The sequence below is a fragment of the Adiantum capillus-veneris genome, chromosome 7 (genome assembly GCF_014529385.1).
Source record: "Adiantum capillus-veneris isolate H3 chromosome 7, ASM1452938v2, whole genome shotgun sequence".
In the NCBI taxonomy this organism is placed as follows: Eukaryota; Viridiplantae; Streptophyta; class Polypodiopsida; order Polypodiales; family Pteridaceae; genus Adiantum; species Adiantum capillus-veneris.
The window spans coordinates 164,710,704-164,854,882 of record NC_140937.1 but is presented as its reverse complement, the minus strand read 5'-3'; the positions used below and the strand labels follow the sequence as shown (position 1 = coordinate 164,854,882).

Here is a 144,179-nt window from a genome sequence, read left to right as displayed (position 1 = left end):
TCAACTATTGGTGGCCAGGGGTGTTGATATGTGGGTAAATTTCAAAATTTACAGGTTGGATTGCACTCAATCTAGGTAGCATGTACACTTGCATCTATCAAGATTCGTCGCATGGATGTCGAGGTCTCTTGCAATTTACCATAAGCATGCTAGTAATATAAGGCGCAAATTGTTTTTTTGTGTACATTTGGGCACCATTGGCACCTTAAAATGTGAGGGCAATGAAAGTAGAAAAGTTCACTCAATCGTTTCTCTTTGCAAGAGTTTTGGGCATTATGATAAAACAAAGGACGTGCTGCAAAATACACACATGCATGTTCTCCTTTGAGAGAACAGACTGTATTCAACCATTCACATGCTTGCCCTTACCCATATTTTATACCATAGGAGCCATTTGGCTTAGCTCCCACTCCCTTAAATGTGTGAGAGAGCATTGAGGCACTACATGGAGGAGAGTCTCTTTTTGTACACGAACTATATCCTTTAACAATTTGAGAGTGCGATCATCATACCCTACATGTGCTCATCTTTTGCTCACATCAAACTTGCTTTACCCAGATTTTGGCCCATACCATGGCCTACATACCTTTCTCTCCTAGCCACCTCATGAATTCAACTTGTGAGTGGCCTCCCTTATATCCATAGTGTTCAAGCATGTTACATGTTGTACTCGGTCCATAGGTCAATTTAATCTTTAAGGATGATCTCTCTCTCTCTCTCTCTCTCTCTCTCTCTCTCTCTCTCTCTCTCTCTCTCTCTCTCTCTCTCTTCTAACATGCTATGCAACATGACGACTTGTTGCCAACAATGTTTGGATTTGATAAGGTTTGCCTAAAATTAATAGCTGAGAGTCGAGATTAGTCGGTCTCAAGATTAACAGGTCTCAAACCACGTCAGTGGGAAGAAAAATCTCTCTCTCTCTCTCTCTCTCTCTCTCTCTCTCTCTCTCTCTCTCTCTCTCTCTCTCGTAGCATCTCTAGTTTGTAATAAAATGAAGCATGTGAGAGGCGAAGAGCCTGGTCACGTGTACCAGCGAGTGTGCTTTCTGCCCAGTCACGAGCCGGATCTTCTCTCTCTACCTATCTAATTGTGGTAGTTAAGAGCCTTGAAACGGGCACAATATTTCACATGGTTGACTTTTGTTTACCTCTTGGTTGGCAGGAACTTGCTCAAGATCTGTCTCATCACTCAGTCAAATCAAGCATTTATCTTCAAAAAGCCACCAATTTTCTTGACTTGAAAACAAAGTTGGAAGGCTATTTAGCCGTTCCAAAGTGACTAGGCTCTAAATGTAAGCAAAATGACATGGAGCCAGTCCTACAATGGAGGCACATGCGTGGAGGTAGCCCAACCATAAGAGACCGGAGTCATCTTTTCTAGGGGGAGGCAAAGGGTCCACATTAGGTATGCAACACCAAGGAGGATCCAAATGAGCAAAGGATTGCTAACTCCAGGACCAAGGCCAATACCCTCGACTGACAATGATCATCCTCCAATGCAATCACATCAATGTTCTGGAAAAATCTTTTTTTCAAACATACAAAATTGCTTTCCTTTAATTTTCCAAGAGAAAATTTAGAAAATTAGGTTTATTTTGTTACTCTTTAGACTATTTTTATCTATTTTGGGGCGGAATATCTCCATTTCCCCTTCAAATTGAAAACAGCATGATATTAAGTTGAGACACATTTTTCCCAAACACTTAATGGAAGACCCGCCTTGCACGATTGTTGCCATTAGCACTGTAGCAGCAGTCAGGAGTTTGAGATGTGAAAACTTGGGAAAGCTAAAAAGCTTGGATGATCACATTGGAGCTCTCAACATTGTAGCATCCACTGAATGGTCAAAAAAAGATGAAGAAAGTGTGGAGACGGATGTAGGACTCTCTCTCTCTCTCTCTCTCTCTCTCTCTCTCTCTCTCTCTCTCTCTCTCTCTCTCTCTCTCATTCTCATGGTGTGGAGGGTCACAGCTAGGCAAAAATGGAGCTCGTCAGGATCAAGGGTGGCAGACAGGCAGTAGTAGAGGAGTAGGTGGCTCAGCAAGCGCTTGTGGGGAGTGGGACATGTATTGGATCCAGAGTCTTGGCGTCCTGGCCAGCAGAGGATTGAGGTTGTATAAGGGTGTGGGGCTTGTGGCGGATCAGCTATTGGTAGCCAGGGGTGTTGATATGTGGGTAAATTTCAAAAATTTACAGGTTGGATTGCACTCAATCTAGCTAGCATGTACACTTGCATCTACCAAGATTTGTCGCATGGATGCCACAAGGTCTCTTGCAATTTACCATAAGCATGCTAGTAATATAAGGCACAAATTGTTTTTTTGTGTACATTTGGACACCATTGGCACCTTAAAATGTGAGGGCAATGAAAGTTGAAAAGTTCACTCAATCGTTTCTCTTTGCAAGATTTTTGGGCATCATGCTAAAAGAAAGGCCGTGCTACAAAACACACACACACACAAACATACACACATGCATGTTCTTCTTTGAGAGAACAAACTGTATTCAACCATTCACATCTTGCCCTTACCCATATTTTATACCATAGGAGCCATTTGGCTTAGCTCTCACTCCCTTAAATGTGAGAGAGAGCATTGAGGCACTACATGAAGGAGAGTCTCTTTTTGTACGCAAACTGTATCCTTTAAGAATTTGAGAGTGCGATCATCATACCCTACATGAGTGCTCAGCTTTTGATCACATAAAACTTGCTTTACCCACATTTTGGCCCATACCCTGGCCTACATACCTTTCTCTCCTAGCCACCTCATGGATTCAACTTGTGAGTGGCCTCCCTTATATCCATAGTCTTCAAGCATGTTACATGTTGTACTCGGTCCATAGGTCAATTTGATCTTTAAGGATGATCTCTCTCTATCTCTATCTCTCTCTCTCTCTTCTAACATGGTATGCAACATGACAACTTGTTGCCAACAATGTTTGGATTGGATAAGGTTTGCCTAAACTTAATAGTTGAGAGTCGAGATTACTCGGTCTCAAGATTAACAGGTCTCAAACCACGTCAGTAGGAAGAAAAATGTCTCTCTCTCTCTCTCTCTCTCTCTCTCTCTCTCTCTCTCTCTCTCTCTCAGGCTGCATGTCTAGTTTGTATTAAAATGAAGCATGTGAGAGAGGAAGAGCCTGGTCACTTGTACCAGCGAGCCTGCTTTTTGCCCAGTCACGAGCCAACTCTTCTCTCTCTACCTATCTAATCATGGTAGTTAAGAGCCTCGAAACAGGCACAGTCTTTCACATGGTTGACTTTTGTTTCCCTCTTGGCTAGCAGGAACCTACTGAAGATCTGTCTCATCAGTCAGTCAAATCAAGCATTTATCTTCAAAAAGCCACCGATTTTCTTGACTTGCAAACAAAGCTAGAAGTCTATTTAGCCGTTCCAAAGTGATCAAGCTCTAAATGTAAGCAAAATGACATGAGCCCGTCCTACAATGGAGGCACATGCATGGAGGTAGCCCTACAATAAGAGACCGGAGTCATCATTTCTAGGGGGAGGCAAAGGGTCCACATTAGGTATGCAACACCAAGGAGGGTCCAAATGAGCAAAGGATTGCTAACTCTAGGACCAAGGCCAATACCCTCGACTGGCAATGATCATCCTCCAATGCAATCACATCAGTATTCTGGAAAAATCTTTTTTTCAAATATACAAAATTGCTTTCCTTTAATTTTTCAAGAGGAAATTTAAAAAATTAGGTTTATTTTGTAAATTTTTAGACTATTTTTATCTATTTTGGGGCGGAATATCTCCTTTCCCCCTTGAAATTGAAAACAGCATGATATTAAGTTGAGACACATTTTTCCCAAACACTTAATGGAAGACCCGCCTTGCACGATTGTTGCCATTAGCATTGTAGCAGCAGTCAGGATTTTGAGATGTGAAAACTTGGGAAAGCTAAAAAGCTTGGATGATCACATTGGAGCTCTCAACATTGTAGCATCCACTGAATGGTCAAAAAAAGATGAAGAAAGTGTGGAGACGGATGTAGGACTCTCTCTCTCTCTCTCTCTCTCTCTCTCTCTCTCTCTCTCTCTCATAGTGTGGAGGGTCACAGCTAGGCAAAAATGGAGCTCGTCAGGATCAAGGGTGGCAGACAGGCAGTGGTAGAGGAGTAGGTGGCTCAGCAAGCGCTTGTGGGGAGTGGGACATGTATTGGATCCAGAGTCTTGGCGTCCTGGCCAGTAGAGGATTGAGGTTGTATAAGGATGTGGGGCTTGCGGCTGATCAGCTATTGGCAGGCAGGGGTGTTGATAGAGTAAACTACATGAGGCATGTTGTGGCAACATTTGAGAAGTTGTACATGAAGTAAGTGGTGGGTTGTGTTCATGATCAAGTTTGGGTGGGGGGGGGGGGGGGGGGAGCATTCGCTGTCAAGCACCAAGGCCAATCAATGGCACTATCTCTCTGTTTCAAACAGAAGTAGACATATGGCACTGCTCAGCAGCACTAAATGGGATTGGCCCTCTCTCTCTCTCTCTCTCACACACACACACACACACACACACAGCTACTACAGCAAATAACAAAGTCTCTCTCTCTCTCTCTCTCTCTCTCTCTCACACACACACACACACACACACACACATTTGAGGCGGACCAACTTATCGATATGTGGTATAGCTCGCTACTCGTTATTTTTTCAAGCTGCAAAGTAGAGCTATCTTTTACAAAAATAATCACCCTTCAAAATTAAAGCCGGACAGAAAATCTATGGCCTTGCTAAAGAGTTTAAATAATATAAATATATATGGTACTAAGTATTGTGACTTTTTGACAGAACTTAGAAGTCAAAACTAAGTCTTTTCATTTTCTACCATCACTGTACTTGCTACTTACCCTTTACTTTTACAATTCAAACCAAATGATTTCTTGTAAGTGCTACTCACCCTTTACTTTTACAATTCAAACCAAATGATTGTACTTGCTACTTACCCTTTACTTTTACAATTCAAACCAAATGATTTCTGACTTTAGTTTCACTTTTACATTTCAAACCAAATGTTTCTTAAGTTCTTGAAATGAAGGAGAGAGTGACACATAGATGCCCTCTCCTTCCTAGAAAATTTTAAGCTCAATTATACATAGTATAGATATAGATAGTTGATGGATATCATGCAAAGCAACAATCTACCTTCAAGGTAATCAATGCACCACTTCAAGGTAATCAATGTACCACTAACTAGGTAAGAGGCTTATGTTCCTAGGGACAAAGCGCTATAGTGCAGTTTCTATGCATGTATGTACATTTTATAGTAAAGTTCTCTAAAGTCATAGTCATGCGAGGCTTAGTTATCAATAAGCCTCGACATGTTCTACATACATTTAATAGTAAAGTTCTCTAAAGTCATAGTCATGCGAGGCTTAGTTATCAATAAGCCTCGACATGTTCTGGCCATGGCATGTACGGAGGCTCGGAGCATGACAAAGAACATCAGGTAGTGAGTGAGTGAGTGTGTGTGTGTGTGAGAGAGCGAGAGAGAGACGTAGATAGATCATAGGAGAGAAAACGCTTGAGTTGACGGGGAAAGGATTGACATAGTTTGAAAACTGTGCTTGTTTAGACATAGTGGCACAATTAAGCCAATGGAAAGTGCTCTGTCGTGAGAGGTGGTCGAGCATTGTATGTGGAAACTAAGCCTGGCGTGACCATATCCTTATGTCTTCAAGGACATTAAACTGCACGTTGGATTGCCAAAAACGACAAAGACATGTGTACTATTTATGCTACATGCTATTGCAAGTGGCAACTGCTTCCGCCCTTCTAGGAATGTGTTGAGCATAGTGTGACTCGCTATAACTTGCCAAAGTCTGGCAACGAATACCTTCCTAGAATGTCAGCTTCTTCATTCCAGAACGGAGAAACTAGAGAAGAGGGGCGCAAGAGGCTAGTATGCAAAAATGCAGAAGCCGCCCCTCAGAGGGTCCAGTAACAAATGGCTACCTTGAAAGTCTATAGTTGGAAATCTGGACAACGAAAAACTTGTAATCTGCAAGACCCAAGCTTTGCCTCTATTGCCCGCCATCTCTTTAGGACTTCACGACGGTGAAATGCGGGTGAACTCTGAGTTCCCATGAGCTGTCAACCGTGGATTCCCTCATAACAGAATGAGGGAGCCTGCACTCCGCCACCATCCATGGATAATCTGTTGATGTAGATAGTGCGCACTGCTAGCAGTGCACAAGGCAAAAAAGAAATGCATGGTGACATGGTATCATTGGTAGTGGCCGAAAGCTGCGGATGATGATAAAAGAATGCGGGTGTAGAGTTTAATTAGAGAGAGAGAGAGAGAGAGAGAGAGAGAGAGAGAGAGAATATCTGCAAGACATTGAATGTCTGCGTCTGGGCAGTGCTGATATAGATGCATCTTGTGCAATACTGTGTCGTGACTACTGACGCTTAATATAGCTTGGCAGCTGAAAATCTCACCGCTCACAGCTGTGCACAGCTGGCTATATGACATCGACCCCTCATACATTGCCTTCTTCTCCACCTGGACTTTCCATTGCGACCCCTGCAACATCGAGGGCGGGCTGTGAGACTTCGTGTCCGGACAAGCGCGCATGGCGGCTCTGATCAACCTTGGCATTGCAAGTAGCTCTGCTGGTCTGCTCGACCACCTCCATTTAGAACTTGGCTCGCTGACAGCCCTGGTGCAGCAGCCTGGCACCCGGCAAGATTGGCAACTCCATTCCCACCACCCCTGTCCCGCCTCACCTACCTCCAGCATCTGGGTCTCAACAATAACTTGCTCACAGCCATCGTCTCCGCCTTCCTCGCAACCTTGCCCCGCCTAGCCACTCTCAACTTATCCTTCGTGTGAACTTTGAGGGCAAGCCTAGAGCCTCACGAGTGGCGACACTACGAACTTTAATTTTTAAGTCACGTCTCCACAAATCCCAAGCTTTTTGGCCTGCTAAGGCCTTATTGATGAGTTACCTGGGCTCAAAAATAAGCATTGAAATAAAAGTTGTTTTGTTATTTTGGTTGTTTGAAAAATGAGCGCTTCTTGATATGTTAGGTTGTTTTTGAGTGGAGGTGAGATTGAGGTTGTTGATCCTCCACACTATCTCGCATGGGCATGCTCAAATGAGATCGACGGCTAAGGTGGTATGGGCCGTCGGATGCGCATTTGGTAAATTCGGAGCGTTTAGTAAATTCGGGCAGGCTTATAAATTCGGGTCGATCTGCACCCCATGTCTCAAACCCCCGACCTTCTCACCACGAGCCATGTGCACTAACCACTACGCCCTCATGCGTACGTTGAAATATAGGCGATTCGAGTATGTCATATTGTAAATGTGGATTGATTAGTAAATTCGAGGCAAATTTGTAAATTCGGGGCAACTTTAGATCTAACGGTCCATAATTGACGCGCGTCGCCTTTTCCTCCTCCACCATTGATCCCATTTGACCATGTCCGTGTGATATAGTGATGAGGGTTGTTGATGTGGCTTGGTGGAGTAGGTGGGGGTTTATTGCTAGAAGATAGGCTTTGGGTTTGGAATGTAGGGTTGAGAACTTTTCTTGAGCCGTTAGTAGTGGGTAGGTGGGGAGTTAATATCTACAGCTAGGGTTTGGCTTCAGTGTCTAGGGCTTTTATTTGCCCTCAAGTGCCTCATTTGCAGGGTGGCTTCTTTCTCGGGCCCTTCAACTCCATGGACATATGCTCTATTGGTCGGTTTTTCGTACGCTGTGTTGTGTGACTCCTAGCTCCAAGCACTCTTGCTTGTGGGTTAGTGTGCATCATAGCCCACCTGGGGCTTTAGTGTTGGGGGCTACCCCGCGTAGAGGTCAAGATCTATGGTGGAAGAGAGAGCCCTGTTTAATGCGTTTGTGCCCATGGGGGCTCCTCAGGGTGTGCGTCTGTCCACACTAGCACATTGGGGATATTATCCGCCATAGGACCTGTGCTTAATAGTGTGCATCCACCCCAAAATAGCTGTTCGTTTTCTCTTTTGTCCATGCAGACTCTAGTTTTGAAGGGCTTCGTTTTCTTCTTGCATAGCTCTAGATCTGGTATCGGCTTCCGCCCATGCGGACTGTTGCTTGGTGCCTCTCGTTTGGTGCTTTTGCTAATTGTCCATTGCTGGTGGACTGTTACCTACTACTTCTTCTTTAGGTTTTTGCGAAGTTTTCCATTTCTGCTTTCGCCCGCGTCAGAGAACAAGCTGCTGCGTTTCTTCTATCCATGGTTGGGCAACTACTTCTCTCAATCTCCCTATGTCTCTTGTTTCTCTTTACCAAAAAATCTTGCTTCCTTTCTTCCCAATATGCTATTTTTGGATTCGTGCTCGTGGTCGTGCTGGTGGTCCTGTTCATTTCAAATGCCTCTTTGAATGCATGTGCAGAGGTTCTCTTGGAATTCTCCCAGGTAAGCTTGTGTGGATCTATGGCCTTAAGTATGTTTTTATGTTGCTGTGTATATTCCTCCAGCTTGCATGCTGTCATCATACTAGGCCAGAACGATTGTCTAACTTTTCAGGACATTAATCTTACTTATTGCGCGTACTCATTCCCACTATTTTTCCATTACAGTACTCTTGTGTCTATTTGTGTGTGGGTGGAGAGAGAGAGAGAGAGAGAGAGATCAGAGAGATCAGAGAGAGAGAGAGAGAGAGAGAGAGAGAGAGAGAGAGAGAGAGAGAGAGAGAGAGAGAGAGAGAGAGAGAGAGAGAGAGGCTAGTACCGCAACCATGGTCTCTATCGCCATGCAAAGGCTCTCCAATGTGTTGTGTGCCTGTTGTGAATGTATGTGTGTGTGTTTGTGTTGGGAGTAAGCTCTAGTTCAACATTGGCCTGGGGTTTTTCACTGTGTACAACAATCACCACAGAGTATTCTTTATCAAAAAACATGTGTTCACTTGCTAACTCTCTCATGATGTGGGTGCAGGTATATTTCTTAAGCTTTCTCGGTGCTCCCATAGAAAAGCCCAACATTCCATTGCAGTTATTGTTGTGCTCGGGTTGCAAGTTCCGATGCAAGTGCTTACCAGATCAATGTGTATTTGCATCTTTTCTTTTGCAGACGAACCTCAAAAGTTTGCATTGTTCATTAGGTATTCGAAGCAATCCATGTTAGTATGCTCCTCCATGAGGTGCGCATTCATCCTCGCAAAGATGCGGCCAACTCTTTCTCATACAACGGTAGAAGCGAGGGTTCAAGACCGTGTATGGTTGTGTTGGTTTCATCTTGTTGCTGCAACAAGAGAGATTGTACCTTTAAATAAGAATCATTGTATAATTTTGCCATTGCAAGCCTGAGTGGTAGTTGTTGAGATAATGTATATAGCATGGTGAATCTTGTATGCTTTTAAATTGGAACATTTTGAGCAGTTTTTTGTTGTAGTTTAGTTTTATTGTTCAACCTAGTCTGAATTTGAATTTATTAGGAAGTTGTCATATCTTGCTATGATGCTCTTTCCATCATACAATTTTGATCGCTCTCAGCTATTATGGTTCATAGCATGGCACTATGCTGAGCAAGATGTGGAAGATTAAATGTTGATATATATAAGATTGTAATTTCAAAAAAACGTGATCATTAATATTTTTTTGGTGAACAATAATACTATGGTGTGTATGTTTATTTATTGAAATGATTTATATATTTAATCTCTTTCTATATGTATGTTGTTACTCTCCTCATCATTTATGAGATGACTTGATAGAATCTGTCTATTTTAATCCTCCCCCGCTCCTCTCTTTTTCTCTGTCTTTATTTGCATGACTTAAAGTATTCCATCTTTTATTCCTCTCTCTCTCTCTCTCTCTCTCTCTCTCTCTCTCTCTCTCTCTCTCTCTAATACTAGATAGCATTTAAAACCTCATCATAATTATGATGACTCATAGCAGTCTCTCTCTCTCTCTCTCTCTCTCTCTCTCTCTCTCTCTCTCTCTCTCTCTCTCTCTCTCTCTCTCTCTCCTCTCTCTCTCCCCCCCCCCCCCCCCCCCCCCCCAAACAAAACGTGAATAACAAAGATTCACTAAAGATAGCATAAGGAAATGCTCTAATAATAACAAGGACATTATTGTATACACTAATCATATGAGGTCTTAGACCCCTCATTTATAAAAGGGCGGCTACTTAGTGAATCTGTTCACCCCATTCCATTCAGGCCCTCCTGCAATCTAGCTCCATTGCTTTGCTTTGCTGCCAAGTTTTCCTTAGCACAGCTCTCACACTAGTTGGCTTGCATCTTTAGTGCTGCGTGTAGAGTTAGGAACTCTATAATCTTGTCTTTGTTACACGCTCTGTGTTCATCCATCAAGAAGAATCAATGGACATGGAAATGGATGGTAACTTTTGAAACTTGCTTGCTATCCTTAATCTTGTTTGCTTATCTTAATCTCTTACTTTTCTCTTGCTTATAGATGCTTTTGAGGCTTCTAAGACCTCACAACTTCAAGATAAACCAGAGGATATTTGTGAGTCTTCAAAGAAAGCTTTGTCAAGTCAAAGCTTGCTAACTGATAATCAAGAAGTTCCCTCTAAGTTCACCCTTTCTCCTATTGTGCCTTAAAAACGCCTTAGCCCCAAGTCACAGCTCTAGAAGCCATCACCTTCCAAGGCTATTAAAAAAGATTTGTCCGTAGTTAGAGGTGAGCATTGTTTTCTCTCTTGCATTGTGCAAGAATGCATTGTTTGAGAGGTTTGTTTTTGTAGGTCGTGCATCTCTCAAAGCAAGCAATGCTCTTGACAATGTTTGTGAAATAAAGCGAGCACTCTTCTTGGAAGGACCAAAAGAATGGCAGCATGAGCAAGTGAATGTAGATTCATTTAGTGCACAGTTGGCTCTCTCCCAACCTCTCTTCTCTTCTTATATTAGAGCTATCTGAAACTATCAGTTTTTGTTTTGCTTTTGAAGGAAAAGTCTTGGCCAAGTATGGTACTTACAAGATTAAGAAATCGAGCAAGTGAATGTAGATTCATTTAGTGCACACTTGGCTCTCTCCCAACCTCTCTTCTCTTCTTATATTAGAGCTATCTGAAACTATCAGTTTTTGTTTTGCTTTTGAAGGAAAAGTCTTGGCCAAGTATGGTACTTACAAGATTAAGAAATCCAATTACACTAGGTTTTTTGAAAACTGACTTGGTGGACAAAGAAGCTGCAACACACCATTAGTTTTATCATACCTGAAAACTACATAAATCAGTTTGTGGAATCTTTTATAGTTGATGACTTTTTGCGTGTGGAAGGAGCTGTAGTGAGGCCAAAAAATCCAAATGATGGTGGTACCTTCCGTTTAGCTTTATATGCAGATGCTACAACCTCTATTTTGAAAGCTGAAGCTTTTGAGTATGCACTGTCCTTATATCCTGAGCATAGAATCAAGGACCTGGTTTGTGCTTCCTCTTCATCTCTTGAAGATGGTGTTTCTACAATTGCTTTTATAGTCATAAGAATTGATCACACAACAAAAAGTGATGGAAGTAGCAGCACCAAGTTGATTATTGCTAATAGTCCTCTCTTGAGTGACAAAGCTAGTGTAAGTAAGAATGTTTCTTTATACATCATGAACTTGAATCTAGTTCTTACTTGCTTATCTTAATTTATTGTAGTTGCTTTTTGTTCCATCTCGGAAATTGGACGATCATGTTATGGTCAATACTATTCAAGAGCATGGATACTATGGGTGTATTGCATACAATATAAATGTCTTCAAGAATTTCTCAAATAGACTATCTATTGTTGATTACACCATCTTGTGTCCTTTTCCTGACAAGCTCAAACCAGTCTTCAAAGACTTTTTAGCAAAACCAATTGCTTTGTTGGGATTTGGAAAAAAGGTAAGAAGCTCTCTACTTCAACATTTATTCAACAAAGAACATGCTCTCATGTTTTGTCTTGGATGTTTTTAGGTCTTTGGAACTCTTGAGATCATCAATGTAAACAATGTCGGTCTTAAGTTCTTGTGGGGTGCTTGCAAGAGTGGTCAAGTCAATTGCCAGAGTTCAAATCCTTATTGTTTTGCATTTGAGAAACCAGTGCAGATTGTGAAGGCTCCCGCTCTCCAAGCAAGACTCACAGATCGTGATGGCCAGGCTATCTTTGTTAGTATGCATGGCAAGATAGTGGATCAAGTGCTTCACTTACCTCGACCATTTGTTTTGTTTTATGAAACTAGTCCACGTGATTTGAAGGCTTCCTTAGTTGGTCTTAAGAAGGTGGGAACTTTTGTTATTGATGATCAAGGCTATGTTACTAGCTTCAAAACAGAGATTGCCAAGAAGTGAACATCAATCCTCTCTTGAAGTTTTGTCACTCCATTCTACTTAGCCTATTTCTTATCTATTCCCTAAGTAGCCAAGCTCAAAACATATCCAAAGCCACTTTCTATTTTTAAGCCTTTTTGTACACCTTTTTGTAGAACTTTTTGGAATACATATGGCGTTCAATCAAACTCTCTATGATGCAAATGGCAGGTCCTTAAAATTGACTCTATGTTTTATATTGAAATTTCTGGAAACCAGGATGTGTGCTTTGAATTTTATGTTTGGATGCTCTTTAACCTTAGAGAATTTGGAGAAATCTATTGTTGAAAATGTTGGTGAAACGTTAAAATCTGAAAATATAGAAACCAAGAACATTTGGTTGAAGTCTTGGAATCAACCTTCTTGTGTGTCTCCACACAATGATGTGCAATTAAACAAATGGGTCATGGCTCAGTTAAAAAACATAACTTCTTCAATTCTTTTGAGTATGCATCTTGTAGATCTCATGTGTCACATGATGAAAAAACAATGCATTGTCTATCTTGTAGGAGAGCAAACTTACAAGAAGACCGTAAAATATGGATCCTTGATATCTTTTTCAAAGTATTTTGGGTTGCTCTTCTTTGATACACAATATGGTCTTCTTATGTTTCCCCAAAAACATGAAACTATTAAACGAAAGCGTTGTACTTGTTCAAAAGAATCAACTTCTAGCTTGATTCATTTGGTTGAATCACTTCTACAAAGCAATGCTTCTTTTATAGCTTCACAATTTTTGACACAAGTATCACTTTCTTACACCAAAAAGCAAGTTCAAACAAAGATTTATTCTATTTGGAACATGTTGCGTTCAGAAAATGGTGTGTCACCATCTTGTAAACAACACAAAAAACAAAAATATATAGAGGAAATTCTTGATACACATTCTTTTTCATGCTCTTCTTGTGGTGTCCTAATGTTTGTTGCAAAGTTACATCATTTGAGCGAAAAGGAGCTATTTATTCTTGAGTCCTTGGTGCAATTTAACTCAAGATTTTTTCTTGTAAAAATGAAAGTTTGTATGTCTTGCAAGGAAAGTTTGAAAATTGGAAAGACTCCTTTTTGCATGCATGGAGACTTTCTTTTCAATGATAGCATCACACATGTTGCTTCTTTGAATTCAATTGAGAGACGACTAGTGTCTTTGCATATTCCATTTGCACAAATACGTGAGTTGAACTATGAGGGTCAATATGGCTTGCGTGGAAGCATTGTCAATGTGATGGCAGATTTATCTGAAGTCCAAGCTTTTTTGCCACATTTCAATGATGAACATGCAACAATTCTTGTTGAAATTAAACGTAAACTCGAGTTCAACTATGCATATATTAGTGGTGTTGTCCGTCCACTCCATGTTCTCAAAGCATTGACATCACTCCTGCAAACACCATTATACGTTGGCACAACGCTTTGATAAATGAATCTTGGGATTCTACCTTTGAAATGATTCCAGATATTGTGATGGACAAAGAAAATGAACTTGATGAAAGTATTGTGCAAGAATCTGACACACTCGTTCATGGTATTACTCATCAGAGCAAGTTGTGGATCATACCGCTTGTACACATAGTGTTGCACCTTGTGAGGGATTCAATCGACTCACTTAGCTTGTTTGATGATCATGCTTGTGAAGAATTATCATTTCCAAACTTGTTCTTTGGCTCAAGAAGAAAATATGCTCAAATTGCCATACAAAAGTGTAGGAAAGTGGTGCAATGGGAGCTAAAGAATAAAGATAGATGTTTTCCTTTGGATATTGAAAATCTCTTTTTTAAGTTGATGAAAATTATAATTGGAAAAGTCCATGGTCCTATTTGGGTTCGTTTGCGAAAAGGTAAATTACAAGACAAACAATTGCATGCCAAAGATGTGCAAGGCAACACTAACATTGAGCAAATTCTTCCATCACAACTTGGTTACAATGATTTTGAAGCACTACGAACATCATCAGACTATAAAGCTAATCTAAAACAAAATGCATTTGCGATGATTCGGTAAATAGGTCAGCCTACTATCTTCATAACTTTCTCATGTGCTGAGCAAAGATGGAAACCATTGCATGATTGTCTTGCTTTGCTCAATCCACAAATTAAACAAACTGATTTTAAAAGTGCACCCTCTTTCATTCGTGAATTAGTGCGTGCAGATCCTGCCACCACCGCTCGCTACTATGTCCATAGATTCAAAGCAATAAAAAAGGAGCTGAAAAAAAAAACAGATATTGTTGGCCAAGCACTCGACTACTTCTTTGTTATTGAGTTTCAACATAGAGGAAGTCAACATGACCATGGATTACTTTGGATCAAGGATTCTCCACAATTTGGAGTTACTGCAGATGAGAATGTGATCCATTTTGTTGACAAATACATCTCTAACAAAGTATAAATGCATAGTCATAAAAAAACATGCAAGAAACGTAGAAAAATTTGTCGATTTGGATTTCCAAGTCCACCCATGAGACAAACACGCATTTTGCGACCCCTTGACTTGAGCGAGACACAAATGAACATCTTGCTTGTGAACAAGAAAAAAGTTGATGAGTGTCTTTCTAAGATGGAGCATGAACCAACAATCAACTTTGATGAATGGTTAGTTTGTTTATCTATGGATGAGAAATTGTATCTTGATTTACTTTCAGTGGGTCTCACAGAAGCCACACTTTTCTTAAAAAGACATCCAAAAGATATCTACACAAACAATTTCAACAAAGCACTATGCACTTTGTGGGATGGAAATATTGATATACAGTTTATATTTAATGCTCATGGTGATGCTGCATATTACACTTCATACATGACAAAAAATGATTCGAACACAAGTAGAGCAAAATCAAGACTACTCTTGAAAATTGTAAGAAAAACAACCTCCCCACATTGGAACGATTGAAAAAAATTGGAAGCACCTTAATTAATGCTCAAGAAATCACAGCCCAACAAGCAACATACATTGGACTTGCCTTGCCTCTACTCAGTGCTAGTAGACAATTTTTCTTCATAAATGCGGACTTTCAAAATCAAAGAACATTGTTGCCAAAGAGGAAGTCTGCTCTCGAAGCACTCCATCCTGATGACACAGAAATATTCTTCGATGATCTTGTCACTAAATACACAAAGAGACAAAATCATCTTTCTCATTTGTGTTTGGAAGAATTTGCAAGCACATACATAACCTCACGAGAAGCTCAATACAAGTGTAGGAAAGCTCGAGTCATTCGATACACAAACTTCAATAAATCGCTTGATTTGGAGAGACACTATCATGAGTTATGTTTTTTGTTTCTACCTTTCACAACTAATGAAGATACATTTGATGTCTCTTCAAAGACATGGAGAGAGAAGTATGAGTCTTATCTCAACACAATTACAAACAACAACAAAAATTTCACAAAACTAGAGGTGTCTTTAACAACAAGTAGCTATCAATCTACATCCATTGCTTCCTCTACAAACACAGAAAAAGAAAAATTCACATATGAGCTACTTGCCAACAAGAAAAACTCAAAGCACACATTTAGCAACATCATCAAAATTTCTTGGAATAGCAAATGATGAATATTACTCACTTGTCATGAGCCTAAACATAGAACAAAGACATCCTTATGATGACATAATGACAAAAAAAACGCATACATCCCAACACTTCAATGTGCCGGCATTGGCAAAACATTTACATTGCGCACAATTGTCCGAGGTCTAATTCGCCACTACAACACCACACTTACAAACAATATTGAGCTCCCAACTACATTGCTAATGGCATACATAGGCAAAGAAACCTTTAACCTTGGTGGCACAACAATTCACTCTGCATTACGTCTCCCATTGATGCTAACTAACACCATCCCTCTTTCTGGCGATACTCTAAATGATTTATCCCAAGCCTACATGAATCTTAGGCTAGTAGTGTTTGACGAGGCCTCATTGATAGTCAATAAACTATTGCGTATTATTGACACAAGATTGCATGCTATCAAGCATAATCATAATCAGCCATTTGGCGGTCTAAATGTAATCTTTTTTGGTGACCTTTGTCAAGCAAGTCCTGTGAGAGATTGATGGATATTCAATGACACAAATAACACACTAGATACCATTGCTCCATCATTTTGGACAATGCATAGTTAGTTTGTTGAGCTAATGAGACCAATGCGACAATCAAACAAAACTTTTATTGAGACACTAAATCGTATCAAGATTGGGAGTCAAACTAATTCAGATTTGTCTTTTATCAATACAACATTCACAAACAAAAGACTTGACATTGTTATAACACCCCATCTTTTTTTTCACAAATACACTAAAAAAATGTTCATAACCAAAAAGTGTTTCAAAGCTTGCCTACAAATCCATTCTTAATCAAAGCACATGACAAACTCTATGAGACATGCTCAAATAATCTCATCATCCCAAAAAACCCACAACTAACTGCAGGATTAGCTTTCACTCTAGACATGAAGGAAGGCATGATAGTCAAACTCTATGCTAGCAATATCAACATTTTAGATGGCCTAGTGAATGGTGCCGATGGAATTTTGAAAACAATAACCACGAGAGGAAAATCCTGCATTGCTTGGATTGATTTCTTCGAATCAAAATTGGGAAAAAACAAAGATATGAACATCCATACCTGTATCATGATGCAATCAATACAAATTGGACACCAATTCTTGAGGTCACAAAAGAATTCCAAGTCGGCAAAAATCCACTTAACCTATTTTCCAAAACACAACTTCCAATACAAGCCGCAAATGCACGCACAATCCATAGATCACAAGGTTTGACAATGGCCACTGTGGCATTTGACCCTAGTGGGATCCAATCTTGTGGACTTATCTACACAGCTCTATCACGCATCAAAGATCCCGTGAACTTGCACATTCTTAGTCCAATAAACAAGAACCGTATCAAAATTGATCCAATTGTGCTAAAAAAACTCAAATGTCTTTAAACAAGAAAAAAATGGAAGTACTTAAATGAGCCATTGCTTGCACTAAAACAAACTCACTACATTGTTCAATCATTAAACATTGTCTCAATACACAAATACATTGACAACATTAAGAATGATCCAAACTTCGTGTCATCAAGAATTCTATGCTTCCAAGAGACAAAACAAAAATATGAAACAAACTTTCTAGCACCAAACTTCTATCACATCCACCATCACAATGGTTATGGATTGTCCATATATCACATCCCAAGATTTCAACCAAGAGCAAAGCAATGTTTCTCGTCCCCAAGAATCAAGATTTTAGGCACCACCTTCTGTCTTGATGAGCAACTTCTAAGCCATATTGCAAATGTGTATAAGTCACCTAAAGCAAGAATAGAGTCATTGATTTCACAATTGGAAAAAAATGATTGAAGACATTGATAAAAATATGTCGAGCATCATAATTGGCGACTTCAATGTTGACATCGATGACCAAAATCATCACTACCAACATTTGCAAACCTTACTTAATTCTAAGAAATACACCCAATCAATTAAAGACACAACAACTATATACGATTCAAAACTTGACCACATTTGGGTGAGAAATCCAAAAACCGAATACATATGTGGGACAAGATACTGCTTTTGGTCAGATCACTCATCCATACACATTTTTCTCCCAAAATGATCTTTTCAAAATCCCAAGGATATGATAGGAGGGGACATATCCCCCTCCTCTCTCTCCTCCATCATTTCTCCCTAGTCTACAAAAAAGCAATCCTTTGGGTCTTTTTCCTCATTGTACAAACACTTCCCCTCATCTTATCTAGCAACCTTGTACATCGACTTCAAGTGTAATCAAACTCGTGAATAGGATTACTTGGAACAATCACTGGTCTTTATTTTTTTGTTTTTTTCTTGTCTACGTATGGTTATAATAGCAGGCCTCGTGATTTTATCACTTGTTTTACTAGATTAGAGATCAGTATACCATCATTTCTCGAGAAAGTGCCTGTCACAATGAGCACCCAACACTAACTTATTCATCAATAAATAGCTTTTCTACCAATCAAAAAATTGTATATATGACATTTTTCACTAACAAAAAGGGAACACATCACTATGGCCTCAGCCCTTTGGGTAGGCCAAAAACGGGCATCTATAGAAGCAACAAGAGAAGGGAAAGGAAGGTGTGTGTGGTTGTATGATCCAAACACACACACACACTCTCTCTCTCTCACACACACACTATTCTCTGCAAAGAATAAAGAAAATAAGTATTTTTTTCCTCTTAGAGAGTGTATATACATACACTCATCGGCAAGCGAGAGAGAGAGAGAGCGAGACACAGAGAAGACCCGACATGGCTACAGACAGAAAGAGAGAGAGCTTGAGAGCTCTCGGTGCATGCACACACATAGAGCCTTCATGAGCATTGGCAAGTATGTTCGAGCATCCCCAAGCATCCGTTCAACATCTCTAGCTTTGACGAGCACATTTTCTATGCATTCTTGGATTTTGGCAATCTTCTTTGCATCATTTTGGCTCTGGCCCATCGCTTCGACATTGGCTCTCAGGCTCAGCATTGGCCGGTATGGCGACTACGAGCAGTTTTGTCTAGCGACGAAAAATGGCATGGACCAATTTTTTCTTGGTTTTGGCATAGCAAGAGAGGTTTGGCTCTCCTCTAGTTGCAGAAGATGGCATGGCCCATTTTTTTCTTGTCTTTGACATAGCAAGAGCAGTTTGGCTCTCCTCTAGCATAGCCTCACCATTGGCTTTCCTTCCACTCCTATCCTAGAGCAGCTTTGCTTCGACAGTTCCTCTCTGAAATCCTAGCCTGGATTTAGCAATTTCGGCTTCGACCCCATTTTCCTGCTTCGACTACACACTTTAGACACATACAACTCTGACGGGAAATTCCAGAGTGAATTTCCCACGAGCGAGCATAGCTTTTGGATGGCATCTATGACCACAAGTGGATCTTTGTGCTATGTGTTTGGTTTTTTATCGACGAGTTTTTCGATCGGTGAGGTAGTGCGGCAAATTCCATGCTATTTTTCTCACAGATTGCACGTTCTTTTCTAGAGCAGACTATGCGGCATAGGTTGTGCTCATGTATGACTGTGTGGGTCATTCCAGAGATTAGTTTCAGCATGGTTTCGTGTAGTTATTCTATGTATGCATAAACAGATATAGCATGAGCTATGTATAGCTCGCAGGTGGTAGATTCACGGGTTTACATGTGTTATTTGGATGGGTGCACTTGTCCATAGAGCCACTCACTCAAGAGTGAGCTAGATTGCCAGGATCTTGTTAGTTATATGCCATATGTGGATTTTGCTACTGAGAGACTGAGTGTCTGCTCATGCTTTATGCGGTTTTGGTGAGATTTTTGAGTTTCTATTCAATTTTTAGAGAAAACTCTACCAGATTTTTTCCAATTTTTTGCCATGATTTGTGTGTATCTATAATTTACTCTTTGATGGTTAGTCGTTAAGTGTGACTCTCAATTTGACACTGATTGAGTTCAAACTCTCATTTTGATGGGTTTTGTCAGTTTGGATACAGATTCAATGTTCTTGTACCCTCTCTTGTAGGAGCGAGAGTTGCATATACTTGTGTGACTATAGATAGTGTGACTCTCACTTTGACACTGATTGAGTTCAGACTCTCATTTTGATGGGTTTTGTCAGTTTGGATACGGATTCAGTGTTCTTGTACCCTCTCTCGTAGGAGCTAGAGTTGCATATACTTGTGTGGCTATAGATTACAGGCAACCATAGGCTTTATAATTTCTATAGGTTTTTGGACCGTTGACAGATCTTTGCAGGAAATTTCCTTATGGGATGTATTTTGAGCATTGTTTGCTCACTACTTGCATATATGGTTATTGCTTAATGCTATGTTGAGTTGTTTATCCCAGATTGGTCTCACTTGGTTTAGTGATATTGTTTATGCGTGTAGATTGCAGATTGTGGAGCCATTTTATGTATATGCAAGCATTGATTTTGATGCAATTGATTATGCTCTTCGTCATTGTGTAGTGGTAGAGTGATCTCCCCATTTTGGCACAGTTTATGGTTGAGATTTTTCTTGAGTTTTTGGTCAATTTACAAGGAGACTCTGTTAGATTTCTCCCGGGATTTCTCACCCTAGTTTGGTTTCTTGGCATCCGCATAGCAAACATGTGTGAGAGTTCAGAGTCAACAGTGATGACTTGTGAGAGACACGGTCTCGTAATTGCCGATATAAGCGATGTTGGCATTGTGGTTACACATTGCACCTTAGGCGGCGTCGGTGTTTCAAATGTATGAGGTAGCAAGAGAGATGTATGCGTGATGCAAATGAGGTTTTGGCACATGCTAGGGAGGTGGCTTCGTATGCCAATGACGGTGATGTCATGTTTACCTTTAGCATTCACATGTCTTCAAGAGGGGACACTTATCCTCATTAATTTTTGCTAGATAAGGATGCAGTTTTCCAGATCACATAACATCATGAGTGCTTTAGCGCTTTCTTTAGTAGGAGCTTTGGCTGTATATACTTGGCTGATGGTTTGGTGTTTGACATTGTAGGTGTAGGAGACGTTTGCTTCTCATTACCTAGTGGTACATCCTATATGCTACGACATGTACGCTATGTTCCTTAGCTAAGATAGATTTTAATCTCAGTGAGACGAAAACTTTCTTACAAGGAGTAATGATTCCATGGTTGTAAGGATGGTTGTTCTCAAGAAACAAGAGAGACTATACATAGCACACAACTGTAAACCAACACGATGATCTTGAGACAAATTATGTCCTCAATGGGTACTTGTCAAGATGAAAGCATTGAAACAATGATTAACAATGTTCTCTCTCTTGTGGCACACAAAATGTCTTTTGCAATATTCTTCTTAATGTGCTGCTTCCAAGATTTGTGATAATTTACTATGATATACAAGTCAGTTTTCAAACAAGAATATATCAATGTGATGAATACTTCAATCAGTGTACCCATGTTAAGGGGACTTCAATGTACTACTGGAGTGCATCCTATTCTAATGAGACTTCAATGTATTACTAGAGCTATGGGAACTATTTTTTCTTTTAGTGGATTCTATATTTTGATAAGACTTGTAATTATGATGTGACAAAGCAGATTAAACCTCGTATGATCGCCCCAAGCCTCAAAGTAAGAAGTTCTACTTAAGATCTTTAACTTACTTGTATGCCATGTGTCTTAAAGGAAGGCAATGTAGAGATGTGGTAGACACCATTGTTTCATCTACAGTAATATTGCCTATGGATCTTAGCTTGGACGCATGCTGGATTTTGAACAAAAATTTGAAATACTCGCTTTGATCTTAGCTTGGATAACTAGTGGTTCCTTCAAAGAAAGTCTTCGGTGTTAAGATTGAGGAGGTAGGATAATAGAGGCTCTCATAAACAATATAATGTATGAAAAGTTGATCCCTTACTAACAAAGTGAAACCAATGGACATGATGTTTAACAATACATTGAGTTTGGCATCCATGTATATTAATTGGAATGAAACCTAGGAAAAGTGAAATTAGACAAACTTATAGTCTTTTTTACATAATAAATAGAGGTTATCCAATGTGGGTATTCGGATCCTCTTTTTTGGTTTGATTGAATGTGTGTGTCGATTTTACTATGTCCTTCCCGTGAAAGAGTTTGATTAAACTTAAAGACTTTAAAACAATTAGTATCGAGATTAGACAAATGGAGAAACTAGAATTATTGGACATTACCTTCTCAAACTTAGTATGAAATGGAAAAATTCACTATTATTTTGTGTGGGATCTCCTTGGAGAAAATGGAAATTTTATCAATTGACACATTTTGAACCTACTTGCACAAGTGATCGGTCTTTACATCAAACCTTCTATGTTGAAATAGGCAATCACTTAAATATAGCCATAAGTATTCACTTTAACTTACTTTAAGTAATCACTCTAGTGTATCTTGGACAAGTGGTGGAAGTTGCATCTTTCCATATGGAAGGGAGTTTAGCCTCAACAAATTCACCTTGACACCTACCCTCATGTGATGCTACAAAGCATCTACTAACCCTTGTATTATTGTCCCATGCCTCAAAGTAAGGTGCCGATTTAGATGTTGAATCTACTTATATCTCAAGTGTCTTAAAGTAAGGCAATGTAGAGAAGTGACACCATTGTTTCATCTAAAGAGATATTTGCAATGGATATTAGCTTGGATGAGTGGTGAACCTTGAACAAAAACTAGACTCTCAATGGATCTTAGCTTGGATGAGTGGCGAACATCTAAGGTGATATTTTCAATGGATCCTAGCTTGGACAAGTGATGGACCTTGAACAAAAATTTCAAGTACTTGCTTTGACCTTATGTTGGATAAGTGATGGTACCTTAAAAGCAAGTCTCTCGTGTTGAGATAAAGAAGGTAGGATAATAGAGCATAAATGATAATAATGTATAAAAAAATGACCCCTTGCTGTCGAAACTAATTGGCATCTATGTATAGCAAATGGAATGAGACCTTGGCAAACTAAGTTGACATATTTATAGTATTTTCTACATTATAGAAAAGAAGGACATAAATTTCGGAGATGGAACATCCCCAAAAGAAAAAAATTAATATACCTTAGTATACTAAGGCTGGTTAAAGACGGCATGCCCAAACTCGGGCGTGACGGTGTGGACTCTAGGCGACGAGCAGGGATTCGTTGTGCAAAATTAGGAGCAACCAAGGCGAGGGACGGTGTAACTCCCCTGCCCATCGTTGGGCAAGGGTAGAACTCACATCACAACAAAAGCATGGAGTAGACGCAACCAATAAGCTACACAACATTTGCTGAAAAAGAGAGAGTTCATTTAAATTTTAGACTGAATAGGCAGGTGTGTAAAGCATGACCTCCCACCCCAAAACAGGGGTGGGTGCCTACCCATTGGTGTGTAAACAATCTAACTCCCTAGATTAGTAACAAAGCACAACTCCCAAAACAACTAATTAAATTAAAACTTCATAATCAAGCAAGTGAGAAGATAGCGACGTCACTAATGCTTCTTGCTTCTCCATTGCAAAGACTAAGGAATTCTCAAAACAAGAAGTATTGCGAAAGTTGTAGTGAGCAAGCCTAAGTGAGAAAGGTAAGGGGGCCAATGGCGGTCCAAGTTCTAGAAATCGTCTCGCCTAATGTTATTACACAAAATTGTGTTCTAAATGGAGATTATGCTAGCTTAATGGCTGTGAAGAGTAGGTATGTGGGTTTGATGTTGCTCTTCTATTAGCCCTCACATGTTATAGCATGTTGCCGCCGACATTTTGAGTACCGTTTCCTTTACCATGTCATTGGAGATAAAAAAGATCTTTCTTTCCCCATCATTCATTTGTTGCAAAGCCAAATTTGCAGGCAAAATTTAAAAGTAACCTCCATTAAAGAAAAGTGATGCCTATCTTATTTGCTGCCATATCATTGGCCCCCCTACCTTACACAATACTCAAGCATGTATATAGGACTTTTGTTCGTAGTGCTTGTCAAGTGGTTTCAACCATGGATCCCCTTTGAGCGGCAGCCAGTCCTGAGGCCACACAATCTCTCATTTGCAGGCAACAAGAAACTAGCAAGATGAGGTAAACATCATGTAGCTTAGGTTAATATTGAATTAAAAAAATTGTTTCTCTTTAGAGACCCATGGTAACTTAGGTTATATATTCAATTTAAAATAGCAGTTCCCTTTAGAGACCCATGGACTTCTAGTCACTCAAGAACCCAAGTAAGCAAAGGGGTGTTTTCACTAGGGGTGGTTGGGCGGGTGGGAGAGAGAGAGAGAGAGAGAGAGAGAGAGAGAGAGATTTTATTTTTTTATTTTTTATGTTTTTTTTTTTGGGGGGGGGGTAAGAGAGAGACTTCATAGACGCATTGCATAAGCCTAGCAGGAATGTGAGAATGTGATTACATGCAGATATATCTTTTACTCAAAAAAGAGAGATATATGCAAGAGTGCCATTCATACAACATTCAAAATCATAAACACTCTCTTTGAAGCCTCACAAGTGTATCTAGTTTGCGTCATGCTGAGTATTTTATTTGTCCCTTCGCATAAGACCCTTAATGAAATGGCAAACACTTTGCAACCCCCACCTACAATTAGGCAAGACCATATAATCAAATCCCAACAACTAATATAGATGCGATCAGTAACAACTTTAACACAAAAGTGATTTTTCTTGCATTGCAACGAATCAAAATGCAACTCATGTAATTTAGACAAGTGTTTGGCTTCTCCCAAAACAACAGTTTTGACAATAATCAATGTAAAACGCAAGCTTTGAGCAAATCTTACATGTGTATTTGCTTTCTAAAAGAAATCTTGTTTCTTAGCGTTGTGTTGAGTTAGGGTGACTTTCATTGTTTTCGATGCATGATGGAGACTTACTTTAAATGTTTATTTCATTTTCATTTCTTTCTTACATGTCTTGTTCTTTCACATCTTCACATGTTTTGATTTTCTTGCATTCTATTGTTTTAAAATGTTAAAGTGAAGCTTCACCTTGCATAATTCTAAAATAACTATAGATACTAATACTAATGTCGCCTTCGATCGCCTCTCTCTCTCTCTCTCTCTCTCCCTCTCTCTCTCTCTCGTGTGTGCGCGCGCATGCGCATCACTATGTAGTTGGAGCTAAAGGACGCACAGACCAGATCAAGGAGGTGCAACCACGTGTGGGGTTTTTTTTGGTTTGGGGTGGGGGGGAGCAAAATCCCTCCCCCTTTTATAATAGTATAGATACACACACACACATATTTATTTATTTATTATTATTATTATTAATTTTTTTATGAGCTCTTTTCATTTCACATTTCATTCCATAGCTTGAGCCGATTGAAAATTGATATTAGCCGATTGCAAACCATGGTAAAGGGAAGAAAAACAAGTAAAATATGTGAGAAAATAGTTCAAAAATTCTACAAATTTTGAATTGATGCTAGTAGTTCCGGTTTGCTTCATTGTGAAGAGGAAACTCGGGCAATAGCCACTTAATAAAAGAGACTTTCTCAATGTTGACAAGAATTAAGTCATAGAATGCAAGAAAAATGAAGCCATGTGAGCTAAGTTGAGGCAATCCTTTCTAGAACAATGATTCCATTTGACATCATTTCACTTTCCTATTGTTTTAGAAAGTCATCGTGATCCTTTCACTTGTTTTATGTCGTCAAGTCCAAGGTCGAGGGAGGTGTAGATCTCAACCCTTCGTTTACTACAATTTCCAAGCAAGAATCCTTAGTTGCAGCCCTTGGATAGGCACCACATCAACATGGAGAATGATTGCCAAGTTTGATCGCACGTCAACGGTCAAAATATTCACAAGCGCTGGCCTTGTCAGCACACGAAAAATTGATTCCATACAACCAATCGTTGCAACTGAACATCTGTGTAGTCTATGCAAGTTGTATGGCCCCCCTCCCTTGCACATCTGATGACCGGAATGGTCATCTACTGAACATTTTCTTCATAAAGCACTCCCACCATGGCTCCAAACATCCATCGGTAGCCATGTGATCACCCTTTCTTTCAAGGAATGATCAATGGATGACAATTCCCTACACCATAATCTCTACTTTCTCATCTTTTACCCTCAACTATTAGTAATAATTGTTGAACCTCCTTCAACAATGAAATTATAAGTTGAGTAATTTTGTTGACATGCTTCATCTACTAGCAACTTAGGACTAGAAAATGGGAGATTAATAGTGGCGAGGGGAGCGCAAATACCCCTATAAGGCATTTTCAACATAATTAACTTTTTTTCGCTCGAGTAAATATTATAATCCTTTACCTACAAATATTCCATGATTATAGTATGTACATAGCTTATTCAATCCATCATTTTTTATTAAAGGTTACCCTTTTACAATTAAACATGTGGCAATCTTGGAGTTTGAAACATCTTTCTATTTGAGCCCATGTGATAGGTACATATATTTTAAGTGACCTCCCCAAGAGCACACATATAGCTACAAGTGTAGAGAGATCAACACCTTTGAAGTACAACTTCCTACCAATATCAAAGTCTCCCTTATCCAGAGCCTTTCCAACACCTTTCGTCCATGTAGGAAACATCTTGTCCAAGAAGATAAAACCTCACCGATGGGCACTGATCCACCATCGTCTAGACAAACAATGCAAAACAATCCCACAATGTATAGACAGATAAAGAGCACTCATAGTTGTGGCACTTCCACTCCCCTTCTCAAGGCAGAAAAATCCTCCCAGTATTTCCTACTCTCAAAAAGATCCTCCCCCTACATGTTAGCATTGAGGATTCAAGAATCCTTGAGAATGAGATAACGTTTAAAAAAGAACGCAAGTTGAGACGATGCATTCGACTGGGACCTTTTCATGGCTCCAAGTATACAACACTTGAATCTTGAGCAGTGATGCAAGAAAAAGTGATGCAAGTTTTCTTGCAGAGATACCAAAAAAGAAAAACATTTGCCATGCAAAATAAGAGGACACTGCATTTCACAGATGATTTGAACATGAAGGATATTGCAATTTAACAAGGATATTTCCAAATGAATGTCAAACAGATCATTAACTAAAAAATCATTCCATGATCAATGAAGACCTATAGTTCTCATTAATTTGCAATACAATTGCATGCAAAGTGGATGTGAGAGTATCAAAGCGTTGTTACGGTTAAATGTAAGCTTCAAATCTACAAAATCTAGTACCATTGAAGGAAATTATTACTATCTAGACATCTGACTAAGGTTTTGCATAAAGAGCCACAGTTGAAGAAAAGAAAGGATCATATGTGGCCTTATCCAACTTCTATATAATGAAGTCTCTCAAGAGATTTTCCTTTTTTCTGTAATTTCACTCTCCACGGTTTTGCTTTAGGGAAAATAAAACTCTCAAGTCTGCCATTCAATATGTAAGATGTTAAGGACAACTATGATTATACCATATACACAAGCATATCTACTTTGCATATCCCTGCAGAGTAGTAAACAAAAATCCTGATTTAGACCACCAGATGAAGCTTTTCCGACTTTGGTATAGAAACCTTGGATTAGCAGTTCACTTGAAGGGGGGGGTATGTTATCTCAGTCCAACTGAGTTTTGGCGTTGATGTGGTGGCATCCTTTTATCTTAGTAAGGATGTAAGTCGTGAGCAAGGCTCTGCATATCAAACAATTGGTTTGCTTAACCTCCGCATACTGAGGACACCCTAAAAAGAAGGTGTGAAAACTGAAATACCTGTGCTTGAGATCTAAAATACATGAACGGAGTGAACTGCAGGAAGTTGGAGACGCGAGACGTATATATGTCTGCATACCTGATGAGCACGGAAGGCGTCAAAACACAGTCCCAGGTGCACCCAGCACACGTGTGCACATTCACAAAGCACCTACTCACTTTTCTATTTGACGTGTCAGATGACTTTTGTCCCATAGCCCAGCTCTGGATAGATATCCCCACCTGAGCATATGAAAACATACCCTGAAATTTGAGTGTTCAAAGAATGTTCCAAGACTTTTTAGCATGACAGAAGCATCACTTGCTCTTAAAGCTTGATAAGGACTAATATTATCCATCAACCTGGTACATACATTTTCCCTCCCTCACAGAAGCAATAGGGAATGCTTTGTTATTTATGGACAATTCCTGTGCTTTGGAGGATCTTATTCTGGGAGTAAAAGTTTATGAGGGGAGATGTAGTGGACAGTCACCTTCTACAAATAATGCCACTGGTCCTTATCCTGCACGCACGCACGCACACACCCCCCAAAAGAAAAAAACAGGCAGTCTCATTTGTCCACAAATAATGCCACTGGTCCTTATCCTGCACACGCACGTGCACACACACACACAGCCAAAAAGACAAAAGCAAGAAACAAAAAAAAAAACTTTTTCCTCCATAAACCCCATAAAAACCAAAATCAAGAAAACAGGGGGTCGACTCTGCAGTTGCACGTTTACATCGTGCAGTGTAACCAGGCTTCTAATGTAGCCGGTTGCAAGAGAGACCAGTCCCCCCTCTTCAGCATTTGCACAGGCCATATTCAGGAAGGATGATTTTCCATGGGAAAGTAATCAGAGTTTTCACTCGAGCTCGAAAATTGTTTGATCGAGCCAAAAGGGGGGAGGTGAAAGAAAGGTCGTCTGTCATTTAAAAGAAATGCCACAGTGCTTGCTTCAAGTAATAAAAATGCATTACAACCTGTAAATATGATCTTCCTTGCCTGCCACTCTGAACCTGGGTGGTTGACAATTGATCCTCACAAACCTCTTGCTTGAGGCCCCTGTGAAACCTCCAAGGAATTGAAGGGTGAGTTCTGTGCTGGAAGGGCACTGGCTCAGAGTTGGATAGGTTGACAGGAGCGAGCTATGGAATTTCAGCCATTCCCGTGCACAACTTTTGAGCGTGCAAGTGTGCTTATGGTCACCAGCAGTGAATAGCAGCAGAGGCCAAGGCTCAAGCTGCGGTTGCGGTTACAGCGCGTACAAGAAAGGTGGGCCAAACGTTGGTAGTAGAGGGACTCACTACACTGGAGAATGATATATCTGGATGAATCCAGGATAAGCCCAGATTCACCCTTAAAGGAAAGTGCAATGTATAGACCCATGGTAGTCACCCACAAGACAATATAACCATCAACTCCATCATGCATAGTATTGACTAAATACCAAAACATCCCCACTAACTTGGCAGAGCCCAATAGTGGGTAGGTAGTAACATATGCTCCCAAACACACCACACGCTCACACACATGAGCATACATCAGCACAAAGTACAGCGTACTGAGTTTCTGTCATGACTCCGGAGATCAAGGGCAGACTCGGCCATAATGAAGCCTCGCACTAAAAGAAGCATTAAATCGAAAAAACTAGCACAAAAATGAGGTAGTTGATAGGGCATACGCCCCACAAGAGATGGAAAGAATTAGCACAACATCTACTGGTCGTAACTCGGACGAAAACTTCAGAATGGGAAGTCTGCATGTCCGCTATACAACTAAAAAATATACCTAGATGAATCCATTTAAGCCCAGATTCACCCATAAAGGAAAGTGCAAGGTATGGACCCATGGTAGGCACCCACAAGGTTCAATAGTGGGTGTAGAACTAGGTACTAACATATGCTCTGTCACAAATTGCTGACGTGTCAAGCCACTGAAGAACGGAGCCAATCTACAGATCCCGGCCGAGAAGCCTAAACCCTAAGAAGCAGCAAAAGTAGAAGAAAAGGCAGAAGAAGTTCCCACCTACTTATGGGACCCCGTCTGATGGGGCCCAAGTCAAGTAAAGATATTAAAAGAAAGTAGGACTAGCACGCACACTTTTTTTTTTTTTGTAAATCTGCTTTGATTACTTTACAAGTGGGAAACCTCAAAGCGAGGAAAACCCACGAAAAGAAAGGGATACAAAAAGCTGAGCAATATAAGGCTCCGAAAGCTAAAAACAGTCAAAGTAGATCTTGTAGGCATCAAGAGTGATGTCTCCAACATCATGAGCAAAATGTAGTGCTTCACCAAGAGATGATTTGAAATAGGAGAAGGGGTCAACATAGGTGCCTTGGAACATTAAGGAGTTCCTATGGTGCCAGATGGTCCACAGAGTCCAAAATCTGACCCAGGTGAAGAACGCCGCAAACTGAGAATGCGATGACCGAAGCACTCCAAAGAGCAAAAAGCGTCTGTCAAAAGAGCCGGAAGGAAAACGCAGCCGAAGAGCAGTCAACACTTGCCGAATGAAGGCTCTGGAGTGGCGACAACGCCATAGCAAATGTGGCACGGTCTCCTCAGCTTCAAGACATCTGGGGCAGTGGGAAGGTGCAATATGCCGAGTATGTAACACACTGCCGAACAAGTAGAGCACCCACCAAGCAGCGCCACAAGAAAACCCACTCCTTCAAAGGTAGATGACTCTACCAAATACAAGACATTGTGTGTTGCCACCACAAGGATGACTCTGAGAGCAACCACAACCGATTACCATGATGCACAATCCACATATCAAACTGAAGGATGGCATATACACTGCCAGCTGAGATGCAATCCAATCTAGTCGTAGCCAGATTCCAATCAGAGAAGCGCGAGTCCACATCCAAAGGAGGAATGGGTGAGTAATCAGCACGCATCCTTTGAATTTTCCGCCAAAGAGAAGAATAGTGAGGACCCAACCGAAAGCGGGACACTGCATCAGCGAACGAAAGAACATAACCCGAGCCATCAAGCACCTGATGCACCTGACAAATTCCTTTGTGGGCAAAAAATATGCTTGGCGAGGAGACCGTTGAACCAAAGTCCAAGCGAAGGCCCTGCTCCAATGCAGACTCTCCAAACGAAGAGAATTACCCACAGCGGATGGTCGACCATTCCAAGCCAATTGCAAAATGACAACTTTCCAATCAACAATGAGAGAAGAAGTAAAGGGACATCCAGGAATGTGTCCTTCAAGCTTCCCAAAGACAAAATCCCAATAAGTCGGTTGCCAATGACCAAAAGCTGGGGTGACATTGTGCGTACACAAATGTGTGACCGTGAGAGCACGATTGTTGTTGCTCCACCAAGACTCGCAACAGCATAGCTTTCAGGGCCAGAAGATGACGGCGCAAGTCCAAAATATTTAACCCTCCTAGCCGCTTGGGAGAACACAGCTTGTCCATAGAGAGAAGCCGAAGACCCCTCTTGGTAACGAGGTCCACCAAAAATGCTCTAAAATATTTGACATGAGGGACTGCAAGCGCAACCGAGGCCAGGATAACAAAGGCAAGTAAAACTGCACATAAGCCACAAGGATGCATTGGACAATCTTGAGACGTACATGAAGTGGCCACGTGGACAACCAAGAGATCCATCCAACAAGCCCGTAGAAGTGTTGGGTGCATACAAGAACAGCACGACACGAGATATCCTAGGCCCAAATCCCAAGTGTTGCATGGTGCCCGCAATATAATCCCAAAGAACAGTATCAAAGGCCTTTTCAATGTCAACCTACATGACCAATACATCCTGTTGAGTGTATTTTGCATATTCCATACCAATGATGACATTCGCGAGGTTATCAATAATTTGACGTCGTGAATGAAGCCGTATTGAGATTGATGCAAGCCTTCATGCAAAAAGCACTTGAGTCGGTTAGCGAGCATTTTTGCCATTAATGTATATACCACAGGATAAGTGTAATAGGCCGCCAATGAGAGAATTCTTCGCACAATGCATGCTAAGGTATCAGCTCGAGCAAAGCTTCTTTCCAAGAGGAGGACAGTTTCTGCTGTTACCAAGTTGTATTCATCATGAACAATAGAGGCATCTTCAAATAATCCCAAAAGGAAAGGAAAAATTCCAAAGAGAGGCCATCCCAACCACGAGCTCTCCATCGACCCAAATCAAGCAAGCTGGCATGCAATTCCGGCTCAGTGAAAACAGCCTCCAAGTCTTGAGCTTGCCGCATCGAAAGGACGGGAGTAACATGTGATAGAAACATGCAACGCGCTTGACAAGCTACGCTCGTGGGAGAAGAAGGGGCCTCAAAAATCTTGCCATAATGAGAATGCAAGGTTAGTGCTAGCTCTTATAAAGTGGAGGTCCATTCCCCCGACGGTAATTTAACTCTTCGTATAGCTTGAGAGTGCCTGGAGTGATGCAAATGCCGAAAAAATTGCTTAGAAGAACAACCTTTATCTACAAAAGCTTGTTGTCGAGTTGTTTTCTGTTCGCGCTGTGTTACGGCACAATGATGAGAGGAAATTGGCCAAATGGCAGACTTGAGTGTCAATAAGAGAAGAATGATTCGCGAAGTGCATGAGTTTGCTACAAGCATCCTTCGCCTGATTAACCTGTTCCCTTAATTGTGACAAATAGTCCCTGCCATAATCCTGGATAACACATTGAACACGCATAACAAAGCGAAACCAGGCTATGTCCATATCAACATACATCCGAGAGATAAAAGGCGGGATGATATCCACAATCATAGCCTGAAAAGGCTCATGCTTGAGATAAGCATTATTGATATGCAAAAGCCTCTTCTTGGGCAAGCGATCATTGGCATCAAAAGAGCCAAAACGAAGCTTCAGGCATACAGGAAAATGATCCGAAAGACACATAGCATAATCAATCCTCAACTCGCATACAAAGTCATCATACTGTTGCATGTGAAAAAGATACCAGCGATCTAGCGGAGCGCGATACATAGATTGAGCATTATGTTGAAAAGTGAATCCTGGATCAATCGCATGCGATAGGGGCCACAAATCAAGCCCATTACTTGTCATCATAAATTGATCCCACAATTGCCGTTCCGTATGAAGCATGTGAGAATGCCCAGTAGTATTATCTGCAAGGTTAGGTGCATTATTAAAGTTCCCACAGAGAAATGCATTAGAACGCCAACAATAAGAGGAGAGAGCACTCCACAACCGTGCCCTATCTACAGAAGCTGTGTATGCATATAAGCCTCCAAATTCAAAAACTTCTCCATTAACAATACATTGGATGACCATCCATCTCCCAACTAGGTCATTGAAAACCAAGGTCGGAAAGAGTTCGTGTCGAACAAGTATAAGCACACCAGAATAGCCAGCCGAGTCTGCATAAGGTATCCAGTAGCCTGCAAGGTAAGAGGTCTATCCTGCAAATTGATGTTGGTTATGCTCCTGAAGAACCACAATATCCACTTGACATGTATATACATAGTGCCGGGTTAACCGCCACTTGTCGTGATTGCATAACCCAAACCAACACGCACACAAACACACGCGCGCACGCTCATTTGCGTAGAAGTTGATGACATGACAATAGTACAGATTTCTGGATTTCACGTTGACATGACGATGTGGCAGATTGTATGCACAATCCCGGATTTTACGCAGACAAACTGTACGGACTTCCGAAAATGACGCTGGCAGCTTTTGGGCACCAGCTTTTGGACCAGTTGCATTTGAGTTTGAAGCTTTTCATGTAGCTGCTTTTCATGGCCAACAACCTTTAAATAAGAGCCAAGGGCTTATTCTCTGGCATGCTTCCTGAAGAAGGTGCTAAGTATGGAGTACCGGCGTTGTACTGAGTTCAAGCAATATAAAGAAATAATGAAAGGGACGCCAACCTTTGGGGCCAGTGCTCTCTTGGGGTGGAACTCTGCAACTCCCCGTCTCATGTCGTCTATCTCTTTCAATTCAGTTGTTATTTGAAGTGCTAAACGTGTGTTCTTTTTCGTTTGCACGTGTGCCTGTCTCGTGACAATGGTATCAAAGCTTCAGGCGTGTGCTTTTATGAAAGCATACAAGTCCTACCAAAGAGGTGACAAAGCAAGATGACGCTTCCAAAGTTCACTGGAAATTTTATTTGAAGTATCTTCGAGCCCCGAACCCGGACTTATTAGCAACTCCCACCCTTACTTCACGCATCACGCGCGCTCCCGTCTTCATCGCTCTGTCTTACCAAGCATAAGCCATAAAGATCACTTGCAAGCAAAGGATCAAGGATTTGTCAAGCCACTGTTCTCCTTAGAGGCACTGCCATGCAGTGGTGGATGTCTATAGCTACCAAGCCGCACACTCCAAGGACTTGGCAAGCTTTCAAGAAAATTTTTGCGCAAAGTTATATGCCTACAAACATCTTTCTTCAGAGTGTAGCTTCTGGCAGAGTGGGTGATCCAGAAATGCCAGCCCCACAGAAACCCTAACATATTAAAACTTGAAATTTATCGAGATCTCTCAACAGGTGTCTCTTCTCGAACTAATAACTTTGGAGGTCCAGTGTGATTGGTATATCTTGGGTCTACCATCACCGCCACAAGAACACCGTCTGTCGAGGCTTGTTCCGACTATTCAAGAGCTTATGGATCATGTTGCGGTCAACTACCACGTTATGGAAAGAACCTAACCCTAATTTTTGGTGCAAGTTTCAAGATGGAAAGTCAATCGACTTTTCGAGATCGATTGATGTCGGTATTGCTTTTTAAGTTTGAATCTGTTTGGGAAATTGTTGGTGATACTGTTTGGAATTTGTTTGAAATGGATAGTTTTTGTTTTGAACCTGTCTTGGTGCCGATTTGAATCGTTTGACTCTGGTTTTAATCCTGGTTTCAATCATTGGCGATTTTACTCCCAGGTGGAGTATTGAGAAATGATGTTTGAGATCTCAATGCTTGTTCATACTCATGGCCCGGATCCTTGTGGTTATTTACGTGGGCAAAATTAAGAAGTCTAAGTAGTGGTTACTCACAACACCTCCAAACGACGCAGACTGCGGTCTGGGAGGCGTTTGGTTGTAAAAGGCCTCTATATCTCCCGGCCCAGACCTTTTTACGTTATCCGAGAGGAATGATGAATGAGTCGTTGAACAACTCATGGCCCGGACCTAGATGGTTATTTACGGGTTGGTTGTTCATTGGCAGCTTTATGTTTCTATGTCTTGTAGCATGCATATGTGAGCATTCATGTTGCATTGTGATGTGCCAACCACTAAATATTCCTTTTTGGATGAGATACTTTTGAGAAACCAACGACCTAAGATATCAAGAGTTCCAATCTGGAATGAGACTCCTTATTGGATGAGATTCTTTTGGAAATCCAACGACCCAAGAAATCAAGAGCTCCAATCTGGAATTAGACTCCTTATTGGATGATATTCTTTTGGAAAGCTAACGACCCAAGAAATCAAGTTTTCCGATTTGGAATGAGAAAACTGATTGTCCCTCGGAATGACCCTCGTAAATTTTTGAGCCACTTCAATTGTTTTGCAGGTATGCTATAATCGCGGAAGATTACTTTCTTTCAAGGAGGAGGGATGTCACAAATTGCTGACGTGTCAAACCACTGAAGAATGGAGCCAACCTACAGATCCCGGTCGAGAAGCCTATACCCTAAGAAGCAACAGCAGTAGTAGAAGAAGTAGGAGAGATGTCACAAATTGTTGACGTGTCAAGCCACTGAAGAACGGAGCCAACCTGAAAATCCCGATCGAGAAGCCTATACCCTAGAAGCAACAGCAGAAGAAGTTCCCACCAACTTATGGAACCCCGTCCAATGGAGCCCAAGTGAACTAAAGATATTAAAATAAAGCAAGACCAATGCGCGCGCGCACACACACAGGCTCATTTGTGTAGAAGCTAATGACGTGGCAACAGTAAAGATTTCCGGACTCGTTCTCTTGCATGCTTCTTGGAGAAGGTGCAGAGTCTAGAGTACTTGCGTTGTGTTCAAGCAATATAAAGAATATCGAAAGGGACGCAAACCTTTGGGGCCAATGCTCTCTTGGGTTGGAACTCCGCCGCTTCTCGTCTCATGTTGTCTATCTCTTTCAGTTCAGTTGTTATTTGAAGTGCTAAAAGTCTGTTCTTTTTCGTTGGCACGTGGTGTCTATACCGTGACATGCTCCCTAACACCACACACACAACACCCACACACGCATAGCCTACATCAGCACAAAGTTCAGCGTATTGAGTTTCTGTCATGACTCCAGAGATCAAGGGCACACTGAGCCATAATTAAGCCTAGCACTAAAAGAAGCATTAAATCAGAAAACTTAGCAGAAAAATGAGGTAGTTGATAGGGCATACGCACCACAAAAGAGAGAAAGACTTAAGCACACCATCAACTGGTCGTAACTCGGACGAAAACTTCACCTTTAAAAGTCTGCATGTCCGCTATACGACTAAAAAATATACCTAGAATCCAAGATAAGCCCACATTCACCCTTAAAAGAAAGTGCAAAGTATAGACCCATGGTAGTCTACCACTCATGCGCTCATGATAGTGGAGCGCATGAGTGGTAGTAGGCTAAGTAAACAGTCGACAAATGCGCCAACCTGAAGATGGGCTGAATCATCAAACACCCATAAATGTTTCTCAAAAACTCCACGACAAGAACAAGTGTGTGGACATTAGACATTCAAGAGACAAAGTCCCGAGTATGTCTACAAGAGCCAGAGTAAATGGGGAGCAGTCTCGGGTGTAAATGAACGCTAAACAGGCAAGAACTTGCAAATCTTCGAGCATGAAGAAGGCTGACAACAAGCAAAACACCAATAAGATATGTCCATAGAAAAAGACGCTCTATTAAAGGGAGCTTATTTTGCCAGATGGCCAAGACAACATTCTGGTAACATATGTCTCTTATGCATGTTTCATAATGCATTGCAATGCCCAGCAATCCAAGGAGGCAACTGTAATTTTGTATCACTTGTTTAACAGTAATGGTAAGCATAGGAAAACGCTAAAACTGCCAATCCCACAATCTATCCTCACTTAAAAGTGGAGGATTTGGGCGTAAGGGAACCAGCATTTTAGAAATTGTATGCCAAAGTCGTCTGTAATGCATAGCCGACCAAATTTTCTAAAAAACCCCTAGAGATGAGAGAGCCTATCCATTATCATCAATACTTCAGTTTCCCTTTGAAAAAAAAATAAGCCTGGCCCAGGTTTCAAACTGTACTCCAGCGTATGTTTTCAAGCTGCAATGCAAAATATTGTTGTGCAGCTTCCCGAGAATGCTAGAGTGGATGTCTTGTAATGAGATGCCTATCTGCAATCAGACTTGCAGTAAATGGCTATCCAGGGTCTTGCCCTCAAGTTTATCAGATACTACTTCCTAATATGAAGACAATCAGTGTCCAAAAGAAGTGATGAAGCGCAAACAACATAGCATAATTGTCCAAGGCTGTTTTTGCTCAACTAACATCGGCAATAGCGTGGCTTTCCTGGACCTGTCTATAGAATGAATCACGCAAGGCCCTTAATAGAAATCCCCACCAGTCTCTACCTGAGGTGTGCAAAGAAATCCTTATTCATCATATCAGCCTTGGATATCCATGTCGATACCAAAGCATGATAGGGGAATTCAGATTTCTGTGTCTAAATGTGGCTGAGAGTCTCTCTGGTGCCAATCAATCTCGTCTCCCAAAAACCCATCTCCTGGAAACTCCTCAAGCTGTCTGTGTATGCATCCCAAATGATCCCGTAACTCTCTCTTTCTGCGAAATAGAGCTTGTCGTTGCATCCCAGCTGCCTGCTTGCAAGCCTGAGAAGACGTAGTAATGCATGCAGCCAAATTAGTTGTTGGATCTGTAGACCTGCATCACCAAGACAAGAATGTGTGATCCTCGTCTAGGCATAGATGAAGTCTGAAATCTCAAATGCAAAGAAAGAGGGGCATGATCAGATAGAAGAGTGGCAGGCCAAGCAGTAACTGTCCCACCATGAGATGTTGCCCAGGAGCCAATGTAAAGTTTCCTTTAGTTCTCAAAGCTCCAACATATCACTCATGGAAGAAGCAATACAACCAGACAGCCAATGCAAAAGAGGTGGGAAAAACTGAACATATGCCATCAAGATGGACTATACGATCCTAAGATGTACATGTAGTGGCCAAGTTGATAGTTTCCAATACTTAGTTTTGAGTTTTTGCATGACCTAATCTAACTACTGAGAATAGGAGGCTGGCCAAGCTAACCGATATCCAAGATGACCAACAATTGTAGGCGGTGAAACTATCTAACCCGGCCATAAGATGAGTGTCAATCCTTGGGATTCAAAGGTGGTACTTTGGACTTTGAAAAATTTACTTCAGACAGACAGCTTCTAAAACAGAGACCACCGTTTGTACATCAGATTGATGATTACGAGGCCAAAACACCCGCATAAGCTTGCTCCGCAAAATGTTTACCATACGGTAAACCAAAGCTTGTAATTGACAGGTAGCAATCAAATGATCCAAAAAAAAAGCAACAAATGATGTATGGTAATACCATAGAAGAGAGAGCTCAATGGTCTAACCAAACGACCAAGACCAAGAGTCCAAGAATCCATATTCCACCCCTATAAAACAAATTACCAACATTTATTTTCTTGGAATGAACCCATAATGTGCCTCATGCAAATAGGCATTCCTTGATACGATGAACAACCATCTTAGCAGACAATTTGTAAAGCACAGGGATGAGTAACGGGTCTCCATTGGGAGAAATACTCACCAAAGACTCCTTAGGTAAAAGCTTAACAAGCCCCTCTTTCCAAAAATTAAGAAGGGATTGCTTTTGCCATGCTTGAATCATCATCATCACGCGCACGCACACACATACTTTCTTTTTTTGTAAACCTTTGTTAATGCAATCTGCATGTGGGAACCCTCAAAGCGAGGAAAGCCCACCCGAAATAAGAGATACAAAAAGTGGAGCACCACGATGCTCTGAGCGCTGAAAACAGTCAAAGTAAATCCTATAGGCATCAAGAGTGATGTCCCCAGCATCAAAAGCGAAATGCAGCACTTGACCAAGCGACAATTTGAATTAGGGAAACAGGTTAACATCAATGCCTTAAATTATTAAGGAGTTACAGTGGTGCCAAATGGCCCACAAAACCCAAAATCTCACCCGACTAAAAAAGCCCGTAAACTGAGACTGCGGAGACTAGAGCACCCCAAAAAGCCAAAATTATCTGTGAAAAGTGCCGGAAGGGAAACGAAACTGAACAGCAGCCGACACATGTCGAATAAAGGATCTGGAGCAGTGACAACCCCACAATAGTTGTGGCACAGTCTCCTCAGCTTCATGGCACCTGAGACAAGGAGAAGGAGCAATATGCAGTGCATGTAATAGGCTGCCAACAGGTACACACACACACACGAGAACACTGCCCCACATATTTTCTATAGTCTGGATAAAGCACTGCGTTCTTTTGTTGACTATCAAAGGCCAATAATCATGATCATGTTAATTACAATTGTACCTACATTTTTTCCATCAACACACAAAGAACAGGTTTCTTCGGGATGTGCCAAAAGAAAAACAATTGTGCAAAGCCAATCACAGAATAAATCCAACTTATCAATGCCACAACTCCAATACCCTTAGGCAGACATGATTATAATCATTTAGCAATGACACATCCTGCAATTTAATGGAAAACTTTGTAGCCTTGCTAAAAAACGATATTATTTTACATTACTGCTGTAAAAAAAAAAAAAACTTTGATCTTGACATGAATTATTCGTAGACATGGTTGTAGCCCTTGAAAGATTGCAAAGCTTTATCAAGGTTTCTAGGTGCAAAAATATTGTGCACAGTGCAGGTAGCAAGAACCCGGATGCACAGTATAAAAAACCATACAGATTTCTGTCTCATATATATCACACCAACCTAGATATCCATAGTGAACACTTAATTATCTGAACCCTTAACTGGTAAATAGCAGTGCAATGAGCAACTCTGAAAACACTTGAAAGACCAAATGAGCCAAGACTAGATACTCTGCTAACGACAAAAAGGACGAATCAGCCCAAAACAAACAAACAAAGATCCCTGAGCACAATGATTGGCAAACCATCGAGAAGAAGGAAACTCACCAACATCACAACAAGAAGAAGAAGAAATTCAAGGTGGGAGATAAGGATGAAAATTCGACTACTACAATAGTAAATGCATCAAGACTAAAGCTCTCACGTTTATGAGCCAGTTTAAAGTTTCCTAGAAAACTTCTTAGAGAGATCAATACAGCAAGCAAGGCTGACTTGGACCTTGGAAGGAAGAAAAAGCCTAAAACCTGGAAAAGATTTAATGTTCAGTTCCTTCCTCCAGATTTCAAAAACAACGTAAAGAAAGAGTGAACCAGGCTCTCGCAGGAGAACCACATAGTCTCAGAGTGCATGGACAGATTTGGGCTACTTGGGTGTTTGTTTGGAGAATTTTTGGCTGTGAGTTACCAGTACAATGATTTGGAAAAGTGTGCCCTACAGATGGTACGGAACAACATGGGTTGTCTGATAAGGTAACAGAGAGGTGTATGAACTTAGTACAAACTTATCGTGAATGTTAATAGGCGCAAAGCTGATCCAGTGGTTTACCCTTACATATATGCTCCAACTACTTTGATTTAAGTGGCCAACCCAAGAATATTGCAATCTTATATAGACAGCCCATATCTCCTCAATTTTAGACGCATGGACAAGAATGGCCAATGCCCTTATTTTCCATCCCATTCAAGCAATCGAACAGCAAGAACATGAGCAATAGGATTGTTCTAATATGACAAATAATAAATCTACTGATTGTGCACGAAAGAGGTATAAACATTATCACCTTTTACATTTAGATAAGAAAACCCCCATTACTAGCACTGTGATAACAGAATAGGTAAGGAAAACACAATCAGCTCAACCAACATAAGCCAATTGCTTTATATGATAGAATACACATCCATATTAAAAGCCACGATGTAACAATCAACAGGTATCGTGTACAAAAACCCGCTGTATATGACAACCCACATTAACTGGTAAAACATTCAATCAAAACTTGAGCCTTGTGACTAGAAATATGTAATAAAAGGTGAAAAATAAATTGCAACAAGATCCCAAGAAAAAGATACAGACCTTTTATTGAAGTGTTCTCCATCTGCTTCTAGCATGGGAGCAATTTTTCTATCCAACTGCCGCATAATCAATAGCATTTTTTGCATATTTTCTGCAAGCTCCTTCTCGTCCAAACTTGTAACCAGAGGAGTCTGTTCAAACAAATAAAAGGAAACCTATTGAGATTAACGCAAACAGCCCATTCCTTCTTTATTTTTGCCCATACCATGACCTTTTCTTCTACTGAATATGACCTGCTTTTTATGTAAGTGCCTCTCCACACACTCCCATCCACACACAACCAACTGATCACACCTAAATTCTTCACACTTAAGCCTCACTCTTTTTTCTCCCCCAAGTGCTTGGGTAGAGAAGTGAGTCTTGCTGCAGTAGTGCTGTGAAATCAAGTGACGATGTGGGGCTATGGAGCTTACTTAGAGAAGAAGCCGCGGCTACGGCATCTCTCAATTTTGATACCAAAACAAAGAGCTTTGTTCAGGACTGAATCACCCGCCAACTCTCTTAGAGAGCCTTTATTGGATGCTCCTAGACACGCCCTCGATCAAAGACTGGATATAGACATTCCCAACCATTTCAGAGGGAAGCTATCCAGATATTGGTGTATAAGGCATACAAACAGCTCATGTCCTTCCCCATCCTTGAACACAGTATGCCCTCCATGGCATTTGCTCTAAAAGCCACCTTTTGCAGAATTGTTGCCAACGTAAGTTGAAGAAGCCAGATTTTGTTAGGACTGTTGACCTACAATAAAGATTTGGTGATCAACTTGTCTTTCAATCTGTTGTGGGATTGGAAGTACCCCTCGTGTCACATGGGGCAAAACAGTGGTGGCAGAGCCATATGCTGGAGGAAATTTTTGGTTGCAACTCATGGACAAGAGGCACTGTCCCAGTGTTTTCCTGTTACCAGAGATGGTCATTAAGAGTGCAAAAGATGTAGGGTGACAAAGCCATAGGGATGATGTCTATTCTCTACCTAAAATCACTTTCGCAAATGTATGCTTTAAAGCCTGTAGGGTGACAAAGCCATAGGGATGATGTCTATTCTCTACCTAAAATCACTTTCGCAAATGTATGCTTTAAAGCCTTGACATGAAAGGTTGTTTTGTTTATTTAAATATTCCATATAGTATTTAAAATCCCTTGAAAAGAGCCTAGAACTTCAATTTCCAATGTAGGCTCTAGTATAGGAGTGCCTAGGAGCCTCCATGGCGAGGATGTGAGGGGTCTGCCTCTACTACGATAGCGTGCTCTCCTCTATCTCTTGATGAGCTATTGATTGTCTTGGCCCCATGGTATAAAGATAATGGTACTGCTGGCTTTGAGGGGGCCAGGGTATCTGGTTTTCCAGTTTATAAGTTACCTTTCCATAAAGTTCAAGGCACCTACAGTGCTTGAGCAATTCACATCAAAATGTTCTTGAGATGAGAACCTAGGTTGCTCTATGATTCCATCCAAGGGAATACTCTCCTACTTGGCTAGGCAAATGCATGCACAACATCCATGCCATGTATGGTCATACACGTGGTAGTGCCTTGCCACTTGGAGTGCATAGATCCTTGACTACTATTTTTTTTAATGAGTTGCTACTTTGTTGCAAAAGAACTCTGATACATGGTTGATCTAATATAGTACAAATATAGCAACATGGTAAAAGGTTGTAGAACTAAGCCTTATAAGAAAAAAGCTTCAAAATTCTTACAAAAAGCTATAACTAAAAAGATTGCAAAACCTTAAATATGGACGGTAATATCAATGATATCTGGAAAATTGTTTTCGGTGGCACAACCTCTTAGGAAATGCCCCCCCATCAACCATATTGTAACAGAGCCATGCCTCACCGAGTTTGCCAACTGGCCATACAAACAACTTGTCTATTTCATTATTACTTTTAAGTTGTACAACCAAAAATGATGCTTCGTACAATAAAGAGGATTTCCAAAGTGGCCATTTTTGTGGCCAATACACAAGACTAGTGCTAACTCGGGCCAAGCTCTGTATTTCATGCTGTTGGTGGACGATTTCAGCCGCATTTCCTCAAGCACAATGACGAGGCTTTTGAGATCTTCAAGAATTGACATACACTTGTGGAGAAGCGATCAGCCAAGCATGTGAAGATTATTTGTGCAGCCAAGGATAGAGAGTTTACCTCCAAAATTCTTTTGTACAATATTGTGTGAACCATGACATCAAGCATGAGCTTGTGAATACTGAATCGCCCTCAAAGAATGGAGTTGTGGAACACGAGAAAAGGAATGTGGTGGCAATGGCCTGAGCATCGGGATGTACACAAGTCTTTGTGGGCTAAGGCCATCGTTACAGCTGTTCATACCCTCAGCCAAACTCCTACTACTTCGCTTCCCCATCAAACTCCCTTTGAGGTGTACTCTAGTAGTAAGCCCGACGTCTTCCATTTTTGGATTCTTGGGAGTGATGACTATGTCCATGTTTTGAAGAAACAAAGGGGAACGTTTTCCTCCGAGTCCAACCGGATGATTTTTGTTAGCATGTTCCTTTAGAAGGGGCTACAGCTCCTAGGTCTTCCACTTTATCCCCGGATTTGCATCTTGATGATCGTGATGATCATTCCTCTCCCCAACATGATGAACCCTGTTCGTTACCACGGTCACTATTGGATACTTTGTGAGATCCTATTGTCTCTAATTTTCCACCATATTGGCATACTCATGTACTATGAGGCGGTCTCGACGATTTGAGTAGTTGAGATGGATAGAGCTCTTTCACAAGTAAAATATGTGTTGATGTTCTCAATTGCCACAGAGACAAAGAACCCCTTTCAATCAATTGAGAAGGCCCTTTCACAGCCGAAGTGGAAGGAGGCCATGCAAGAAAATCTTGATTCCATTGAGAGGAATGATACCTGAGAGTTGGTGGTCCCAAGGCCATAGAAGCAGAGGTCACTGGTGCCAAGTGGGTCTACAAATCAAAGTACAAATCAGTGGTTCATTGGATAAGCACAAGGCTCGTTTGGTAGCCAAGGGCTTTCTCAACAACCAGGAGATGACTATGACGAGATCTTTGCACGAAATGCAAGTATGGCTACTATGCGGATGGTTTTTGCTCGTGCAGCCCATCATGGATGGCTCGTATATCAAATGGACCTCAAATCAGCCTTTCTCAATGACTATGTGGAGCAACCTCCTCCTCAATTCCAAGATTAGGCAACAAGGTTTACAGGTTGCGGAAGGCACTTTATGACCCTGAAGCAAGCTCTCGTGCTTGGTAGCAGAAGATGGATGTTCACACAGGGAAACTGCAAAAAACATCTGAAATGGAGGCCTGTCACATCAGCTGAGTGTACAGCCCGTCGTGCCTGCAGCACCATATTATCATGTCGTCAGTTATCCATACAGTCAACCATCCCACATCATCATTCAGTGACAACTCTTTTCTTTTGTTGTTTTCCCCCCTCCTTTTTGTTTTTTTTGGGGCGCGGAGGGCCGGGGGGCCCCGGGGGGCAGGCTATATGAAGTGGCGCAAGCAACGGCAACATCATAGGTGCAGCAGCCGTAGTGGCATCAAGGGCAGCAGGCAGTTTGTCCACACGCATTTAATTTTGAAAGTGTTCATGAGTTGAAGGCATCTCAGAAGCTGCCCCATGAATCTTCTGCTGAGGAGCACTGAATACTTGTTGCTACAACAAGTGACCACTGAACGTTGGCCACAAGATCACGAGAGGGTTTTTGCACGAGGTTTGGAGGAGCTACTTTAACAATGTAGCAGCTCTAAACTGAACAGTGAGCAAAAGAAAAACAGATTTGAATGTATAACTAGATCAATCTAAGCCTAGATACACCTTTAAAGGTAAGTGCAAGATATTAAGTCCTGGTAGTCATCCACAGCACAACATACCTGTCAGCTCCATCATGCATAATACTTGTCTAGATACTACGAAATCCTACTAATGTCATCACTGCCCAATAATGGGTGTAGAACTCTGTACCAATACATACTCCCCCTCCCCCCCCCAACACACACACACACACACACACACACACACACACACACGAGCATACATCAATACAAAGATCTGTACTGATTTCTGGTCATAGCTCTAGAGATGCAAGGCAGACTCGCTAATAGAAGCAAGAAATAAAACAGATTCAAACACAAGACTGAGCAAAGCAACGGGCATGTACCTGTGCTGCACACTTTTTTGTTCGTCGCTGAACTGCCAGGCGAAGCTGATTGAAAACATCACCCACAAGCTCCTTTTGATTCATCAGCTTGATTAGCTTTTTCCGATGCTCACGGCCATACTCCAAAGCCCTCACCTAACAGACAAAGATACAAACACTTCCTCACATTCCCTATCATTTATTCATGGCACATGGATTGTCACCAACATTTTATCTTTTTTGTTACCTCTTCCTCCAGCTCTCGGCAAATAAGAGCCGTTCTCCATCGAAGATGCACTTTTGATTGACTCACGTCAGTATATATATGATCCCCAACATACAGTGTTTGATCACCTTGAAAGCCTAAGGCCTTTTCCACCATTTGAGCACTTCCACCACAGTAAAGGCCCCCTAAAGGATGTCTAAATTAGGCCTGGCAGTTAAAAATATTCAGAAATCTGAATGGGAATCAAGTTAAAACTTTCAAAACCTCATAGGTGCCTTTATGTTGTCAACAAACCATCATACACATTGCATGTATACCTGATCTGGCCTTGAAACAGGGGCGCATCAAGCCATCTTCAGTGACCACCTCATAAAGAGGATGGGATATCTGGAAAAAATCAGGCTTTTTTGCAGAAACTATAACCTGCACAACATCAATTCCTCTGGTCGTAAAGAATGCTCAAACTTGGTCGATACGTATCAGCTGACCACAAAATGCCTCTCGGTGCTTTCACCATGAGTGTATAAAGATGTTACACCTGTGTTTCATTCCTTGCATTGTTTTGCCATGTTTGGAACCTTTCCTAATCAACAGCTTTTGAAAACGTTTTTCATCATGTAAGAACATGATACATCTATATAAGTAGTTCTTTGTATGAAGCACTTTGAGTCTGTAAGAATACCGAGTATAAAAATTTTGAGAACATTGCTATTTTGTGATACATCTATATAAGTAGTTCTTTGTATGAAGCATTTTGAGTCTGTAAGAATACCAGGTATAAAATTTTTGAGAACATTGCTATTTTGCGATGTGATGTGTCTTCTTCATGGTTCAAAATTATAATCCTTCAGTCAACGATGAAATAAACAGTCTTAATTGAGAAAACTTGTTTTCACTTGTGCAACACCCATCCCTGACTCATACTCCACAGCCCAATACAAGTGGCAGAAAGGAAATGCTTCTCCCTATCCTGTCAATCATGAAACAAAAGAAGATTTTTGAAGTCTTGTACAGCACCAAGGACCTGAGTCTTCCCCTTCTCAAAGAAACATAGTTTTCCGACTCCTCACCAAGTCCCAAAGGTTCCCCCTCGTCCTTACTCAAAGGGGGGTAAGTGACACCTGAACTTGAGAATCCCTTCCTTGAATGCACTGTTTTGGAGCCTAATGCACAAGCTGTGGCAAACCAGAATCACAAGAACCACCTGCTTTCGGCCCTGCCATCTCATTTCCTGATATAAGCCTAAAGTTCTTTCTCATTTACCAAGTGTAGTTAATACAAGAAAGGGGCTCCTCTATGCCTTAACAATACTCCCTTTGCTGAAGCCAACCAATGCACAACTTTTACCAAATACAAGGCTTGAAAATGTGAATGGGTTCTAACAGAAGATGACAAGAAGAGCCTATCTGTAAACTCTTTACCATGTCAAAAAGTGCTCTCCAATCCATGTCATCTGGCAAAAACCGGTTGAAAGCATGCTGCATCATTTTGTTTGTGTAATGATAATCTGAGTTCGTGATAAGAAGCAGCCTTTTACCAGCCTGCTTAGATTTAAAAGCACAAGATGAATGACGCAAACAATTTCACCTGCAAGTCTTACGAAATGGCGGTTCTGAAAATCATAAAAAATGTCCTACTTCTTTTTGGTCAAGAAGTGCCAATGGCAACTCCGGATCAAGCTCCACAAACCGCTCTGGCTCATTGATGATCTCGTTCTACAGATCCACAGTGCAAATAGCTTCAGAACTAATTCCAAAAGGCACAAAAGTGAGTCGACACATTAAGGCATCACACCAACCTTGAGTTGCCCTTCCACGTGAGCTTTGAATAGAGCTTTTGCAACAACCTTCAAAGATCACATCAAGGTAATGAGTTGACAAAAATTTTGATTAAGATCCTTGCCATGAAACAAATGTATTAGTTAAACCTTGTATAAGCCTTGATAATCCATTGGTGCAATTTCTGAAGGCAGTGCTCCTTCATCAAGTCGCTCGACCATCTGCAGTCCATAACCTTGAATACAAGACTGACTTTCAAAAAGGATAACGACACCAAACAAAAACAAAAGGAGAGATCTGTAGCTGCTTCTCTTGCCCAATTAGACCACAGTTACGTAATATCCGGAATGAGATGGGAACAAGAACCAAGATGGCCAAAAGTAAGAATGGGGGAAGACAGACAGAAAGGGGAAGGAGCGGGGGCAACCCTTACTCAAAGGCTGGGCCCCAGTCCACAAGAGACACTTAAATGCTAAAAAGTCCACTTTAGAAACACAGCCTCTACTGGCCATCTGCTGCTTCGCATGTAGCTTGTCCCAGGAATCAGATCCTTAAAATGCTGGCAGCCGGGGCCCAGAACATTCCTGGAACATTTCCAGGTTTACATCAGACCAAAACAACATTTCCCCATTCCAAGAGACAGCACTGCATCTGGTTCATAAAAGAGCTTGCAATGCCAAGAAGTTTCCAAGATAGAGTTCCCAGTTGTTCAATTTTGGTTTCTTGAAACCTTGATACTTACAGGATGTTTGACCTTCATCGCTTGGACAAATGGCAAGTTTAGACTTCTGTATACGTTTTTGAGCAAACCCAATTTGGCATTTTTGCTTATCAGTACACTGAAAGAGACACTGAATTATATTCTTGGTCAGTTAAAACATCTTATCACCAGCTATGAATCACAGTAGAGTGCCATCACTTCAGCATTTTGGATTCCAAAAACTCCACAGACTTTGTGCTGAATAATAACTGTCCGTATACATATTTTAGTTTAAATGATTAAACTACTGTACCAAGTTATTACACATTGATAGCTTCTGCTGGTTAGCCACTTATTAGAAAACATCCCAGCCGCCATGCCTATTGATGTAACGCTTTGATAAAGCGGGCTGTAACTTGATACTGGCACAAATCACTACTATCCCTGATGTTCCTTGTAGCACTTCCTGCTTACAGAACAATGCCTCATCCAGTGGATATTTTGACTATATATAAAAATCATACATGCATTAATCTATAATAACAATTCATTGTAACCCTAAAGCTCGAAAAATTAAACAAAACCAGATGACACTAAGGAGCAGAGCATGTAATCATACACAGAAAATCAAAAGAAGGAACAGAAACATGTCTTGTTATTCAATACCTGCAGATACATAACTGCTTCAGAGACTGAAAAAAGCGTGTTAAGAAATTCCCATCGACTCTCCTCTCTTAAATCAACTAACTCCCGACCATAAAGTTCACTGCAGGGCATGGGCATTCAACTTTAGAAACTAATGGGCACTTGATTTGGTAAAATTTTGAACAAACCTTATGGCTCTATTTGAAAGCATTTTTGTCCCATGCATAGCTCGCTTTACATAACCAAAACGATCTGCCTTGACAACATTGCCATTTTTTTTATCCATAATTAGGCCTCTTATTACCTGGAAAAAAAAGGCAAACTGATTATTTTTTCTTTGTATTGAGTTTCAAGTGTACCAAATGATTCCAATTGTTAGACAAAGTCACTACCAAGTCTGGGTCAAAGCTGAGGCCCTCAACAGCATAACCCATACTTCCTAAATTCTCCATCCCATATTCATAAGCCCGTCCCTCCCATGCCTAAAATCACATCAGCAGAGAGATGCGGAGGTTCTTGAGATATGCTTGATTGCATAGACAAAATATAAAACCCAAAAAAAAAAAAATCATAAAACTCACATTCACGTTGTAATGAATAAGTGTATAATCCATGTCATAGCCAATTGTTGTTATGGATCTTAAGTTTAGAGTCCGACTGCAAAATATCCCTCGCTCTGCAACCATATGTGGATAACGAGGCTACACAACACAGTTTGTAGAAAAAAGCTAAGAAACTCTCATGAAACAATCATACTTAGTCATCAGTTCAAGCTTTTGTTTGATCAATTGTACAAGGACATTACCGATACAGTTCCGACATGAGGAACAGTCAGCATAGATTAAAGGAAGAACCTTTGAAGTAGCTACTATCTAAATATTCTTCCACATGAACTTTCTCAACCTAATCATTGAGTTCATCATAAGTGGGTGACTTTGCATCCAAGCCTTGTCATTACAAGAAGCAATGTCTACTAAAAGAAGCAATCAAAACAATGTAGCTTCTCAAATGCGGCTCGGATGTCTTGTAATCCAATACGTCCACACACATGTTTAAAATTCAAACAGAAACCCCACAAAGGCTTTTCATAATTCATGTTTGAAGCCTCACTTGTGTATTTTTGAAGAAGTGCCCATAAAAGTGGGAGTTTCCTTTGATATAGTGTTTCACTCATGTTAATTCATCCACACATGCCATGTGAACGAGTTTCAATCAACAAAATGAGGTCCCACACCTGCAAAAAGCCCCTTATACCTTCACTTCATAATTGAGTGGGGAGTGAGGTTACAAATTACATAGTGAGGTGCAAAATATGCTGGCATCTAAGGAAGGAGGATGAGCTAAACTTCACTGTAAATCTTTTGCACATTGTAACCAGTTAAAAAGGTGAAAAAGATACAATTATAAAACCATGTCCTTCGTTGATAGAGGAAACTGTAATCTCTCTTGTATGCTTGAGCCTATCCCCTTGTTGGTGATACACACTATAACAGCTGTTCAGCTTAGCTTTTCACTCCCTCAATGAGAGACGGGGCGTTGGGGCAATGGAGAAGAGTGCCATCAGCTATCCACATTATGCTCACTATTTTCCCTGGTGATGATCTCACTCTCACAGCTTGCACATATGAGAGGTAATGCCAGAGATTACCGCGGCAAGGAAGAAGGGAAAGACCGCCTTTTACAAAGATGGTCGGGTGGTGATTGTAGAGTGGCACTCTACATGACGGTGTGAGACCTATGGGACCACACTGAAGATGGCTACTTGGAATAGATCCATGGCTACTTGGAATAGTAATGGATCTACGAGGTTGGACGTTGGTGCCTTTGAGGACAGTTTCAGAGAGAGGGACATTGTTTTCTTCTCAGAGACTCATCAGGCCTCGGGACAGCTAATGCCACATGTGGTGGGATACAGATGGGAGACACCCCACAGGACAGTCGCGAAATCTGAGCATGGGAGTAGAGGTTCAAGAGGAGTAGCAGTGCTATTTAGGGAGGAGTTACAACCACTACTACATATTGTACAGAGAGATGATCATGCTAGATACATGTGGGTGAGGCTGAGAGCTGGCACAGGCCGATTTCTATACATTGCCATATGTTACTTCCCCCCCCGAGTACGTCATTATATGCTGCACCCAAAGGACAGTCGCCTTTCTCTATACTAGATAATGAAATATGGGAGTTTTCTAAGGATGGTGATATCATCCTCCTAGGGGACTTCAATGCCCGAATGGGCGACTCTCAGACAGTCTTCTACGACACTTCAGATGAGATGCTTAGAGAGTTGGATGTGGGTGACTTGGGGCTTGACATATGCTCGCATGATAGAGAGCAGACGGAGTATGGAAGATACCTCACGGAGATGATGACCACACATGGATTAGCCATATTTAATGGCTTACAACGATTTCCCGGAGCAACCGGTTTCACATGCTTTCCACACAGACATGGGGCCAAGTACAGTGGACTATGTTATGGCACATCCAAGCTTTATTCCTTGTATTCAGGATTTCATAGTGGGAGCCAGACCAATGGGTGTAGCAGTGGATCACACTCTTTTGACATTGTCCATTTCATTTCAGTATAGTGCAGCCCAGACACTAGGAGGCAGGTCACATACCAGTTTAACATTTACACCAGCGACTGACTCGGTTTATATAGAGGAGATCTATAACCGTCTATGTACAGCTAGTCCTGACTCGGTTTATATAGAGGAGATCTATAACCGTCTATGCACAGCTAGTCCTGGTCTCTCAGTGGAGGAGTGCACCACTTTACTGACTGAGACACTACATGGTGCAACATCAGAGGCATACCCACACACTCAGCCAGGTCGGAGGCGACATTCTAGGAGCATGCCCCATAATAGTTGGTATGATGACAGAGAGATGAGAGCCCAGCTCAGAGAGATCTTCTTTTAGGAGTCATCACTTACAGACAGTCTCGGATTGCTTCCAAGCGCCTTGTGCGACGGAAGAAACGAGCTTATTTGGCCCAGATGGAGCGAGACTTGTATCAACTGTTCTTGAGTAGAGACTCAAGAGAGGCATGGCGATTCTTTCATGAGCACTCCCCTCCCCCAGTAATTACGTCTCTTAATGTGTGGGGCCAATATGCGACATCGTTATATACAATTCCTGGGCAGGACCCCCTTCCAAATCCTACAGAGCCATGCCCACCTACCAACACCTTCTTTACCACTGAGATGGTAAAGAGAGCCATTGACAAGATGAGGACCAGCAGGGCATATGATCATGATGGTCTAGTAGCAGTGCACTTTATACATACTAGAGATATGCTAGTAGAGGTTCTTGCAGTGTTGTTCAATCGTGCCATGTGTGAAGGGTTAGCATGATATGCTGGTAGAGGTTCTTGCAATGTTGTTCAATCGTGCCATGTGTGAGGGGTTACCTGAGACTTGGAGATTGTCTACTATTGTGCCTATCTTCAAGGTAGGTGATCCTACAGAGCCTGAGAATTACCGCACTATTATAGTTGGGCACACATTGGCACGGTTGTATGCATCCATTCTTGAGCAGCAGTTGAGTAATTGGGCAGAGGGTGAGGGTGTACGAGCAAAGGGCCAGGCCGGTTTTAGGAGGGGTTTCTCCACTCTTGGTCATATTCTGACACTCAGAGCCATCATTGAGGAGGGCAGGTCACATAGGAGACGGAGTTATTGTAGCTCTGTGGATTTCCGCAAAGCATTTGACATGGTACAGAGAGCTCGATTGATGCGCAGACTACAAGAGATGGGGGTGCCCATAGTGTTGATTTGGGGGATTATGGCTCTATACAGATCAATGAGGGGACATTTACGCACCCTGGAGGGGATATTTGATTTAGTTCACTCCACCATTGGGGTGAAATAGGGTTGCCTATTGTCTCCTACTCTATTTGGTATGTATGTTGATGAGGTGTCTGATTACATTGACAGAGAGGGTGATAGAGGTGCCCAGCTCGCAGGGACGTGGATCCCATTGTTGTTGTATGCTGATGATATTGTATTGATCTCTGACTCACCAGAGGGTATGCAGCAACAGTTGGATGCCTTACACAGTTTTGCAGAGGATAGTGGCTTGTCTATAAACCTTGGTAAAACCAAGGTTATGGTGTTTAACACCACACCGCAGTGGATCAAGAGATCAGCACCGACTTTCACATATGGTCAAGAGATTGTAAAGTATACAGATGCATACACTTACCTTGGGGTTGTCTTCACTGGGCCGAGATTTTCTTTGAGGAGAGCAGCAGAGACTAGACTAACTAGAGCTTATGCGGCCTTGGGAGGCTTGGAGAGGATGTGTTCGCAGGTTCAGTTCCAAGAACATCAGACAAGTTATGGCTCTTTGATACATTAGTAGCCTCAGCTATGTTGTATGCGGTGCAGATATGGGGACCTTCTGTTTGCCAAGATGGTTGGAGACGTATGGGGAGGCCCTTGGTATCTATTATGATCTCTCAACTGATCAGAGCCAAGGCCTCCGTACCCCACGCTATCATTCGAGAAGAGCTACATGCCCCTCCTATGGAGATTGAGGCGCTTACCAGATCAGTCTCCTTTGTGCACAGCTTGTGGGATACTACTAGAGACAGATATGCTAGACTGGCCCTTGAATCTTCCAGACAGTTAGCTCTTCAAGGGGACACTTCATGCTGGTATGCACAGATGACATCATGTTTCAAATGCATGGCTTCACCATGGACAGGCTACCCCTTTCCAATACTCTCTTCAGACACCCTCGATGTCTCTTACACGGGTGGAGATTACTAGACTCATTCGTCGAGACCTCATCCAGCTGGATACCAAGAGGACATGGATAGAGCCGCCACAAGAGTTGGGCACGAAGATGGCTTTCTATAGAGAGGATCTTCTCCATCTCACTAGAGATGGGTTTGTGATTCGACCCAACTACATGGATACACATGTCCCATGGTTTGCGGTGTGCCATTAGTCAGATGTGCACATCCTCACATCCGCTGGAGATTGAGATTGGTAGATTCAGAGGGATACCAACAGACAACAAGATATGCCGCTTATACCAGCTAGAGCCAGAGACAGAGCTACATTACATATGTCATTGCACAATGTACTATGAGATTCGGGGCCGTTTCCACTGCTTATTCAAAGGGTTTCGGTCCTTTCTCTAGGGTCATGAGTTATGAGGATCAGAGATGTCTTGGGCTATATCTACTTCAGTTACACATATATAGAGCACTTTACTAGGGAGAACTAGAGAGAGACAAGTCCCAGAGACGGATTACAGATTTCTTTTCACTAGATATGGGACTGCTAGAGGAGCAACCATCACTACAAAGCTCGGCCCACACTCATTCGACCACTACCGGCACTCTCATGACCGAGCACTCGAGCTAAGGAAATCCAGACGGCCACGATTGAGGAGAGGGGCTACACAGCATCGACGAAGACTACAGCAGAGAATTCGAGCTCTCGACATCCAGAGTGCAGATGAGGATGGATTCTAGTAGTAGTAGTATTTTTGTTCTAGACTTTTTGTACCCAGATATGGTATCAAATTCACAATTTTGTAATAGTTTGGTCTCATAGGTCATTTTGGTCTTTTGAAGACGTTAATATAACATTTGTCATTTCATTTTTGTCATCTTGTTACTCTGACTCTGACTTTGTATCAGATCCACCACATTGTAACTTTCTGGTCTCATAGGTCACTTTGGCCTTTTGAAGAAGTTAATATAACATTTCATTTCTCTCTCTCTCTCTCTCTCTCTCTCTCTCTCTCTCTCTCTCTCTCTCTCTCTCTCTCTCTCTCTCTCTCAAACGGGAGCGCATAACAATATAAAATATACTCGGATAAATAGAATTTATCACTTAATATTGAAGCCAAAGGATATAGAGAGAAATAGATAGAGAGAGAGAGAGAGTGAGAAGACCGACACAGTACTGGGACCAGAAGATGGGCTGGTCCCCTCCCTTAAAGAGAATTCTTTATTAGGAAGAATCTTTTTACAAGCACAAGAACCGGAGAAAACCCCTTCGTTCTAAATCTCTGACTCGATGGTCATTCCTTCCCGTAAGGGAAATCCGAGAAACGAGCTCTCAATCCTTTTTCCGTCTGTACTCGGAGTTGAAACTCCGCAAACAATTTCCAAATTCCGTTCTCGAAATTCCCAAGCGTAGGCCGAAGCCTTCTCGCTTCTCCTTCGCGATGAAGTACCTGCAAACACACACGCAAACACGCGACAACAATTCGTATGGCGAATCCACAATAGATACCTATCGCTCTTGCGCAGGAAAAGCAACTTCCGTGCTTCGTAGTCTCGCGATCTCTTGCGTTATCTTGCGGCAGAGTCTTCTCTTGCTGACGTTGGTAACTCCTTTTCAATGAGGGCATGTGGTGCTTTTATAGCTCCTTGACCACGGCACGAATAGCTGCTCGCGTAGAGATCATGGCCGGGGTTTTTTTTTTTTTCAATTTTCGTTTTTTTTTTTTTTTTGTTCTACCCAAAATAGGGAGAGAGAATTCGCTGGCTGGTTTTGTTGCTTTATTTTCTAAGTGGCTGTCCACTTATTAAGTGGACGGCCGGCATATTTTAAAATTGGTATGAACCTGCCCAAAAACTCAATAAAACCTTATAAGTTTAAAACAATGCTTTTCACAACACTTCCTAGGCGTCCCTGGATGCAACCACATGCACAAATGCAATGCAGACATAGATTCCTCGCGGGAAAGCGTTTGCTCTTCCCGGAAAACTCATTAAAATTTTTCGCTTTTTAAGAAAAGCTTCTCAAAAGCCATCTTTATTCTTGTGCTTGCGTCTTTTACGCGTATTCCTCTTTTCCAATTCGGATTTCTTCTCGACTATGGATATCCCCTTTCCGATGCACCCGTCACCCACCTTGTGACGCATCAGGAATACCCATCACCTAGTCCTTTCCTACCGAACTTACGGTACAATCCACTTCACGATGCTCTATGTCACCCATCCTGTGACGCATCAGAGATGTCCGTTCCCAGATGGTCAGATACTTCTTATTGATGCTCCCTGTCACCCATTCGTTGTGACGCATCAAAAGTACCCGTTCCTTGTGGCCTTACAGATATTCCCTTTCACAATGCTCCTGTCATTACTTTGAATGACGCACTAGGGATACTCTGTACTCGGATGTCTCCAGTGAGAAAAACTCCAATAATTCATTTAGAATTATTTTCTTGATGTTCCAAGCGAGAAAACCTTCTCACTTATAAATCCAATAATTCATTCATAATTATTTTTCTGTCAAATAAAGCCAATTTAGCAACATCCCTCTCACTTATAAACAGTTGTTCTCAACTGTAGAGGTCGAACTGAATTGCCGGGGAGAAACCGGAAAATTTCAAATCTTGCTCAATGGTGAGTTGCGCTAGTCCTTTCTCAAAAGAGAACTTAAAAAAATAAATTAAACAAAAATTTAATAATTCAATACTTACCTTACCGGTTCATGTCCTTCCTCTAGTACCTCGAGGATATCCTTTACTATTCATCACACTTATGAGCCATGTAAGAACTCGTCATTCGCGTCTTTCCGAGAATCTGTTAACTCAATTCCACTTTCTCAATCCCGAGAAGAATAATCCTCCTAAAAATCAATTTAGGTCTATGTCTTGGCGCATAACCTTGCGCTATTAGTCCCGAGGATATTAAACCTCTTCTGTCCTCCCGCATAGGCCATGTCGAGAGCATTAAGCTCATGTGAATCTTCCTGCGGCAGACAAAGTGTGTCATCTTACCAAAGTAAGTTCATATTCCGCGCCTTTGCTTTGGGTAGGCCAATTGTTTTGATCCGAAGTTTCCTTATCCGAGACTCTGTTATCTTGATTCCGTCTTCTCAAATTCGAGAAGAATAATCTTCCTAGAAATCATCTAGGTATCTGTCCTTGCGCATAATCCTGCGCTGTTAGTCCAAACGGTATTAAACCTCTTGTGTCCTCCCACATAGGGAATGCCCAAGTCATAGAGCATTAAGATCGATGTCTTTCTTTCACAAACAAAGTTTGCAATCACCTTAAAGAAGGTTCTTGTTCCGGGCCGTCGCTCAACGTAGGCAGACGGTTCCAATCCGAAGATTCCTTGTGCATGGCGGCACTTCCTTCCAATTTTTTTAATTTTTTTTCCTCCTGTGAGTTATTACCACCAGGAGTGATTTCCCGACGCCCATTAGCGTCTCTTCCTTGCAAAATCATAAAAAATGATTCACCTTGCGAGCATTAATGACGACTTGCAAAATCTAAGGCAGATAGGATTCTAGCCATAGCATTTTCTGAACGTTCGTTCAAACCCGGTTCACAATAGAGCGAACCCTCTTTGATTCTCAAGGATGGTCTCCCATATGTAATTCTTACCATTTTGAAACGGTTGACGAACTATATTCTTACAAACATAATAGTTCAAATTTATTCCAGCAGCGTGTAAATGGTACATGACCTGCTCATGGAGAAACATATACCGCAACCAAAAGTTGCTACTGTAATGGTAAAAGCACATAGCGTACTCAATGATCAACGACCATCAAAAAACATCTTCTCCGTAGAGAAACTCAAATTCCTTCTACCGCAGACATCTCAAATAGAGATTCTCGTGTCGGAATATCATTGCGCGCAAAAAGGCACTCAAGAGAGTATAACAAACTCTCATCCAGTTCCTTGGCATAGGTTTGCATCTTCGTGTGTTATCCATGTACTCAAAAGTGTACATAATTCTTAAGCTGTGTTAGAGTTTCGGTGAACATGGGAAATTATCTTCCCTTCGTAAAATCCTTAGAGTGAAGACGCTCAACCTGACAATTCCTTGGCTCGTTCTTAGAGCAAAACCCACTCATCAAATAAGCTAGAATTTCAATCCTTGGATTCCTTGAGCACAGGCCGTAGTCGTCGTTTGTTCCTTCCCTCGCAAAGAGAGTATTCCTTCACTTGTGCGAAAAGCACCATCATATCTTTCCTTACCGGGTAGGCGGTGTGGGCTTAAAGAGTACTCAAGCTTCATGAAAGCTTTTCTTAGCTTGAAAGCTCAGAATGGTTCCTTCATAATTTCCTACCCACAATCGCAGGTAATTTGTTGGAGAACTACCGGATACCAGATCAATCATGGACCTTCCGGATGGTTAAGCAAAGCAGTTCATCGTATAAAACAATGTTCTGACTCAAGTTTCAACCTTACTCTCATAAACACTCGAGAGTGATTGTCATGGTTAGACACGTACATATCTCACGCATAAAAGCAATACGCAGTTGATGAGTTCCTCAAAGATTTAACTTTGATCAAAGACTTGCCCTCTCACTTAAAGTTTGAGGGTCAAAAACTTAGGAGTTACATTGAATTCCCTTACTCCAAACTTTCTCCGGATAGCAATGTATCCTTCGAGCAGAGGTAACAAAAATTTGTTGTTTCTGCATTCAATGGTTCTCGTCCCATTGCGGGGATTGTAGTCTATGTACACTAAGGTATATACTTTCAGCTTTTATTGCTGACTCCACCATCTGCTGCAAAGTATCTTGCAGATGGGTTTACAAAAGTCCTTCGTTGAATTTCTTTATCTTTCCTCCCTTAGAGAGGGTCGAGAGTGGAGCTACCTTGGCAAGAGTGAACCACTACTTGCTTTGACTCACTCGTGTTCCTATTGGGCAAACCGATCCCAATCTTCTTGGATGCCTTCCTCAAAGCGTAGAGGAAAAAAATTTGTCAAAAAATTCAGCCTTGAATTGAATCCAATTCTTGTTGTAAGTTCCTTGCAGAGACTTGGTATACCACCAAGTACTTGCAATCCCCTTGAGGTGTTTGGTCACATGCCTCACCTTCAACTCTTCTCAGAAATTGCCATTTGCAAAGGCAACTTCATATTGTCGAATGATAGCGGTAGCTTTCGGGACATCCTCCCTTCCGTCAAAAGTATCAAACTTGACCGGAGGGTTCTGAGGTCTAAAGACCTTCTTCATACCCTTCCCGAGATGACGGGATTTCTTGGCTATGGTTCTGGATTGATGTTCATGGATATCTTCTGGGTTATGAACGATCTTGAGAAATCCGCTCCTTGGATTCTCTAGGTTCTTGAGCATCGTGCTCTTGTCGCCTTCTCAAAGAATCCCAAGTTTTGTGTCGACTTCTTGCAGAGAGGGGAAAAAAATTTTCCAGCTCTGCAAGCTTTTTCTGCAGGACTTAGGTTTCCACCTGCTTACTTCTCTCTTGGCTTGTCATGGCTTCTTCCCGTATCTTCCCAGAGTCGTCCTCCTTTACAAAGAAAGAGAGGAGACCATGCTCTGATACCACTGTCACAAACAGGAGCACATAACAATATAAAATACATTCGAATAAATAGGATTTATCACTTATTACTGAAGCCACAGGATATAGAGAGAAATAGATAGAAAGAGAGATAGAGAGTGAGAAGATCGACACGATACTGGGGACCAGAAGATGGGCTGGTCCCCCCCCCGTAATAGTATCTTTATTATTGAGGAGAAGTCTATACAAGCACTTGAACCGAACGTATTACCACGTTCGTTCTAGAATAAGACTTGATGGTTCCCAGAAGCCTCAGCTTCCGATTCCTAGGACAAAACCCTATTCCAAGGAACTTCCATTCCTTATTCCAAATCCTTGAGAACCAAGGTTCTCGCCTCTGGATCTCACCTTCCAGGCTCAGGGCATGACATCCCTGCAACTCTCTTTTCCAACTCTATTTCCAGAGTCCTCTTCCCGCAAAACAACTCTGCTTTCCCGGACACGAAGTCCTTACTTGGGAATCCCAACTTCCGGATCACAACTTGAGAGACTACCTCCCTCCGATCCGTGGATCTACTTCCCAAACTCGGGTACGAAACCCTTCGGCTGATCTGGCTCTAGTTCCTCATAGCGCTTTTCTCCTACAAAGGCTCATACCTTCCTCTACTCCTACTCCCTCACGAAGAGGAAGTACACCTGTAATCAAATACTTAAAGATCATAAAAATCGTTACCTTCAAAGTCTCGACGCTCGAAACGCAACTCGGTTCTCGAAAAGCAATTCCCCGGAAGAGATCTCTACATAGAAAATCCTCTCTTCCAATCCTACACACAAAAGAGGTGTGTTCTCGAGTTCCTTCTCGTAAATCAACCCCGTCTACGACGTTTATGGGCTGAAAACAGAGAAAAACAGCAGCTTGTCGCGATGGAAACACGCTCCGTAGGCACTTCTTCGCGAGGGAACCCGCGCACTGGGTCTTGGCGTCATCTGGTACACTTGGGGCAGTCATGGGCATCACCGGCAACGTCTTCTTTACGGCTGAAATCTTCAGCAGCATCTCCTCCTTGCAAAGATTGGTCTTCCCTCTGGGAGAGGGCGTGTGATGCTTTTTTAGCTCCTTGACCACGGCACGAATAGCTGCTCGCGTAGAGATTGCGGCCGGTTTTTTTTTTTCAATTTTCGTTTTTTTTTTTCTGTTCTACCCGAAATAGGGAGAGAGAATTCGCTGGCTGGTTTTGTTGCTTTATTTTCTAAGTGGCTGCCCACTTATGAAGTGGACGGTCGGCATATTTTAAAATTGGTCTAAACCTGCCCAAAAACTCAATAAAACCTTATAAGTTTAAAACAATGCTTTTCACAACACTTCCTAGGTATCCCTGGATGCAACCACATGCACAAATGCAATGCAGACATAGATTCCTCGCGGGAAAGCGTTTGCTCTTCCCGGAAAACTCTTTAAAATTTTTCGCTTTTTAAGAAAAGCTTCTCAGAACCCATCTTTATTCTTGTGCTTGAGTCTTTACGCGTATTCCTCTTTTCCAATTCGGATTTCCTCTCAACTATGGATATCCCCTTTCCGATGCACCAGTCACCCACCTTGTGACGCATCAAGAATACCCATCACCTAGTCCTTTCCTACCGAACTTACGGTACAATCCCCTTCACGATGCTCTATGTCACCCATCCTATGACGCATCAGAGATGTCCGTTCCCGGATGGTCGGATACTTCTTACTGATGCTCCCTGTCACCCATCCGTTGTGACGCATCAGAAGTACCCGTTCCTGGTGGCCTTACAGGTATTCCCTTTCACAGTGCTCCTGTCATTACTTTGAATGACGCACTAGGGATACTCTGTACTCGGATGTCTCCAGTGAGAAAAACCCTCTCACTTAAAATTCCAATAGTTCATTTAGAATAATTTTCTTGGTGTTCCAAGTCAAAAAACCCTCGCACTTATAAATCCAATAATTCATTCATAATTATTTTTCTTTCAAATAAAGCCAATTTAGCATCTCTCTCTCTCTCTCTCTCTCTCTCTCTCTCTCTCTCTCTCTCTCTCTCTCTCTCTCTCTCTCTCTCTCTCTCTCTCTCTCTCTCTCTCTCTCTCCATCTCCAACGACCGATGCAATGCAAGGTTGGATCAAAACGTACGTACTGATCCGTTCCGTACCGTACGGACGTTCTATACGGATCCATACGCCCCTTTTTTTTCTTTTTTTTTTGGGTGTGGGTGTGGGAAGCCCGTACGGTGCTCATTTAAAATAAAAATCCAAACCTCTTGGAATAGTTACACAGTATATGGTTGTCTTGTAAATCGTGTCTTTGAATGTCTCTATAAGTTGTTGGCTCCTCTCTTGTGTTTTATTGGAAATGTCCTAGAAAATTTCGTACTTTGCGGTTTTTTTACAAGAGTACGTAATTTTACGTACATAAAAAATTTTCCTTTACGGAACAACGTACAGTACGTACATATACGCCACGTACAGTACGTTTGGTACCACATTGGTGCAATGCTTTCTCGGACAACGCCCGATTCCAGGCATCCTCGGGCATGGATGATGATGATGATAATTTTTAGACTGACAATTTTAATCTTTCACTTTACTTCATTTTATTTTTGTACCCAGACATTGAATTAGATCCACAAGGATTGTATCAATTTGATCTCATAGGTCATTTTGGCCTTTTGAAGATGTTTTACATTTCATTTCATTTCATTTGATTCATTCATTCATTCATTCACTCTCTCTCTCTCTCTCTCTCTCTCTCTCTCTCTCTCTCTCTCTCTCTCTCTCTCTCTCTCTCTCTCTCTCTCTCTCTCTCAGAAAGGGAAAGGTAAAGAGGCTTCTTCCACACCTGCCATCATTAACATGACCCTCGAAGAAGAGCAAAGAAGGCAGCTACGTGCCTTACATGTAAGGGTCACCGGCCTCAAGGATGTCAATAATGTTGAAAAAGAGGTCACAAGCCTCATGTCCATGATGGGAATTGAGAAGCCTTTACACACAAAGGCATGGAGAGTGGGCAAGAGGAGTGACAGCCTGGGAGAGTCCTCAAAGCAAAGAGCACTCATACTACGTTTCCACTCCTTGGACAGGGAGGAGGAGTTCTTGAAGAAGAGGCCAACCCTCAAGAAAACCGGTAATTTTCTCGGTGATGATCTCACCCTCTCGCAACTAGCTCAGATGAGAGAGGTGATGCCAGAGATTACAACAGCACGAGAGAAGCGAAAGACTGCCTTCTACAGAGATGGTCTGGTGGTGATTGTAGAACAACGCTCTACATGACGGTGTTGGACCTATGGGACCACACTAAAGATGGCAGCCTGGAATTGTAATGGATCTTATAGGTTGGATGTGGGCGCCTTTGAGGATAGCTTTCAAGACAAGGAGATTATATTCTTCTCAGAGACACATCAGGCCCCTGGACAAATGATGCCACATGTGACAGGATATAGATGGGAGACAGCTTGCCGGACTAACACGCGATCTGAGCATGGGAGCAGAGGATCGGAGGGAGTAGCAGTATTATTTAGAGAGGAACTACAGCCACTTCTACACATTGTACGAAGAGACGATCATGCTAGATACATATGGGTGAGGTGAGGGCCGACACAGGCCGATTTTTATACAATGCCATATGCTACTTTGCCCCCAGTACATCAGTCTATGTTGGGCCTAGAGGTCAGTCACCTTTCTCAATCTAGACAATGACGTATGGGAGTTTTCCAAGGATGGGGACATCATCCTCCTAGGGGACTTCAATGCCCGGATGGGCAATGCTCAGACAGTCTTCTATGACACTTCAGAGGAGATGCTTGAAGAACTGGATACAGGAGATTTGGGCCTTGATAGACATCCACATATAGAGAGCAGACAGAGTATGAGAGACATCTCACGGAGATGGCAACTACACATGGTCTGGCGACACTTAATGGCTTACAAAGTTTTCCTAGAGTGGCTGGTTTCACATGCTTTCCACACAGGCATGGGGCCAACACAGTGAACTATGTCATGGCACATCCAAGCTTCATTCCTTACATTCATGATTTCACAGTAGGACCAGGTCCTGTGGGGGCTGTAGCAGTGGATCATGCTCTCTTGACACTTTCCGTCTCCTTCCCGTACAGTACAACCTAGGTTTCAGGAGGGAGGACACATACCCATTATACATTTACACCAGAGACTCATTGTGTTTATATAGAGGAGATCTATAGTCGTCTATGAATAGCAGCCAGCCGGGACTCTCAATGGAGAAGATCACCACTTTATTGACTAAGACATTGCATGATGCAGCAACAAAGGCATACCCACACACTCAACCTAATTAAAGACGCCGTTCTAGGATCATGCCTCAGAACAGTTGGTATGACGAGGAGTGTAGAGAGACAAGAGCACAGCTTCAAAGAGATCTTCTCCTAGAGGTCATCAATCACAGACAGTCTCAGATAGTCTTGAAGCGCCTTATGGCACGAAAGAAACGACCATTCCTAGCTCAGATGGAACGAGACTCATACCAGTTGTTCTTGAGTAGAGACTCATGAGAGGCATTCCGTTTTCTTTCATGAGCACTCCCCTCCCCCAGAGATTACTTCTTTTGATGTGTGGGGTCAGTATGTGTCACAAGGACATGAAAAATGCTCACCTTAGTTGTTAATTTCTTTCCAATGATTTTTATTTATTGAGACCCTCTTTTTGAACTTGCAAATGGCCAGACATTGTATGGCCAGTGTGAAACAGTAGTTTCACTCGCAAACGGGAAGTTGGTCGGCACTGGAATTCCAATAGTAAAAGGGTGTCTAGGCTCAATTCAAAGTCATCTAGGTTCCCTCGCCGCACTTAATAAGTTGGTGGATACTAGGAAATTAACTCCATAGAGGCACAATGACAAGGTGGGGTCACCCAGAGAAAATCACCCGAGAACTGGGCTACATTGCATTTTTGGACGTGGTCCCAGTGGTGAAAGATGGTCAGATGATCAGGGAGAGTCCAGTGGAAGCATCTCTTAAAATTTAGGGAACTGCTATTTGGGCCACGAAATCTGTTCGCCTCATTAGCTCCAGAATGACGAGAGAACATTTCATTACTCTGCCGCTAAGTCAACTGAGCAACCAATTGAGATATTTTTAGACCAGAGGTCCAAAGCGGGGAATTAATGCATGAGTGCCACTAGGCACATTTTTGGGCATTTTCCAACTTAAGAGAGAGAGAAGCATTAAAAATAAAACGTGGGCTGCATTTTCAGCCGTATGGTGGATTGTTGCAGGTACCAAAGCTATTGTGTGCTTGCCTACCCTCGATGTACAGTGAAGTGCAAGAATTGAAGCCTTGCATAGCATTCACTGCTCTCTCTCTCCCCTCTGTGCAGTTATGTGATGCCCCACAAGAGGGCTTTTCATTTGACCTATGTACAGTTGTGTGGGTTCATGCACGATTGTTGAGGCAAGAGCCTCTTGCACAGGTACTGAATTAGCTAGTTGCTAATCCCCCGCAGGTACAGGTGAATTCGGAGAGATTTCACACCAGAAATCTTGTCTGATTCAAAGGGCAAGCAGCCCTACAGGTGCGGGAGCTCAAGGACATGCTACAGATGCAACCCGCTAGCGAAACGGAACCCAAAACAGGGAAATACAGCCTGCTGTGTATTTTTGCAGGTTTAGGGTTTCGGCCCTAAACCGTCCCTAATACCCCCAAGAGGTCCGAGGATGCGAAGGGACCGCTGTGCAAGTGTTCCGGTGCATTTTCAGGGCGGAAAACAGAGAATTCAACGTGCTGCAGATTCCCGCTCGGTTTTGCAAAGTGTCTATATGCATCGGGAAAGTCGCCTATTGTGTGGGGATATTGTCTGTGAAGCGTTCTAGTACAGTTATGTTGCCGAAATCGGGCCAGATCACGTCATTTTCAGCCCAGATTATGCGGGGCAGCTTGTAGGAAATCACACGTTTTATTCCCTCTTTGATTACAATAAAGAAATACCGAAAGGGGCGCCAGTCTTTGGGGCCGACAGGTGTCGGCATCTGCTTGGTAGCACTCTAGCCTCCAAGCCGTGTATGTTGAAGTGTAAATTCCGTCACAGGTTTTATTTGCAAGTTTCTCTGTGTCCTAAAGTCTAGAGTAAAGTTTCGAGTGAAAGCCAAAGTCTACCGCCGTACGGGCGGGTTTCATGGTCCGTTGCAAGGACTTGAAACACTTTTTCCTCAAGATGTGAGCCTTGGTTGGTTTGGTGAAGACACACAGTACAGGAACGCGGGATTACACTGCAACCAACAAAGGGAAGGATATAATGGAAGAGGATTCCTCTTCGAAGGACAAGCAGAAAATTCCTACAGTGTTTGAGGTTGGCGAGAGTTCACGGCCACCCCGGTCTGTACCTCCTGTTGATGTGAATGTTCCCCCAGTGCAGGGCTTTATGACCGAGCAACTTGAAGATGATGCGTTCAAGACTCAGTTAGTTGCAACTGTGAACGTGTTTTCCTGACAGGCAGAACCCAAGGTTTATGGAGTTTTTGCAAGCACCACCAGTACCACAGCAGTCATAGACAACTCACACAGCCCGTGGAGCTTGTTGAGACTCAAGCCCAAGTACTTCATGCGTCTCAACAGGAGAGGAAGCACTCGCATGTTGCGGAATTAGAGGCTCCAAAACAGGTTCCTTCCGTCCATGAACAAGTGGTTAGGACGCCTATTCTACAGGTTTTGCCAGTTCAACCCGCCACCTTTCCAAGCCCAGATGTTGCATTACAAGCACAGGGAACCAGTTTCCAAGCAATGCATCAAGTTTTTCCACTACCAACGGTACATCCTAAGTATTTCAGGGGTGGATCCGTGTTCCAAAGTATGGTTGGTTATGCGCCTATAAACCAGCATTATATGCCAGGAATAGTGTTTGGGGGTATGCAAGGCATGATACGAAACCCCATGTATGGTAGTATCGGCATGCAGCTAGGATTTCAAAGCAACCAAGGCCAGTTTGGGGTGCCACAGAGCAATTTTGGCATCGCTGGTTTTTCTGGACAGCAGCCAGATATGGCACCTATGACGCAAAATGTCAATAGACAAGATGCGCCGATGATCCCTATCCCAACGCCCTGTTGCAGGTGTCACAACTGCTGACGTGTCAAAGCCCTTGAGAATGGAACCAACTTGCAGATCCCGGCCGAGGGGCATAGACCCTAAGAAGAACAAGTAACAGAAGAAGAAGTCCTACCAACTTATGGGGACCCCGTCCGATGGGGCCCCACTCACATAAAGGAATTAAAATAAAGCAAGACCCACCAATACATAGCCCGGATTTTTCGCTGACTGCTGACATGGCAGAACTGCACGGATTTCCATGTTTCACGCTGACAGTCCTGACGTGGCAGATTTTCGCAAAACGCACTAACAATGCTGACGTGGCAATTGTACGGATTTCCGCAAATCGTGCTGGCAGCTTTTGACGCTTTTTGGACCAATTGCTTTTGAGTTTGAAGCTTTTCACTGTAACTGCTTTTCAGGCCAAGGGCCTTTAAATATGTGGCCATGGGCTCCTTCTCTAGCATGCTTCTTGGAGAAGGTGCAGAGTCTGGAGTATCGGCTTGATGCAATATAAAGAAATACCGAAAGGGGCGCCAAGGTTTGGGAACGATACTCTGTGGGGTGGAATTCCACCACTCCGTGTTGTGTGTCATCTCTCTCTCTCTCTCAATTCAATTGTTATTGAAGTGCTAAAAGTCTGTTCAGTCTGTTCTTTTCTATTGGCACATGGTGCCCGTCTTGTGACAGTGGTATTAGAGCATTAAGCGTGTGCTTTTCTGAAAGCATTACGGTCCTACAAAAGAGGAGACAAAGCTACTGGAATTTTACTTGAGGTATCTTCGGGTCGCGACCCCTGACTTATTAGCCACTCCCACCCTTACTTCATCGCACATCGGACGCGCTCTCGTCTTCATCGCTCTGTCTTACAAGGCATAAGCCATAAAGAACCCAAGACATGGAATTCATGGATTCAGTAGAATATTTGCATTTTCTACTCAACGAGCTTCACGACATTCTTTCGCGGCATCCTCAACAAAATCTTCTGATGCTGCAAAGTTTTCAACAATTTTTGAATTACATGTTGCCCCCTCTGATGCCACAGGTGGTACCTCCTCCTCCGGCACTAGAAAGTACAAGAGCTTCCAATCGGCAACCTTCCCAACCGTTTGTTCCGATTGAGGGAGTCTTCAAGAATATGGTGCAACCATCTGACCCCGATCTAGTGCAGCCGCCATTGCCCCCACCTCCATCACCAACACCGCCACCAGGCTGCAACGATTGGAGCCCATATGGATACCCTTATTATCCATACCCGAGATATGCGCCTAACCAACCCAAATATTTCAAGGATGGCGGCACGACAGTCAAATTTTTCACTTTTTTGGGGGTGAAAGATCGAAAGAAAGCATTGCAGTTCCTACAAGAATTCGACAACTTCTATGCTTTGGGGAACTATACAGAAGAATCCATGATTTCTCGTGCAGCAGGATTTCTTAAAGATCATGCTATGCAATGGTGGAGTTCAATCGTGACACAACCGCGTGCTCCAAGGATCGGGTAAGCTTTCAAGACAGTGTTTGCACACAGTTACATGACTTCTATGTTTGAAGTCCGGATTTTGGTAGAATGGGGCAACTTGAAAATGCTTGCCACCGAAACCATGGACGACTATAACCAAAGGTTTCTCGACGTGTACCTTTCAGTGTCCTCCTTTAGGATCGTTCCCTTGGAGGCCCAATGCGAGCGATAAACCATTGGACTACCATCACCATTGCAAGAATATTGTCTCTCCAAGCAAGTCTCTACCGCGCAAGAGCTTATGGACCATGCGGTGGTCGGCTACAAACTGATGAAGGGAAAGCTAGAGTTTACCACAGAAGAACATCCGGCCACTAACCACAATTATCGCCATTTAAGAACAAATTCTCGAGTCTCGTGAAAGCCAACCGCAAAGGCCTCGTTTGACACCTCAACAACGAGAAACCTTACTACAAGAAGGCCGAAGTTTTGAATGCTTTCAAACAGGACATAACTATTTTGGTTGTCCCCAACGCACTGACATACCAACGGAGCCGGCGCCCGCGCCGACGGTTGACAAAAACTCAAGACCATCTCGAACCAAACGAGCTAAACCAGCCATTGGATTAAGAACTGACATCTGTGGCATACGCCTTAAAAGTACAAATGAATTGTGTCGAGCATATGGCAAAGTCAACGGTTTGAAAGCCCTAATTTTCTTTGACCCAGGAGCTACAAAGAACTTAATGCACTGACATACCAACGGAGCCAGCGCCCGTGCCGACGGTTGACAAAAACTCAAGACCATCTCGAACCAAACGAGCTAAACCAGCCATTGGATTAAGAACTGATATCTATGGCATACGCCTTAAAAGTACAAATGAATTGTGTCGAGCATATGGCAAAGTCAACGGTTTGAAAGTCCTAATTTTCTTTGACCCAGAAGCTACAAAGAACTTAATGCATCTAGAATTCTTGAAGCAGATGCACTTTGATTATGATGCAGAGGGTGGAGAAATTGAAGCTGAGCTAGCCACAGGGCAAACTCAAAAAGTGGTACCGCTCATTGGTTCTCTTCCAGTGACTATCCAAGATTATCATGGAAAAGCCGATTTCCACATTATAACGTTGGGCAACTATGACGTTCTCTTGGGCAACCTTGGCATGACAAGAATGATGCGACTCTCCAGGTTCGGAACCAAACCATCACCGTGGTGCAAAAGAACAAGCCAATCGTCCTCAAAGTTCGGTTGTATGAACAAAACCCTAAATGAACTATCTAGTTGTTTTTATAGTTAGATACTTTTGAACTTTGTTTGAGAAAGTATTGTTTGAAACTTTGTTTGAAATAAATGGTATCTATTTTAAACTTGTCTTGGTGTCGATTTGAATTGTCTGACTCTGGTTTTAATACTGCTTTCAATGATTGGTGATTTTACTTTTGGGTGGAGTACTGAGAAATGATGTTTGAGAATGCTTGTTCATACTCATGGCCCGGACCCTTGTGGTTATTTGCGGAGGGAGTATTGAAATGTTTAAAAAGTGTTGTTTTTACTCATGACCCGGACCCTTGTGGTTATTTACGGGGAGAGTATTGTTGTTATTACTCATGGCCCGGACCTGGATGGTTATTTACGGGGGGAGTATTAAGAAGTCTCAACAGTGGTTACTCTCAACACCTCCAAAACGACGCAGGCTGTGGTCTGGGGGGCCTTTGGTTGTAAAAGGCCTCTATATCATGGCCCGGAAATTTTTAGGTTATTTGAGGGAGGAGTGATGAGGCAGTCGTTGCATATCTCTCGGCCCAGACCTTGTTACGTTATGCGGGAGGAGTGTTCATCGGCGAGTTTATGTTTCTATGTCTTGTAACATGCATACATAAGCATTTGTGTTGCATTGTGATGTGCCAACCAGTGAATATTCCTAATTGGATAAGATTGGTTAGGTACGTCATTTTAGTGCATCAAGATACCCGAGGAAGATCAATGCGGTCTGGGTGTGATGGCTACTTTTACTACGTTGGAATATCAAGAGTTCCGATCTGGACGAAAGGAGAAGCCAACTCCTTGATCAAACGAGCCGAAAGGAAATGCCAACTTTTTGACAGAAAAAAAGAGCAAACAGATTGTCCCTGGGATTGTCCCTCGGAAAATTTTTGAGCTCACTTGAGTTGTTTTGCGCATATGTTGTAATCGCGGACGATTACTTTCTTTCAAGAAGGGGGGATGTCACAAAAGGCTGACGTATCAAACCCCTGAAGAATGGAGCCAACTTGCAGATCCCGACCGAGGGGCCTAAACCCTAAGAAGAACAAGTAACAGAAGAAGAAGTCCTACCAACTTATGGGAACCCCGTCCGATGGGGCCCCACTCACATAAAGGATATATATATATACCTAGATGAATCCAGGATAAGCCCAGATTCACCCATAAAGGAAAGTGCAAGGTATACACCCATGGTAGTCACCCACAACACACTATAACCATCAGCTTCATCATGCATAGTTTTGACTAAATACAACGACATCTCCACTAACGTCGTCAGGGCCCAATAGTGGGTGTAGAACTAGGTACTACCATATGCTCCCGAACACAACACCACACACACACACACACATACACATGAGCATACATCAACACAAAGTTCAACGTACTGAGTTTCTGTCATGACTCCGGAGATCAAGGACAGACTCAGCCATAATGAAGCCTACCACTAAAGAAGCATAAAATCGGAAAAATTAGCACAAAAATGAGGAAGTTGATAGGGCATACGCACCACAAAAGATAGAAAGAAATAGCACAATATCAATTGTTCGTAACTCGGACGAAAACTTCACAATCTGAAGTCTACATGTTCGCTATACGACTAAAAAATATACCTAGATGAATCCAAGATAAGGCCAGATTCACCCATAAAGGAAAGTGCAAGGTATAGACCCATGGTAGTCACCCATAAGACAATATAACCATCAACTTCATCGTGCATAGTATTGACTAAATACCACGCCATCCCCACTAACGTCGTCAGTGCCCAATAGTGGGTGTAGAACTAGGTACTAACGTATGCTCCCAAACACAACACCACACACACACACACACATGAGCATACATCAAAACAAAGTTCAGCGTACTGAGTTTCTGTCATGACTCCGGAGATCAAGGGCAGACTCAGCCATAATGAAGCCTAGCACTAAAGAAGCATTAAATCGGAAAAATTAGCACAAAAATGAGGAAGTTGATAGGGCATTCTCACCACAAAGGATAGAAAGAATTAGCACAATATCAACTGGTCGTAACTCGGACGAAAACTTCACAATGTGAAGTCTCCATGTTCGCTATACGACTAAAAAATATACCTAGATGAATCCAGGATAAGCCCAGATTCACCCATAAAGGAAAGTGCAAGGTATAGACCCATGGTAGTCACCCACAAGACAATATAACCATCAGCTTCATCATGCATAATATTGACTAAATACCACGACATCCCCACTAATGTCGTCAGTTTCCAATAGTGGGTGTAGAACTAGGTACTAACATATGCTCCCCAACACAACACCACACACACACACACAGATGAGCATACACCAACACAAAGTTCAACGTACTGAGTTTCTGTCATGACTCCGGAGATCAAGGGCAGACTCAGCCATAATGAAGCCTGGCACTAAAGAATTAAATCGGAAGCACAAAAATGAGGAAGTTGATAGGCCATACGCACCACAAAAGATAGAAAGAATTAGCACAATATCAACTGGTCGTAACTCGAACGAAAACTTCACAATGTGAAGTTTGCATGTCCGCTATACGACTAAAAAATATACCTAGATGAATCCAAGATAAGCCCAGATTCACCCATAAAGGAAAGTGCAAGGTATAGACCCGTCGTAGTCATCCACAAGACAATATGACCATCAGCATCATCATGCATAGTATTGACTAAATACCACGACATCCCCACGAACGTCGTCAGTGCAGAACTAGGTACTAGCATATGCTCCCAAATACAACACCACACACACACACACATGAGCATACATCAACACAAAGTTCAACGTACTGAGTTTCTATCATGACTCAGGAGATCAAGGGCAACCTCAGCCATAATGAAGCCTAGCACTAAAGAAGCATTAAATCGGAGAAATTAGCACAAAAATGAGGATGTTGATAGGGCATACGCACCACAAAAGATACAAAGAATTAGCACAATATCAACTGGTCGTAACTCGGACGAAAACTTCACAATGTGAAGTGTGCATGTCAACTATACGACTAAAAAATATACCTAGATGAATCCAGGACCCACCTATACACAGCCCGGATTTTTCGCCGACTGCTTGTATGGCAGAATTGTACGCATTTCCGCGTTTCACACTGACAGTGCTGACGTGGCATATTTCTGCAAAACGCGCTGACAATGCTGACATGGCAATTGTACGGATTTCCGCAAATCGCATTGGCACATTTTGGCGCTTTTTGGACCAACTGCTTTTGAGTTTGAAGCTTTTCATTGTTACTGCTTTTCAACCCAAGGGCCTTTAAATATGAGGCCATGGACTCATTCTCTAGCATGCTTCTTGGAGAAGGTGCAGAATATGGAGTATCGGCTTGATGCAATATAAAGAAATACCGAAAGGGGCACCAAGGTTTGGGACCAATACTATCTAGGGTGGAATTCCGCCACTCCGTGTCGCGTCTCTCTCTCTCTCTCTCTCTCTCTCTCTCTCTCTCTCTCTCTCTCTCTCTCTCTCTCTCTCTCTCTCTCTCTCTCTCTCTCTCTCTCAGTTTAGTTGTTATTGAAGTGCTAAAAGTCTATTCAGTCTGTTCTTTTCTATTGGCACGTGGTGCCCATCTTGTGACAGCAAGAAATTCACTATGATCATTTGGGGACACTGGAGAAACCAAAAGCTTACAAAAAAGATGGTGCAGCTATAAGGCTTTGAGGATAAGGCAAAGGCTGTTATTTTCCTCCAACACTTTGATACAGCTTATGCAGGGAGGAATTTTACAAAGGCCTCTAAGGTCAGGAAAGCTGCCACTTTCTTGAAAGACAATGTGCTTACATTGTGGACAACATTGTTAATGCAAGGACACACACCCGCCACATGGATATACTTCAAACAAATGTTTGCATCTGCGTAGCTATCAAATGAATTTGAAGCCAATGTCATGATGGATTGGCACCAACTCACTGCGGCTACTTGCAAGAGCCTACAGGAGTACAATCGGAGGTTTTGCAAAGCATTGCTCTCACTAACCTCCTACAGGTTTCTGCCACTGACAAAGTAGATTGAAAAGTATTGTTGTGAGCTGCCTAAAGGACTTCGAGATTACCGTACAAAGAACAGAGTGGCTACCCTCACTCAACTTATGGAAGTTGCCAACACTGGTTTTGCCTTATTGAAGGGAGAGGACAGTGGGTTCCTGGGAAACGCAAAAGGGGGGCAGGAAAAGAAAAATTCAGCAAAGAAGCCCTTTGTTAAAACGGCTCCTGAAGCACCACAGGGGTCAGAAAAGGACAACAAGGATAAGGACTCAGCTCGGACTTCTAGAGCGCAAGCAAAGAAGCCAAAAAGGAAGCCTTTTGCGCAAGTCGCTCGAGGAAAAGGTGGTCTTGATGGCTGAAAATAAATGCTTTATATGCAAGCAGCCTGGTCACTTTGTTGCAGATTGTCCACTTAGGAAAAGGCCAGCTGATTCGGATGATAAAGAAGATAATAAAGGAAAGAAGCCTAAGCCCACGGCAAGTTTGGTGCCAAATATGATGGGTAACATGTCAAGTGTAAATGCCAACGAGTTATGCAAAGCATGGGGTAAAGTCAGAGATTAGACCATGATTTCAATCTGATGATTTTAATGTTTTAGTTTAGCCTTTCACTTTACTTCATTTTATTTTTGAGCCTAGACATTGGATTAGATCCACAAGGATTGTATCAGTTTGGTCTCATGGGTCATTTTGGCCTTTTGACGACGTTTGATATAGCATTTCATTTCATCTCTCTCTCTCTCTCTCTCTCTCTCTCTCTCTCTCTCTCTCTCTCTCTCTCTCTCTCTCTCTCTCTCGGGTGATGACCTCACTCTTAACACAAGCAATACACATGTAAGAGCTAATGCCATAGATGAAGGCAATGAGGGAGAAAGGGAAAATTCCTTCTTCAAGAAAGGGAGAGTAGTGGTCTTGGAAAAATGCACCACATGCCGGTGCGAGACCTATGGGACCAACCTTAAAATGGCAGCATGGAATTGTAATGGATCAATGAAACTAGATGTAGACGCATTTGAGGATAGCTTTAAGGAAAGAGACATTATTTTTTACTTGGAGACGCATCTCCTAGCAGCACATTACCTAGAGTGACGGGATACCATTGGGAGACTACTTGTAGACAGGATGTGAGATCAACGCATAGAGGACGTGGGTCAGGAGGGGTAGCAATCCTATTCAGGGAATCTTCAACCCCTCGTTTATATTGTTCAGAGAGATGAGCAAGCGAGATATATGTGAGTCAGAGTGAGAGCATAGACAGGGAGGCCACTCTACATTGGAATAAGCTATTTTGTCGAATTTGAGGATAGCTTTAAGGGAAGAGACATTATCTTTTACTCAGACGCATCTCCTAGCGGCACATTACCTAGAGTGACAGGATACCATTGGGAGACTACTTGTAGGCAAGATGTGAGATCAAAGCATAGAGGACATGGGTCAGGGAGTCTGGCAGTCCTATTCAGGGAGGCTTCAGCCCCTCGTTCGTATTGTTTGGAGAGATGAGTAGGCTAGATATATGTGAGTCAAAGTGAGAGTGGAGACAGGGAGGCCAATCTACATTGCAATATGCTATTTTTCCCCCATCACATCTCATTATGCATCGCCCAAAGGGTAGTCCCCCTACATGATATTGAATGAGGACATATGGGAGTTCTCTAGAGATGGAGATGTCATTCTTTTGGGAGACTTTAATGCTAGGACAGGGGAGTCTCAGATAGCTTTCTACGATACCTCAAAGGAAATCTTGAGAGAATTGGATGTCAATTATATGGGATTGGCCAAGTGTTCACAAGATGAGAAGCACACTGGATATGGGGACTGCACATAGACTAGCCATCTTGAATGGCCTCCAAAGATTTCCAACATCGAGCAGATTCACTTGTTTTCCTCATAGACATGGGGCTAGCACAGTGGATTATGTTTTGGCTCAACCCAGTTTCATACCCTCTATTCAAAACTTACAATTGGGCCCAAGCCTATCGGAGTATTTATAGATCATGCCCTCCTCACGTTACCGCCTCATTCTAGTTCAGTACAGCCCGACTGGCACAGACATCTACCCATACCTGATACACTTTTACTTCAGAGACTGATCCTATCTACATATATGGTATTTATAGACGCTTATGCACAAAGGATCCGGGGAGACCTCTAGAGGAGCTCACTTATATATTGACAGAGACACTGCAAGATGCAACAGCAAAAGCATACCCACACATTGAGCCTAGGCAAGGCAATGACGACATTCTGGGAGCATACCCCAAAATAGTTGATATGGTGAGGAGCTCGACTTCAGAGGGAGGTGCTTCTAGGAGTCATCACAGGCAACCACGAATTGCTTCTCAACCTTTGGCACGATGGAAGAAGAGGACATTTCTAGCTCAATTAGAGCAAGATTTATACCATCTATTTTTGAGCCAGGATTCAAGCAAGGCATGGCGACTCTTCCATGGGCATTCTCCCCCACCAATCATCACTTCTATAGAGATATAGGATCAATATGCATCATCTATCTACACAATCTCGGGACAATGACCTCTTTTGGATCTGCCAAAGCCATCACGTGCTTTCTTTACCGCCGAGATGGTAAGGCCATTGACAGGATGAGGACTAGGAGAGCAATGTGATCATGATGGCCTAAAAGCAGAGCACTTTATACATGCCAGAGATCTGCTCGCAGAGCTTAGACTTTTTTGTGCCTCCCACAAAGAAACCCTCCATTGATGAAGCTGACACGTCCAAGAAGCAATTTAAATCTTCTTCTGGGCGAGGACAAGGACAAAAAAAGCTTTTTTTTTTTGTAAATCTTTTGAAGAAAGGAAAGCTCTAAGAGAGGCCAAGCAATGCTACATTTGTGAAGAGGAGGCACATTTTGCTAATGAATGCGCACAGAAGAAGTCACAGGATAAGGATGACAAGTCAAAGCATAAAGGGAAGAAGCCAAAGCCCAACGCACAACATGTCCCAGATTTGGTTGGAGGCATAGATGCCACGAAACTGTGCAGAGCTTGGGGCAAAGTTAGAGACCAGAAAGTGCTGGTTTTCTTTGATCCACGAGCCCATGCAAATTTCATATCACCAAAATTGGCATCAAAGTTGGGCATTCGTACAGAGGAGATGGGTATGACAAGTGAAGCAGGTTTGGCATGCCCAAGTCATTCAGAGCCTGTTACTCCCATTTTGGGGAAGCTTCGTCTACACATTCAAGTTATGTGGATGCGGAAGAGTTTCATATTATGCCACTTCCGGGTTGTGATGTGTTACAGGTTGCATGCTATGGTGGATACTTACAACGAAAAGATTGCCCTTGAACATAGAGGAAAGACTCATGTCCTTGATGTAAAGCATAGAGGTGAGTCTGTTCCAATTGTTTCTGTTGTTGCTATTTCATTTGTAATAAAGAATCATCTTTCTGCGTACTTGATCTTTGCAAAAGAAGTATATGAAGTTGTATCTAATTTGTCTACCTTGAATAAAGATAGGTCAACTTTTCTGAGTGGTTTCAGTGATTGTTTTTCGGACTCTTTGCCAGGGGAGTTGCCTCCTGAGAGACCTAAGGATCATACCATAGACAATGTACCAAGTTCTAGTCCACCGAATAGACCACCGTACAGGATTAGTGCAGCCCAACAGAAAGAGATTATGAGTAAGGTCAACGAGCTTCTAGAGAACGGGCTGATTCAGCCCAATTCATCGAGCTTCTAGAGAACGGGCTGATTCAGCCCAATTCATCCCCTTTTTGTTCGCCTGTACTCTTAGTGCAGAAGAAAGATGGTTCATGGAGCATGTGCATTGACTATCGCACCTTGAATAAAAATACCATCAAGAACAGGTTCCCCATAGCGAGGATAGATGAAATTCTTAATCGGCTTGAGGGAGCGTCATTGTTTACAAGGATGGACCTAAAGAGTGGGTACCACCAGATACGCATTAGGCCAGAAGATGTCCATAAGACTGTGTTCAAGACAACATTTGGTCTCTATGAGTTTCTTGTCATGCCATTCGGTCTCACAAATGCTCCTGCCACGTTTAATAAAATGATCGACAGAATATTTAGACCACATAGAAACTTCGTGGGCACCTTCTTTGATGACATGATTGTCTACTCAAAGTCTGAAGAGAAGCATGGGGATCACTTGACCGCAATTTTCAATGAGTTACGCAAGAACAGGCTACTCATTAATGCGAAGAAGAGTGAATTCTTTTTGGAAGAGATTCACTTCCTTCACTTCTTTGGGCACATTGTTTCTAAGGATGGGGTACGCATGGAACCCGCCAAAGTAGAAGCAATTAGGTCATGGCCAGACTTGAAGTCAGTACATGACATTCGAAGCTTTGTAGGCTTATGTTCCTACTACAAGAGGTTCATCCCGAAATTTTGTTGAGATTGCTCCTCCACTCCATGCACTGCAAGGAGGAGGAGTTACTTTCAAGTGGACAGCCAAGGAAATTCTAGCCTTTAAACACTTGGAAGAGAACCTGACTTCAAATCTGGTAATCATTTTGCCAGATCTTTCGAAACCTTTTGTGGTTCAATGTGATGCATGTGGCCACAATCTTGGTGCGGTTCTAATGCAGAATGGTCAAGTAGTCGCATATGAGAGTAGAATTCTTTGAAGACCGAAAGGAACTTGCAAGTTTATGAGAAAGAATTGCTGGCAATAATTCACGCTCTAACTAGTTGGAAACACTATCTGCTAGGGACTGATTTTGTTGTCCAAACAAATCATCAAACCTTGCGATATTTTCTAACACAAACGAAGTTGTCTAAGAAACACATGCGATGGGCAAACATCTTGTCAACGTTCCATTTTCAAAACGCTAACGCGTTGTCATGAAAGCCCTAAATTTTAGTTCCATCCCATTGTGAACTAGACAAAATGAAGACACAATATGCTGAAGATTCAGATTTTGCAAGGATCTATGATCAGCTTGTTGATCGGCAACATTATGAAAACTATATGCTTAAGAATGACTTTCTCATGATGCATGGAAAGTTATGCGTTACTAAACAGTTACGGTCAAAGGTTTAGATGGAAAGTCATGCTCCACCATATGATGGGCATCGTGGAATTGATGCGACAGTGAAAGGGGTTGAGGCATTCTTCTATTGGCCAGCTTTGCGTCAAGATGTTGACACATTTGTAAGATCGTGCCTAGTATGTCAAAAAGTCAAATTTGACAGGCAAAAGCAATCGGGATTGTTGCAACCATGGTCGATCCCTGATAGGCCATGGGAAAGCATAGCGATGGACTTTATCTTTGATCTTCCAAGAACGCAAACAGGCAATGATGGGATTTGGACTATCATTCGTAGGTTCAATAAGCAAGCCCATTTCATTCATGTTAGGAAGAAGATAAAGCCAGAGCACATGTCAAGATATTCATGAGCAATATCTTTAAATATCACGGTATGCCTCTGTCAATTGTCAATGACAGGGATCCACGTACGAAGAATCTTTTCTGGAAGGCACTGTTTGAGAATATGGGCACTACACTAAAGTTCTCATCTTCATTTCATCCACAAACTCATGGACAATCAGAAGAGGCAAATTCTACAGTCCTGGATCTACTCAAATGTTATGTGTCAGAGCACAAGGCAACTTGGGAACACCATCTCCCATTGGTTGAATATGCTTACAATAACACCATGCATACGTCAACAAGTAGCGGACCATTTGAGATAGTGGAAGGAGGGAAGAAAGTCCCACCCATTTTGCAAACCAAGGACAAGATATTTGAGGCAGACACGTATGTGTAAGATATGGATGAGACATACAGGAAGATAAAGATTGCTCTCGAGAAGACTCAGGCTAAGAAAAAGAAAGGTGTTGATCGTCACCATCGTGAACTTGTATTTTCACTCGATTGGGTACTTTACGCTTAAAAAAGGCAAGGTTTAGGAGTTTCAACATGGATGGACTGCCTCCGTTCCAAAACTGCTTGGATGCACCCTCCCTATCTCTCACACGGACAGAGATTAGTAGACTCATACGTCAAGATCTGAGTCAACTTGATACCAGGACCACATGGAAACAACCGACACAAGAGTTAGACACGAAGATGGCTTTCTATAGAGAGCATCTTCTCCAACTAACAGAGGATGGATACGCGATCCGATCGGCCTATATGGACACTCATTTATACTATGGGATATGATGTGCTATTGGTCAGATGCACACATCATTGCATAGACTGGCAAATTTAGGAGAGTACCAGCACAAGCCAGGATATGTCAGTTGTGTCATATAGAGCCAAAGACACGGTTACATCACATTTGTCATTGTCCGGTACACTATGAGATGCCAGGCCGCTTTCATTATCTATTGAGAGAAGGCTTTGGACCGTTGGCTAGAGTCATGAGCTATCACAATCAACGATGCCTCTGGTTGTTTTTGCTAGAGCTACACAGAGAAAGGGAGAGTCTCTTGAGGAGATCAGGCAGTGGGAGACATTCACAGAGGGAGATCACCGACTTCTTTAGAGCAGAGACTCGACAACCAGACAAGCATGCTTCACATCAGACTTCAAAACCCACCCATACGAGAGGTATATTAGTTGAAAGAGCCATTGAGCTCGGGCAAGCTAGACGCCCGCGTCTACGAGGGCGACCACGACATCGACGGAGACTCCATCAGAGGATCAAGACTATTCTAGCACGACATAAGAAAGGCGGACATTGTCGAGGCTCTTCAACAACCGATGCAATACTTTCTCGTATCGGGTATCCTCCGACATTGATAATGATGATTTTAGTCTTCCACTTTACTTCAATTTTATTTTTATTTTTGTACCCAGACATTGAATTAGATCCACCAATTGTATCAATTTGGTTTCATAGGTCATTTTGGCCTTTTGAAGACGTTTAATATAACATCTCATCGCATCTCTCTCTCTCTCTCTCTCTCTCTCTCTCTCTCTCTCTCTCTCTCTCTCTCTAAACAACGACCTCACACCGATACAAGTAGAACATAGACGGGCATGCATGCCTAGGGTGCTCAAAGCACGTGAAGAAAGGTCTTAAGAAGGCCTCATACCGCAATGGCAATGGCCGGGGCGTCATTGACGGCAAAATTGTTGCATAGGGACTCATGACCTATGGGACACAACATGAGAAGATTCACCTTGCGGTTTTGAAGTGCAATGGTGATCTATGGACACACGCAAAGCGACTATAGGGGGTGATGAGCAATCGAGACATTGCCTTACTCACAGAGACACGTGAGCCTAGAGAGGGGCCTACCGAGGATCTAGGGGTTCCATCGGGAGTCCACCCACAGGAAGTGTACACGCCAGAACACTTCCCGAGGGTCCTAAAGAGTTGTCGTTCTCTTCAAAGTTCAAACACAAGTGGCAGAGCAAGTGTAGCACGAGACTAGAGGCCCGTTTTATTTGAATCCACTTAGAGGAGCAGATTATATACTCGCCCTTTGTTACTTTGCACCCATAGGTTCCAAATTCGCTACCACTAACCGGGAGGGGAGTCACCATACACATTCTTGATGGAGGGGATTATGGAGAGAAGTTATCCTCATGGGAGACTTCAACGCCCAAACATGCAGCCACCAGTGTGAGATCTACGTTTTCGAGGACCAAGGAAGACTACATGCTACAAAGGACGACGACCTCACCCCATTCTCAGCAAACAAAGCCCCATCCCACTGCCTATGGATGCCATTTATTCAGACAAGGCTCCACCACAATCTTGTTATATATATAACAGGATCGCACTTTGACCTATGTCTAGAGATCTGACATGCATGCCACATGGGAGTCGCAGACAAGGGAGGGGAGTACGGTGGATTATATTATGGCACCTCAGGAGGCTATACATCTCATTAGCTCTTTCACCATCCCCATCGAAGCCTACCATGCCTACCGCTCTTTCTCTCAATGGAGCCACCATCTCCCACACACTTGCTATACCTAGTCCACACTCAACCATCCACTTCACACGAGAACAAGCCCCTATATACTCAGCAAAGGTTCATGCGCGCCTCTGTCGGCTCAACCATTTTACCATTCTCCACTCACCTCCCAAATCTCATCCATCTTACACACATCAACCCTCATCTTCTTTCCACACATTCCTCACACTGCACAGACCCCCCTCCCCCAGAAAAAAGGGGGAACTGTGCCACAAGATTGTTGGTATGATGATGAGTGACAGAGGCCTTTCCTACACCCTACGAGCACAAAGTGTCTTTGGAAAGATTACTGAGCACAAGGCCAGACAACAAATAAAGACACTCATACACCGCAAGCAACGAGTTTCGAGGAGGCAAAGGAGCTTGCACTTTACCACCTATTCATTAGTATAAATAGTGCGACAAGAGCCTCAACTAACCACATTGTCACGGGGACGTGGCAACTGTTAACTATGTCACGAGGACGTGGCAACTACTAACTTTAGTTGTTGGTTTCTTTCCAAGGGGTTTTGTTTTATTTTTGAGACCCTCTTCTTGAAGTAGCAAATGGTCGAACATTGCATGGCCAATGTGAACGGTAGTTTCACCCGTAGATGGGTAGTGGTCGGCACTGGAATTCGTATGGTAAGAGGATGTCTAGGCTCATAGCAAGATCATATAGTTCCCCCCCCCCGTCGCACTTAGCAAGTTGGTGGATACTAGGAAGTGAACTCAATTAAGGCGTAAAGTCAAGGTGGGACTACCAACAAAAAGTATCCGACAGTTGGGCCACATTGCACTTTTGGATGCGGTCCCAATGAGGATAGATGGTCAGAAGACCAGTGGGAGCCCAACGGAAGCATCTCCTAAAATTTAGGGAACTGCTATTTTGGGCCGAGAAATGTGTTCACGTCATTACCTCCGGTATGACTAGGGGAACATTTCACAACTCTGCCGCGAAGTCAACTGGGCAACCGGCCAGGATATTTTTAAGCGACGAACCCGAAACGGGAAAATGCTTGTAAGTGCGCCAAGTGTCACATTTTCATGAACTTTCCTCCTACAAAAAAATGGCCGCTGATTTTTAAGCTGGGAGAGGCCTTCATTTGCAATTTGTCACGGGTTAAGAGCTATGGAGTGTTTCCTTTCCCTCTCATGTACAGTGTGGTGCTAGGAGTGATGCCCTACACACTACACACTGCTCTCTCTCTCTCCCCTACGTGCAGTTATGTGATGCCCACAAGAGGGCTCCTCATTTGACCGATGTACAGCTATGTGGGTTCATGCTTTTGTGCTGAGGCAAGAGCCTCCTTGAGCAGGAACAGGGGTAGCTAGCTGCTACTCCAACGCAGGCACTGGTGAGGGTCATAACCTCACCATACACGTGCAAAATCAGCGCTGTGTATGCGCTGTAATTTTACTGTTTTTCAGCCATACGGACGCCAGAACCTTTGGGAATCGTGCCCCACTGGCAGAGGACAGTTAGGGGACTGTTTGGGGCTGAAAACAGGGCAAAAACCAGTAAATACAGCGTGCTGAATTTACTGTTTTTGGGCAGGAATCAGAGGGTATACGCCAATAGAAGCGAGTTCCAACAGGGGAATTGGTTTTGCGCAAGTTTAGGGGCTGTTATGCTGCCGAAATTTGGCCAAAACAGGTGGTATCTAGTGGGATACAGTCAAAGGATTCCCAGGACTCTTCTTTGTACTTTACCCTCCTAAAGAATAAAGAAATACCGAAAGGGGCACCAATTTTGGGGCCTACAGGTTGTCGGCGTCTGCTCGGAGCATTCTAGCTTCCGAGCCGTGTGTGATTAAGTGTTAATTCCCGTTACAGGTCTCCTTTGCAAAGTGCTCTGTGTGTGTGTCTAAAGTAAAGAATTTCGGGTGAAAGCCAACGCCTACCGCCCTACGGGCCGGTTTCATGGTTCCGTTGCCGGGACATCAATCACTTTTTCCTTAAAGAGTGAGCCTGGATTGTTTGGGGTAAAGACACAAAGTGCAGGAACGCGGGGATTACACTATGGCCGACAAGGGGAAGGGAATTATGGAAGAGGGTTCCTCTTCAAAGGACAGGCAAGAGATTCCTATGGTTTTTGAGATTGGCGAGAGCTCACGGCCACGTCAGTCTGTAGCTCCTGTCAACGTGAATGTCCCTCCAGTAGTACAAGGCTTTATGACTGGGCAACTTGAGGATGATGCGTTCAAGACTCGGTTAGTTGCCGCGGTGAATGTCTTTTCGCAGCTGATGCAGAATCCGAGGTTTATGGAATTCTTGCAAGTGCCACCAGTGCAACCACAAAATAGGCAACCTATGCCGCGTACGGAGCTTGTTGATGCTCAAGCCCAGGTGCTTCATGTGGCGCAGGAGGAAAGGGAACACTCGCATGTTGCGGAGTCGGGGGCTCCAAAGCAGGTTCCTCCCGTGCTTGAACAAGTGGCTAGAACGCCTATTCCACAGGTTATGCCAGTTCAGCCCGCCACCTTTCAGAGCCAGCATGCTGTCTTGAATGGACAGGGAGCTTGATACCAAGCTATGCACTCAGTTTTTCCACCACCCACGGTATATCATGGGTATTTCGGGGGTGGATCAGTGTTCCAAAGTATGGCTGGTTATGCGCCTGGAAGTCAACCATACATGCCAAGAACAGTGTTCGGGGGTATGCAAGGCATCATGCCAAACCCCATGTATGGTAGTATCGGCATGCAGCAAGGTTTCCACTGCAACCAGGGCCAGCTTGGGGTGCCACAGGGTCATTTTGGCATGGCTTGTTTTTCTGGACAGCAGCCAGATATCGCACCTCTTACGCAAAATGTGAATGGCCAAGATGTGCCGATCATGCCTACTACAGTGCCCATGTTGCAGACCATTCCGTATGACAACTTGGGGGCACTAAAGAAGCCGAAGGCTTACAAAGAAGGTGGTGCTAAAGTTCAGTACCTTCAGTGGTTTCGAGGATAAGACAAAGGCCCTCACTATCCTCCAGCAGATTGAAACAGCTTATGCGGGAGGGAATTTTACAGAGGCCTCGAAAGTCAGGAAAGCTGCCACTTTCTTAAAGGACAATGCGCTTACATGGTGGACGACATTGTTAATGCAAGGACAGGCACCCGCCACTTGGGTTTACTTCAAGCAAATGTTTGCATCTGCTTGGCTATCAAATGAATTTGAAGCCGACGTCCTGACAGATTGGCACCAGCTTACTTCAGCTTCGTGCAAGAGCTTGCTGGAGTACAATAGGAGGTTTTGTAAAGCGTTACTCTCAGTGACCTCCAACAGATTTCTGCCATTGACAGAGCAGATAGAGAAGTACTGTTGTGGGCTGCCTAAAGGGCTTCGCGATTACATTACAAAGAACAGAGTGGCTACCCTCACTGGAAGTTGCGAACACTGGTCTTGCCTTGTTGAAAGGAGAGGACAGTGGATTTCCGAGCAGTGACAAAGGAGGGCAGCAAAAGAAAAATTCAGCGAAGAAGCCCTTTGTGAAAACGGCTCCTGATGCGTCACAGGGGTCATAAAAGGCCACCAAAGACAAGGATTCAGCCGGGACTTCTGGAGCACAGGCAAAGAAACAGAAAAGGAAGCCTTTTGTGCGCAAGTCGCTCAAGGAAAAGAAGGTCCTAATGGCTGAGAACAAATGCTTTATATGCGAGCAGCCTGGTCACTTTTCTATCAATTGTCCACAAAGGAAAAGGCCAGCTGACTCAGAGGATAAAGAAGACCAGAAAGGCAAGAAGCCAAAACCCACGGCAGGTTTAGTGCCAGACATGATGGGTGACACGCCCAACACAGATGCTAGTGAGTTATGCAAGGCATGGGGTAAAGTTAGGGATCAGACGGCACTCATCTTCTTTCATCCAGGTGCCAAAGCCAACTTTATCTCACCAGAGTTAGCTATGAAGCTAGGCATCAGAGCTGAAGAGATGGGGTACACAACAGAGGCAGGGTTGGCATGTCTTGGCCACTCAGAGTGTGTTACTCCCATCATTGGAAAACTGCGTCTGCATATTCAGTCGTATGTGGACACTAAAGAGTTTTACATCATGCCGCTGGAAGGTTGCGACGCCTTGTTGGGGATCCCGTGGATGTTCCGAGTGCATGGAGTCTTGGATGCCTACAACAAAAAGATCACTGTACAGCATAGGGGCAAAACTCACATCTTGGATGTAAAGCTTAAAGGAGAGTCAGTCCCTATTGTATCTGCTTCTGCTATCACTTCTGTAATAAAGAATCATCTTTCTGTGTACATGATTTTTTCACGTGATGTCTCAGATAGTGATCAATCAAATTTATCTGTGTTAGATAAAGAAAGGTCAGCATTTTTGCAAAAGTTTAGTGATTGTTTTTCTGATTCATTACCGTCGCAATTTCCGCCAGAGAGACCTGAGGACCATCGGATAGATTTGGTGCCAGGATGTAGCCCACCAAATAGACCCCCCTACAGGGTTAGTGCGGCACAGCAAAAAGAGATTATGGGCTAGGTTGAGGAGTTATTAGAGAAGGGGCTGATTCAGCCTAGTTCTTCACCCTTTTGCTCCCCAGTGCAGAAGAAGGATGGCTCATGGCGCATGTGTATTGATTACCGTGCGTTGAATAAGAATACCATCAAGAATAGGTTCCCTATTCCTAGAATTGATGATATTCTCGATCGTTTAGAGGGTGCTGCAATTTTCAGCAGGATAGACCTTAAGAGTAGGTACCATCAGATTCGTATAAGGCCAGAGGATGTGCACAAGACTGCGTTTAGAACGACATTTGGTCTTTATGAGTTTCTAGTGATGCCGTTTGGGCTAACAAATGCTCCTGCCACGTTCAACAGAATGATGGACCGGCTTTCCGCTCGCATCAACAGTTTGTTGGAACGTTCTTCGATGACATGATAGTGTATTCGAAGAATGAAGAGGAGCATAGACGTCACTTGACCATTGTGTTTGAAGAGCTGCGCAGTCACGGGTTACTTGTCAATCCTAAGAAAAGTGAATTCTTCCTCGAAGAGATCCAATTTCTGGGCCACATAGTCTCAAAGGATGGTGTTAGAATGGATCCCGCAAAGGTCGAAGCTATCAAGACATGGCCAGACTTGGAAGACTGTGCACGATGTCACAAGCTTCTTGGGATTGTGTTCCTACTATAGAAGGTTTATCAGAAATTTTGCAGAGATAGCATCGCCTCTTCACGCATTGCAAAAGAAAGAGGTCACTTTCAGATGGACCCAAAAAGAGATTTCAGCTTTTAGCCTCTTAAAGGAAAAGTTGGCTTCAGGTCCAGTTATTGTTTTGCCAGATCTCAGGAAGTCATTTGTGGTCCACTGTGACACGTGTGGCAGTAGCATCGGAGCAGTGCTAATGCAAGATGGACGGGTAGTAGCTTATGAGAGCCAAATTTTGCAAGGGCCAGAGAGGACTATGCAAGTCTATGAGAAAGAGCTCTTGGCCGTGATTCATGCGCTTTCTAGCTGGAAGCACTACCTCTTAGGTGCTGATTTTGTTGTCCAAACAGATCATCAAACCTTGCGATACTTCTTGACACAGTTAAAGTTATCCGAAAAGCATATGCAATGGGCAAACATTCTTTCCATGTTCCACTTCCAGATTATGCATGTGGAAGGCAAGAAGAATGTTGTGGCTGATGCGTTATCAAAAAACGCCACAAATTTCAGCTGTGTCAATTCCTTATCATCATGAGTTAGATGACATGAAGGAACAGTATACTGCTGATGAAGATTTTGCAAGGATCTTTGAACAGTTACAAGAGGGGCAACATCACGAGCACTACCTCCTCAGAGATGGTTTTATGATGATGCATGGCAGACTTTGTGTCACTAGGCCACTGCGACATAAGGTCATGGAAGAGAGTCATGTCCCCCCGTATGCAGGGCATCGTGGCATTGATGCAACAGTTAAAGCGATAGAGACATTCTTCTATTGGCCTACCTTGAGGAGAGATGTGGGTGCCTTTGTGCGAGCATGCATAGTTTGCCAAAAGGTCAAGTTTGACAGGCAAAAGGCACCAGGGTTGTTACAACCACTGCCGATTCCGGATAAGACATGGGAAGGCATTGCTATGGACTTTATCTTTGATCTTCCAAGGACGCCAACAAGGAATGATGGTATATGGACCATTATCTGCAGGTTCAGCAAGCAGGCCCATTTTATCCCTATCAGAAAGAAGATAAAATTTGATCAGATGGCACGCCTGTTCATGTACAATGTGTTTAAGTACCATGGTATGCCACAATCAATTATCAGTGATCGTGATCCTCGCATAACCATTTTGTTCTGGAGAGGATTGTTTGAGAACATGGGCACTGCGCTCAAATTCTCGTCTTCGTTTCATCCACAAACTGATGGACAGTCAAAAGAGGCTAATTCTACTGTCTTAGATCTCTTGAAATGCTATGTGTCAGATAATAAGGACAAGTGGGAACAGTATTTGCCTATGCTTGAGTATGCGTACAATAATACGGTGCATTCGTCTACTGGCAAAGCACCTTTTGAAATTGTTGAAGGCGGCAAAAAGGTTCCTCCCATTTTGCATACAAAGGACAAGATCTTTGAGGCAGATCGATATGTTGAGAACATGGATGAGATGTATAAGAAGATTAAAGTTGCCTTGGAGCAGACTCAGGCAAAACAGAAAAAGGCTGCTGATCGTCATCGTCGTAAATTGCTACTATCACCTGGTGATTGGGTTCTGTTAAGGTTCGAAAAGGCAAGGTTAAAGAAGATGAATGGCAAGGAACGGTTGTTTCCTAAGCTCAGCATGCATTACTATGGGCCTTTTCAAGTGCTTGACAAGATCAGCGATGTGGCTTACAAGCTGAAATTGCCTGATGCATGGAAGATTCATAACACGTTTCACGTGAGTCTTCTAAGACCCTTCGTGGGTGATGTGCCAGAAGATATGCCAGATGAGGATCAGCCAGAAGTTGAGGAACTTGATGAGATCCTGGTACCTGAGCAAGTTTTGGCACATAAGGACAGAAAAGTTAAAGGACAAGTTGCAAGACGCTATTTGGTGAAGTTCAAGAACTATCCGCCTATGGATGCAAAGTGGATGGAAGAGCATGAACTGTCAGAGTCACCAAATGTATTGCAGCTTTACCTTGAAGCCTTTGGGTTACAACCTACTTATGCCCCAACCCAACGTGTGTAAAGGAGGGGTAATGATAGAGCTAGTACATCAAATGTACATATGAATTCAGTGTAATAGATGGAAATGACAAAAGTATGAAGGCCTCATTAAGTCATTTGTATCTATATGTTATGACCTTTCTTGCAGATACATGCGATGATAAAAGAGTGTTAATAGCACAAGATCATCAGTGGCATGTATTTATGGTATGCAATCGAGGACGTTTGCGATTTCAAGAGAGGGGTATGTCACGGGGACGTGGCAACTGTTAACTATGTCACGAGGACGTAGCAACTGCTAACTTTAGTTGTTGCAAGTTGGTGGATACTAGGAAGTGAACTCAATTAAGGCGTAAAGTCAAGGTGGGACTACCAACAAAAAGTATCCGACAGTTGGACCACATTGCACTTTTGGATGCGGTCCCAATGAGGATAGATGGTCAGAAGACCAATGGGAGCCCAACGGAAGCATCTCCTAAAATTTAGGGAACTGCTATTTTGGACCGAGAAATGTGTTCGCGTCATTACCTCCGGTATGACTAGGGGAACATTTTACAACTCTGCCGCGAAGTCAACTGGGCAACCGGTCAGGATATTTTTAAGCGGCGAACCCGAAACGGGAAAATGCTTGTAAATGCGCCAAATGTCACATTTTCATGAACTTTCCTCCTACAGAAAAATGGGTGCTGATTTTTAAGCTGGGAGAGGCCTTCATTTGCAATTTGTCACGGGTTAAGAGCTATGGGGTGCTTCCTTTCCCTCTCATGTACAGTGTGGTGCTAGGAGTGATGCCCTGCACACTACACACTGCTCTCTCTCTCCCCTACATGCAGTTATGTGATGCCCCACAAGAGGGCTCCTCATTTGACTGATATACAGCTGTGTGGGTTCATGCTTTTGTGCTGAGGCAAGAGCCTCCTTGAGCAGGAACAGGGGTAGCAGCTGCTACTCCAAAGCAAGCACTGGTGAGGGTCATAACCTCACCATACAGGTGTAAAATCAGCGCTGTGTATGCGCTGTAATTTTACTGATTTTCAGCCATACGGACGCAAGAACCTTTGGGAATCGTGCCCCACTGGTAGAGGACAGTTAGGGGACTGTTTGGGACTGAAAACAGGGCAAAAACCAGTAAATACAGCGTGCTGAATTTACTGTTTTTGGGCAAGAATCAGAGGGTATACGCCAATAGAAGCGAGTTCCAACAGGGGAATTGGTTTCGCGCAAGTTTAGGGGCTGTTATGCTGCCGAAGTTTGGCCAAAACAGGCGGTATCTAGTGGGATATAGTCAAAGGATTCCCAGGACTCTTCTTTGTACTTTACCCTCCTAAAGAATAAAGAAATACCGAAAGGGGCGCCAATTTTGGGGCCTACAGGTTGTCGGCGTGTGCTCGGAGCATTCTAGCTTCCGAGCCGTGTGTGATTAAGTGTTAATTCCCGTTACAGGTCTCCTTTGCAAAGTGCTCTGTGTGTGTGTCTAAAGTAAAGAATTTCGGGTGAAAGCCAACGCCTACCGCCCTACGGGCCGGTTTCACCAACCATTGAGGACACACAGGCATGATAATGCAGAGAGGTTGTATGAGGTCCCTAGGCAACCTCTAATCCTAGAGCCACTCAAGCCACGACCTACCATCTCCATTGTCTTCACCACAAATATGGTAACACGATCTATACGCCAACTACGACACCGCAGATTTGCTAACCACACAAGACTACAGAGTGAGCATCCCATTTACACAACCGACGCCATAGCCCTGTTGAAGATATGTGCAATCAACGGGGCTATGGCAAAGGGCTTCCCGAAGGAGTGGACTAGACACACTATTGTGCCTATCCACAAGTTTGACAACACCCTAGACCCACGGAATTATATGGCCATCATGATTGGCCACACGATGACCAAACTCTATGTAGCAATACTTCAGACAGAGCTCAGCTCATATGCAGAGAGAGAGGGATTCAAAGCCCCCGACCACGCACACGAGCCTTCTCTAGTATAGATCACTACTTCTCATTGATGGGGAAAAAGTGCAGAAGAAGAGGCTCTATTGTTGCTTTGTGGACTTCCGCAAAGCATTTGATACAGTTCCGCATGAGGCTATTTCAACACCTCCAGAGCTTGGGTGTACCTTCACAGATGACTTGGGTTATATATGCTTTACATGAGCACGTATGTGGAGAGTACAATGGCCGAAAGGTTTATCAGACCCTATTACTAGCACCATTGGTGTGAGGCAAGGATGCCCACTCTCCCCGACCCTCTTTGGGATCTACATTGATGACATCTCAAATAACATACTACGAGTAAGTGGCGAGGGTGTAGACCTTGGAGACACCCCATCACATATCATGATGCTCTATGCTAACAACATTATTTTGATCTCTAAATCACAGGAGGGCTTACAACGACACCTAGAGGCTCTTGAAGACCTTTGTACATGGAGAGAACTAACAGTGAATCTTGGGAAAACCAAGATCATGGTCTTTCATACTAACAGGTAGTCAGGAGTGAGAAAGTCTTTATGGTTACAAGTGGGCACGCAAAGGTGGTGGAGTCTTATGTTGTAAGGTACACCGGAAGTGAATGTTGAACTTTGCTCAAGATGAGTGCTCCGAGCTGTGCTCAAGGGTTCCTTTTACTTACGGAAGGGAGAGCCTTCCATTCCTTTAGTGAGAGAGTGCAATGGACACAAACAAAGTGGTGAACACTGTGAATGAAGGTGCTGAGACTCAGAGATAGAGAGAGAAGAATACGACACCAAAATGTTGTCAAACCCCTCCGAAGGCACCACTCTCTATGGCGAGAGCGGTCTACTATTGATTGCACAAATCTCTACAATGCTTGGACTTGCCAACGATGTCGACGACAATGAGGACGACAACGAGACGGGCTGAAATCTGAAAATGTTAAGGCTGAAATCTGCAAATCTTTATCTACTGAATTCTGACTCTATGTCAATGACGATGTCGATGGCAACGATGCGACGACGACGCACTGAAAATGCAGAGGCTAAAATCTGCATTTTCTGAGCTGAATCTGCAAACTTCACGAGATCTGACCGTGCAACGAGGATCTGCTGCGGGAAGGTGAGATTTGCGAGGTCCGGGGGTTCTACTGTGGTTACTGAATGCTGAAAACTGAAAACGCTGATGTTCTTGATGTCCTTGTCGCGAAGGTCTACAAAAACGCGGCGGTGGATCTGCAAACCAAAAACGCTAGGGGCTAAAATCTGTCCTTGCTGATGGAACTGCTAAGATTGGGGCTGATCTGCTGTTTCGGGGAAATCTGCTAATGCTAGGGCTGATCTGCTGTCTATTGTCGTCGGGAATCTGCAAGTGCAAAAACGCTGACTGATCTAATGCAAAAACGCTAGGCCTTCTGGTGAGTGAAAACTCGAGAGTTGTCGCGAGGGGAGTCTTGCTGAGAAGTTGCCTGATGAACACCGGGTTCATGCTGCCTCTTCTGCCCATAAGTGCTAGCTCTGGTTTCCTTATATATTATCTTATGCAAATTGCCCTACCCAGTTCCCAACAAAAGTCACTTAAAAATAATAAGTGAAAATTGTCAAAAATAGGAAAAATAGGTTTTCTGCTCTGTAAAATGGTCCCGATGGAATCTGATGGATTCTGATGGTAATGTTGATGATCATGCTATGTGCAATTGGAGGATATGCATCTAATCTAAGTGTCTAAACATGCACGGTCTACGAACAGACTCACAAAAGTGTCAAATCACTTCCTATCCTAGACTGACTTGACTGAACTGAACCTTGGTCGTGCTGTAGATTGTCCACGGACACACAGGGTTGAATCGCGTGACATCCCCTCCTTTTCAAAGTGAGGTATTGGTACCGAACTGTATGGCGTCGAAAGAGATCGCCAATAGCATCCAGAATCCTGGAAAGGACTCTTCGCCGGTCCACTCTGACGTGTGGGTCGGGCGATACTTGAGCTTCATAAAGGTCTGCAACGCTTGCTTCTTTGGGCCGCGCCGAAGGCGACACAAAGTCATCGAAATCTGCTTCAATGCTTCCACTTTGTCTATGGACGTAAGCCACCTTCTTCAAGAATCTCCCAAGTTGAAAAGTTTTGAAACCACTTCAAAAACAAAAATATGAACATACCCATTCCATGTAAAGTGACTGGAAAAAATCTAATCTTCCTAAAAGATTGTGCACGCAATGTAGATGAAACAAGAGATGGAGTGCCAAATCGTTCATCAAACACATGCAAATCATGGAATCCAAACTCGTCTTTCTGATCTAAATCAATCAACTGTGGCAAATCACAATGGACATGCAGAGGCTTGATGCTCGACTCTTTTTGTGATCTTTCTACAACTGTGTCATGCCAAGGAAGAGACATTGAATGTCACTTCCTAGAATGCAAACATTTCATCTTTTCATGAGAAATCGGCATACATCCGTGCTCAGCCATGAGTGAATTGTGTTCAACATACCATATGTCATGCCTAGGAAAAGGGATCACATAAAGACGTTGACTAAAATACAAGAAACGATCACGAATGAAACACTCGTACAATGCGTGCTGACTAATCATTCGTACACATAATACCTAGGCTCGAGAGTCAAGATCGGATCTTCGTGATCGATCGAATTTGCCTATGGGGGTGATGTGGACCTCGACTCGAAAGCAAAGATCGATTCTTTGTGATTGATCGAATCTGCAACGAGGTTAGCTTCGCTAAAAAAAGCATCAACTAAACCATTATCCTTGTGAACAATCACGTCTTGATCATACAAGTCATCATGCTCATGAGAAATCGCATGGTGATCATCATGCAAGTCATCATGCTTTGCATTGTCATTCAAATTATCATGCTCATCATTATCATGCAATTCATCATGCTTATCATCATGCAAATCCTATGTGCCATGCTTTGGAGAAAAAGAGACTGAGAGAGTCTCCTTTTCCCGAATCTCTTGCATCTGTGCCTGCACTTGAGAAAAGAATCGAAACAAGGCGGCTTTCCTCTCGTTGTGATCATGCTCTATGACTACCATTCTTTCTTTGTGTTCACGCTCTATTTCTACTTTTCTTGCTTCGCCTTCCAACTTCCTTTCCATCATCATCTTGCCGAAAGCCTCCATAGACGTTAGTGCAATTAATGGGAGAGGGTCAAAAAAACCTCCTGGTGGGGAAAATTCTTCGTCGCCACCCTCATGCTCGCCACCTCCATGTGAAGTATCCATTCCGCTTCGGGTGATGACCATACACTATGATCTTTGGTTCTTAAGTTCACGAGGAACTTGGGTTCTTGTGGGTCTTGGGTTCTTGGGGGTCTTGAGGTTCTTGAGGTTCGAGAGCCTTGAGGTTCTTGAGGTTCTTATTTAGCTTGCAATCTGTGTTAGAGAAGGATGTTCTCTTCACCCGAGTTCTGCTCTTTTCCGCGGGCGCACCCCTTGGCGGCCTTGCGCTCACACCAAGGTTGCTTTTTCCCACCTTACGTCGATTGGCCGGCCACTAAGTGCACGATCCGCTCTCAATGAGTGAAAAGAGGCACAAGGGGAGGTTGGACAAGCCGTTCTTTCTTGGGTTTCCTGTCACTCTTCAAAAACACAATTAGGAATCGACACGCCCAAGAGAACTTGGGTTACATGCGATTGCAACAAGCAAAAAAATTCATGTGGTTCTTGTGGTTCTTTCCTTGAGTGATACAGAACACTGCCAAAGCTCTGATACCAATGTAAGGTGCAACGAAAGTAAATGTTGAACTTTGCTCAAGATGAGTGCTCCGACCTGTGCTCAAGGGTTCCTTTTTCTTACGGAAGAGAGAGCCTTCCGTTCCTTTAGTGAGAGAGTGCAATGGACACAAACAAAGTGGTAAACACTGTGAATGAAGGTGCTGAGACTGAGAGAGAGACAGAGAGAGAGAGAGAAGAAGAATATGACACCAGAATGTTGTCAAACACTCCTCTGAATGCCCCACTCTCTATGGCGAGAGCAGTCTACTATTGATTCCACAAATCTCTACAATGCTTGGACTTGCCGACGATGAGGACGACGACGAGACGGACTGAAATCCGAAAATGCTAAGGGCTGAAATATGCAAATCTTTATCTGCTGAATTCTGACTCTATGTCGATGACGATGTCGATGGCGACGATGCGACAACGACGCGCTGAAAACGCTGATGCTGAAATCTGCATTTTCCGCGCTGAATCTGCAAACTTCGCGGGATTTGACCATGCGACGAGGATCTGCTGCGGGAAGGTGAGATTTGCGAGGTTCGGGGGTTCTACTGCGGTTACTGAATGCTGAAAACTGAACGTTGATGTTCTTGATGTCCTTGTCGCGAAGGTCTGCAAAAACGCGGCGATGGATCTGCAAACCAAAAACGCTAGGGGCTGAAATCTATCCTTGCTGATGGAACTGCTAACGCTGGGGCTGATCTGGAAATCTGCTAACGCTAGAACTAATCTACTGTCTACCGTCGCCGGGAATCTGCAAGTGCAAAAACGCTAGCTGATCTGATCCAAAAACGCTAGGCCTTCTGTTGAGTGAAAACGCTAGAGTTGTCGCGGGGGGGAGTCTTGTTGAGAAGTTGTCTGATGAACACCGGGTTCCTGCTGCCTCTTTTGCCCATAAGTGCTAGCTTTGGTTTCCTTATATATTATCTTATGCAAATTGCCCTACCCAGTTCCCAACAAAAGTCACTTAAAAATAATAAGTGAAAAATGTTAAAAATACGAAAAATAGGTCTTCTGCTCTGTAAAATGATCCTGATGGAATCTGATGGATTCTGATGGTAATGCTAATATCACGCTATGTGCGACCGGAGGATATGCATCTAATACAAGTGTCTTGACATGCACGATCTGTGAACAGACTCACAAAAGTGCCAGATCACTTCCTATCCTAGACTGACTTGACTTAACTGAACCCTGGTCATGCTATAGCTTGTCCACGGAGACATAGGGTTGGATATGTCACGTGACATATGTATACTTGGGAGTAGTCACCTTTGCCAACCCACTTGAGCGCTTCACCATGGCAAAGGCTGTTACAAACAGACTAACTAGAGGATATGCGTCTTTGGCCTTGCTAGAGAGATGTCATCAAGCACACTTTCAAGAGCCCCGCACCAAGGAGTGGCTCTTCGACACTTTGGTCACCCCAGCTTTCATGTATGTTGAGCAGTATGGGCCCCTAACTATCAACCACCTCATGGACACAAATTGAGAGACCACATATATGTATGATATCATGCTTGTTCTACAACAAGCCCTTAATACCACACGGCATAGAAAAACTAGCCACTCTACCCATGCTAGTCAAGCTTTTCTCCAGACAATTTGCCTCGTTTAGAGGATGAGAGAGAGAGGCTCACAAGCAGAGCCTTCGAGGCCTCTAAACAAATTTCAGAGTCAAGCGAGCTCAAGTCTTGGTACTTGCAAGGGAGAGAGTGGTTCGGAGCACATGGACTAGACATGGATAGATTACCACCCTTTCAGTATAGCCTAGACTCACCCTTCATTCAACTCTCACACAATGAGGAGCACAGTACTCATACAGCATCTATGGAAGTAGCATCTATGGAAGCTCTACATCAAAGAGACATGAATCACACCTAGACCTCCCCTTCCCTAAAGATGTTGTATTACAGTGACACTTCTTGACCATGCTATAGGCGAGGGGTTCATTTAGAGGCCACACTACATGGACGCATACATGCCACATAGCTCACGAGTAGCAATTGGTCAGCTCCAAGTATCATCACATGGGCTAGATATAGAGACAGGAAGAGCTCCCCGTACCCCCCAAGCTGAGAGGTCTTGCCAACTTTGCACAAAGAGGATGATTGAGGATCCCGAGTTGAGAGGTTCTGCCAGCTTTGCACAAAGAGGATGATTGAGGACAAGGAGCACTTTGTCTGCAAATGTAGACCATATCAAAGTATCAAAGACAAATATAAGGCTCTTTTCGCAGGGCAGTCTACTCCACAACAAATCATGTAATCTAGAGATCAGCATCAATTTAGCCATTTTCTTGTGGACATACATAGACATAGATGGACATTGTTGCACCTGTAGCAACATCGAAGGGTGGCAGACAGTCACCAAACTTACACACTTCTTCTAGAGGACCACCATCCTCCTGCCACCCATCACACAGACACACAGAAGGATCACCCTACAGCAAGCTGAGACGGTCAAAGCTAGGAGACGCCCGAGATCTAGGATACACAACTCCGAGACTCCATCACATGCGGATCCAAGAGATCCACGCTCGCCACCACCATGCAGCCCAAGAGAGATTTGCTCAAATGTTGACAAAGCTAGCCACGATCATATGCGCAGCCCTTACACCACACCCACCCATGTACCACATCTTACACCTCCAGTTTGATGTAAGATGGAGCTAGTCAACTTGATGCACTTCATGATTGTACTTTCCCTGAGCATAAAGACTTGGGTATGTACGTTGGTCTTGAAAAAAAAATGTATGCTATCATGGAAAATAGATTGGAGTAATGGGTTAACATGCAACAAGGCGATGAGATAACCAAGTTGGAAGGGGAATGTGCTACATTAAAGTTGAGGGTATAGAAGCAAGAAGAGGAGACCACTTTGCTCAAGAAGTATGTCATAATAATCAATATCTAATTCTCCTAAATGATTTTCTCATATTAAACTGATCATTTAATGTGGGGAAGTGCCAAGGGAGAAAAAGCTAGAATATTGGTTAAGTTAACAGACCGGCCACAGTAGGGATCCAAAGGAGGGAAAATAGGGATCCAAAGGGGGGGCCATCTGCAAAAGAGCCATGTGAAACAATGGGCTAAAAAGACCCTAAGGTTCAGCCCATTAAGACTTCCAAAATGCTAAGGTTCCAAAATTCAAAGGTTGTGTCCAAAGGTCAACCTTAGGGAAAATTGGATGCTTAGTGTGTGCCCAAAAAGTCTTTCTACATCCCTACATGGGAGGGGGCGAGCCCCAAAGCTAGGGGATGAGAGAGAAAGCCACACACACACACACAGGCTCCCTTTACACAAAGGGAATGAGGGACACATGTCAGCTCCCTAGGCCAGATGCCCACAAGGTGTGCCCAATTCCTATTGGAAGACCCTTGAAGTGGACCAATGAGAATTAAGCTAGAGTAAATCTAGTTTAATTAATTTAAAAAACATTTAATAAAAGAAACCAATAAGAATTAAGTGTCCTAGAAGACTATTGGGCAGTCTCCCAAGGGGTCCAATGAGCATTCAGGAGCCCCATGGCTTGCCTGATTCCTATTGGCCAGGAGGCAAAGGGGTCCAATGAGAGTTTAGTTTAATTATTTAATTACCTAAAGCTCTCACAAAAGGGGAAAGGGGGACACATGTCAGAAGGCTATCACTTATGCTGCTTAATCCCTATTGGCTTGACCTGGGGAGGTCCAATGAGGCAAAAGCCAGACTAATTTAGCAGCTAGGGCTCGCCCAAGAGAGAGAGGGGGCTGATTTTTGCTTGGCATTGACACTCACACTCTCACACTTGACCATGTGTGAAGGGAAAATACTCTATCTCCTCCCAAGCTTTAATGGAGAGCTCATCACCTACTCCAAGCTTGTGAGATAGAAGCCTACATCAACACTCTCTTGGCATGTGGATGCAAATCCAACCAAGAGCCAAGCTTCAATGCATGCTCATCTTCTCTACCAAGCTAATTACTAAGATAAGCTATGCTAATATGAGTGATTATGTGAGGAGATGTACTTCTTTCTCGTAAGATACTTCTTTTTCCTCTCAATCTATTCTCATACCCTGCTAGCTCTCACCATCTTCGAAGGTGTGTGAGGTCTTGGGTCTGAGAACGGGGATAATTCAAGTTGTGTTTGATTAAGTGTTTTGCTTGGTGTATGAAGCTTCCATCTTCATTGCACTAGCTAGTCTTGAAGGAACACAAAGAATTGTATTGTACAATGTCTCTCTTGATGGGAGAAACCATAATACAAAGCCTTTTGGAGGGGGGACCGGCTCCATGCAAATCCGGTCCTCAACTGTTGTCAATAGCTTAATTGCTCTCTCTTTTGAAAGTATTGTCGATGCTATCTAACTAGGTGTTATGCTTTTTGTTGCTCTCTCCACATAAGCACTCTTGTAATTCCCATTTAGGAATCAACTCTAATGAAATGCCCACTATGTTCATGCTAAATTCCGCTACACAAAAGATTTTAGGCCATTAAATGTTACATTGGTATCAGAGCTCAAGGTTTCTCTTTTCTTGCTCAAGAAGGGAGGTCCTCAAGCTAGCTACAAATGGTTGGTATTATTAATTGCCTGTGAGTAAGTAGAATAGGGATTTTTCAGCCTTGCAGTGCGCCTGCCTTTGTGCAGTTAACGGGGCATCACCGTCGAGAGCTATGGTCTTAATAATGAAGTCCTACGGGGCTTGCCTACGGCTTAACCACTATTGAGCTATTAGAAGCTTGACAGGAGCCGGTGCTGTTTTGGTGTCGAAAGACCCTCTCTTCTATTCCTTGCAATTAATGGTATTCGAGCCGCGGGTACAGTAGCTTGAGTGCTTTTTCTAAAGGGGTAAAGAGGAGTAGCAACTAGGGCTTGAAGTGCCAAAGTACACCTAAAAAGTTTACACCTAAAAGTTGTTAGAATGGCTGACAATATTAAAGAGAGTGAAATTAATGTTGATAACTTTGATTTTGCTCATGAGCAAGCTACTAATGATGCTTCAATGCTTGTTAATTATCTTGTTTCTAGGCTTCAACAAGCCATGGGCAATCCATCTCTCCAAAGTGAAGTGCAACGGCAGCTCCGTGCTCACGGGATTCTCCAAGCTCATCACCATGACGAGAGAACACCTAGGAAGCCTCCTTGTGAGACTACCAAAAGAGGTCTCTCTCCGATTCGGGAAGAAGAAGAGAATCCATATGAAGGGCTCAAGAACTTACTTCTTGATGATGCATCTCCTTCCCAAAGGAGAACTCAAGAGCCTCCACCGAAGGAACGAGAAAGAAGCGAGTCTCCCGCCACCTCGGCGGAGATGGCTCCACGAAGACGGCGGGCTAAACGCTCTCCATCACCACCAAAGCGGAGAAGACCATCACACTCTTCTCCACGCCATAATTCAAAGAGGGATGATAAAAAGCAAGAGAAGAAAAAGGCGAGAAAGAGGACACCCTCTTCTCCATCTTCTTCATCCTCTTCCTCTTATGAAAGCTATGGTGAAGACGACAAAGATCAAGACAAGAAAAAGGCGAGAAAGAGGTCACCCTCTTCTCCACCTTCTTCAAATTCTTCATCTTCTGAAGAAAGTGATGGTGCAACTTTTGAACCATCAAAAAGAAGAGGCCATAGGAAATCCTATGCCGCATGGAAGAGGTCGTCCAAGCTGAAGAAATTCAAAGAGGGAGGGAAGAGCATCTCTTTCCTTACCTATGATGGCACCTTCGGTGCTACAGACAAAGTTTTGGCCTTTATCCAGCAATTCGATGCGGCGTTTGGAGATGAGGGCTTCACGGAGTCCTCTAAGCTACGCCATGTAGCTATGCACTTTCAAAAGTCCGCCAGACAATGGTGGTCTAGCCTACGAGCCAACGGTGAAGCTCCACGAACATGGAAGGCTTTAAGAGCTTCCATTATGAAGCAGTTTTTGGCCACCGATGCCAAAGACAAAGTACTCACCGAATGGCGAAGCTTAAAGCTCTCTCCCAATGAATCCATCCACAAATATGTAGACAAGTTTTGGGACCTACAACTCAAAGCCACTGTCTTCAAAAAGTTGGATTTTGGAGAGCAAAAGCAACAATTTTGTGCGGGCTTAACCGAAGAAATGGCGGAGTATGTCAACTCCCAAAGGCCACGTACCATATCGGCGGTAATACACCATACTATGGTGGCCTCGCGAATCAATTTCCAAACGGGGGGTAAAAGAAATAATAAGCCCCCGGAAAACAAAGGTTCCAATGAGCCTAAGGGGAAGGACAATGTCCAAAAGTCTCCTAAGGGCAATTCCAACAAAGCTAAAGAGAAGGGAGTTTACAAAGGAAAGAATAAACTCTCTCCTGAAGAGCTTGAGCGTTATCGTAAAGATAACCGGTGTTTCAAGTGCGGCGAACAAGGGCATGCGTACCGCGCTTGTCCCCAAAAGAACAACCGCCAAGATCCTCCTAGAGCTTCTTTGGTTGAAATCCAAGAGGAGGAGATTCACCAAACTCACCACAAAGGATCTCCTCTATGCCATGCTTGGGGAAAGGTAAGAGAACATGATGCTTTTATTCTCTTTGACCCTGGTTCTACTCACAATTTCATATCTATGGAGTTAGCCACCAAGCTAGGCATACAATCCTACGAGATGGGAGATATCCTACCCGCAGACAGTGCCTTCAAGGGGCAAGAAGCTTCAGTCACTCCCTTAATCGGGAAATTGAGGCTTCATGTCCAAGGCTATGTGGACAAAGAGGATTTCTTTATCTCTCCTCTCAAGCATGAGGATGTAATCCTAGGGGCACCATGGTTTGACCGTCTGGCTGCCCATGTTAAATTTCCTGAAAGGAGAATCTCCTTTAAGTTCAGGGAAAAGGACATGTATATAGATGCTAGGGAGATGGGTAACACCATCCCCATTGTACATACACCAGCTTTCAACAAGTCAATAAAGAGCTCTATTTCCGTGTACATGATTTTTGTTAAAGATTCTCAAAATGAACCTAATGCTTTAGCAAAAGAAAATAAAAGCAACCAAAAGGAATTAGAGTTATCCAATTTTCTCAAGGGATTTCAAGATGTCTTTATTGACGACATCCCTTCTGAGCTACCTCCTAAACGAGGTAATGACGACCATGCAATTGAACTTCTTCCAGGAAGTTCACCGCCTAACAAACCTCCTTATAGAGTTTCTCAAGCTCAACAAGAGGAGATTATGCGGCAAGTGCATGAGTTAATTGAGAAGGGCATGGTTAGGCCTAGCTCATCTCCATTTTGCTCACCTGTGCTATTAGTGCAAAAGAAAGACGGCACATATCGTATGTGTGTCGACTATAGAGCACTAAATAGGATCACTATCAAGAATAGGTTTCCCGTTCCACGGGTAGAAGACCTATTTGATAAGCTACAAGGATCGACCTACTTCAGTAGGATTGACCTAAAAAGTGGCTATCATCAAATAAGGATAGTTGATCAAGACATTGTAAAGACCGCATTTCGTACTACATTTGGTCTTTACGAATACATTGTCATGCCTTTTGGCTTGACTAATGCACCAGCCACATTTAACCGCTTGATGGAGAAGCTGTTCAGACCTCATCGAACCTTCACTGGAGTGTTCTTTGATGATATTATCATCTACTCTAATTCATTAGAGGAACACAAGCAACACCTCCAGGTAATATTTCAAGTTTTAAGAGAGAATAAACTTTATGTTAATCGAAAGAAAAGTGAATTTTTCTTGCAAGAGATTCAATATTTAGGTCACATTATCTCTCAAGATGGAATCCAAATGGATCCATCCAAGTTAGAGGTAATAAAAGGATGGCCTAAACCAAGGAATCTTCATGAACTAAGAAGCTTTATAGGTATGTGTGCATACTATAGACGCTTCATAGAAAAGTTCTCACAAATTGCGGGACCATTACATGACCTAACAAAGAAAAATGTTAGGTATACGTGGTCTGCTAAGGAGAACAATGCTTTCGAAAAGCTTAAAGAAAAGCTTATCTCTCAACCTGTGCTTACACTACCGGATCTCTCAAAACCATTTGAGGTCCAATGTGATGCTTGTGGTGATTGCCTTGGGGCTGTTTTGCTCCAAGAAGGGCACGCCATAGGCTATGAGAGTCGAAGGCTCGACCCTGTTGAGCAAGCTCTAGGCATATACGAAAAAGAACTCCTTGCAGTTCTACATGCCTTAGACTCATGGAAGCACTATTTATTGGGGACTCCTTTCATTCTGCGAACGGATCACCAAAGTCTTAAGTACTTCATGACGCAGACCAAGCTCTCCGACAAACAAATGAGGTGAGCAAATTTCCTTTCGCAATTTCATTTTCATATTGCTCACATTGCTGGCAAGCATAATCAAGTAGCCGATGCACTCTCAAGACGACCGAGAGTGAACGCGGTTTCCATAGCAACTCACCATGATCTATCTTCAATGATAGTAGAGTATGCTATTGATCCCGATTTTAGAGATGTGATTTCAGCCCTTGCATTAGGGAAGAAAGAAGAACCATTTACTTTACAAGATGGTTATCTTCTCTATGGCAATAGACTATGCGTTACTAACTCACTACGTGAGAAAGTAATGTATGAATCTCATGCTCCCCCATATGCGGGGCATAGAGGGATTCAGTCTACCCTAAAGGGAATTGAAACATATTTTTATTGGCCTACCATGAAAGTGAACATACATGAGTATGTTTCCAAATGTGTGGTATGTCAAAAGACAAAATTTGATAGAGGGAAGCAACTTGGATTGCTTCAACCCTTGCCAATCCCTAATTCACCGTGGGAGAGCATATCCATGGATTTTATCTTTGGATTGCCTAAGTCTATCCATGGGAATACGGGAATATGGACGATAGTGGACAGGTTCAGTAAACAAGCTCATTTTATACCTGTCAAAAAGACTATCAAAGCCCATCAAATGGCAACCCTCTTCATTTCACAAATTTTCAAGTACCATGGCTTGCCAATGTCCATAGTGTCGGATAGAGATCCTAGAATGACCAGTAATTTCTGGAAGGGTCTCTTTGAGAATTTAGGAACAAGGCTAAACTTCTCTTCGGCCTATCATCCACAAACTGATGGCCAAAGTGAAATAGCTAACCTAACTATTCTCGATCTACTAAAAGCCTATGTAACGGAAGTAGATCAAAGATCCCAATGGGAGAAGTACTTACCCTTAGTAGAGTATGCTTACCATAACACCTTTCGAGGTAATTGAGGAAAAGCACCTTTCGAGGTAATTGAGGGAAGATCAAAAAGTCCCTTGCTACTTAAGGTACATGGGAAGATCTTCGCTGCAGATGAGTATAGCCGAGACCTACAAGAATCTTTCCAAAAGATTAAGGATGCTATCTCTATCTCACAGCAAAGGCAAAAGACTGCTGCTGACAAGCACAGAAGAGCCCAAACCTTTAAAGAAAACGATTGGGTCTTGTTAAAGTTTCCCAAGGCTCGATTAAGGCACACGACGGGCAAGAATCCTACGGGCCACCAAAAGTACTATGCTAAACTAGCAAAAAGATACTATGGTCCCTTCCAGATTCTTAGGCCAATCAATGAGATGGCCTATCAACTTAAGTTGCCCAATCATTGGCTCATACACAATGCTTTTCATGTGAGCCTTTTGAAGCCTTACAAAGGAGAGCCACCTCAAGAACCAACTATTGAAGACCCACCGGAGATCGAGGACCACGAGGAGGTGCTGCAGCCCGAGTCCATTCTCCGACATGAAGACAAGGTATTAAGAGGCGGTAAGACTATCCGACGATATCTTATTAAGTTTAAGAATTATCCTTTTGAAGATGCTAGATGGATGCAAGGCATACAATTAAAGGATAACCTAAACCTTGTCAATGCTTACAATGCTTCCCAAGAGTAAGCAAATGTACAAAATGTTAAAAATGAACAAAAAAATTTTGTCTTATAAGACTCTCTTTTTCTTTATTTGTGCACAAAAATGAAGTAGTATGCATGCTTAGATCAAGTTTGCGGAGACGACGTCTCCCGAACACCAAGTAGAGCTTGTCACTCTACTATGGAAGACTGATAGGACTAATGTACAGACATGCTTGCGGCAGCCTCAAGCTCTCAAGCGCCAAATGGACTAGTCATCCATTATGGAATGATGTCGTAGGGTAACATAGGGATCCTCTACCCGCTAAGAAAAGGACTCATGCATATGCATTATCTTCTCTACACCATAGTCGAGGACGACTATGATTTCAAGAGAGAGGTAATGTCATAATAATCAATATCTAATTCTCCTAAATGATTTTCTCATATTAAACTGATCATTTAATGTGGGGAAGTGCCAAGGGAGAAAAAGCTAGAATATTGGTTAAGTTAACAGACCGGCCACAGTAGGGATCCAAAGGAGGGAAAATAGCGATCCAAAGGGGGGGCCATCTGCAAAAGAGCCATGTGAAACAATGGGCTAAAAAGACCCTAAGGTTCAGCCCATTAAGACTTCCAAAATGCTAAGGTTCCAAAATTCAAAGGTTGTGTCCAAAGGTCAACCTTAGGGAAAATTGGATGCTTAGTGTGTGCCCAAAAAGTCTTTCTACATCCCTACATGGGAGGGGGCGAGCCCCAAAGCTAGGGGATGAGAGAGAAAGCCACACACACACACACAGGCTCCCTTTACACAAAGGGAATGAGGGACACATGTCAGCTCCCTAGGCCAGATGCCCACAAGGTGTGCCCAATTCCTATTGGAAGACCCTTGAAGTGGACCAATGAGAATTAAGCTAGAGTAAATCTAGTTTAATTAATTTAAAAAACATTTAATAAAAGAAACCAATAAGAATTAAGTGTCCTAGAAGACTATTGGGCAGTCTCCCAAGGGGTCCAATGAGCATTCAGGAGCCCCATGGCTTGCCTGATTCCTATTGGCCAGGAGGCAAAGGGGTCCAATGAGAGTTTAGTTTAATTATTTAATTACCTAAAGCTCTCACAAAAGGGGAAAGGGGGACACATGTCAGAAGGCTATCACTTATGCTGCTTAATCCCTATTGGCTTGACCTGGGGAGGTCCAATAAGGCAAAAGCCAGACTAATTTAGCAGCTAGGGCTCGCCCAAGAGAGAGAGGGGGTTGATTTTTGCTTGGCATTGACACTCACACTCTCACACTTGACCATGTGTGAAGGGAAAATACTCTATCTCCTCCCAAGCTTTAATGGAGAGCTCATCACCTACTCCAAGCTTGTGAGATAGAAGCCTACATCAACACTCTCTTGGCATGTGGATGCAAATTCAACCAAGAGCCAAGCTTCAATGCATGCTCATCTTCTCTACCAAGCTAATTACTAAGCTAAGCTATGCTAATATGAGTGATTATGTGAGGAGATGTACTTCTTTCTCGTAAGATACTTCTTTTTCCTCTCAATCTATTCTCATACCCTGCTAGCTCTCACCATCTTCGAAGGTGTGTGAGGTCTTGGGTCTGAGAACGGGGATAATTCAAGTTGTGTTTGATTAAGTGTTTTGCTTGGTGTATGAAGCTTCCATCTTCATTGCACTAGCTAGTCTTGAAGGAACACAAAGAATTGTATTGTACAATATCTCTCTTGATGGGAGAAACCATAATACAAAGCCTTTTGGAGGGGGGACCGGCTCCATGCAAATCCGGTCCTCAACTGTTGTCAATAGCTTAATTGCTCTCTCTTTTGAAAGTATTGTCGATGCTATCTAACTAGGTGTTATGCTTTTTGTTGCTCTCTCCACATAAGCACTCTTGTAATTCCCATTTAGGAATCAACTCTAATGAAATGCCCACTATGTTCATGCTAAATTCCGCTACACAAAAGATTTTAGGCCATTAAATGTTACAAAGTAAATGGATGACAATGGACATGCACACAAAATTATTATATATATACCTAGATGAATCCAAGATAAGCCCAAATTCACCCTTAAAGGAAAGTGCAAGGTATAGACCCATGGTAGTCAACCACAAGACAATATAACCATCAGCTTCATCATGCATAGCATTGACTAAAATTTAAATACCACGACATCCATCGTCAATGCCCAATAGTGGGTGTAGAACTACGTACTAACATATGCTTCCAAACACAACACACACCACATGCACATACATGACAATACATCGACAAAAAGTTTCGCGTATTGAGAGGGAGAATTATCCAACCAATGTGGTGAAAGAACTCTCAAAAATCAACGAGAACATGCGACACTCGCAAGCGAAAAAGGAAAAGAAGACGTTAGAGATATCTTGGGGGGAGATGTTAAAAACGACCCAAAAACAAATAGAGGAAGCAGACCAATGGATCCAAGTGGCCCAAAAAGGTAAACATGAAACCCCCACTCCCACCTCTATCATCATCATGACAATTGAGAAAAAGCAAAGAAGGAAGGCACACGCTCTACATGTACGAGTCAAGGTGTGAAGGACACCAACAATGTGGGAGAGGAAGTGAAAAGCCTCTATGCACATATGGGAATCATGGAGCCAAAACACACCGGAATATGGAGAGTGGGTAAGAAAGGAGGAGATGATGGAGAAACCTCCAAGGATGTGCTCTAATCATTCGTTTCGCTACCATGGAAGAGAGAAGGAACTTCCTCAAAAAGAGGCCTACACTAACGCATGCAGGGATTTTCTTGGGAGATGGTCTTACAATGTCTCAACTAGCACACATGAAAGAATGCATGCCTGAGATCATGGATGCCAAAGAAGGAGAAACTCGCCTTCTATTGAGGAGGCAAAGAGTTAAGGAATTGCAATGGCTCGTTGCGATTGGATGTCAGAGCATTCAAAAATTTCTTCAAAGAGAGGGACATCATTTTCTATTCGAAGACGCAATGCAGACCAGAGAGCACACTCGCGGATGACTCAATACAGATGAGAGAGCACATGCCGATAGGTGGCTCGTAATGAGCACAGCAGCAATGGATCAGGATCAACAGCAGTGTTATTTAGAAAGGAAGAAACCCTATCATCTAGGTGGTTCGCAAAGATGAGAGTGCTCGCTGCATGTGGATCATAGTTTCACCATACATGATGAGGAGGATATTTGGGAGTTCTCTAGGGGATTTCAATGCTAGGACAGCATGTCAACAAGACAATACTTCTTTGACAGAGATGTTCATAGAGGCTAGAGCTAGAGTCCAAAGAGATGAGGCTCTCCACGACCTCAAAGACTGTTGAGGAGTTTACAAAGTATAGGAGATCCTTGATTTAGATGGACATAGCACATAGATCAACCATTTTGAATGGCCTTGATAGATACTCCTCTTCAGGCAGCTTCACTTACTTTCCTCATAGACATGGTGCTAGCAATGTGGATGTTTTGGCTTCCACATCACTTTTACCAAGCACTCAAGACTTGACTGTCTCACCCAAGCCTGTTGGAGTGGCTGTAGATCGCACTCATATATCTTTTGCAATGGATTTTACTTACACTATTGGTGGCTTTCATCATGCACCACATCGCCATCCAAGATACCACTTTTGCAAAGAGACGGATGGAATGTATACAGCAAAGCTATAGTCTTCTAACAGGGAAGAACCCCCATAGATCCTTGTCAAAGCTCACCCAAATTTTGACAAAGATAACACACAACACCCACAACGTTTCGACCTTCTCAGCTTATTGGGAGATCACGGTCTGGACTCTGGGAGCATTCTTTAAAATAGTTGGTATGACAATGAGAGCTGAGAGACATGAGTGGTACCACTTTCTAAGTTTGCCTTGTGGCTAGCTCAGCTTCAATTTCTCCACCCTCTGCATCATAATCAAAGTCCATATGCTTCAAGAATTGTGGATGGATGAAGTTCTCTGTAGCTCTTGGGTCAAAGAAAATTAGGGCTTTCAAACCATTGACTTTGCCATATGCTCAACACAATTCATTTGTACTTTCAAGGCGTATGCCATAGATGTCAAGTACTAATCAAATGGCCGATTTAGCTCGTTTGGTTGGAGATGGTCCTTGGTTTCTGTCGACCGTCGACGCGAACGGCTCTGCAGGTCTGTCAGTGCGTTTGGGACAACCAAAATAGTTGTCCTGTTTGAAAGCATCCAAAACATCGGCCTTCTTGTAGTAAGGTGTCGTTGTTCAGGTGTCAAACGAGGCCTTTGTGGTTGACTTTCACGACTCTCGAGAATTTTTTCTTTGTTGACGAGAGTTGTGGTTATAAGCCGGAGATTCTGCTGTAGTAAACTCTAGCTTTCCCTTCATCAGTTTGTAGCCGATTGCGACATGATCGATAAGTTCTTGCATGGTGGAGACTTGCTTGGATAGACAATATTCCTACAATGGTGATGGTAGTCCAATGGTGTATCGCTCGCATTGGGCCTCCAAGGGAACAGATCTAAAGAAGGACACCGGAAGGTACATGTCGAGAAACCTTTGGTTATATTCGTCCATGGTTTCGGTGGCAAGCATTTTCAACTTGCCCCACTCTGCCAAAATCCGGACTTCAAACATTGAAGTCATATAACTACATGCAAAAACTGTCTTGAAAGCTTGCCAGGTCCTTAGAGCATGCGGTTGTGTCGCGATTGAACTCCACCATTGCATAGCATTATCTTTAAGAAATCCCGCTGCTCGAAAAATCTTGAATTCTTCTGTATAGTTCCCCAAAGCATAGATGTTGTTGAATTGTTGTAGGAACTGCAATGCTTTCTTGTGATCTTTCACCCCGAAAAAAGTAAAAAATTTGATTGTCGTGCCGCCATCTTTGCTTTGGGTTGGTTAGACGCATATTCCGGATATAGATAATAAGGGTATCCATAAGGGTTCCAACCATTGTAGCTTGGTGACGGTGGTGGTGGTGGAGGTGGGGACAATGGCAGTGGCAAAGGTGGTTGCATTGGATCAGGGTCAGATGGCTGCACCATATTCTTGAAGACTCCCCCGATCGGAACAGACGGCTCAGAAGGTTGTCGGTTGGAAGCTCTCGTACTTTCTGGTGCCGGAGGAGGAGGTACCACTTGGGGTATCAGAGAGGGTAACATGTAGTTCAAAAATTGTTAAAAACTTTACAACATCGAAAGATTCTGTTGAGGATGCCGCGAAAGAATGTCGTAAAGTTCGTTGAGCAGAAACTGCAAATATTCTGTTGAATCCATGAATTCCAAGTCTTGGGTTCTCCATGGCTTATGCCCTGTAAGACAGCGATGAAGACGGGAGCACGCCCGATGCGCGATGAAGTAAGGGTGGTGTGGCTAATAAGTCCGAATTGGACGGGGAAGATCCCTCGATTTAAATTCCAGTTGTCTCTGGTTTGCTGATCCCTCGATTTAAATTCCAAAAGTCTCTGGTTTGCTCTGTCTGCTCCTCTGTAGGACCGGTGTGCTTTCAGAAAAGCACACGCCTGATGCTCTGATACCATTGTCACAAGACGAGCACCACGTGCCAATAGAAAAGAACAGACTGAACAAACTTTTAGCACTTCAATAACAATTGAATTGAGAGAGAGAGAGAGAGAGAGACGACACACAACACGGAGTGGCAAAATTCCACCCCAGAGAGTATTGGCCCCAAACCTTGGTGCCCCTTTCGGTATTTCTTTATCAACACAGTACAAGCCGGTACTTGAGACTCTGCACCTTTGCCAGGAAGCATGCCAGAGAATGAGTCCTAACCTCATATTTTATAGACCCTTGGCCTAAAAAGCAATTACAATGAAAAGCCTTCAAACTCAAAAGCATCTGGTCCAAAAGCAATGCCAAAAAGATGCAAGCGTAAATCACGGAAATCCGTACAGCCTGCCATGTCATCAACCAACGTAATTTTCAAAAATCTGCAAGCTTTTCCTGTGTGTCCTGCTTTGTTTTAATCCTTTATGTCACATGAGGCTCCATCGGACGGGGTTCCCATAAGTTGGTAGGACTTGTTCTTCTGTTACTTGTTCTTCTTAAGGTTTAGGCACCTCGACCAACATCTGCAAGTTGGCTCCATTCTTTAGGGCTTTGACACGTTTGTGATAATGCTTGAGGTAGGTGCCCATGGGATGCTTGTACTGCTATCTAATGATCGAAGGGTAACCTCTAGCGTCACTTATATATTGAAGAAGAGTTGGATCAAGCAACATATCAACAACCCCACGACTTCATAATTTGTGCTAAAATCACTCAATAGTAAGTTGATAAACCTACTCTACTAAGAGGTGCTTCACATGCACATTACCTAGGCTTGGTACTAGTGCTACTGGATGGAAACACTTCCAAGTTGTAAGATGCAGCGGAAGTGAATGTTGAACTTTGCTCAAGATGAGTGCTCCGAACTGTGCTCAAGGGAGCCTTTCGTTCCTTTAGTGACAAAATACAAGTGATCACAAACAAAGTGAATACACCGTGCGTGAAGGTGCATGAGACTAAGAGATGGAGAGAAGAGAATACGACACCGGAGATTTGTAAAACCCTCCTCCAAGGGCCCCACTCTATGGTGAGAGCGGTCTACTTATGATTGCACAAATCTCTACAATACTTGGACTTGTCGACGACGATAAGGACGACAACGAGACGGATTGAAATCTAAAAATGCTAAGGGCTGAAATCTACAAATCTCTATCTGCTGAATTCTAACTCTATGTCAGTGACGATGTCGATGGCGACGATGCGACAACGACACGCTGACAACGCAGATGCTGAAATCTGCGTTTTTTGGGCTGAATCTGTAAACTGCGCGGGATCTAATCGTGCGGCGAGGATCTGCTCTAGGAAGGTGAGATCTACGAGGTTCAAGGGTTCTACTGCAATGTTTGACTGCTGAAAACTGAAAACGTTGGTGCTTAATGAGGTTCCGTCGCGATGAATTTGCAAAACACTGAGGTGTGATGCAGATGCAAAAATGCTAGGGCTGATCTTTGTCTTCTACTGTTGTCGGTGGTTTGCAATGCGAAACGCTAGGCTGATCTGATGGGGTTCTGTCGCCAGGATGATGCATAAGCAAAAACGCTGGCTAATTTGGTCCAAAAACGCTAGGTGTTGCAGTCTCTTGCAAAACACTAGGCCTTTGTGGGGTTCTGCTAAGAAGTTGCCTGTTGAGCAAGGTGCTCCTGCTGCCTCTTTTGCCAGAAAGTGCTAGCGCTAAATATCTACTTATACAAACTTAGCAAAATTGCCCTATCTACTTTCCAAGAAAAGTCACTTAAAAATAATAAGTGAAAAATGTTAAAAATAGGAAAAATAGACCTATGTACTGTAAAAATGCTCCTGATGGGTTCTGACTGTAATCTGATGATCTTGCTATGTGCAACTAAAGGATATGCATCTAATTTAAGTGTTTGGACATGTACGATCTGCGAACAAACTCACAAAAGTGTCTGATTACTTCCTATTCTAGACTGACTTGACTGAACTAAACCCTGGTCATGCTGTAGCTTGTCCACGGACACAGGGTTGGATGTGTCACATGACACTAGTGCCTACACCTAGCAGTCACTAGCTATGCTCTTTTACGATCACAAGGTATGCAACTACTCTAAAGTGCTTGGACATGCACATCCTACGTACAAGCTCACAAAGGGCAAGAACACTTCCTAGGCTATCGGCTGTCCTAAACCCTAGAAGTAGGAGTCAAGCTTCTCCACATGCACATAGGGTTAAATGTGCACGTGACAATGCGCTAGAATGATGAGGAGGGCTGCTTTTATAGTGGTCAAAGGCACCTCAAAGTTTGCTTAGTGCTAACTTGACCCCTACTATTAGCTCAATATCTCCCAGCATTGTGATTCATTTGATTCAAGGATTGGAAAACAGCATTTCGCTTGTCCTTGGCTATGCTGGTGTTGCTTGATGCCAACCAAAGTGTGACTACACCTCTCAAATACATGTACAAACGGTTTCTTCAAAAAGGGTTACAAAATGGAAAAACCTAATATAATGGACTTGTCTGCATATGCGGGTCCTACGAACAGGCTCACAAAATTTCAGCTTTGACAAACTCTCGCTTAAAAGACATAGTAGTAGCATGTCCACGTGGCACATAGCGCCATGTGCATGCGACACTTAAAAGGTGGTACATCAATAAGGGTTTCAAATGAACTGACACCGTTGCCTTCGAAGAACATTGCAATTGAATTCGCTTTAAGTTCAAGAAGCAAGGCAAAATGTGAGCAAGGCAGTTTACAAAGGAGAAAAAGGCAATCATTAGAGAGTCCACAGCCTACCCCAAATGCATCAAGGACAAGGACCACTCTCACTATGCACACATCTTGTACACATGGTAATTATTATTTTTGTAATGGTAACCCTTAAAGGAACCATCACTAACACGGAGAACTAAGTAAAAGCACAACTGGGGTAAGGAGTGTTTGTGTTAGTGTCATATCTGATCTTTGTGTCAGGTTTATCATCAGTTGCGCTTAGGCTGATTGTGGACGGGCCCCAAGATTATAGAGATTTGATAAAGTTGACAAAAATCTAGATTTATCTTGATTTTCTCAAAATTGTGAAAAATTCACAATTTAAGAAAACCACTAGGTGGGCATATACAGCCACATCAAGACACTCGTACACATATCTAGACACGCATGAATGTGTGCCAATTGGTACAATGAATCCCATGTGCATCTCAATAATAAATATTTAAATTTCACTCGTCCAACTTGCCAAAGGGCCAGAGGTTTTTGTGTTCTTGTGTTGTGTAGTAACCAAGCAGAAGAAATCTACTAGGCATGGTATGCAAAAACCTGAGTGCTACACTCTGCCATTGTGGAACCAAATACAAGAATACTGCACAATCTATTATCAAGAAGGTGTATGAAGGAAACTTGCCAAAATTTGAAGCTCTCTTAGAAGCTTCTCAGCCTCTCTTGCTTCTGTTTTTGCAGCCTCCTCGATGGTATTGTCAAGCATGTGAAATTCCTCAGTATCTGAAAGGAAAAAAAAAAGGGTATGAACATAGAATAAGAAGAGCACAAACGAAGAACAACATTGATTGGCTAGTTAACGTCACCCTTTCTAGGGCTCCTGGCTAAAATAGGCCAAGAAACTCAACATGGCCAAGCTGTGGTATGCCACTAGAAGAACTGCCCTTGCAAATTGACCTGACCAAGCACCACCATTAGCCTGCCGACATGAGTGTTCAAGAGGACCACCCAGTATTTCAAGCACCTTTGAGAAGCATCCACCTTCCGAATGCAATGGGCATGGGCGTACAATAAAAGTTCTGCTCCTCAATAAGACCTACTCACTACGACACATGGGCCCGCCCGGGCCCGCCGATATAAGAAAAGCAAAAGAATGGGACGCTAGCCAGTGCCCACTTGTTTTTTGGTAAAAATACAAAAGGCCACAAAGAGGGCTTACCAACTGCATTCACAATGTCGCCCCTTATGTTGAGATCACCTTTGGTGCTTTCTCCCAAATAATCAACCTCAAATTGGCCACTACTCTTCACCAAGAACATCTCATCTGCTAGCTTGCGCATGGCATCACTTCTCACCTCCTCTGCTTCCGAGCCCCCCAACCGTCTCTTCACTCCCAGTTGGTGAGGTTCGCACTCATCGACACTCACTTTACCATTACTCTGCACTGTCGAGGTTGAACCAGCAGTGAGCCTACCACTGTCATCTCCTACACTCTCGCCCAGGCCACGCACTTTAGATAAGCGCCAGCTACAGCAAAGCAATCGACTAGGCTTTGGTGGAAGCCGCAGCAGACGATAATCGCACACGCAAGAGGCTTGGTGGAGCAGCAGATGTTCCCCCATTCAGCTTGCACAGCGTAATCGTATCTGGAGTTGCCCAAGACGGTGCTAGCTCAGAGGAAGCTGCTCCTGCTAATAATCATGCTCCCGAGGCTACTGTAGTTGGTGGACCGCAGCCAGTGTCATTGTGGGGGGTGTATTATTGAGCACAATCAATCATGAATCCATTCCGGCCGGAAGGCATAAACTCGGCGGTGTTGTGTAATTATAATCGAGACAGGGGCTCCTCAAATGCGCCACTTGTTTGATGGAGGGGGCAGCCCAACTCTAAACGGAGAAAATTCCTAGTATTATAATTATAATGATAATGATAATTCTAAACAAGCCTCTGGACTAAGTAACACACAAAACTGAATGCGAGGTGGTGAGGGGATCCCTGGTTGCGAAGTCCACACACAGGTTTATGCAATCGTAGCCAAAGCGGTCCTATCAAAAATTAAACCCGACCACAAATTGGACCCCCTAAACTCGGGCAATGCATGTTTTAAAGCATAATACATCATAAAAACACGTTTGAGTACAACATGTGTGTGCGGGTGAGTTGGTTAGCCCATGTGACCCAACACCCGGGCTGCAAGGTGGTGGGTTCAAAATCGGCCTGTGGAGGCCAGAAATTTTGCAATGCTCGAGTTTCGGCCGCCTCGATTTCGTGTTGCCCAGGTTTAGTCCGCCTCAAGATCTCGCCTCCCACTTGCGGACCGTCGATCCCCTCAAACCTCCCCCCGCATTAAATTTTGTGTGTCACTTAGTCTCGTGGCTAAACAAGTGATAAAATCACAAGGCCTACCCTTGAGAAGAGCAGGGTAAGTACAGTGCTATGATTTTGGAAGGGTTAATACCACCATTGCATTCTTTAACAAGTGATAAATCACGGGAAGGTTAATACCACCATTGCAATCTTTAATAAATGATAAATCACGAAGCTTGCACATAGATGGCCATCCACAATAAACTAAATATGTACCTCCAACGACCAATGGGATGTTATTGGTTAATTGCTTTGAAAGATATTGTGGCAAAAGGGGTAGGGACTTTATGTTGGTGAGCATAAGAAATATTTGGAGACAAGGTCCTTGTATTGACAGTGGAAGGTACCAGTTAATGCAAGCTAAGATTTTAATCCTCTCTCTCTCTCTCTCTCTCTCTCTCTCTCTCTCTCTCTGACTTCACTCTATATCCTCCGGAGAGAGGGAGCACTAGAGGGACGGAAGCACAGAGAGAACTTCATTTTGTATCTATGGAGAGAGGGAGCACTAGAGGGACGGAAGCGCGCACGCACATGCACACACACACACACACACACACACACACACACACACACACAGATAAGGACGTTGAGTCAAGGGTAACGAGTTGTGTCTTCTTGTGATCTATACTCTCGATCTCACTCTATATATGCAGAGGAGAAGGCCTTTCTTGCCAGCTCTCTCTCTCTCTCTCTCTCTCTCTCTCTCACACACAAAGTGCATGTCAGCATGTTTAGTTGAGCGTGCCTTCTAGACAAGTCAGCTATGAAGCCCATAGGGGGGAGTAACGATCTTTCTTATGTGACATGGTCCCTTTTCGAAACAACACATAAGTAGGTGTCTTTTCTCCATCTTGTGTGGGGCTCAACGTGTTTGTTGCCTTTTTTGGGAAAATATGGCGTGTTGCCCTCTCCTTTGTTCCCTAATATGCGCTCTCATCGATGGTGTTTCCACTCTTTTTGGCTTACCACGGGGAGGCCTTTGTGAAGTGTTCATTTTTTTGCAAGTGAGGTGGCAAATTGCATGACTGTTTTTAGAAATAAGGCACAAGTAAGGTAGAGGAGCCAGTAAGGAGCTTCGATGTTGAGCCAGTTTTTCCTGCAATGGAAAAGATAATTTTCCTCCCATATGAAGATAATGGTATTAGTGTAGTGGCCAAAAAATTGCTAACGCATCACATCTCCATTGGAATGGACTAGGGCTTCATCCGTTGTCAATAAATTTGCGATCTTGCCAGGAAAGCACCGGGCTTTTGACTATGAGAGTTTGTGAGAGAACTCCAAAAATTATATGAAGGAGTTAAACCATAGATGTCATGAAATCTAGGGTTTGGAAGGAAGTGCAATCAAAGAAGCCCCAGTCTTTCTCTCTTGCACTCACACACACAAAGAATGAACACAAAAGAGAATATGAAAACAACACAAAGATAAAAACATCAAGGCTATGGTCATATCATATCATGGGTAATATGAAAGGGTTGATAGATGAGTTAATGGCGTTCAATCTGTGCCGACCAAATAGGCTATGAATTGTTCTTTGGAAATATAATTTTGTGCTTACCATACTATATATGTTTTATTTAGTAATTGTGTGTACAAATCCTCTTGGTTCATAGCAAAATAACTACACGTACGTTAAAAGAAAAGTTATATTCTATAAGAGGTAGTATGATAGGATCCGGTGAAAGAAGTATTTGAGTCTTTTTGAACTGTACCCAACATTTTTCAATAAAAGCACTTTATTTGCTTTGCAAATATTAAAGTTCGCATTTTATTAAGTCAAAGAGAATTCTAATGGAACGATCGGATCAAAAATCGGACTGTAGAACTATTAATTATGACCCTTATTCACTTAAAAACAATAGGTTGATATGGGAAACCTAAGCCTCAAGACTGTATCTACTAAAGATAATAGTTGACCCTTAAGAAAGAAGGAGTAAACTTAGGAAAGAGAGAGGAAAGAAATAGTATTTTTAGAAGAAAATGAGTATTTTGGAGGAGTATTTTTAAAGAAGAAAGAGGAGTGAGTTAAGTTAAAGCTTCTTTTTTTGGAAGCCAAGCTTCTTCTAATATTAGGGAATCAGAATTGCGCATCGGAATGCTTCATGCCAAATATATATATAAGAGCCACAAACGTACGTGAACTTATCTTCGTGCTTTTCGCTATTCTTAGCTTATGCTTTTGGCTCTTGAGAGCCTATATAAAGGACTCTCTTCCCTCACTTTCAAGAGAAACACACACACAGAAGTTTTCAAAAGCGGAATCTCTCTTGCCATCACGTTAGAGTTACCCTCTCTCGCTCAACCTCTCACCCTCAATCCATCTCCGTCTCCATCACCCTCTCTACCGTTGACATGCTGTCCCTCAAATTCTTGAGTTCTCTTTCTCTTTTTCTTCCTTCTCTTTTGCGATACGATGGCCTCGAAGCGAGTGACTCGAAGCTCGAAGGATGCTCATGTCGTTCCACCTCCAAGGAAGGTGCAAAAGAAGGTATCATCAACTCCAATCATAACTCAAGCGGAGATATCAACTCCGAAAAAAGTGAGGTTGTTCAACCTCAAGCACAGGAGGTAATCAAACATGCCGCTAATCTGGTAAGACAAATTTATAATTCTGCATTGTTATTCATGTTGACTTGGAAAGTCAAGCATAGGGAACCCCTTAAACCGTCCAAGAAACGTGATTCTGTCACAAGAAACAAACATATGTTTTCATAGATTAGTGAAAGAACTGTTTGATAAATTGTCCCTTTTTATTAGATTGTTATGGCTCGATAAATTGTAATTGTTTGATAAGTTGATATTGGCTGATATGAAGAGTTGGTTGATCATGTTTGAAGAATCATTTAAAAGAGAAGAATTATTGAAAGAATATCTTTCGTGTCTCACGATTAGCGAAATGATTCCACGGTTAGCGGATATTAAGCTGAAGTTATTGGCTCTTTTTTGTTCCTCGCGGTTAGTGGGTAGCGGGATGCCTCGCAGGTAGCGGGATGCTGGCGGTTAGCAAGATGCCTCGCGGTTAGCAAGATGCCTCAAGTAGCGAGATGGAAATGTTGCGCAATTCGCGATTAGCGAATAAATCCTCTGTAAAGTCTGTTGGTTAGACAGATAAAGTCCGCAAGTAGTGGCAAACTCATAAGAAATTGAAAAAGTTATTTTTGTTGAAATATAGGACTGTCTTCAGTAGGCCTTGTTTGAATTGTTTTGGTATTGTTTGAAGGGCTGTATAAAAGAACCTGTGTCTAGAATTAATTAAGGAACACTGTTTGTATGTGTAAAACAGTGTGGTAGTAATTAGAAAACAAGTTAAAAAGTGTGAGTGTGGAGTGAAAAGTGGGAGCTGGCTTAGGTTGCCAGTCAAGGATGGGTGGTCTCGATTAGTTGAGAAACTTTCCACTCCCTCGTATTAAGAGAAGCAAAATTAGGATTCATTGTGCCAAGAATGGAGATGTTCTAAATATGCAAACCCCTGAAAGCTATGGACCCGATTAGTTGGGTACTTTTCACAAGATTACTAGTTAGTTTAGACTATGTCTCATATCATATTCACGATTTATGAATGCGGTTGTGCCTCTTAAACGTGGAAAAAAAGGCGTTTATGGATTCTAAATATGTCAATGGGATTTCATCTTTATGTTATAGAAAATAGCTTCCATTTGAATTCTTGATTTATCGACCTGGCCTGTGGCGTATGACCCTTACAACCACGATCACTATGGATAGAGGACTTCCTCTCTTCTGTTGATCGTATCTCTACTTCGTGGACATGGAGTAAGGTGTCATCAACGAAACTTGGGAATAAAGGAAGGCCATCTATCAAGTCGTCCCAATCTTCTCGGGGTTGGGACCTCACAATTAGTATAAGAGCTTAGGTTAAAAAGATTTAATTGACTACTTCAATCTTCCTCATGTATATGGTTTTCTATACCCATTATCTGACTTGCAGAGATATTACATTATGCCGATTGACGTGTACCATAGTTATCGTTGAAACCTCTACTATATTTTTCTCATGGATAGATTTTTTGTAGACTCCTATATGACATTTTGATGATTTTATGAATAAAAGATTGAGTTGTTTTTCTACAAAGAAATTGTTTGACTGGTTAATTCATGAAAGTGAGTTTACTGTAAGAAAGAGTTTCTTTTGGCCAGGACTACAGCGTGATGTGTGGAACTACGTTACAAGATGTTTAACATGTTAACGTATTAAAGCTGAACGAATTTAATACCCCGGTAAGCTTCAACCTATTGATGCACCACAAATGAAATGGGAATGCATATCCATGGATTTTATTACAGGGTTTCCTACATCTTTGAGATATGCCTCTATTTTTGTGGTTGTTGATATGCTTACAAAAATGACCCATTTGTTTCCAGTCAAAACAACATTACAGCTAAGGATATAGCTCAAGTCTTCATGAAGGGTGTTTTCATGTATCACGGCTTACCTCAACTGATAATTTTGATCGCGATACGAATTTCACCTCAAATTTTTGGAAAGCCTTATTCTCAGCTACAAGGACCAATTGGCCTTTAGTACTGCTTATCACTCTCAAACTGATGGACAGACAGAAAGGACCAATTAAAACATTAAAGACATGTTAAGAGCCTATTGTATGTATGAGCAGGGTAAATGGACTAGACATTTGTATTTGGTTGAATTTGCATGTAATTCCTCATTCCAACGCTCAATTGGGATGTCTCCTTTTCAAGCATTGTATGGACAAGAGTGTCTTACTCCACTCAAATGGACAGACCCTCTCATACGGGTTCAAGCATCCAAAGAAATGTTGGATGAAATGCAACTATAAACCAATCTTATAACGCATGATATTAAGACTGCTAAAGATAAACAGAAGAGTTATGCTGACCCTAAACGATCTATCAGACTTTTTGAAGAGGGCGATATGGTATTTTTGGGAGTGAAACCCACACGGAGTTCCTTATCAATGGGTAAGTATAAGAAGCTCAATGCCAGATATTATGGACCTTTTGTAATCACATAGAGAATCAATGATCAAGCTTACGAACTCTTGTTTCCACCACACATAAAAGTACATGATGTTTTTCAAGTCAGCTTACTCAAGAAGTATGTACCTGATCCACAATATTCTTGATAATTCTCTATTATCTACCTCTACTGATGGAACTTTTGAAATATATCCCGAAGTGATACTTCAAAGTAGAACTAAGCCTCTACATGATCGAGAACACCTTGTTAAATGGTCAACATATCTTGAGGAAGATACAACTTGGGAACGTGATGATGTAATGAGACTAAATTATCCAAATTTCGTGTCGAGGTGAGGACACCTCGAATTTTTCAAGAGTGGGAAGATGTAAAGATCCCCAAAAATTGGGTCTCTTTTGAAAATAAGAAAAGCAGATTCTAATGTCCGTTTTGTCAAATTTGGATTTAAGAGGCTTGATTGATAGTATTGTAAGGTTCTAAAGTAAAAAGCAAGGTCCTTTCCATGTTCTAGTAGGTCAGACGGACGTTTGGTTCAGTTTTGAGAAAATCCGCTTATTTTAGTTTTTTTATGCTTTTAGGTGCCTTTTTTCAAAAAGTAGGGTCGGATCCTTAACCTGCGTGTTTCAAGGAAGCTATGGTTCAATTTTGTAAAAATCTACTTTTTAAGTGCTTTTCACGCTATTTTTAGCTTTTCATGTTTTTTAGTGCTTTTTAGTGAAAAGTGAATCCGCTTTCTTATTCCAATGGACAAGGGGAACCCGTGGTTCAATTTTAATAAAATTTGTGTTTTTTTTAATGCTATTGTTAGCTTTTTTTGCTTTTCAACGTTTTTGAAAAGCAATGTACTTTTTAAGATGACCTAAACATAAAAATATTAATTTTAGTCTCCATCGAATTAAAAAATTATCACCGGAGAAAAACGAGATTAAACGAGATTTTTACAGGAATTCTTTTTATAAAAAGCAATACCGTAAATATGTCGGGACAATAAAGGAAATTCATAATTATGGCGTGACATCACGGTGTGGCATAGTCTAGTCAAGGTTTCGTTAGTAGGCCGGATACTGTTCAATTGGTCATTTCTACTGCAAAATTGAATGGTAAGTGGGAGAGTTGACCACCAAAAGCCAAGCCTTGTTTTTAGAAAAGTCCCAAAAGTTGTGCAGTTATTCCTAGCTAAGAAGGTAGCACTAGTGTTTGCCTTGGGGCTCACTCCAGCCTTGCCCAGTGCCCATAAATTCATTTGTAGTGCTCAGTTTTCAGTGTCGTCTGTTGCGTCTACTACCGCAACGCAATAAGTACCTATTATACGGAGTGGTGCAAGCTCTTCATCACCATCTCCATAGGCTCTTCTCTCTCGTTTACGGGAAGAAGAAGGATACTCTCATGTGTTTATGATCATGTGCGTGCATAAAAAGCGCTTTTCGATTCACATCATAGAAGCAGTAGGAACACTATTTTAGTAACTCACAAACCGTTATGGATCAATTTGAACCCTTTAAACCAGAGATAAAACACATCAATTAGAGCATTTTATCTCTTGGGTGTCATGTGAAAATCACGCACGAGCTAAGAGATATGGTAAAAAAACAGCTTGCTGCCCACAGTCAAAATTTTGGAGAACCACCATATAAATTCATCGGATGGGCAAACCCATGTAGCCAATTGAAAAGATTGATTAAACTTTATGATAATTGTATTTAGGTCTCCGTTATCACCTTGGGTATGCAAGTTACTTATCCTTCCATAACCGGGTTTACCTACGCGTGTGTAGGGGTGCTACCAAGGGGGAGTACCATATGACATCGTGAGTTAACCGAGCCATTTATGTATGATTTATGGTTTATTTTGGTGAGTTGAGTTCAAGTGTTAGATGTCCATAAACTCATGTGGGGGTATATGGTTAGTCAACCCGAACCGCATAGGCAGTTATGAATAAAGTAGCTTTCTTTCTATGTTACGGTTTGTTGTGTGAATCTCAAATGGGCAAAGTGATGTGATAGAGTGTTAGTCTACATTATGGAGTTGAGCTTGATGCACTGGTTTGAAGTCAAACACTCTCATTTGCATGTTATGTATGCTCCCAAAAATGGCAAAGAGTTGTTTTTTGCATATGTGTGAGGTTATGGTTTATAGTCGACCTAAGGGCTAAAGCTGTTTTGCATCTTGTTTATGGTGATGGAATGATATTATATGACGTATGGAACCTTATGGATAGATGTGGATGCCTCATGTGCATAAGTATGATTGTTTTCCACCTTTCTAGGTCAAAATAGCTTTATGTGCTAGAGAGGTGAAGTGCAGATATGATGCATCAACTTTGCATGGTTAGATGTTGTCAAAATTGGATTTTTATATCATTTTTAGTTGTTGGTCAGATTTATTTTATTCATAAAAATCTCATGTCTTAAGAGCCATGTGTGTGGACTCCGATTGACTGTAGTGGATATGTCAAACTCCAAGTGTGGGAGTTGGTTCAGTGAGAATATGATTTGTGGATAAGGACTGAGATCCCTCATGGATTATGTAACTTTTAATGGCCTAATAACTTGTGTGTAGCAGAAAGTAGCATAAACATAGTGAGCATTTCACTAGAATAGATTCCTAATGAGCATAGCAAGAGTGCTTGGATGGAGAGAGCAACAAAAAGCATAACACCTAGTTAGATAGGCATGAACAATACTTCAAAAGAGAGAGAAATTAATCTATTGACAACAGTTGAGGATCGGATTTACATGGATCCGGTCCCCCCTCCAAAAGACTTTGTATTATAGGTTTCCCCCATCAAAGGAGACATTTTACAATACAATACTTTGTGTTCCTTTAATAACTTGCTGGTGCAATGAAGATGGAAGTTTCAAGCACCAAGATAACACTTGTAAAACACAACATCAATTCCCTCACCAAGACCTCACACACCTTCCAAGATGGTGAGAGCTAGCGGGGTATGAGAGTAGATTGAAAGGAAGAAGGAGTATTCTTACGGAAAGAAGTATATCTTCTCACATAATCACTCATAAAAGCTTAGCATAGCTTAGTAATTAGCATGGTAGAGGAGATGAGCATGCATTGAAGCTTGGCTCTTGGTTGGATTTGCATCACAAAGCCAATAGTTGTTGGTGTAGGCCTCCCTTCTCACAAGCTTGGAGTAGATAATGAGCTTTCCATTAAAGCTTGAGAAGGAGAGAGATTATTCTTTGCTTCACACATGAGATTGTGTGAGTGTGTGTGTGATAACGCCTTGCCAAAATCAGCCCCCTCTCTCTCTTGGTCAACCCTTCATGATTTTTACTCATGCTGGCACCCATTGGACCCTGCAAAGCTTAGCCAATGCTAATTGAGAAGCATAAGTGATAGCCTTGTGACATAGGTCCCCCTTTCCCCTTTTGTGAGAGCTTTAGGTAATAAAATAATGCAATTAAACTCTCATTGGACCCCTTAGTCTTTTGGCCTTTAGGAATCAGGCAAGCCATTGGGCTGTTGAATGCTCATTAGACCCCTTGGGAGACTGTTCAATAGTCTTCTAGAGAGCTTAATTTCTAACGGTTCTTTTAGTAAGTGTTTTTAAATGAATTAAACAATGAATAGTGCTTCCCCAGTAAATAGTGCTTCCATGAGTCTAAGGCATGTAGAACTGCGAGGAGTTCCTTTCCATATATGCCTAGAGATTGCTCAACAGGGTCGAGCCTTCGACTTTCATAGGCTATGGCATGCCCTTCTTGGAGCAAAATAGCTCCAAGGCAATCATTCCAAGCGTCACATTGGACCTCAAATGGCTTTGAGAGATCTGGCAGTGTAAGCACAGGTTAAGAGATAAGCTTTTCTTTAAGCTTTTCAAAAGCATTGTTTTCCTTGGCAGACCATGTATACCTAACGTTTTTCTTTGTTAGGTCATGTAATGGTCCTGCAATTTGTGAGAACTTTTCTATGAAGCGTTTATAGTATGCACACATACCTGTAAAGCTTCTTAGTTCATGAAGATTCTTTGGATTAGGCCATCCTTTTATTACCTCTAGCTTTGATGGATCCATTTGGATGCCATCTTGAGAGATACTGTGACCTAAATACTGAATCCCTTGTAAGAAAATTTCACTTTTCTTTCGATAAATATAATGTTTATTCTCTTGTAAGACTTGAAATATTGCCTGGCGGTGTTGCTCTTGTTCATCTAGTTAATTAGAGTAGATGATGATATCATCAAAGAACACTCCATTAAAGGTTCGATGAGGCCCGAATAGCTTCTCCATCAAGCGATTAAATGTGGCTGGTGCATTGGTCAAGCCAATAGGAATGACAATGTATTCGTAAAGACCAAACGTAGTGTGAAACGTGGTCTTTACAATTTCTTGATCAACTATCCTTATTTGATAGTAGTGTGAAACGTGGTCTTTACAATGTAAAGACCACGTAGTGTGAAACGTGGTCTTTACAATTTCTTGATCAACTATCCTTATTTGATGGTAGCCACTTTTTAGGTCAATCCTATTGAAGTAGGTCGACCCTTGCATCTTATCAATAGGTCTTCTACCCGTGGAACGAGAAACCTATTTTTGATAGTGATCATATTTAGTGCTTTATAGGCTCTATAGTCAACACACATACGATATGTGCCGTCTTTCTTTTGCACTAATAGCATGGGTGAACAAAATGGAGATGAGCTAGGCCTAACCATGCCCTTCTCAACTAACTCATGCACTTACCACATAATCTCCTCTTGTTGAGCTTGAGAAACTCTATAAGGAGGTTTATTAGACGGTGAACTTCCTGGAAGAAGTTCGATTGCATGGTCATCATTGCCTCGTTTAGGAGGTAGTTCACACGGGATGTCATCAATAAAAACATTTTGAAATCCCTTGAGAAAAATGGATAACTCTAATTCCTTGTGATTATTTATATTTTCTTTTGCTAAAGCATTAGGTTCATTTTGATCATCTTTAACAAAAATCATGTACACAAAAATAGAGCTCTTTATTGACTTATTGAAAGCTTGCGTATATACAATGGGTATGGTGTCACCCAACTCCTTAGCATCTATGCTTTTTCCCTGAACCTAAAGTAGATTTTCCTTTTAGGGAATTCAACATTGGCATCCATGCCATCAAACCATGGTGCCCCTGGGATTACATCCCCATGCTTGAGAGGAGAGATAAAGAAGTCCTCTTTGTCCACATAGCTTTGGACATGGAGCCTCAATTTCCCAATTAAGGGAGTGACTGAAGCTTCTTGCCCCTTGAAAGCACCATCGGCGGGTAGGACATCTCCCATCTCATAGGCTTGGATGCCTAGCTTGGTGGCCAACTCTATGGAGATGAAATTGTGAGCAGAACCAGGGTCAAAGAGACTAAAAGCATCATGTTCTCTTCCCTTTCCCCAAGCATGGCATAGAGGAGATCCTTTATGGTGAGCTTTCTCTTCTTGGATTTCAACCAAGGTAGCTCTAGGAGGCTTGTTTTGTGTATTCTTGTGGGGGCAAGCAAGATAAGAATGCCCTTGCTCCCCGCACTTGAAATAGCGGTTATCTTTACGATAATGCTCAAGCTCTTCAGGGAACGTTTATTTTTACCTTTATAAACTCCCTTCTTCTAAGCTTTTATGAGTGATTATGTGACGAGATATACTTCTTTCTTGTAAGAATACTCCTTCTTCCTCTCAATCTACTCTCATACCCTACTAGCTCTCACCATCTTCAAAGGTGTGTGAGGTCTTGGGTCTGAGACTGTGAGGGAATTGATGTTGTGTTTTACAAGTGTTAGCTTGATGCTTGAAGCTTCCATCTTCATTGCACCAGCACGTTATTGAAGGAATACAAATTATTGTATTGTAAAATGTCTCCTTTGATGGGGGAAACCTATAATACAAAGCCTTTTGGAGGGGGGACCGGCTCCATGTAAATCCGGTCCTCAACTATTGTCAATAGCTTAATTTCTCTCTTTTAAAGTATTGTTCGTGCCTATCTAAATAGGTGTTATGCTTTTTGTTGCTCTCTCCATCCAAGCACTCTTGCTATGATCATTATAAATCTATTCTAATGAAATGCTCACTATGTTTATGCTATTTTCTGCTACACAAGTTACTAGGCCATTAAAAGTTACATTGGTATCAGAGCACAAGGTTTCTCTTTTCTTGGTCAAGAAGGGAGGTCCTCAAGCTAACTATAAATGGTTGGTATGATTATTTGCAATTGAGTAAGTAGAATAGGGATTTTTCAGCCTTGTAGTGTGCTTGCTTCGTGTAGATAACAGGGCATCACCGTTGAGAGCTATGGTCTTAATAGTAGAGTCCTATGGGGCTTGCCTACAACCTAACCACTATTGAGCTATTAGAAGCTTGACAGGAGCCGGTACTATTTTGGTGTTGAAAGACCCTCTCTTCTATTCCTTGCAATTAATAATATTCGAGCCACGGGTACAGAAGCTTGAGTGCTTTTCTAAAGGGGTTAAGAGGAGTAGCAACTAGGGCTTGAAGTGCCAAAGTACACTTCAAAAAGTTTACACCTAAAAGTTGTTAGAATGGATGACAATAGTAAAGAGAGTGAAATTAATGTTGATGGATTTAATTTTGCTAATGATCAGGCTACTAATGATGCCCCTATGCTTGCTAACTACCTTGTTTCTAGGCTACAACAAGCCATGGGCAATCCATCCCTCCAAAGTGAAGTGCAACGGTAGCTTCGTGCTCATGGGATTCTCCAAACTCCCCACCAAGAAGAGAAAGTACCTAGGAGGCCTCCTTGTGAAACTTCCAAAAGAGGCCTCTCTCCGATTCGGGAAGAAGAAGAGGATCCGTACGAAGGGCTCAAAAATCTACTACTTGACGACGCATCTCCTTCTCAAAGGAGAACTCAAGAGCCCACACCAAAAGAGCGAGAAAGAAGTGAGTCTCCCGCCACCTTGGCGGAGATGGCTCCACAAAGATGGCAGGCAAAACGCTCTCCAACACCCCCTAAACGGAGAAGACCATTGCACACTTCTCCATACCATCATTCAAAGAGGGATGATAGAAAACAAGAGAAGAAAAAGACGAGAAAGAGGTCACCCTCTTCTCCATCTTCTTCATCCTCTTCCTCTTATGAAGAAAGTGATGGTGTAGACAAGGTGGAACAAGGCAAGAAAAAGGCGAGAAAGAGGTCACCCTCTTCTCCATCTTCCTCAAATTCTTCATCTTCTGAAGAAAGCGACGGTGCAACTTTTGAACCACCAAAAAGAATAGGCCATAGGAAATCCTATGCCACATGGAAGAGGTCGTCCAAGCTCAAGAAGTTCAAAGAGGGAGGAAAGAACGTCTCTTTCCTTACCTATGCTGCAACCTTTGGTGCTACGGACAAAGGCTTGGCCTTCATTCAACAATTTGATGCGGCGTATGGAGATGAGGGCTTCACGGAGTCCTCTAAGCTAGGACATGTAGCTATGCATTTTCAAAATTCCGCCAGGCAATGGTGGTCTAGCCTACGAGCAAACGGTGAAGCTCCACAAACATGGAAAGCTTTAAGAGATTCCATCATGAAGCAATTTTTGGCTACCGATGCTAAAGACAAAGTACTCATTGAATGGTGAAGCTTGAAGCTCTCTCCCTATGAATCTATTCACAAATATCTAGACAAAAGTTTTGGGACTTACATCTCAAAGCCACTGTCTTCAAAAATATGGATTTTGGAGAGCAAAAGCAACAATTTTGTGCGGGTCTAACGGAAGATATGGCGGAGTATGTCAACTCCCAAAGGCCACGCACCATATCTACGATCATACACCATACCATGGTGGCTTCACGAATCCATTTCCAACAAGGGGCTAAGAAAAATCTTAAGCCCACGGAGAACAAGGACCGTAATAATGAGCCTAAGGGGAAGGATATTGTCCAAAAGTCTCCTAGAGGCAATGCCAACAACAAAAAACTGGTTGTGATTTTATGGTGGAAGCCGGTGTGGCTCTTTGGTTTTTTTCCTGGATAGGGTTATGCTGCCATAATATTGCCAAAATTTTTGCAGCCATATTATGTTCTAAAGTGGTTATGCAGGATTGGTTGTGCCTCATCTGAGTTGGGTGGAGTGCTCACCCATGTGATTTGATTGGATTATGGTTTATGGTTTTGGGATTAGATCATGAAGTGATTTGGATAATTTATGGTAGACCTGTAAGGGTAGAGACCCTGTACGGTCTAACTGCTTGGAAAAGATTGTTTGTGCATATGGAAGATGCTATTGTGACTAGACTCACATGTTATGTTTCTCTTGGTAGCGTCACTACAAGACTAGGATCACCTACATCGCTTAACCTTAGATAAAAGGATCGTTGACCTCAGGCTTTACTGGATCGGGGGTGTTGCCTAGGTCTTGTTCTTTTTTTTGGGCTCATCTACACGGTTAGTGTGTCGGGGATTGAATGACCTACACGGCTAACGCATCGAGGATTTTGTCTTGGATTTGCCTAAACCCCCGATGTTGGGCATTGAAGAGGCGTGGCGCGTAAACTGGTATGGTTGGTGTTGGTACCCTACCATCTAATGGTACTTGGGATCCTTTTAGAGCTCGGTTTCATGGTGGGAGGCGAAGCGGTCTCAGCTTATGTCTGGCTCAGGTAAGTTGGAGGTGTTGTGGCGAAGTGAAATTCTCTATGTCCGTAGTAGAGAGGAAGTGGATGGATGGACCGATCGATCCCTACACAGGGTCCAATGATCTACTAGTTATTTTGTCAAATTCTTTTTTGATCATATGGTATACCCATATTTTTGTCATTGCATTAATATACGATTGCCTGTTTCATTTAGATGGGGCATTTAAAGATTCTCTATTATCATTCTCTCATGTCTCTGTGCACTCTATTTCACCTTCTTCCACTACTCTCTCTCTCTCTCTCTCTCTCTCTCTCTCTCTTTTTGCAATGCGGTATACACATATATTCACCCTCGACAATGTTATACTTTTCCCTTGAGTATGCTTTCATTCATAAAACCTATTCAGGGGTAGCACTAGTCGCTAGGTGCCTCTCGATGCAGTCCGGCTCATGGCCTAAACTCCATGCTTGGTCGGGCGCTTAGAACTCCTCCCCTATGCAAAAGCTTCCGCAACTCTGATGTATATTGAAAATTGTATAAAGGTGTAAATTGTATATTTTGTGCATAGACCCCTGGGGAGGGGTATCTCTCATAGAAGATTTACTCAACAAGGATTTGCATGCCATTTTATATAGCAAGAAGCATACAAATTGGGAGGCATGTAAACTGGATGCAATAGAATTGGGGGATAATTGCAAAATCTTCAATGAAGAAAGTGCTATTAAGGACACTCAGAATGAGCGTACCACATCAATTGTACCAGCATAGGTACAATTGATGTGGGCCAATTGTCGCATCTCCACCAAATGCTATTAAAGACATGCTCAAACGCATGAATGATATGATGACTAACATGCAAAGGACGCCATTGCAAGGTTAGGACATGGTCCACCACAAGGACAACCTCTTAGACAACCCAAAAAATCAAAATGGTGTGCCATTGAAGGAAACTGGAAAAACCATGAAATGAATGAGTGTTCCTAAAAGCCTAAATATGACAAAAATATCCAGTATGTACCAATGAGGCAATAGGGACAACTGATGTATAGGTATCCACCTAACATGGCACCGATCCAAAACCAATCAATGCTAGAAACACAAAAGCTAAAATTGAAAATCGTAGGAAAACCAGTAAAAGAAGATACGAAACCAAAATCTGTTGAAATCAAAGACACTAAGGGATCAAAAGAATCTTTGGGGAAAACAAAAAAACCTGAAATGATAGTTCTAGACAGTGAGGAAGGGCTAGATGGAATTCCCTTAGTAGAGGAAGATTGGCCAAATCATCTATGGGAACGAGTGAGGGAAGTGAACGACAAAAGCATGAATCTAAATTTGGCTCCAATTGAGAAATTTTCGCTAGATCAACCACCCATGGAGTTGGATGAACAATCTTTGTATGGAGATTGGGGATCACAGCAGTCAAGCTTTAAACACAACATAAAAAAATAACACCATGATCAAAAGAGAAGACTTGGGATGGCCTATGTGGTAAAGAAATTTAGGCATTACTTATTGGCTAATAATTTTGTCTTCTTTGTGGACCACCAAGCCCTACTTTATCTTGTCAACAAGCCATGCAATGGGGTAAAGGCATTGCGCCTTTGCCCGGGGGGCTGGACGTTTGGTGTTGTCTGACCACCCACTTATGTACATACACATTCCTTATTCTTCATATACACAAAGAATAAAAGAATAAGGAGCTCCTCACCACATTCTTGGAGATTTCTCCACCCACACAGTGTGTCTTCTACTCTTTTCCTCCCTCGCACTCCGCACGCACCGCACATCACTTCCACACCTAGCGCTCTCACAAGTGGTATCAGAGCTTCATTTTTGCGTGTACTGCGATGATCGAGTCGATGGATTTGCAATGACAAGCGTATTGACAATAGTAGATTCAAGAGAAGGGATAAGGGAGCATCTTGGCAACGTGTACGCATCACAAGTTTGTGAGCGATTTTGCTCGTGTACACGGAAGCCTTTACGCCGTCATTGTGTGCACACGGATTGCAGTGCAAGAGAAGCCCAGATCGTAGATCTGAGCTTAGGCATATATAATCAGCTTGTATAGAGCTTTGGCATCAAGAAATTGCCAAGTTTTGTAGAGAAGAAGCAGGAGCAAAAAGTGCTGCAACCCGTTTTTGTTGTTTTTGACTCTCGAAACATTGTTTTTTGCATATCTTTGTCATATGGAGTTGGACAGATATACTCCAAGAGTCTAGGTTGGGGTTTGGCACATTCCAAACACAAGGGTGATACTTATTTTTTGAAATTATGATCAAAACAAGTGCAATAGCATCAAGTTTGTGCTACATTTTTGGGCCAAAAACGGATATTTTTGGCATCTCTCTCACACCTGAACTCTAATATATGTGATCTAGGAGTCTATCTTGAGGTTTTGGTGCATTTTGAATGCGCTAGTTGTATCAAAATTTCAAATTTTTGAGCATTAAATTTTCTACAATAGACTGCAACAACTTCGACATATCAAAGCCTTGTGTTGGGATGCGGGCTTTTGTTGCATCTCTTGTGTGAACAACCTCTTCCACCTAGAAAAGTGATGTGTCAACAACCCATGTGAAGAAACTCATACAACTCATGTGTAAAGAATAGCCACTTTGTGTTTGTGCATAAGCTGCCACATATATTTGTTATGTGTCAAAAGGATGCTTCTTTTGTATATGCCTATATAGAGGTACATTATGCTCAATAAAAACTAAGTCTATCATTTTGCAACTATACTCTATTGTATTGTGTGCCCAATATCAAGCCCTATTCTAACTCTATTCTAATCATGCTTATGCCATGAATGGCACACTAACCTATCCACCACGATTAACAAGTGGTATCAGAGCATGGCTTAGATTAGCATTTCCTAATCTATCTTAGATCCTAAGCATCCTCACTACGCTAGATTGCATTGGTGTACTCTCTCTCTTTGGCATCGTAATTGTCAATCAAAGCTTCTTTGCATTGCACGTTTCATACACTAATCGTCTTTCTTTTTAACTCTAGTAATGATGGGATATGTACTATTGAAGTTCCACTACCGACATTGATAGAATAAGAAAGAATGGAAGTGATTAGGCTAATTTGCATCGTTAATTAGGTCAATTTGTGCGGAAATTTCACTCACTTTTTTTGCATCTTTACATTAGCAATTTACCATTACTTAGTTTTTCATTTCCTTTCGCAATCTATGTATGTAAATAAACCTCTGCACAAACTTTGTTTTGAATCCCTAAACTCTAACATCCGATGCTCTCAATAACTAGAAGTGTATGACTTTTGCATTGAAAGGTTTTGAAATCCCCGCATCAATTTGGAGTCGTGTGTGTGTGTGTGTGTGTGTGTGTGTGTGTGTGTGTGTGTGTGTGTGTGTGTGTGTGTGTGTGCCCTTTCCTTTTTTGTTTGGTAGTAGCCATTCAATAAAACAAGCCAACTTCTCTATTATACTCATGCTTATGCCATGAATGGCATACTAACCTATCCACCATGACTAGCAGTATGCCATATGTGGATTTGTGATTGAGATGGATTGGCTTTGAAAAGCTAAGGTTTATGTGCTTTTTGATTATGGCCCACAGGTCTTGTCTTGCTTCTCTCTATTGTGGTTGGAGAGCGTTTAGTCACTTTTGACTTGGTGCATGAGAGACCGAGTCTCTGTTTTGTGCATTATCAAAACAACTTCATTGATGCATTTTACGCATTGTTTGTGTTGCCGATTGTTTGTGGTTGAGATGTTTTGAGATTTTACTCAGTTTATAAGGAAAACTCTTTCAAAATTTTCCCAGATTCTCGCCATGTTTTATGCATATTTGCAGTTTTTCTCTCTAACGATTTAGTGGTTGAGTGTTTGACTCCCATTTTTATAGGTTTTGTCAGCCTTGTACACACTCCCTTAGAAGTGAGAATTGCATATGCTTGTGTGGCTACAAACTTTGCCAGTCACACAGGTTTCACACATTTTTGCATATTTTTGCAGGCAATTTCTCTTGTGGGATGCGTTTTGATCTAGTTTTCTCACTACTTGCGTATATGGTAATGCGCTTTACACTTAGTTGAGTTGTTTGTCCCAGATTGTATGCTTGCAGATATACCAGATTGTGGAGCTCATTTTATGCATATGTGAGCATCAATTTTGATGCATTTGATCATGGATTTCATGATTGTATAGTGGTCAAGTGATCTTCCACTTTGTTGCCAATTTTGGCATGGTTTATGATAGAGATTGTACTTGAGGTTTTTCTCAGTTTATAGGGGAGACTCTGTCAGATTTCTCGCCATAGTTTCTTGACATTCAATTATGGTTGCAAACATGTGTGATAGTTTAGAGTCTACAGTGATGACTCATGAAGACGGCATAGTCTTGATTTTGTTGATGGCATGCTTTGAGCAAGAGACAAGACATGTCTCCTTTGCGGGTGAGCTCCACCATGCTCATGAGACAGAGCATTTAGCTGTGCAAGACTTGCCAGTAGACTATGTTGGGATTAAAGCCCAAGTGGCCTCTTATGCGGATATGGCCGGCCGCCCGCCTAACTCACTTACCTCTAACTCTTTGTATATACTCACATATACTTTGTGAATACTAAGGAATTGGGAGATAACCCTTCTAACAGTTCTCTGCGTAATGTACTGTGTAAGCTCACTGTGTGTGTGTGTGAGAGAGTCGACCCACGCTCCGCTTTGCGACTTCAGTTGGTATCAGAGCCTTGGTTCAGTGCGGTTTTGCGCAATCGCGCGCGCGCGCACTTTTCCGGCAGATTCTAGATCCGGAGTTCGAAAATTCACACTCGGCGTTCCGAGAGCGTTTTCAGAAGGTGACCTGTGGTTTTACCCCCCTTTCGAAGCCGTTTATGCCCTCAGAATTTCGTTCTGAGCACTACAGCAGAAGATAGATTTCAGCCGCAAAGAAATCCGTCTTGTGTAGATTGGCAAGCAGGAGGTGGCCGACATCAATATCGGCATCGACATACATCACTCATTAGTCTTCAGAGCATCATCTATAGACCAGGTACACATATATATCATCAGATATATATATTGCAGTCTGCATCGTTACTTCTTGTGCTTGCCAGGTTCCAGGGGAGGTGTGGCCATACGATGGCTTGACACCACTGGCATGTATTGCAGATTGATGTACTGTGATTGTGGGTCTGCTAGTTGTGAGTCACGCTAGCAGACAGACCGCCGCAACGGTCATAGGACAGTGATTGGTCTATTATAGGATGTATGCTAGTTCTGGGCAGTTTGCTGAGCCATCTGAGAGGGTCGTGTGTGAGGTTTTTTGAAGCCAACCACTGGGGGCTGGGTTACCCAGTGTGAGGTGGATTAGGTTGCTGGAGTTCCCCTCTACACGCATCCTCTTCGGTGACTTTTATCCCTTAGGATGTATGACTTTGTGTAGACACTGGATTGCATCTTATGCGTCAGGCCGTTGAGGCATTGTTCAGGGTTCAGTCTTGAGACAGATACAGGTTCTGTCATCGCCCAGAGAGGAGACAATGTATGCTTACAGGACAGCATATTACAGAGATTTTTTAGATTTGTCACTGGTCAGCTATTTATGATTGTTTTTTGAGCTATCTTTTGGTTCCCAGAGCTCAGTTTACAGGGGAGACTCTGTCAAAAATTTTCAAAATACTGACAGTTCCTGAGGAGAGGTGTTCAGCTTGTTGATTACAGCTTGTTTACTGTGTACAGAGGCCAGTTTACAGGGGAAACTCTGCCGGATTTTCCTCAGGAGTAAACAGTTTGGCAGATATGGCATCTTCTCAAAGTGAGACTCTTTACAACATAAAGAAGCTGGATGGCACAAACTTTCCATTCTGGAAGAAGCAGATTTGGCAGGTTTTGGTGCAGAAAAAACAAGTGAAGCCACTGAAGCTCAAAGGGGAGAGACCAGAAGGTATGGCTGAAGATGAGTGGGAAGACCTTGACGAGTTAGCTTGTTCCACAATCATGCTGACACTGGCAGAAAATGTTTACTTCAACGTAGCAGAAGAGACTACAGCGTATGGCGTATGGCAAAAGCTATGTGGTATGTACGAGAAACAAAGTGCTGCTTCTCAGATTTACTGGCTCAAGAAATTGGTGGATTTGAAGATGAAGGAAGGGACAGCCATGTCAAATCATCTGAATGAATTTCACACAATTTTCAGCCAGTTAACAGCACAGGAGATAGTCTTTCCAGATTCAGTGAAGGCTATGTTTCTCTTAATCACTTTGCCAGACAGTTGGGATACTTTTCGTATAGTGTTAAGTAATTTTGTCGCGCCAGAAGGTCTTACAAGTGCCAATGTAGAAGGCAGCTTGCTCACAGAGGAAGTGAACAGGAAGAACATTGACAAAGGCAAAGGCAATAGTGCTTTGGTCGCTCGAGGGAGACAACAGTTTAAAGAGAAGAAGGGTAAGAAGGCACAAAACCGAAGTAAGTCTCGTGATTCGAAGTCAAAGGATGACATAGAATGCTACCATTGTGGCAAGAAGGGTCACATGAAGCGAGACTGTACGAAGTGGAAACAAGAAAAAGGAAAAACAAAGAGTTCTGAGCAAGATGAAAATAAGAGTTCAGTGAAGATTGAAGAGGTGAATGTCACAGGATCTGGTTCAGACAGTGATTCTGGTATAGCAGCTGGTGACATCTTCCTTACAAGCAATCTTGGTTCTGTTTTCTTGACTGCAGAGGATGGACATGCTATGAGTGATTGGATTATCGACTCAGGGGCATCTTTACATGTTTCTCCGCACAAAGAGTGGTTTACATCATATGTGGCTACTAAAGATTATGTCAGACTTGGCAATGAGCAGGTTTGTGACATACTTGGAGTGGGAGATGTGCAGTTGAAGTTTCAGAATGGATCTTCTTTATGGCTCAAGAATGTCAGACATGTTCCAGCAATCCGAAAGAGCTTGATTAGTACAGGGAAGTTGGATGATGCGGGTTATGTGACAGTTTTTGGGAACAGCGCTTGGAAGATCTCCAAAGGTTCGATGACTGTAGCACATGGCAGCAAGTCAGGAACTCTGTATACTTTACATGTTTCAGAGGTTAAAAACCATGTAATTAATGTGATTGAGCAGCCAAGTGTGTCACTGTGGCATCGTAGGTTGGGACATATGTCAAAAAGAGGAATGGAAATACTTTCTCATTATGGTTATTTGCCTGGCTTTTCATTTCAAGATTTTGAGTTTTGTGAGCATTGTGTTTATGGTAAGCAAACACAGGAACCGCACAGATCAAAGAGGAATCGTAGGGACGAACGGTTAGCTCTTGTACACAGTGATCTATGCGGACCAATGCCTAGTTTGTCACTAGGGGGAGCAGCGTACTTTTGTACATTCATAGATGACTATTCTCGCAAAGTATGGGTTTACTTCTTGAAGCACAAGGATGAGGTGCTCAAGGTCTTTAAGACATTCTTGCAGCTGGTGGAGAATCAGAGTGGTCAGAAGCTGAAGTGCTTGAGAACTGACAATGGTGGAGAGTACGTTTCCAAAGCTTTTCAAGACTTTTGTGAAGCAAAAGGGATTAAGCGGGAACTTACTGCACCATATAATCCTTCACAGAATGGGGTTGCAGAAGGTATGAATAGGACCATACAAGAGAAGGTCAGAAGCATGTTGTCAAATGCTGAGTTGCCTGATGGATTTTGGGCGGAAGCAGTGGCTACAGCAGTCCATTTGATCAACAGGTCTCCTAGTAGGGTTCTGGATAAAAGTGCAGTGGCCGAGATGCTATGGACAGGCAAGGCACCTTCGTATAAGCATCTCAGAGTCTTTGGTTGTGAAGCTTATAGCCATATTCCTAAGGAGTTCAGAAATAAGTTAGAACCAAAGAGCAAGAAGTGTATATTTCTTGGCTACGGAGAATCGGGCAAGATGGGTTACCGGCTTTGGGATCCTGAGTCCAGAAAGCTTATTCGTAGCAATGATGTGCATTTCAATGAAGCCAAGTTTCACGCTAAGCCAAAGAAGACAGAGGAGATCAGAAGAGTTGTCTTCAGGGAAGATGGACCTAGTGCTAGCACATCAAGACAGCATGGTCAGGCTCAGGAACAGCCTATAGTGGCTAGAGAGGCAGAATCAGTTGTGGTGAGACGTTCTGAGCGTGTCTCCAAACCACCTGATCGTTATGTGCCATCTCTAAATTATGTCATGCTCACAGATTGCGGAGAACCATCTTGTTACAAGGAAGCATTACAAGTGGTTGACTCGAAAAAATGGTAGTTGGCCATGCAGTCAGAGATGACAGCTCTGCATAAAAACCAGACATGGAAGTTGGTTAAATTACCACAGGGCAAAAAGGCTCTACCTTGTAAATGGGTTTACAGGTATAAGATCACCGCTCATGATAGTCAGCCAAAGTACAAAGCAAGGCTTGTTGCCAAGGGCTTTAAGCAAGAACAAGGCATTGACTTTGATGAAGTCTTCTCTCCAGTGGTCAAGATGACTACATTGAGATGCTTTCTTGCATTGGTTGCTGTATTGGATTTGGTGTTGCACCAAATGGATGTCAAGACAACGTTCTTACATGGTGATTTAGATGTGGAAATTTACATGCAGCAGCCAGAAGGGTTTGTTGAGAAAGGCATGGAACATTTGGTATGCCAGTTGCTAAAGAGTCTTTATGGCTTAAAACAATCACCGAGGGCATGGTACCATAAGTTCCACCAGTTTATGCTTTCTCAAGGCTACAAACGTAGTGAGTTCGATCACTGTCTATATACAAAGAAGGCTAAGGATGGCAGTTGGCTGATCCTTATTTTGTATGTGGATGACATGTTGATTGCTGGCAAACACTTGGAAGAAATTTCAGCTTTGAAGTCAAAGATGGCAAAATCGTTTGACATGAAAGACATGGGTGAGGCAAGTCATATACTTGGTATGCGCATTGAGAGAGACAGATCAAAGAAGTTGATTTGGTTATCTCAAACAGAGTATATTGACAAGGTTTTGCAACGTTTCAATATGGAGAAGGGAAAGGCATTGAGTGTTCCATTGCCACCATATGTGAAACTTAGCAAACAAGATTGTCCTGTGTCTGAGGAAGAAAAGGCTGAAATGGATAAGATTCCATATGCGTCTGTAGTGGGTAGTTTGATGTATGCAATGATTGCTACACGTCCGGATATTGCATTTGTAGTGGGAGTGGTTAGCAGATATATGTCAAATCCCGGCAAGAAACATTGGGAGGCAGTGAAAGGTATCATGAGATACTTAAAACATACAAAGAGTATGCGCATATGCTATGGTAGTCAGGATTTGAGTGTCAGAGGATACACCGACTCAGATTATGCAGGAGACTTGGATAAGAGGAGATCTACATCAGGCTATGTCTTTACATTGGCTGGAGGTGCCATATCATGGCGATCTCGATTACAAGATTGTGTTACACAGTCTACTACTGAAGCTGAGTATGTTGCAGCAAATGAGGCATGCAAAGAAGCTATTTGGCTTGGTAGATTGGTAGTAGACTTGGGAATCAAAGTAGATATGCCAGAGTTATATTGTGATAGTCAAAGTGCTATACAATTGGCAAAGAATCCAGTGTTCCATTCGAAGACTAAGCATATTGATGTCAAATATCACTTCATTAGGGAAGTACTTGAAGACAAGCAGATACAACTGCTGAAGATCCACACCAAGGACAATCCTGCTGATCTACTCACAAAGGGACTTCCAAGAGAGGGCTTTGTGCATTGTCGTGAGTTATTGGGCATTGGATAGATGGCAGCCATGTAAATCTTTGTACATTTATGTTCATAGATTTACAGTTACTTAAAGTGCCACATTGGACTTTAAGTGGGAGGTTGTTGGGATTAAAGCCCAAGTGGCCTCTTATGCGGATATGGCCGGCCGCCCGCCTAACTCACTTACCTCTAACTCTTTGTATATACTCACATATACTTTGTGAATACTAAGGAATTGGGAGATAACCCTTCTAACAGTTCTCTGCGTACTGTACTGTGTAAGCTCACTGTGTGTGTGTGTGTGTGAGAGAGTCGACCCACGCTCCGCTCCGCGACTTCAGACTATGTAGAGATAGAGGCAGAGCGACACTGCTCTAGTGAGATACAACAAGTGTTGTCAAGGTCTGTGCAGACAGAGATAGAGTGGGTCTGCTCCCTAGGGAAACTAGAAAAGATGAGAGACATGGAGTTCTTTGATATGCTCATGCTAGAGACTGATGAGTTGTTGTTAGGATACACAGTTCTGCCTATGGGTGAGAGGGACGTAGCCATCCTAGTGTTGTCATTGATACATCCCTATCCAAATGGGTAGTCTTGATTATGCAGTATATGCATCTAATGTACAACCTACTAGTATCGACGCTCGACCTAGTAGCTTCATTGGGAGCATTTGTAGCAGGGATTGTCAGTCGTACAATGACTGACACTAGCATGATGCACAGTGGAGTTCTAGATATCATACAGAGTTGTCTGCGAGATTTACATGTAGGCTCTAGCGCGAGTACACACGCTCGTCTATTCCTAAAGCCAATATGGTTGCTTGTAGATCGATTTAGCAAGCCAATGGACATAGGTTGAGAGAGTCTTGAATCTCTCACCTATTTTCTTGTACATACTAGTAGTTTAGCTGGTAGCACTCACTTATCGATGCATCTCCTTTAAGTGGGAGATTGTTGGAGTAAAGGCATTGCTCCTTTGCTCAGAGCCGAATGTCCGGTGTTCGATCGCCCATTGTATGTACATACACATTCCTTATTCTTCATACACACAAAGAATAAAGAGCTCCTCACCACATTCTTGGAGGTTTCTCCACCCACACAATGTGTCTTCTACTCTTCCCCTCCCTTGCACTTTGCACGCACCACGCATCGCTTTCGCACCTAGCGCTCTCACATTGGGTAAGGTACATTAACCAACTTTTGCAGAACCTAAAGGAGTTCTTTTTAGTAATAAGTGTTATGATGTTTCTGCACAACACTATGTACTCTCTTGTTTACTTTTCAAGCTTTTAAAATTCCCTCGTGAAGTGTCTGTTTGAAGTGTCGTCTGCTTCATCGCATTCACATATGAAATCTCTTTGTGACATTGTGCTTCTCTCATTGTAAATCTATGCTTTTGTTGTAGCTAGCCTCCTTATTCTTCTCATAACTTAGGATTTACATAACAAAACTAGATTTAATGTATTGGAGGGGTATTGGGGCATCATTGCCAAGCTCTAGGGTGCATTCACGGCTGAAACTAGTTAGGTCAAATTTGCCATGTAGATAATAACTGTAAATTTGGCAAGTGGTCAAAAGGGGGGGGGGGGATTTGACACATGGGCATGTGTAATGGAAATGGCCTATGATGTAATTGAGAGTAGCGAAAATTAGAGAGATTACTTTTGTGAAATTACTTTGTGAGCATAGCGGGTGAACATAATTGATGGTAGCAACATAAACATAACATTTAGCTAGCTTGGCATGAACAATATTTTTGCAAGAGAGAGAATTTAGAGAGCATGACAACAGTTAAGGACCGGATTTATGTGGAGCCGGTCCACCCTCCAATAGGCATTTGTATTATGATTTCTCCCATCAAGAGAGACTTGTTAAAATACAATCTTTGTGTTCCTTGTGACCTAGGTGATGCAATGAAGATGGAAAGATTCATGCATCACGAGCATAAAATAAACTTTGAGGAAAGCATTAACTACCCCAAGCCTCAGTCCCAAGACCTCAAACACCTTTGAAGGTGGAGACAGATAGCAGGGAATGAGGGTACAGAAGAGGAAGAAGAAACATTTCATAGGAGAAATAATTAGTTCCTCACTTATCATCACTCTTCTTGCTAGCATACATAATAGCATAGTAATGAAGATGGAGAAGATGGCAAGCTTAAGCATTGAATCATGGCTCTTGGTTGGATTTGCACTCCATAGCCAAGAGCGTTGGTGTAGGCTCTCAACCTCTCGACTTGCTTGGAGAAGGAGAGGGAGCTCTTCCACTTTGCACTTCCCACAATGAGTGCGTGTGAGTGTGTGTGGGAGAGTATACCCCCTAAGCAATCCCCTTTCTTCCTTGGTCGACCCCCTCTTGTAGCTCATGCTTGAAGCTCATTGGACCCCTCCAGGCCTAGCCAATCACAAGCGGGAGGTATCAAGTAACAAGGGTAGCCTTGGGACAAATGTCCCCCTTTCCCCTTTGAGAGAGAGGACTTGATAAATGCAAAGACAATTAATTAAATCTTCTAACTTATCATTGGACCCCTTGGATGGCCAACCAATAGGCTTCAGGCACACTATGAGGGCAATATGAGGAGGAACTTGACAAGTGTCCCTTTTGCTTTCTTTGTACCAAGCATGCCTTGTGTGAGTGTGCGTGTGTTCTCTCTCATCCCCCCTCTTGTAGGGATCGCCCCCTCCTTGTAGGGATTCGTATTGAATTTTTCACACCTCAAGCCACTCAACCTTGGGCCTAGTTCTCACCACAAGCTTGGCCCTTAAGCCCCTCAAGCTTGGGCTGGGTTCTCACCTCAAGTGCAGCCCTAGAATCTCAAGCATGACAAGCACCTCAAGCATCTTAGTCATCAAGCACCTCAAGCATCTCAGTCATCGGGCACCTCAAGCATCTCAAGCACCTTAAGCTTGGGCCGAGTTCCCACCTCAAGCTCAACCCTAGCTTACCTAACGTCAAAGGAATTTTACACTACTTATTGGAGGTCTTCAATGAAGCTAACCCTAAGGTCTTATGCTCCATTGGTTAGCCTTGCTCTTTGATAGACCATCTGTCATTTGGGCCCCTTTACCATTGGCTCCGTGTTGAGATAGATCTATAAGCACATGTCTAAATCTTAACCCTTGTTCTTGTTTATTCTCCCACATTAAATGATCAGTTTAATATGAGAAAATCATTTGGATTGGTTAGATATTAAATTTTATGACATTACCTCTCTCTTGAAATCATAGTGCTAGAAGAAATAAATCCTTAGTCATTAGTCAATCTTACTTAGCAGGTAGAGAACCCTTTTTACCCTACGACATCTTCCAAGATGGATGACTAATCCATTTGGTGCTTGGGAGACATAGCTGCCGCAAGAATGTTTGCTCCTTAGTCCATTTCATTCTCCCAAAGTAGAGTGACAAATTCTACTTGGTGTTTGAGAGACGTCGTCATCACAAACATGATTCTAAGCATGCATATTATTTAAATTTGTGTACAATTAAAAAGAGAACTAGTTTTATAAGACAAAAACATGGGTCATTTAAAAGAAATTTGTACATTTTCTTACTCTAATGTAGCATTGTAAGCATTTTCAAGGTTCATGCTATCCTTAAGATGTATTCCTTGCATCCATCTAGCATCTTCAAAAGGATAATTTTTGAACTTAATAAGATATCATTGGTAATCTTACCATGTTGTAGTACCTTGTCTTCATGCGGAAGGATAGCTTCTGGTTGTAGCACCTCTTCTTGGTCTTCAAATTTAGGAGGGTCTTCAATAATTTGTTCACTTGGTGGCTCTTCTTTGTAGGGCTTAAGTAGGCTCACATGAAAAGCATTGTGTATGAGCCAATGGTTGCGCAACTTGAGTTGGTAAGCCGTCTCATTGATGGGCTTCAAGATTTGAAAAGGACCATAGTATCTTTTTGCTAACTTAGCATGATACTTTTGATGGCCCGTAGGACTTTTGCCCATCGTTTGCCTCAATCGAGCCTTAGGAAACTTAAGTAAAACCCAATCATTTTCTTTGAACGTTAAGGCCCTTTTGTGTTTGGCCAAATTCAATCTTGTTCCTAGATTTTCAAAGAGACCTTTCCAGAAATTACTGTTCATTCTAGGATCTCTATCTGATACGATGGATGTTGGTAATCCATGGTGTTTGAAAATTTGAGATATGAAGAGAGTTGCCATTTGGTGTGCCTTAATAGTCTTTTTGAGAGGAATAAAGTGTGCTTGCTTGCTAAACCTGTCGACTATTGTCCATATTCTTGTATTCCCATGGATAGACTTGGGCAATCCAAAGATGAAATCCATGGATATATTCTCCCATGGTGAATTTGGGATAGGCAATGGCTGGAGTAACCAGGTTGCTTCCCTCTATCATACTTGGTCTTTTGGCATACTACACATTTTGAAAGATACTCTTGTATCTCCACTTTTATGGTAGGCCAATAGAAATACATCTCTACTCCTCGAAGAGTAGGTTGAATACTTCTATGCCCCGCATAGAGAGGAGCATGGGATTCATACATAACTTTCTCATGAAGGAAATGGGTAACGCATAGCCTATTGCCGTGGAAAAGATAAACATCCTGCAAGGTGAATGGTTCCTCTTTCTTCCCCAAAGCAAGGGCTGACATTGTGTCTCTAAAGTTAGGGTCAGTAGTATACTCATCTATCATAGAGGTTAGATCATTGTGAGTAGCTATAGACACCGCATTAACTTTTGGTCGTCGTGAAAGTGCACCGGCCACTTGATTCTGCTTACCAGCAATGTGAGCAATATGGAAATTAAATTGCGAAAGAAAAATTTCCCACCTCATTTGTTTATCAAAAAGCTTGGTTTGCGTCATGAAATACTTGAGACTTTGGTGGTCGGTTCGTAGAATAAATGGAGTCCCCAATAAATAATGCTTTCATGTGTCTAGGGCATGTAGAACAACTAAAATCTCTTTCTCATAAATTCTCAAGACTCGTTTATCGGTATTGAGCCTTCGGCTCTCATATGCTATGGCATGCCCTTCTTGAAGCAAAACTACTCGAAGGCAATCACCACAAGCATCACATTGGACCTCAAATGGCTTTGAGAGATTTGGAAGCACGAGGACTGGTTGGGAGGTAAGCTTTTCTTTGAGCTTATATCAAAAGCATTTTGCTCCTTAGCAGTCCATACATACTTAACATTCTTCTTAGTTAAGTCACGTAGTGGTCCTGCTATTTGAGAGAATTTTGCTATGAAACGTCTATACTATGCGCACATACCAACAAAGCTTCTTAGCTCATGTAGATTCCTTGGATTAGGCCATGCTTTTATTACCTCTAGTGTTAATGGATCCATACGGATACCATCTTGAGAGATAATATGACCTAGGTATTGAATCTCTTGAAGGAAAATTTCACTTTTCTTTTGGTTGAAAAAAAGCTTGTTCTCCCTCAATGCTTGAAAAATCACTTGGAGATGTTTCTTATGTTCCTCCAAAGACTTGGAGTAGATGATGATATCATTAAAGAACACTCCACTGAATTTGCGATAAGGTCTAAAAATTTTATCCATTAGACGGTTGAACGTAGCTAGTGCATTAGTCAAGCCAAAAGGCATGACTAGATATTCATAAAGACCAAATGTTGTGCGAAACCGGTCTTTAGGATATTTTCATCCACTATCCTTATTTGATGATAGCACCTTTTAAGGCCAATCCTACTGAATTAGGTAAAGCCTTGTAGCTTATCAAACAGATCTTCTACCCGAGGCACGGGAAATTTTTTTTTGATAGTGATATGGTTTAGTGCTTGATAGTCCACACACATACGGTATGTACCATCTTTCTTTTGTACTAAAGGACTGGAGAACAAAAGGGAGAGGAACTAGGCCTCACCATCCCTTTGTCTACCAATCCATGTACTTGCCTCATGATCACCTCTTGTTGAGATTGTGAAACTCGATAAGGAGGCTTGTTAGGCGGTGAGCTTCCTGGAAGGAGCTCAATGCGATGGTCATCATCCCGTCATTTTGGAGGTAAGTCCATAGGGATATCATTGATGAACACACCTTGGAATCCTTTTAGAAAATTAGAAAATTCTAACTCTTCTTGATCCTACCATTTACATTTGATAAAACACTAGGATCTTTTAGAGACTCTTTGACATAAATCATGTACGCAGAAACCGAGTTATTCATTGATTTATCAAAAGCAGGAGGATTTACAAGTGGAATACTGTGATCACGCTCACTAGAATCTATATACATGTTCTCTCCCCTATAGGTGAACTAGATTCTCCTTTCAGGGAACTTCATATTGGCAGCCATGCGATCAAACCATGGCACCATGGCGCCCCTAGGATAACATCCTCATGGAGATAAAAAAGTCTTCTTTGTCGACATAGCTTTGGACATGAAGCCTCAACTTCCCAATCAAGGGAGTAACGGAGGCTTGCTGTCCCTTGAAAGTTGGGTCAGCAGCCATTACAATATCTCCCATCTCAAAAGCTTGAATGCCCAATTTGGTGGCCAACTCCATTGATATGAAGTTGTGAGTAGAGCCAGGGTCAAACAAGATGAAGGTATCATACTCTGTTACCTTTCCCCAAGCATAGGAAAGTGGTGATCCTTTGCAATGAACATCCTCTTTTGGAGCTTCGATGGTGGAAGCCCTTGGAGTCTCATTGCGAGCATTCTTTTTTGGGCAAGAACGATAACCATGTCCTTGCTTCCCACACTTGAAACACTTACGGTCCTTGCGAAAAGCTTCAAGCTCTTCGGGAGAGAGTTTGTTTTTGCCTTTGTAAACTCCCTTTTCCTTGAACCAATTGTTGTTGTTGTTGCTGAAAGTTCCTTGGGAAGAATTTTGAGCATTGGTTTTTTCCTTTGCATCATTTTTGCCTTTGTTTTCCATGGGCTTGACATTCCATCCAGCCCCTTGATGGAAATTGATGCGTGAAGAAACCATGGTGTGATAGATTACTTCGGTGATAGAACCAAGCTGTTGAGAGTTGATGTATTCGGCCATCTCTTCAGGTAATCCTGTACATAACTTTCGCTTTTGCTCGGCAAAGTCTATCTTTTGAAAGACAGTAGCCTTGAGATGTAAATCCCAAAACTTATCTACATACTTGTGGATAGACTCATGAGAGAGAAGCTTCAAGCTGCACATTCGGTAAGCACTTTGTCCTTTGCATCGCTGGCAAGGAATTGCTTCATGATGGAAACTCCTAGAGTTCTTCATGTCTTTGGGGCTTTGCCGTTGCCACGAAGGCTAGCCCACCATTGACGAGCTGACTTTTGGAAGTGCATAGCTTCATGGTGTAGCTTGGAGGACTCTGTGAAGCCCTCGTCTCCAAAGGCTGTATCAAATTGCTGGATGAAGGCCAACACTTTGTTGGTAGCACCAAAGGTGCCATCATAGGTGAGAAAAGAGATACTCTTTCCTCCCTCCTTGAACTTCTTTAGCTTTTGTGACCTTTGCCATGTAGGGTATGATTTGCGATGTCCTCCCCTCCTGTATTCTCTAGGAGAATAGCCATAGCTTTTGTTGGAAGAGGAGGAAGGTGAAGAAGAAGGAGAAGATGGTGACCTATTTCTTGTCCTTTTCTTCCTTTGTTTCCTCTCTTGCCTTTTGCAGTCACGAGGAGAAGGACCGTGTGTTGATATTTTCCTCTTTTTGGGAGGAGTTAGCGATCGTTTAGATCGCAGCCTTCGTGGAGCCACATCTTCAGAGGAACTTAAA

General features: G+C 42.5%; 1 protein-coding gene across 4 annotated transcripts; it reads right to left on the bottom strand.

Moving 5' to 3' along the window:
• Nucleotides 1–26,809: 26,809 nt before the first annotated feature.
• Nucleotides 26,810–112,707, bottom strand: LOC147454984 (HAD-superfamily hydrolase, subfamily IG, 5'-nucleotidase). Of its 4 annotated transcripts, none has more exons than XM_086516831.1 (17): nucleotides 112,105–112,707; nucleotides 111,571–111,668; nucleotides 48,645–48,764; nucleotides 48,456–48,545; nucleotides 48,252–48,367; nucleotides 48,085–48,184; nucleotides 46,868–46,939; nucleotides 46,739–46,786; nucleotides 46,578–46,655; nucleotides 46,362–46,481; nucleotides 45,258–45,363; nucleotides 44,962–45,125; nucleotides 44,736–44,870; nucleotides 40,577–40,707; nucleotides 27,618–27,701; nucleotides 27,459–27,537; nucleotides 26,810–27,380 (listed from the first exon to the last, which is right to left on the bottom strand). In XM_086516831.1, exons 1-17 carry the CDS (start codon nucleotides 112,505–112,507, stop codon nucleotides 27,351–27,353), a joined length of 1,974 nt encoding a protein of 657 aa, XP_086372957.1. In that variant the 5' UTR covers nucleotides 112,508–112,707; the 3' UTR covers nucleotides 26,810–27,350. The 4 variants fall into 4 exon arrangements, 3 of the variants coding, with proteins under 3 accessions (XP_086372957.1, XP_086372958.1, XP_086372959.1); XM_086516832.1 differs by having other exon boundaries at nucleotides 27,618–27,680; nucleotides 112,105–112,701; XM_086516833.1 differs by lacking the exon at nucleotides 112,105–112,707 and adding an exon at nucleotides 111,752–111,958.
• Between the last annotated feature and the right edge of the window lie 31,472 nt (nucleotides 112,708–144,179).

Coding starts and splice junctions, on each gene's coding strand:
- LOC147454984 (XM_086516831.1), bottom strand. CDS start 112,507: ATGGGGGAACATCTGCTGCTCCACCAAGCCTCTTGCGTGTGCGATTAT. Junction 44,871..44,961: donor GCCGAGAGCTGGAGGAAGAG/GTAACAAAAAAG, acceptor TTTGTCTGTTAG/GTGAGGGCTTTGGAGTATGG. Junction 27,538..27,617: donor CTGACACGTCAAATAGAAAA/GTGAGTAGGTGC, acceptor CGTGCTCATCAG/GTATGCAGACATATATACGT.